Below are 141024 nucleotides of genomic sequence, written 5' to 3' on the forward strand. Positions count from 1 at the left end.
CTATTGTATGATTAATGATAATCCAAAAATACAGTTATTATAATATTGAAAAAAATAGATATCCTCAATGTTAAGACAATGAATTGTTCGAATTTGATTTTCATCTTCCTAAAAAAATCCAAACACAACAAATAACAGTGCAAGGTCTATAGAGAGAGAAAAGTCTAGAATTATTAAATTTTGTTGAAATGTGAAGAACTAAACTGCACTCTAGAATTATTTGATTTGAATACAGGGAAATAGTATTGACGTCAGCAGTACACAGGAAAGATGTCTATATATTGTTTAATCTGATACTAATGTACCACTGACCATATGAATTTTGATATCTGTAATGTTATCACCTCTCCTGATCTGTATAAGATCTTAACATAGGAGGAGAGGAAGATATAAGGGGGTGACATAATATGCACCTGTCACAGACTTACCGTGTTCAGTTATCACTCTTTTACCAATATACACATTTTTCAAAGGAGATTAGATGAAACAGTAGCTGTGTCATAAAATTACAGTGATATAACTCAGGGGTGTGAGAGTTCAGATTTTTTATCTGATTTCAGGTTATTTTGTTTTGATTTTCAGCTGAATTTCAGCTTATATTTGGCTTTCCTCTGTACAAAAAGTATGGGAGCTCTTTCTATTTCAGACTTTTTCAATACTCTTCAGCTTTTTCAGATCTTTTTATTTGTGACCACTCACACCCCTGATAACTTCAAAAGCTGAACTGCAGTGTTTTGAAAAATTGGGTGAATGTGACATAGATGTCAATCATGATTGTAAGATGTCATTGTTGTGGACTGCTAGTGGATTGTCCATTCAAAATGAACTCTGGGTCAAACTGTGATATCATTGACCTACAATGGTAAGAATGCACAGTGGTTGAACTTGAAGAGAGTTAAAATTAGTATCAGCAAAGAAAACAGAAGATGCTTGAAGGTGATTGGGATGATGCTTGAAGGTGATGATGATGATGATGGTGGTGGTGGTGAATGGTGATGGTGGTGGTGATGATGATGATGATGATGGTGGTGGTGGTGATGATGGTGATGATGATGAGGAGGAGGAGGAAGATGAGGAGGAGGACGATGATGTTGATGATGATGTTGATGGTGGTGATGATGGTGATGATGATGGTGGTGGTGGTGGTGGTGATGATGATGATGATGATGATGAGGAGGAGGAAGAGGAGGAGGAAGGTGATGATGATGATGACGACAATCATTAGGATGATGATGATGATAATGATGACAATGATGATAATGAGGAGGATGGAGATGATGATGATGATGATTCCAGTGTTGCGTCTGATGATGACAATAGCAATAATGGTGGTGATACTGATGGCACGAGCACATCAACAGTAAACCATGATTTGTCTCTGTGTTATGATTTGTATATTCACGATTCTGACTCATGTTTTATGAAAATTACCTGAACACACCCGTAGAACGAGAAGAAGTATGCTTGAGTAATAAACACACACAGATTCTCACCCAGACAGGTGGTCATCTATTCCTTGGATTATTTATAGATTAAAGTGCAAACTTGAGCACCGTTTTAAGTGTATCTTCATATGTTGAATTGAATGTATGTAATCATGGAAGCTTCTCAAACGCGTGCATTGCTCGTTTCATAGGAGGTAGCCTTCTGCTGTTTAACAGTCTTCATACACTGTGTAAAAGGAAGTGCTAATTTAGCACTTCCAGTGCTTGTATAGGGACTGCACTACCAGTGCTGATTTTCTAGTTTAAATTTGAACAGAAAATTAGCACCAGTAGTGCAGACACTATACAAGCACTTAAGTGCTAAATAAGCACTTCATTTCAGTTAGTGTATAAATGTTCACATAAATGTTATGTATTGAACTTTGAGCATGCTGGTAATAAAAATTGCATAAAAATCTAGTACTGATAGTTTGTCATCTAGCTTTACTATCGTAATTTATGTCTTACCCTTGTTTATTTTAAGATGGTTAGTCTTGTCATCCCAGTAAAAATGGAATTATGTTATCATTCACAGTATCATAAGTATGTATACCTGTCAGCTTTTTCTATCGGTACAGATTAAAGTTTTTATGAATGACATGTCTATACTTAGTGTCATGAAATTCATTGTTGTTTATGCCTAGTAACTCTGTCTAAATCTACTCATTCAAATGAATGAAGAACAATGGATTGTAAACCCAAACATGCAATATATCAATTTTAATTGTATTAATTTTTTTTAGATAAGAAGTGATTGCCAATTTCACCATGCTTCCCAATTTCACCATGCTTCATCATTGTTATCATCTCTGATGTTGATATTAATAAAAACTTGTTCTTTGGGTTGATTTCAGTAAAATTCCTGGTTCCATTAGGTTTTAAAGTTCTTGTTGATAATCTTTGCACTCGTGTGATGTTGGTAATATGGTGAAACAGGTTGTATGGTGAACTAAAAGATTAGAGAATTACTAATTGTTTGGAAACCCCTACATCATCAGTCCTTTCTCTTTTCACTTCTGAGAGAGAGGATTGATGTAGGGGTTTCTAAACAAGTAACAACTAACATCCAGATCTAGACTATCGTGCTCATCACATTGTAATGGCTAAGGTCTCACGTGCATAAAACATTCCCCATAGACTTGTGTGTTAAAATGGCACTTTGACAAATTCATGAAAATAAACATGAAACTAGAGGGTCAAATGTTTACTACCATTGGATAGGATATATATCTGACATTCCATATCTGACCAGAGAAGGGTATCGTAGCCAGCTCATTTTAAAAATAAATTGCCATTTATGAAGATAACTATGATAGGATCAAATTTATCAACTGAAACAGTATTATAGCCCTAATTCTTCTGGCAGTCAAAAAATAGTTCCAAAGTCATTTTATATCTTCCCAATTTGGGCAAAGGAAGTTCAGTAGTTACCATTTCTAGAATCAGTGTTAGATTTTCAATTATATTCATACACTTTTGTCAATCAGCAATATCAAATTAAAAAAATCGAAAGGGTTGGGTCAAACGAATATATCTTAAGCCTTCCAGTTGTAATTAGGCTCATGGAACCCTAACCAAAACCTATCTATGAGATTGCCTTGTCATTAATGTATGAGGGCAGTAGACTAGCTATTTGAACAGCTCTCATGAACAGGAAAACATGTATAATTACAGGGATATGAAGAGCTTCACAAACTGTTTGGATACAAACTCCTTTCCAAACACTTATCCCTTTCATTGAAACTTGATATATTGAATAAATTATAAGATTGTTGAATACCATTTCAACCATGAAGCGTTGCCAAGGCAACAGCCTAACTATCCCATTATTGCCTTGGATAATTTCAAGAACTGATAATGGTAGCAAAGGGTAATAACAAGAAGAGATAAAGTAGACATAAAAGGCCAGAAAATATTATGGTTGCTTTAATTGCACATGATGGTTCTTGTAACCGTTGGTAACGAGATCCTTGTTTTTCTGAACTCATCTCATCGAGGGTATCCATTAATCAGAAGGTATCATGTGAAGAACAGGTGGTGGTGATGGGAGAGATCTCTGACATAATTAAAACGAGATTATTTCTGAAAATCTGCTTAGAGAAGTGCTAATGCTACACTTGTACAATATTTACACTATTTGCAAAGTAGAGAGGCACCGAGAACCAATTTGAAAGCTGTTGTTCTGATTATTATGCATTAAAGCTCTTACAGTTTTTACTTGTTTAAAGGGAAAGTTAACCCTGACAAAAAGTTTATTGTAAAAATAGCAGAAAAAATAAAAAATAATATTGCTGAAGGTTTGAGAAAAATCCATTAAAAATAAAAGAGAGTTAATTTTGATTATTTGATTTGTGACGTCATACGCAAGCAGCATTCCTACATATTGTATGGAAAAAATCAATGGAATGTCATTTTCTCAAAAAATTAGAAGTAGTTTATACTCCACCTTCAGTATATCAATAGACAAATCTTTTGACACCCATTCCTAAAAAAGAAAATGAAAATAAGTCATCACAAACCATTGAAAAATTGAAATGTATGCATTATATACATTATTACACAACATATGTGGCAGCTGCTCATTTATGACGTCACAAATCCGAAAGGGAGAGCCTAGACCTAGTGATTGGTGAATGGGGGGATTTTAAATGAATAATTGAAAAGATATATCTATTTATTCTAATGATACCGATCCAGAGAATATAAGAGTGCAATTGTGTGATTAAAAAAATATTAAGCAATTCTCTTTTCCTCATGCTATGAAAATCCCGACTCTTTTGCTATATAGATATATTATTCAAATTCCACTCTTTTGTTTTATTTATGCAAATGAATTCTGCTCTGTGTTGAGGGGTGTTCTTCTGTCCATGTATAGGGTCAGTATAAAATTTCCAAATTCAAATTCAAGTTAATTTCCAACAGATATATAACAGGCCTAATCATGTCATTCAATGTATAAACATTCAACAATGTAAATGGTTCAAATTAACAGACTTAATTTTGTTTAGACAACTGTGATAGATAATTAGAATAGAACTATATGAGAATCTGAAAAAGCGGATTCACTCAAAAGCATAGCTCATGTAATGTGACTCTCCCCCCCCCCTTCCTCAAAGAAAAAGAGACAAAATGGACCATATTCTGGATTAGGGTTTAATTCAAACCTTGGTTTAAAGTTGTGGTTTAGCTATGGATAGCCAATAGTGGCATAAATCTCTACCAGTATAATTTCAATGTATCAGCTCATTTTTCTCTCAAATTATTCTTAACTGTTTTGGAAGGATAAATAACATTGCTTTATTCACCATTCATGAGTTAGGAAAGAACATAGTAAATATGAGCAACATTACAATGTAAATAACATTAGGAAAGAACATAGTAAATATGAGCAACATTACAATGTAAATAACATTAGGAAAGAACATAGTAAATATGAGCAACATTACAATGTAAATAACATTAGGAAAGAACATAGTAAATATGAGCAACATTACAATGTAAATAACATTAGGAAAGAACATAGTAAATATGAGCAACATTACAATGTAAGGAAAATTTCGACATTTTGGCTGTCCATAATTTTAGCATAGAGGTTCTCCATGGTCTAAGTTAAACCCGACTTCAGAGTACGGACCAAAAGCTTCTTGTGGAATACATGATAGAGGGAGGGAAAGATGGAGAGAGCATAGTGTGAGGATGGGAATTCCATTGAGAAAATCTAAAGATTGATTTTTCTTTGATAATGAGAGATTCATTGATTGGTGATAAGTGGGTTGGCTGAGGAGGGTATGCTAGGTGGTTAGGGGTTTTGAGGAGGGTGTCGAGAGCCCTTTCATTCTTTCATCTAATTCATGCTTTTATTATGCATGCATGGATGTTGCGCATTGTGATGCGGAGGGTGAGAGTGGTCTGTGCATTCATCCAGGATGTGGCTATATAGGACCGTTGAAGTGGTGTGAGTGTTCACGTTTTCTATGAAAGTATTATTCATATGATAAACTCTCATGGCATGAATATAAGAACATGAATAGTGCAATCTCTGATTAAAAAGTAAATAGATTAAACAATTTTTGAACTATGAAACTATGGTTGGTAACCTTTCTCTATTGCAAAAAAATGGATTGAACATCAAGTTTAAATTCTGTCACATACATAAAACACAATTAAAACATTAAGACTTTTCAAAACAAGGCAGCCCTTATCTATTATTGTTTTAATGCATTATCCTTTACCATCTATTATCGATTGGCAATTATTTCAATAATGATAATAGTTAGTAATATTGTCTGTAAAATTATCTTCTCGGTGTTTAGAGCTATTAAGACAAGCCAGCATATTTTGTTATGTCAAGATCGTTTAATTTGTTCCATATAAATATGTGTATTCCATTGCTGATCAAAGCTTGTTGAGATATACTGCCCTCTACCATTGGTACATAGTTATTTTATTATGTCTGGATATCACTGTATGCTATTAAGAAAAAAGCTTGTCTAAAGTTTGAAGATAAACACCAGATTCCAAACTTTGTAACAATTTTTTGAGATATTCAAGTTAAGTTAGTATCATAAAAATCAGTTTTATGAGAGCTATGGACATCTTTAAAAAGGAGAATTTGAAACAAATATTTCATGATGCAGTACTTCTTTGTTAATGTAAATGAAGGAGGTTCATCAATTTTTCCAATAAAAATGAGAGCTAGATATTTTAAGATACAATTTTTTCACATCTAGGTAATGCTCTGATGTATTTTTGTGCTGAACAATACTCCAACATCTCTCCCTCTCTCTCTCTCTTCTATTTACATCATAATCACTATCATATCTCTCTTCTAAGATTTCTAATCTATAGCACCACTTCTCCAAGTAATTCTTCAATTTTCAAAATTAAGCTGATGAAAATCAAACTTTTTAAGGACCAAGGATCGTCCAGTTGTCCGGCAGTGGGTGGAATTCATCCATGCATAACCCACCAAACCAGAGGACATCAATGTGTTCTATTCTACCAGTCACGTACACCAAAGATGCGGTCCCGTTGCATGCAAACACCATCCTCCCTAGATACTCTTCAATGCTTTCTAAGAGTAGATACCCTCTGGGTATCGCTTGTATCGTCATCCCAATGATTCATCATCGCTTTGCCGCTCGACGACACCGCGGCAACCGACCTCACAACAACGGGCTCCTCCACCGTCGCTTAAAAGTCCTCAGGAATAGCGGAGAGTAAATGTCTTGAAAATGTAGGACAGCTATTTGTTGAAATCTGTGCCAGAGTGCTAATTTTAGATGGTGAGAGTGATTGGAGATTGATGAAGAGAATGAATACTTCAAAGAGGAAAGACTTCCTTTGTGTCAATGTACTTTTTTTTATACAAAAGAGGGAAGAGCTTTTCCAGAAAAATACAGCTTAAGAGATTATACAAAAAAATGGTTCCTGGAATGTTTTGGAGGAAGGCTTAGTTTCTCTAATATGTATATTTAGTTTGAGGGTTCAGGTAAATTAAAACTGAAGAGAATAGGAATTAAAAGAATATCTGGATAAATGAATGATGAACTTTTCTTTTCTATAATAGGTATTTCTTTAAATCTTAGTCAAACATTGTCTCTTAATTTTTTTTATTGAAATATTAACTCCATTTATGTTACTTTACTTATATTCTGAATCCTTTAAAATGTTCAATGTATTTTTATTCTACATTCAGAAATTGATTTGGTCCTTGTATTTTATTTTGTATTCATGTTTGAGGAGATACAAGGAGAAGAGAAAAGGTTAAATACCTTTTGTAGGCACTTGAATGAGACAGTCTTTTTACTGAATGCCGAGGGGTGATAGAGAAAAGATTGACAGTTGGAATTGAAGGTACTTTAGGATGTATATTCATACTCCTTTCTGAAGTTTCTTTTGTAGTTTCATATTATGTAGGAGCTCTTTAAACTCCCCTTTCCTACTCTTAATTCCATAAGAGAGAGGGAGGAGAAGAGAAGAGAGTAACTTAGACACCGTTCTCATTACGCTTTCTAAAACTAGTTTACTGGAAACCAGTTTGGAAGATCACTTTGCTAGCATTCCCCCTTGATCACACAAAAGTGGTTTTCAAAATCACTTCATGTTTTTTAGGCCACATATTTCATGTTCTATATGTTCTACCTCATATGATTTATACTGGCTATTTCATTTTACAATATATAAAAAGTTTGATTTTTTTTTTAGATTCATGAAATCTTTACAATATCTTTGATTTGTATTTAAACGAGATAATGGACTATGTAATGTGACTTGCGTTGAGTAATAAGATCAATTTTCTTGTTCTTCTGATCTGGAAGAAACCATATTCAAGCAGAATAATTGTCCCCTAATGCACTATCAATTTCATAGTCGAGTGGATCATTGTTGAGCATGAAATTGTCTCGGAAATCGCCTTCAAAATGAGTGAAGGAATGAAGTCTTGCTCAAGGGAAAGCTCGGAGGAGGGGACATTGATTGAGAATTAATCATCTTTCTCAATAATCATTCCATGTAGGGGCTATAGTCTGCATTGTCATGATCTACGTCAGGGACGCTTTCTTGAAAAGTTTTGTCCAATTTGCTCTGATAAGCCAATCAAATACAAGGATCCAGTCGCTTATTACAGTAATCGGTGAAAATCACTGACTAGTGAAATGGTCACCCATGTTCGTGCTTGTGCTTTCTTGGGAATAATAATTTCAAAATTGACTCTCCATTTACATAAATAACTGAGAAGTGCAAAGAAAGAAATATTCATTACAGATGTGAGGAAATTCAAAAGAAAAATAAAGTGGATCATCTGATCTTTCACTGTATTAGATACAAGGTAATGATCGAGTGTTGTCATCCATTCAAACAAAAGTTAAACTAGTTCTTTCCATCACTCAGTCTTTATTCCTAAACTTACCTTAAACACTTCTTCTGAATGTGAGCTTGAGGCTTCTATTCACATTTTTGGAAAATGCTATAAGCCTGAAACTTAAAGGAGAAGGAAACCTTTTGAACAAGATAGCTTGTGTGAAAACAGAAAAATGATAGACACAGATCAACAAAAGTTTGAGAAAAATCGGACAAATAATGAGAAAGTTATGAGCATTGGAATAGTGCGATCACTAATGCTATGGAGATCCTCAAAGTGGCAATGCGACAAAGATGTCACTTGTGAACAACTCTCCCCATTACTTCAGTATATATTTCACTTAAATTGCCTCTTTATGTGTTCTTTCTATAGGAGGGCATGTAATACAGATTTTTAAAGTAGAAATATATTGAAAATCGTAAAACTGGAGAATCATATATCACAATAAAGGAGAAAATAAGGAGAACACGATGGTGTACATCATTTATCATGGAGACGGATGAAACTCAGTTAATTGATAGTTTAAAGTTCTCTCTCTGAATGCTTCAAACACGCAGAATTACGTCCGCGAAATTGGGGATTTTTTTATGACGTCACTGTCTGTACGAGAGGCGTGATTGGCTCTCCCACGTGAAGCTCCACTTGCATGCAAAACCTGTTGCAAGGGTACATTTTCTCCACATTGTCACTGAATACTTCGATCCCGAAATGATCGAAAGAAAACCCAGAATTTTATCTAGATTTGGATTTTCAAATTGATGATTTTGAGATGAAGAGAAGGATGATGAAGTGAAACAACACAGTGACGTAGTTGGAGGTAAATTGGGAGAATTACGCCGATGATGATGATGATGAAAATTCAACTTGCAACACAATCACAAGTAAAGTCATGTACATACCGATTCGCTACCAATTAATGCTGCTGGAAGTGCTAGCTACACCGCGCGGGCCAAATTGAATTCATGCTGAACATGAATAACCACATCCAGACAGTCTATCATAAGAAGGAAAATGATGTAACTGTACTTAGTACAAACATGTGAATAATCCGAACCTGAAGGCAAATCAACTCAACGAATAGTACCAGACGATATGGCATATACACTGACGATAAACTTCATGTGACTGGATAGATTGTCACTCGTTCTGTTAGATGTAACTTTTATCTCATTAATTTGACAAAATTACGAAACTCGGGGAATTATTATTCTATATAAAAATATAGTAACATCTCTTATCATTTTTTGAATTATGATAAAACCTGTTTGGAAGGAAAACGTTGGGGTAAATTAAAATTAGATGTAAAAGATCATCCCATCATGCGTAGCATTATCCATGTGATCGTAAACAAACCATCACAACAACACATGCCGTATTGTTTGCTCGCCTTGGCTGAGACTGAGAGAATAGATCTATGCACGTGTTGCACAGCTCTCAATCAGCAAGGAAGGAATACGTGCATGTTTGCGATGGTTTGTTTGCAATGACATACAAGCTACGCATGTTGGGGGGGGGATTTAAAAGTAATTTTAGTTTATCTCAACGTTTTCCTTCAAAAGAGGTTTTATCGTAATACAAAAAATAATAAGAGATGTTACTATATTTTTATATATATAAATAATTCCCCGAGTTTCGTAATTTTGTCAAATTAATGAGTTACAAATTACATCTAACAGAACGAGTGACAATCTATCCCAGCCACATGAAGTTTATGGTCGGTGCATATCGTCTGCTGCTATTCGTTGAGTTGATTTGCTTTCAGGTTAATTCGGATTATTCACTTGTTTGTAAGTACAGTTATATCATTATTTTCCTTCTTATGATAGACTCTCTCTGATGTGGTTATTCATTTTCATGGATTTAATTTGGCCCGCGCGGTGTACGTATAGCTACATGTACCACTTGTAGCAGCAGCTGCATGAGTTGGTAGCGAATCGGCATGTACATGACTTTACTTGTGATCGTCATGATCAGGCAAGTTGAATTTTCATCATAATCATCGGCATTGTTCCCCCATTATTTACATCCAACTACCTCACTGTGTTGTTCACTTCATCATCATTCTCTTCATCTTTAAAATCATCAATTTGAAAATCCAAATCTAGATAAAATTCTGGGTTTTCTTTCATTTCGTGATAGAAGTATTCAGTGACAGTGTGGAGAAAACGTACCCACGCAACAGGTTTTGCATGCAAGTGGAGCTTCACGTGGGAGAGCCAATCACGCCTCTCGTACAGACAGTGACGTCATCAAATTCCAGTCAATTCAGAGACCGATGCGAGGCATATTTCGGAGGGGCATTTTAGCGTTTTTTAATCGGCGATTTTCACCTTTTTGTATTATTTTCGGTATTTTTGAATGACCCACTGATGATCCCCACATCATTACCTTTCCATTGATATATAATAAGACCACATTCATAATCAATATATTTCTCCTTTAAAGAACACTTCATGGATATAAGAAAAAGCAAAAAGAGACATCTTTAGGGTATTTTATAGTCCATCAAAGGGAAAGTTGTTCACCTGTGACATCACACATCCTTGTCACATTGCCAATGGGAGGATCTCCATAACATTAGTGATTGCAATATCAAAATGCTCATAACTCTCTCATTATTTTGTCCGATTTTTCTCAAATTTTCTTTGTTCTTATTCTTTGATTTTTCTGTTTTGATACAAGCCTACTTGTTCCAAAGGTTTCATTCTTCTTTAAATAGAAGCAATAGAAAAAATAGCTCATCCATCTATAAAGTATCAAGAAATAAAAGCAAATAGCAAACAAAGTGAAAAATGAGCTAAAGAATGTATGAAAAGAAGCAAGACCCAATTTATTAATGAATCGTTAAATTATTAAATTGGTAAAGAAGAATTTTCATATAGCTTAGGTAAAATCAGAGTTTAATAGTGGAAAAGGACATAAGATAGCAAGGAAAAACTGGGGGAAAGAAGTGAGAACCCCACCCTCTCCTCAAAGACATTGTACAAGGATTGGAATGAAATAGAGTAGAAGTAATTAGAAGGATATCTGTCTCAACTGATGTAATTGAAACGAAGATGACGACTGTCAGAAGGTCGCAGGTCCTTGACATTTTATCATTTATTAAGTCATTGACTACTGCATCCTATATTCCCTGTATCAAACATATGGGACTGAGAATGTTCAGTAGGTGATGGGGTACGTCATTGATATTGGATGGGGGTAAATGGACCGTGCTTCACAAGTCATCCAACTGACATATTTAAGCTGAGCTACCTCACCCAATATGATTCATTGACTGTTAATGACATTTACATTTTGCTTTATGATAAAGAATACAGTCAGACCGCAGCTCGCGCGATAATGAGCATATTCACGAAGATTTATTCAGTGGCCCTCTAGCGGTCTCCAAAGGAAAACGTGCGATCAATTTGGCTTGATTTTCCCAGTGATTTGGATGGGCTGAAGTTATAGCTCTGTACTGGTCGCTAACTTCAGTTTACGTCGAAACGAATTGTGGTAAGTTATTCTCAAGGCCTTCATCTACATTTTGATATATAATTTTTCATATTTCGACATTTTCAAGCTACCATTTTTACCTGTTTAATTGATGCTTATTTTGCTACATAACCAAATTGTTTCGATCGGGGTTTTTTATAAAGAAGAAAAGTCACTGTTCAAAATATGTCAGAACCAATTTGATGCAATCTCACCTTATATTTTTATTTTAGAGAAAATGATACCCTAAAAATCAAGAAATTTAGTTTTACCCGGAAGTAACCTTCGCGTTCACTCTACGATGGCGCGAAATAATGCTAAATTTGCGTTCGTCGTGGGTTGGTAGGATTTCGTCTTTGGTCCCATACGTTGAAACTTATGTAAGGATGACAGATGGCTCGCATTATTTGTGACTGGACGGTGGACCTGTTTTTTTTTTGTAATTAAGACTTAATATAAACGAAGCTCAATAAGTAGATGTCTTCTAAAATTTATTTAATGATTATCAAGTTTTTATAGATTGAGATATTTCTTGATTTATGTTTAAAATAAGTTAAGGCCTAACCTTTTTCTTAATAATTAGGCCTAGTCAAAGTTGAGTCCCATGATGATTTTTGCCACAGGCTGCGGGTAATAATAAAATGATGATTATTTTAGACAGTCTACTCTATAGAATATAAACAATTTAGAGTCAACTAAAAAGTTTGGTACTACCGTACTCAGTAGTATTTATAAACCATTTTTTTCAAATAAAGAAAAATGTGGCTGTCGCAGACAGTACAGTACTACATGTACATGTAAAATAATTCATACATGTAATTTGAATGATTATTTAGTAATTTAGACTATTTATCTCTTTTTTTGTCTCTTCTACACACAGATATGCACACTTGCTGACTCTGGTCCCTGCTTGCTACTTCATTCTGGGAGATGATCCATCATGTACTTGTCGGACTGATTTGGACAAAGCCATTTTTCATTTGCAAATTTTGAAGTGATAAATGATACAACAGAAAATTGATCTTTATCGATATTGGAAACAAGAAAATTTGAGCACAGTTTTGGAGAGGACTAAGAATACTGACTTTGACAGGAATACAGCTTGACAAAAATAAGAATACACAATTTAAAACCAAAGAACAGTTTTAATGTTACTAATGGTGCATTGCAAGAAACTTTCTACTCATTCACATATTCCAAAATCAAGGTTAAGTCCTTTGCTTAAACACAAACATGTAGTTGATTTGCAATTGAACATAAGTTTCTTGCAATGCCCCATAATTATATTTTGTTCTCAAGCAACTCTGTTAATGTTATCCAATGTGCTGAAGGTTAAGTGTTTATGTATGTTCACAATTTTTTTCTCAAAAGTTATAATATATTTGTCCTTTTAAATGGTATTCGAATGTGGCTATGCTTTGTTTTTGTTTTCCACAGTAATTATTGCATGTGTGAACAGAAGTGAAATATTTGTTGCGAAGCACTGTGTGAATGTTGTGTGATCATGGAGCTATGGTGTGATGGTATTATGATTAATTCATCATTTTTGTTGTAAGACTGTGAACCTGGTGGATGTGAGGGAGTGGCCTGGATGAAAGGAAAGTGAACATGTGTCCAATTACTGATTTGCACACTTTAAGACAATTTTGTTCGTGGATAAATATTAATGTGCATTCCCTACATTCCATGCAAAGAGTAAAGGAGAAGTCCACCCCAACAAAAAAGTAATTTGAATTCAAAGAAAAATAAAGTATTGCAGAAAATTTAATAAACATTATGATTCAAAATTTAAAAAATATTATAATATTGACATTGAGAAATTTGCCTAATTTCATTAAACAATTATATGCTCATCTTGGTCAAGGTGCAAATTACAGAACTGATTATGTCACACACACTCTAATTTCTTGTGTATTTTTTTTTGTTTGATACCTGTTCATGACATGTATATTTTATTTTGATTTTCTCATTTTCTTTCACAAATTTTGAGAGATTTTAATTCCTCCATTAACATTTGTAGTTTCCATGAATGTAACCTATTGTGACTCGAAGAGTTTTTATAACAAATTTGCTAAAATTGATATAATAAAATGCAACCAAAATTTAGAAAGTAATGTGATGTGAATGACATAATCAACTCTATTTGCATACCATTGTTTTGTGTATTTAACTGTTTTGTGTTAAAAAAGGGAAATTTCTCTATTCAAAGAATTTTTTTTTGATGTGCACTTGACCTTTAACTCCCTTCCTTTCCCACCTCTGCCCAAATAAGTGTAATCAAGAACCTGAAAATAAGTGATTAAGAAGAAGTAAGATTTATTCATAGCTCCATGATTTAATAATACAGGCCTAAATAGAAATTCACATGAAAGTAAAAAAAAGAGAATAAAGCTGGGTAGGAACGGGGAGGAATATAATTTAAAGAAAAAGCCAAAATATATTCACCCCCCTCCCCGAAAAAAAAAAACACTTCATCGGGTTCGAACCAGGGTCCCTGCCAGGGGCGTCGATCCATTTTTCAGATTGGGGGGGCAAAATCATTAATGTTCCAAAGGCGCTGGATCGTACAAGACACCCACACATACACACGAACACACACACATATATGTATATATATGCACACACACACACACACACACATATATATGACATATGAGACACAGTCACGTATCTCACCAACAAATTAAGGCGAGCGCGAAGCGCGAGCTGATTTTTTTTTAGTATACTGGCAGGAAAAGGGTGCCTGTTTAGAACTGTTTGTAGTAACTCATGAGTAGGATACATCACTACACAGATAGTACGAGTGCCGAGAGTGAGCTTAAAAAAAATTATTATATCCTGACCTGAAAGCTTGATATTCTAAGCATTTTTTGTACCAATGATTAAAATTGGCATCTAAAAGAAGAATAGATGCGAGCGCGAAGCGCGAGCTGAAAATTTTGATTTTTCGATCTGAAAAAAAATGACAGTTTACTGGACGTTTTTGATAAAGAACAAGATATATATCCAAGAAAAGATGATTGCAAATCGAAGCAGGAGTTCTTTTGAAGCTTTAAAGTGAAAACGGGACATTTGCATTCACCTATTTAATCATAAAAAAGTATGGGTTTTTGCTACATAAATGATGCGAGCGCGAAGCGCGAGCTGAAAATTTTTATATTCCAATCAGAAAAGCGGGCATTTTGAGCACGATTTTAAATAAAGAACGAGTTGTGTATCTCATTCTCGCTTGCTGAACATTACAATCTTGTTTTTTTTCCATATCCGGAATTATTGGGGGGGCAAAATGATATGTTTGCCCCCCCAATATTTTCATTGGTGGGGCGATCGCCCCCCCTGCCCCCCCAGGATCGACGCCTCTGGTCCCTGCACACATCACGCACAGTGCCTACGCAAGTCGGCACAGATCGCTTCCGTACCACTTCCGGGTTTTTAATGCTATATAAACTGTTGCAAGTCTGTGCGTGTGGGTACTTTCTTGCTGAAGGGAAACACGGCATGGCTGGGAATCAAACCTATGTCACTCAGATCGAAAGACAAGAGTCATTACCACTAGACCACAATGTCCCCATTATTTCTTCTTTTCTCATCAAATGGGGTTTAAAAAGTAAATTGAGACCAAAAACGATAGGCACACATGGAGAAACAGATTCAGAGAGGGATGGGGTCAAGAGAGGGGGAGGGGGGGGGGTAAAGGGGAGGAGGAAAGAAAGAATTTGTGTCAGTCTGCATGAGTTCATTTAAGTTGTTCTCAAAATAAGTCTTCTCCCACCGGGTTTATGTAGCTCTGTGTGGCTGCCAAGTCATTGCCAAGACCAGGCCAAGTTAGAGGGGTCGTTATGGTGATTTGTTGGTATGCCGGAGGGAAAGAGACTGTGCGAGCTCTCTCTCTCTTTCGATACTTTTAGACCAACTAAACTTTCCTAAACTGAAAATATCTCGTATTCCTTGTTCCTGAAATTTACCCCAATCAGAGGAATTCCAAGTGAGTCTGCTGTGTAGTATGATATTAATACCGTGTTTACACAGTGACATGGCTCAGGGGTTCGACACGCGAGCCGTGCTCAACACGGCAATTTTATGCTGTGTAAACGCGATCAGTGTGATCCGCGAGCCGTGTCGAACACGGCTTTTTTGATCCTCCAAAATCGTAGGTTTCAACCCGCGCCGAGTCAGACTCGGCAATTTTTTCGTGTGTGAACAGAAAGCCGTGTCGAACTCTCTTGACCAGGTCACTGCGCGCGCTTTCACTTTTGGCATTGTTGTTGTTCGCACGGACAAGATTCGATTCCGGCGGTGAATTTCCCGCGTTTAATTTGCGACGTCATAATTCTTCTTCCGTTCGAGATCCGCGAACCGTGTTGAACTCGCCTTTTTATATGTACGTATAAACGCGATCTCTGATCCCTTCTTCGCAGTGTTTAACCTGGCTCGCGGATTCAACACCCGAGCCGAGTCAATGTGTAAACACGGTATAAGTGACATGTGATAATATCCTTGAAAGGAAGAAAATGCTTGCTAATAAAAGTCCTTTTCCAAATTGTGAGAAGTTTGCAGGAATTTTTCCAAGGTTAAGGATATTTTTGCATTGTAAAGGCAGATAACAAGCACTTTCCCATCCCAAGAGTACTCTGGAGTATGGTCCTGTATGTCAAATTAGTGCCCCATCTGTTGCATAGACCATTCTATGGATGCTCATTTACTTTGAAAACCTTATAATGTCCGGTTCGGGTGGGTACGAATGGGGAAGTTCATTGTTGGGTATTTTGGGTTCTGAACGGGTTCTCTTAAATCTCTGTGTATTTGGGGGATCGAGTCAGTCTGAAAGCTTCTTATGTTTCTCTGTCTCTCTCTCTCTGTCTATCTGTCTCTCTCTCTTTCTCTCTCTGCTTCTCTCTTTCTTTCATAGGTTCCAGGGTTATAGAGAGAAAGTGTACTTGCCTTCCAAACTTTCCTCGGTTGAGTGATGGAGCGGTCTTGTGAAGGTGATCCCTGGATATATTGTGTGTGCTGATTTGTATTCTTTCCCTCCTCATTGGGGAAAGTTGTAAACAAGTTCTCAACTTTTATTACATCTCGTCAAGTTGAACTACATATCCCGGGAGTGTCACCTGTGCGTCTCTGGTCCAGAACTTTGTCATGGTATAGAGGTTTTTATCAAACCCTGATGCTTATTTGCCTTCAAACTTGCATTTTGTGTATAGGCTACAGTGTCTTCAGCCAGAACTTTTGGAAGACGATTAACTTCCAATCTTGTGCTTGTAGAGTCTTTTATTGCTTTTGGATCATTGGCTACATATTTATGGATCAATTCTCTCAGAACCATCAATTCTTGACGCTTGGAGTTATAACTCAAGGATTAGCCGTATGATGTCTTTGTCTATCTTCTTATAGCAGTATCAAAACTTTAGTTCATATGGGTTTTTTTGTAACTGAAAAGCAAACCCAATGGGTATAAAGTTTTACCAATCAAACTTTTGGATGCTACTGCTAGATGAAAAGTGATTGTTCATATGTGTTCATCTTCAATACCAAGATGTTTAGAAAATTGAGACGAGCTTTCAGTGTCAAGAGCATTCTGTCACATAACATAAAGAAGAGGCAGGTAATTATTGTTTTGTATTCTTGAAGAATTTGTGGTTTCTTATTGTTCTACAGTATTGATGCATGCTCATGTGACACTCCAAATCTACTAACCTGGCTTTTGTATAGCACTTCAAGGAATGGTTACCTACCTACCCTGGCTAAATGATGATCAGTTTTTTGCCGTATAGGGAAGTTACCGAAACCAAAAAAGCTGGTCATCTTGCCAGACTTGTTGCTGATTAACTTTTCATTACACTTAATGATCACTCCATTATTCACTAGACAATGGCGCAACTTTTTCAAATGCCTAATAGAGATATCTCGGTGATATTAATGGATAAATTGTAGAGATATAAATTGATATATCATCCAAAAATTGTTATATTTTAGAAAATAAAGATTTTTTATAATATTATGTGAAATAGGTGGCATAGTGAAATATGTATGTGAGATGTGATGTGAGGATTTTAAACCACTATTATTCTGGAGTCGTACCCTTTCAGTATTTCAGGTATGAAGTATTTTTATGACTGAAAGTGAAGGCCCTTGTGACTCGTAGGTGATGGAATAGTTTGTGTTTTTTAAGAAATGATTTGTAGCATTGTGATAGTTCTTACAGGTAATGTGTTTCATATTTACAGTAAAACAAGTATTCAAGCTGTATGGTTGAAGCTCAAGGAATATTTGTCTTCTTTAGAAACAGAGGGCACTAACCCACATCACTTCCAACTGATATCTCTAATGTCTTTTTTACACCTTACAAATGATTCAATCATGGATATCACTAAGTTTGGAACCAGAATGCCTCTAATACGATGTAAAATCTCATGCGGTAACCCCTTTTCAGCTCTGAAGGTTTTTATCCTCATGTTTTCCGATGTTCATAGTGATGTTGGAAGCGTCTGCTGGCCTCTATCACACTGACTTTGTGGCTGTCATCATGAAATCCAAGTCCTTGTCCTTCCCCATGTCGTCTATACCATGGTAATTGTGTGATTAGTATTGAGTCAGTAGGGAACATGTTTTTTATCACTAGGATTGGAAGAGGGCCATCACCGTGTTCATCCTCCGCTGCACCTGTCTCACACATTTTTTAGCAACATGAAATCAGGCAATTATGTTTCCTCCTACCATGTCCGACAGAAGGTCACAAGTTCACAGTTCTACTTTTTCCAGTTTTCACATTTCACCTTTCTTTATATCTATATGGAAGGAAAAATCCTTTTCCCTGCCATGTCGGACAGAAGATTAAAAGTTCACAATTCTGCTTTTCATGTATAACATATTTTTATGTACCCTAGATGAAAAAGGGAAATCATGTTTTTCATGTCATGATGACTGAGACGAAAAGTTTGCAAATCTAGCTTTTTATCATTCTCAACAGGGATGATACTTGATAGGCCTATTCCAAGAATAAAAGCAAGTGAGTAAGATGTGGATATCTAATCACAGTATAAGGTCATCTGCTGCCCTGGTTTCTTTTTCTTTCATTTTTCTTGTTGCCTTGCTTTTGAGAGATATTGATGCCAACATGACCCCAATCCAGTAGCAAGGTCCAAAACAAGCTGACCTTTTTTAAACATACCCCCTCCCCCAAGATACATCAAATAAGTATATTGGTTTACAGATATAAGATTTTTTTTGGGAAAAAGTATTTTGTGACACCCAGTCCTTCCAAGGCTGGATTTCTTTGCCATTTGCTAGTAACATATCTTAATGTTTCAATATTGATATTTTGTTGAAAGATGGATGGTTTCACAACAACTGTTTGATGGCCCTGCTCTGGGTGTGCTAGTCTTGATCTCTAGTACCATCATGTTATACAAATCTCAATGTCACTCTGAATGTCAGGTCAAAGGTCAGCTCTCCCAGGATGCTCAGAGAATAATGATGATGTTTACTCTATGTCAAACAAATCCATGATGTGTTTATATTTGACAGTATTCCGCCCCAAGGTCATTGGTCCTATGTAACAGAACACCAGAAATAACAGAATGTCCTAAAATGGATGAGAATCCTAGTGCTTGGACTTGAAAATGAGAATATACCTAGTCTGGTATGTAAGAAGATAGTAATGGTAGCCAGTCTGTTATTTATTTAGATTTACTTCCATTAATGTATTACCAATAATGCTCCCTCCACCTCTTCCTCTCTCTTTACTCTTTCCCATCCACAAGCACCTCAAAGTTTCTATTTGTTCTTTGGCCCATTACTCCTTTTCCTCCACTTCAATATACCATCTCCCCATCCACCTCCTCATCTTCCTCTATCCATCACTTCATTCTCCTCAATCCCTTCCTCATCCTCTGCTCTCCACTTCGTCATCTTCATCCTCCCTATTCTCTTTCCTCCTTGTTTTCCCCCAACTTCTTTCTTCAATAGTATTCTGTCGTAGCAGGTATAGAATAGGCCTATCCTTAGCAACACATGTATGCTTGATGAATGATGACAGTAAATAGGTTTGATACCACTCCAGGGGAGTATTTCATCAACATTTTTGTCCGACAAGTTGTCAGATCTGACATCTTTCTCTGACTCTGATTGGCTGTAAGGCACTGTTACCATGGTAACTGTCGGATAAAATGGGACTTGTCGGATAAAACGTCCGACAAGTCCTTTCATGAAACGCTCCCCAGGCTTACATCCAAGTTTACATCAGAATGTCTCCTCCTGTAGAACTCATTACTGTCTATCAAGGCTTTATCCTGCACCATCATCTTCATTGCAAGAAGGTTTCTCAAAGACATTGTCATTACATAGATTAGTGTCCTGTTTGGGTCTCCTTGGTATTTGAAGATTTTGATTTTCTTCAGGGTCATAAGAGTATGATGAAAATTTGTGGTCTAATTATTTGGAATTGTAGTCAGGTCTACATACATGTGATAAGTTTCATTTTCTTGTAATTTATCAAATACAAAGGCCCCAACAAATCTGCATTATAAGAAGAAAAATAAAACAATATGAAAATGTGCAAGAAGCCATAACTTCCATTTTCTAAGAGAATGCAGTTTGAGATAGAGGTATCACAGAACTGATTAATTAAAGACATTAATTTAGTCATAGATATTTTGATAATCCATTTGAATAAAATCATGTGCCACCAACATAAGAATCAAATTGTCTTTGAGTATACCGAAGATGAAATATGAACCTCAAGATATTTTGTTCAGATCTGTCATCAACAAAGTAGATATAGTTGTCACCAGGTAATTGTATCAGGTTCACCATATGTAGTCCATGGTTGTACAATCCAGGAGGTTTTTTGTGTTGAAACTATGAGAGGTATGACCATGGTCATGGCCAATTGCCTGGTATACATTTCCATAGTAGATATGTTCACATGACAATATAACGGTATGTTGCTGAGCCTCAGAGTTTTGTGTACACTAAATTACTGAAGTTGATGTAATTAACCGTTGGATTAGATTTTGAAAAAAAAACAATTACACAGCTACAGTATGTATATTATACCAATGAAAAGTATTACTACAGTATTACCAGATAATAGCACATTAATGTAAAGTTTGTGTATGATTAATTACTCCAAGTAAAGAATACCTTGCAGGTATTAAATTATCTAAGTCATTCCTGTCATTTCACAGATAACTTCATTTCCTGTATGTTAAATAGAAAAGCCTTCTACACTTCTTGCCATAATGATTGACTGGTATAGCTTCAACTTAATATTTGTAGCCTTTCGGATGAACCCGATTGTGTAGTTTCTATTTATGTCTATCAGTTACCTTTGATCTGTATGTGATTTCTTCTGAGATAAGTTACAGCATTACCAACTCAAAACTGAGTAAGAAATATCTTCTTCCATGGGTGCATGGGGTTGCTGTAACTGTTTTAAAATCAACAGTTTAGCATTTTTATCAAAATTATATTTTTACTTTTTTAAACATCACTTTGTATTTTTGTTAAATCAATATTTTTTTTTTACATTTTGGTCAAATTACTACTATATGTATTCAAATGAACAATGCCACAAATTTTCTCAAATGAATGAATGATTTTGTTTTTTATTTTGTCAAGTTACTTATTTCTGGAAGGGTTTTTGCTTGCATATTACAAATATTTACATTTTTGAATGTGATGATGATCAGCACTGGTCTATGCTCCGAGAGGACCACACACACCCTCATATGTTGTACACCACATAGTTTGAAAATTAATGACAATAAAAAAGTTGATACAACACAAATAGGCATTGACCTATTAATTTAACGATGGCGTACATGGGTCTTATACACTAAATAAATATCAATATCTACGGTTATGTCATAATGCTTGATGAAGTCCTCTCTACACACTTCTAAAATCTCTGATTTTACAGTGTATGGAAGACAAGAATATAGGTTATAATAATATAGGGTATTTATATTGCGCACATATCCACCTTGTTAGGTGCTCAAGGCACTCCTATATTACCCGGCTAAGCTAGGCGTTCACAGCGGACATAGCTTCTTGAGGAATTACTTCCTACCGGTACCCATTTACCTCACCTGGGTTGAGTGTAGCACATTGTGGATCAGTTTCTTGCTGAAGGAAATAACGCAATGGCTGGGATTCGAACCCACGACCCTCGTTTTCAAAGTCCGAAGACTAATCCACTGGGCCACAACGGTTATCAATAAATTTGCAGTGTTGATGGTTCATCAGTGACATTCTGTCCAATTATGTTGCAGTACTTTGAATGTAGTGTCCTGTTCCCTATAATCATTTCAAAGATTGATTAATTCAATTATTGGAGGACATGAATCACTACCCTTACCCCGAACCAATCAGATCACATCAATCAAGGATTGGGTTATTAGATTCCAAATGCAATATAGGGGCAGGAAGCAACCAATGCAGTAGGTCATGTCCTTAATATTGGGTTTTTCTTCTAAGGGTTCCATGCTCAGGCGACAATTGCCCTGATGGAAAAGCTGCACTTTAAGCCAATTATAAAACCAAACCTCCAAAACTAAACAAACCCCAATCCTTGTCCTTACATTATTCTGAACCAACATCTCTATTTACAATCCTAACTCTAACCCTATGCCGTCTGAGATATTAACACTGGAGAAAATGTCGCAGGAGGAAATGTCACAAGAGCAAATGTCGCAGGAGCAAATGTCGCAAGAGAAAATGTCGTGTCACCCTTCTGAGACATTCTTAGAAGCCTCCAAACATGATCCTAATTTATTGAAGGATACTTTTTATTACTTCCTGATTCTATCTGAAGTGTTACGAGCATGGGCATTTCCTTCACATGTAATAATAGGTCTTGAAAAAAATGCGGTTGGCAACATTCCAAACTTTGCTGATATAACAAGTTTAGCTAGTTGAACTTCCTCAGTATGGAAACTCATACATGAATGTAGGTTATTTTAAGAGACGATTTTTTTACACCAACTGAGTAAAATCCACTTGTGTTGATAATGTGTTAACATCAGCAGTAGATAGCAATGGTTTTATATACTACATGATTAACCAATAACTCCTCTGTACAATGTTCACTAACTTTTTGTACTTTCTTGTTGTGATGTCTTAATGTGTTGTACTATCTCTAGCTCTTAATGAAATCACCCACAGAAATACCATTTTATCTTGCTGGGTGATCTGTATGTAGCCATCAGGTAATATGATGGTGGTCTTCTGTCATCCTCTGAGGGATTATGTCTTGGAATCTCTGGTAGGGGGACAGGGAGGGCTCCCGGTGCCATCTTTAATGATAAAGGAATATATAGGAGTATGTACTATCAAAAGAATTCAAGATAAACCTTAATGCTCTGTCATGAAAAACAGAGATGGACCAGTTTTTAAATGTATTATAATTGAAATGATATTTCACTGATGCTTCATCATTATCTCTATTATTACAATCACCTTCATCACCATCACCACCATCATCATCATTGACATCACTATCATCATCATCATCATCATCACCATCCTGGTCAGCATTGTGCAGTGACTGCATCATCGTCGTCATACATGTCTTAATTCTTTTGGAAGATCTTATTAATCTTTAGTTTTTGTTTTCTTTTCAGAATTCAGCCTTTGAGGAGGTAGATAAAGGGCAGCCATGTTTGAGCTGTGGTGATAAGTGCCTAGGATTTGTGCCCCATAAATGGAGGTAAGACTTCTAGCAATATCAATGAATTTAATTAGTAACTTCTACAGATTGCAAAATAATGCTAGAATGACACCAACAACTCTGACTTCATACCAACCAAAGACTAATGCTATTTTCAATGACATATCATCTGTCCATTTGGAGTTGGTTATGTCAGTATGACTGTAACATAACTTAAGTCAAAGGAGAGACTTAACGACATAATATCTTGTTAAATTTACAAACAATGTGATATGAAATACCAAATGCTCCTTTGAGTGTAACACCACTCAAAGCCTTCAATATAACTCAAGACTATAGAGCCATGTTATCTTCATTCACTCAGTCATGTCCACCCATCAACATGAATGATTCAAAAGAATTGAACCAACAGGTTCACTCTAAACTTCACAGCTTTAAAATGAATTCAGATCGTCTGAGAATAGTTACCAGCTGTAAATTGGATTTATTTTTAAAGCGAAGGATTTATTTTTTAAATCTCGAATGATAAAGATTCAAAACGTTTAGCTTTGAATTTGAATTACACTAGAGTATAGCAAATGGGAGAAACAGTTTTCAGTTTTTTGTCCTTCCATGCCATATTCTCAAATTTCAAACCACAAGACATAACAAATATCTGCATAAATTCCTTGAGTTGTATATTTGTTTTTTATTATTTTGTACATCTTGTTTTGAACAAAATATTGGCGAATGCCAGTTACATTCTAATAAATTCAGTTCAATTCATATAAAATTTTGAAAGTCCTACATGTACAAGAGACAATTTGCTCACATATCTGTTATGGAATGGATATGAATGATTATATACCTGTCTAGAGTTTAACGTGTTCTAGACCCTCTAGGTTACATTCCTTTCTCAGATGGGTTCTTATAAGTACAGGGACACCAGGTGAGATGCTCAGGTCAAAGGTCATCATATCCGTCTGTAGACCTGGAAGGGGGGGGTGTTTCACAAAGATTTAAGTATGACTTAGGTCGCACTTAAATGTCGACGCATACATGATATGCAACGCGCAATCTTATTGATCAATACGCAGTAGTGCGCGTCCTCTTGGCATGATCTGACCAATGCTGTCATGCCTTTTATACTGCGCGCAACTAGACATTTAAGTGCGACTCTAAGTCATACTTAAATCTTTGTGAAACACCCCCCAGTTCTACAAAACATGGAATGCTAATAAAGCAGATCAAGATTATAAGCTTAGAATAAATTCTTTACATTATTTGGAAAAAGGATAGACCATGTAACTAAATTTTGTTTCGAGCTTAGAATAAAGTCTCTAGATGTATTTAGAAAAAAAACATGTACTTTAAACAGTATTTGGTATAAAGCCAACCAACAACATGCATTTTTCGTATACGTGTTACTCTCTTTCAATATCATTGCTTTATAATCCAGGGGGTGTTTCACAAAGATTTATGTATGACTTAGAGTTGCACTTAAATACCGAGTTGCGTACGGTATGAAAGCTTTGACCACATTGGTCAGATCGTGTCATGTGGACGCGCACTACTGCGTATGTATCTATAAGATCGCGCGTTGCATATCACGTATGCGTTGACATTTAAGTGCGACTTAAGTCATACTTAAATCTTTGTGAAACACCCCCAGCTTGGTGTTTCATAAAGCTGTTCTTATCGTTTGAGCGACTTTATGAATGACTGGTGATCTTTTCTCCTGGTAAATGATACACACAAGATTTTCATTGATGTTGATTTAGTTCCTAAAAAGGCTCACCATTTATTTGTAAAGTCACTTGTAATTTATGAACACCTTTTTATAACACCCACCTGACATTGTAAAAACACAATACCTCAATTGTTAAAAAAAACACAAAGATTGTGTTTGGTCTGTGATTGCATTGAAAAGTAATATTCCCTTCCAAGCAATTTGTCTTAATAATAGCGTTTTCTGTCCGCCCACCATGTTTATTTTATGTTGTTACTTTCTATATTGAGTGATATTAAAGTGTAGAATATTAAATAGCTCTTTAGCTCATGTAGAGAAACTGTTAACATTTTTTTTCCCTTCTTCCTGAAGTCATTGTTGATTATCACGTTTCTATTGATCCTAAACATATTTAATCTGATTTTGTTGTAATTTATTCAATATTGTGGATTCACTTTCATGCATTCTTTCTTGATGTCGGCCCAGTGTACATGTAAGGTACATGCTGGCTATCCTTCTACATAATGATAAAAATATACAATGTTTATAAAGTGCTTATTTCTCAAAGTCATTCTATTTCTTTTTGGCAGAGAAGGGGCAGGTTCACAAGATGCTACTTAATATGGTCTCTAACTTTCATGAATTTGAAATCATTCAGGATTGGTTGAAAGTATCGACCAGTCGAACTCTTCAATTTAGATTGGGATCTACATGTAAATCTTTAAAAAATAATTTTAATTTTGATGATAAATCCTCAGGAATTTAGTTTAATTCGAGAGTTAAATTTATTGTAACTTCAATGGGAAGATGATGTAGATAGTTTGAAATTTACAAAAATGAAAAAGAAATGATTAAAGCAATGAAGAAAGATTTATCTTTTTTCAGAATGTTTACCATGTTAATCAAGTTTGAATTGAAAAGAGAAATTATGTATTTTTCATATTTTAAAGATAATTGCCATTGGCCATTCAGTACTTCTAATTTCATCTCATATTAACATTATTCACATCCTTGAAAAAAACATCCTGTATATACATCATCATAAAACATTAAATTAAATATTAATGGTATTTCGATTTTAGACTTAAAAAAAGGGAGAAATATGTTTCAAAGTTGCGGAAAGTGAAACCTTTTGAGTTCATTGGTCTAAGCTTTAGGATAAGCATCAATCTTCGTAGAGACCTTTCTTGTTGACGCCCATGTAGAGAGGAAGAACGCTTCTCTCCCAATCAAAATTGATGTCTGTTTCACCAATGTGATGTGACAACTCATTTTGGCGGGTCATGCCGCTGCAAATATTTACCCAATTATGGGATAAACGATGAGATTTTTATTGAATTCTCAAAATGCTCTCTAGATCCTGTAATATTGAAATGTGAGACTTTGGGGGAAGTAATGAGAATTTGATGAGACTCGTGAAATCAATAGACTCTTGAAAATTCACTTGTTGCAGATCAAGTGGAGTCACCAGCCCTAGCTCTCTCGAGTGAATATTTGCTTGTTTTATTTATCAAACTCAGCATCTCAACTTACATGATCTTTAATAGTGAAATGAAAAAATAAATAGAATTCATAGTTAAAATTATTCAAATTTTATATTTCTAATTTACATCTTTGTAAAGAAATTTCTTTCATAGTATTTAATTCTTCTCTAATATTAATGAGCTGGCTATTTGTCATTTTTATCAAATGGAACTTGAATGAAATATATGTATATCAATCTATCTTTATCTGTTCACAGCCAACCACCCTCCCCCCCCCTCTCTTCTCTCTGTCTCGCTTTCTTTCTGACTATGCTAGAATGAAATGTTGAAGAGGGAATGAACTACAAGCAGATATTTTCTAGAAAGGCAATGCCTGATATAATATTTCACCTTCATTGAAATACAAACTGTCTTTGACAACACATAACTGTACTTTATACTTCTTAACATCTATAACAATTATATTTCACATGTTGTATGGATTTATTGAGATAACCTTCAGAGTAGGATGGTATTTCTGTGTCAATATTTATTTGTGAGTTAAACAGAAATGGCGTAGATTTCAGTCTGCATTTTATATCAATAATTGTCTCTCCTTTATTCCTGTATGTAAATTGATCAGGGCAGTAACAAGAGTAGAGTCTGAAGAAAAATACGGGAAGGTTAATTTAGAGAGAGATGAAGCAAAGAGAGTGAAGAGGGGGAACGAAAGAGAAAGGGAGAAGTGGAACAGAGCAGGAGGGTGTATGTGTGATAGAGGGAGAGATAGAGAGAGTGAAAGAAAGAAGGAAAGAAAAGACAGGGGACTGTTGGTGCAAAGAGAGATCTTTTACTTATAACCAGTCCCTCTCACGTCGCTATTATAAATGAGATGGAGTAAGACAGAAATAGAGGGAGAAAGTTTGTAACATTGAAAAAATATATATTCTTTTTTCATAAAATTGTCTTACAGTTTGAGCAGCAATCTCATATCTACTCTAGATTAACTTTTAGGGGGTTGAGTAACTCTTTGTATCTATACTAGTAATGTCCACATGAATTGAAATATCACTGCAAGAAGTTACATATTTTCGCCAAACAAAGTCATTTATGGTGACTACACTAAAACCTTTTGTCACTCAAACTATCAAAGGTGTTTCATGCAAGGGGTGTAGTACACTTTAATCCCTTTTCATTTAATTACTTCAATAAAGACAAGTATTTCCTTTTAATCTATACCCAGGCATAAAGCAATGATTATGAACATACATCACAAAGTGTGTTTTCCTTTGTAAACTGGATTGGTGTTCTACCATTAAAATTGCCCCATGTTGGTTAGAAAAACCAAATACCAGTACAGTTTTTGAGTTGAATTAACAGCAGTACAAGTTCAAAATATCAGATACGCGAGGCAAATTAACATTTTTGACATCTTAAGTGCTAGAGTAAATTGTTACTTAGGCCTATAATATAACACCATCACAGTACAGTTTCAACACCACTTTGTGCTTGTTGTCAGGTGTCAAAACTAGTGTCTGTGGCGTTACATCTTGCACCATTTTTTTTGGGGGGGGGGGTTGCAGTTACAGGAGCATAATCATAATCGTGATTATCAGAAAATTTGCAAAATTCAGCCACCTAATGACCATATTGATATACTTGGGTGAATATTAATGTCATATCAAAGGTCTTCCATGGTATGCACGTAATTTGAAAATAGAGTTCTAAGAGGGGAATTTACTTCTTTCCGGAAGATGAAGTTCAAAATACATCATTACCTTCAAAGGCCACCGCACACCTTACGACTGCTTGCGTTCCGATTTTGGAAATTATTTTCTGAAAATGTGAATGGAACATATCATTTTATTTGAGGTTAAAATTAATTGAAAGAATACTAATACAACCATTTTTAAAGATTGCAAGCCTTTATTTTGGAGTAAAGGCCAAATTAGTTTCAAATCGTAGCCAATCGTACAACTGCTATGACGTCATTACGCCTAGATATTAAATTTGCTTTTATTCAGAGAAGGATGATAGCATAGTCACAGATTTGAACATAGGTATTGGTACAATAATTTTGAACATTACACAGTAAGATATTCCAAGTCTCAATATTGGTATCAAATTCTACTACATTTTATTCTGAAATCAGGTCGCAGACCAATCGTAAGGTGTGCGGTCGCCTTCAGACGCTCAACCACATCACCTCATGTTTGACATCATTAACCCATTTTATCCTCCTAAGAAATCATAGCTGGTGACCTGATTGTGATCCCAGAGGGGATTCATCCAGGAGATGTCCTGCTCCTTGTAATTTGTTGAGATTGGATGACGGTGATGACGCTCCTCCCATCTTGGTCATCTCATCACCATGGTAACGGACCACCCGGTCACTGCGAAGAGTCATGTGATAGGAATCCAATCAATCAAATTGAAGTTAAATGGATGCAAACATGAAAGATCATTGACATGAATATTCATGAACCTGCGAAGACTGTTTAATGAAGAAGGAAGTTATTTCGAATAACAAAAAGTCATGAATGTAGGTTGCAGTACCCATCAGTAGAGATATTTTTACTCTTTAGTTGTTACGAAGAGAGCAAAGAACATTTGACTTGCAACTTCTAAAAACCTTTGCCGTGTACTGAAATTGTGTATTCCTCTATCAAAAAGCAACCGAGCATGCTGAAGCTGTAAATATTAAATTGAAAGGAATGCATTCTTATAACTCAGGACTGGTCCGGTTGGACAGTGCAGCATGGATTGGTTCAGCATGGCTCAGATCGGGAAAATGAATGTGAAAGGGGTCCTATGAATGCTCAGGATATATACATTAGTTCCATTCTACAATTTCATTCACATTGTTACAGAGGCTGTCTCCTAACAAATTCTGTCTCGTTTCATTTGAAAGCAGTGAAGATGATTGAGTACCTCTCTTTGATCTCACCCAGCCGGTGGTTAATACTTCCTTCCTCTGCTGTCGTCGTTCTCTCATAGTCCCATATGTACACTAATCAAGCTAATTTGAACCAAGTTGCAGTTGTTGTAACTCCTCACTGGTAGATGGGAGCTTTGGAGGGAAGTGATTTCCAGGGGGACCTAGAAAAGAATTAGGTCGGTGTTACCCACTTCGTTTGAGGTTTGCCGAATCTCACAAGTTTGTTGGCTTTTCAACTGGACGCTAGTAGAATATGTGTCATGAAATTTTTTTATTCTTTAATGTAATAATTTTCAGGGTTGGTTTCGAATTGAATCAACTTGTCAAATTGATTAACAATGACCCATACAAGTACATTACTGAATGCAAAAATATCAACTTGAGCTTCAAAACATAAGGAGAAAACAAAGTTTAAAATTCAGGACTAACTCTCAATGAAAATATCACTCATTCCACAAAACCTGATTCAGAAAGAAGAGGAATTACCATTTTAGATAAGCCTGTAACAGAGATGCCAACCCTCCCGATGAAATCGGGAGGCTCCCGAAAATTCATCCCAACTCCCGCCCTTACGATTACCATCCTTATCCTCCCGAAATTACGATTTTTTTGCATTGATCAAATTGGATTGGAAGGACATGTATCGTCTGCTAACTTTAGCATGTAGTAACTCCATTACGTTCGCTGCTACTAAATTCTGTGTGAAAAGTAGACAAATAAGGAGCAGCAAAAAGCTGGTGCATGTGATATGCCCTACGGGAATCCACTGTGCACCAGGCCGGTAGGCCCGGCTAGCTTCGCGAGGCGTGTGCGCTCGCGGCCACTGGATTTGTCGAGTCGTGCGGTGGAATATCGGTGTGTGATTTCGGCGTATTGATGGGTTGATATTGACACGAAATGGTGGAAAATCAACAAAAGAAGACCAAGAAATGGTCTCAGAAGTATAAGACTGAATACAGTCTCCAGTACCTGTGTGTTCGGAAGTCGGAAAGAGGAATTTACCATGCATTTTGCGCAATTTGCAGCGTGGACATTTCAGTTTAGCAGGGAGGTCGTGATGATAATTCAGAAGCACTTTCGTTCGGGAGCAAACGGCATAGGCCTACGGACATTGCGATGACAAGATCTTCGAGCTCCACTAGTACCCTGTTGTCTTTATTTCACCAAGCAAGGGACCAGCGCTGAGCTTTTCTTTACTGGATTTATAGTGGAACATAACCTGCCTATAGCCGATAGTGATAATTCATCCTTATTATTGTTGTTGAACAGGTACTTCTTTTGTCCCCTCATTTTTTATTTACAATGTGAAAATGCATATTTGATATTTTTAATGTTAAAAAGTGGGAACAATGTTTATTTCAAAACATGTGAAATGCCCCCAAATAAGGGTCAGATTGAACCAGAGAGCATCTAGAAACCTAGAGCTTGCATTGCCCTAAGGCGGGCCCTGGACCCCGGCCGCAAGGGTCGAGTGCTCCGCGCTCGAGATGCCTATACGCTCACATAATTTGGTGGCGGTTGCAAATCCTCCCTAATTCTGATTTCCAAAAGTTGGCATCTCTGAAGCAATTTTGTCTCACTTTTGCATTTTGCAGACCAAATAATTATTTTGGCTATTTAATGAGAACCTTCACTGGTGATTTATTTTTGGTTTTGGCGTGGCTTATAACAATTTGTAAGGTTTACTGAGAATGTGATAGAATAGACAGTTTTTTTATGAGCCACCCTGTATATTAATATATGGAGGATGAAGCTGCCTTATTTTTATTCCTTAGAGATTTTAGGGATGTTATATTGGATTAACTTCTTCTAGATACTATTTTCACTGTCATCAGAATCAACCCACCTTGCTAACGGAGCAATCTTGAGATATTTATTTTGAAATTCATCTTCTTTTCATGCCATCATTGGGGTTGATGAGATGACAGATACAGTATATGTGTTGTATTGCATCTTTGTACCAGACTTTATTTGTGAATCTGTTAGAATTCACATTGTAGATTGTATGCTTTCATAAAAAAATTCTTTTCATAATCATTAAAAGTGATAATTGATTATACATCTTTTTTAAAGTCGTGTAATAATGTTAAATCAAAATGCAATACATTACTTTGGCATGATGATAATCTTAATACTGTTCAGAAATTTATTACCAACATAAAACATTTCAATGGTATTGAGATAACAGTGCATTAACAAATATCAAATATAATATTTCACTGTCACATCTTAGTTTTCGGCCCACAACCAAAGAAATAACTTCCTTTTTTTTGACAAATCTTAGGTGAACTAAAGGTATAAAAAACTGATATGGTAATACAACCATGCCCAGAATGCTCCTCACACAAAAAGTTAGGGTAATATACAGTTTGAAAAAGTACACAACACTGAATAATTGAATGTAAACTTAAGTTTTTTATTGCCATCATGAAGACAAATGTAGATGAATGTGTTCAATGTTCTAGTTGCCAGCTTTGAAATGAATAGTGTAAATATTGGTTTGAACCGGTAGGATATTGAAATTGATAGATGTGATGAATTGATTTAATCAGAGTTCTGAGAAAGAGAGAATGATGGATCATGGTCAATTAGCAACCCATGTATTTCAATTCAGGCGACACTAGTAAGTGTATTGTGTACCATCAATGAATCTTGTTTGCAATGATTCTCTATTACTCTAATGTGCTTCGGAACTGGGTTGGTTGGCTCTCTGATGTGCAGATTCTCATCATGAACCAGTTGGTAATTGTTATGTTTTTACATTATTTAAATGTCTAAAGGCCATCGCAAACCTTACGACTGTTCGCGATCCAATTTTGGAACAAATCGCATTTTGTTTATTTTCTTAAAATGTGAATGGAACATATCATTTTGTTTGAGGTTAAAATTAATTGAAATAATACTAATATAACCAGTTTGAAAGATTGCAAGCCTTTATTTTGGAGTAAAGGCCAAATTAGTTTCAAATCGTAGCCAATCGTATGACTGCTATGACGTCATTATGACTGGATATTAAATTGGCTTTTATTTTAAGAAAGATGATAGCATAGTCACAGATTTGAACATAGGTATTCGTACAATGATTTCGAACCCTTACACAGTAAGATATTCCAAGTCTCAATATTAGCATCAAATTCTACTGAAGTTTTTTCCAAAATTGAGTCGCAGACCAATCGTAAGGCGTGCGTCGCCTTAAAACTAAAAAAGTAAAATAGATAGCTATCACAGGCTTATCTCTAAGATATATAAAAAGATAAGTACACAAAAAATAAGAAAATAGCATATGAAACCAGATAAATTATTTCTATGTTTTGTTTCTTTTTTATTTATTTAAAGAGAATTAAAAGAATCATTTTAGACTCAAGATACCTCCCTGACCAATAATTTGAGATTTGTACTTAAAATTTTTCTGTAAATTACAGGATGTCAACCTTACTGTCAATAGGTGGTTTCAGACCGCCTCGAAGTTCGCCAGTTCCAGGTATTCTCTGATCGGGAAATTTACCCCGATCAGAAAATACCAGGTATTTTGGTAATGTGAAAGCAAACTACGCGTAATTTCCCCGAAAGAAAATACCCGCTAAATAGTAGGTACTTGGCGAAATTACGAGAACTTTCGTGGGGATTTTTCCAAGGTCGCAGGTATTTTGGCGATGTGAAAGCAAATTACGGGAACTTTTAGCCCAGCGTGTCATTGGGCGCGGCGGCGTGGGTGGCTGCTGGGCTAGTGATTTTGAATCTCGCGCCTTGCCTGCTTATCAGACCATACTGCGCATGCTCGTAACTTCGGGAACTTATCCCGAAGGATGTGTTTCGGGGCGGTGTGAATGCAGGAATAATTAACAGGTATTTTGTAGCCTTAAAAAGTTCTCGTAATTTAACGGGGATTCTTGTGATCGAGGCGGTTTGAAACCACCTAATTATAGTAATTTTGAAGAGTGATCCATGTATGAAATGATATCCATGCATCTTTCATGTAGGAGAAATTCATTCAGGTTTTAAATTTACTGTGGCATATGTCTGATTCTGTAGAGTCAACTAATTTGTCAATTATTATCATACTACAGAATACATCAAGGATGTTAAAAACCATGATGATAAAAATTAAAAGCTTGGTTTATTTATGAAAAAAAGAAGAAATATCTGAAGGTGAAATCCAAATTTATTGCCTATTATTTTGTTGTATGTATTTCTTATAGAGCAGACTGACAAGTGTCATTTGAGCAAGTTGCTTACTAGATATTCAAATTTTAATTGGTTGAATAGAAAGGCAGGCATAGGTTCAAAGATATTTCTATCTCCTAGGACTGACAAGTAAAATCCCTTGTAAAACCCAACTATTGCCTGTACGTGCCTGATGGTGTAAGAGTATTATATATTAATGGATAGTGTTTTTATAGACACAAGCTCATCAAGTCCTCCGCGGGATGTTTCCCGCCTCCCACTTATTATTTACTCTCCGGGGCTGTGATGTCATAATGATGTCACAAGTACCATAAATGTGTGTTTTGTGAGGATTTAGTGTCGGCTGTGCATGATGTTTCAGTCGTTTTTGAAGCTGTCTTTCGTGACGTGACATGGATGGATATTAAGTCTTGTAAATGTGTTTTAATACATTCATTGTTTATCCAGGGGTGCATCCAAACTATTTTCTAATGCTGGAATTGTGTGTTCAAATCCCAGCTCAACCTTGCATCCTTTGTCAAGGTATCAGTTGACATTCGCCGCTCTCCTTCCAGGAATGAGGTGTTGAATCCTATCTGCGTGCAAAAGCCAATGAGTACTTAAAATAAAGTTTAGAAACCTCTTGTTTAAAATGTTCCCCAGGGAGTGGAGAAAGGCTTACATTTTTCTGATGAAATATGCCCTATATGAAAGCAGAATATTTTCATTGTGATTATTGTTTACACAAATCACAAAAATGAAAATAAAGACAAAACATTATGACTACAGGAGAGCATTAAATTGGGCTATTCATTTCAAGATCAACAGAACACGAAACTCTTCTATCAATGTCAATAGTACAACTATGCATAGATTCTATGTAGGTTAATAAATCCTTGATGATATTTCATAAAAGGTAGAATAATTCAGTTAGCCATTTGACAAATCATTCACATTTTCAGAATAGATCTAGATAGGAGTATGCATTCAGTCATGAAGGGTCACTAGATTTAGTGTTTAACCATGATTGATTGGTTATACAATAAATATAACTGAAAATTATGCACTACATGTAATAACTTTTCACCACAAATATTTGAATTGAAATTATGAAAACCCAAGAAAAAGAAAATCCCCAAAGCGTGCTATTGCAGAATGTTTGAATGTGGCATGGATCTGAGGATACGCCATGTGACTGTACAAGTTTCAATTATAGAGGGCAGTGTTGAAATTTAGCTGAAAGATACTTGAAGTTAATCACATTCATCATGATGTGCTGTCTCCATTCATCTTAAGTTCCAGGAAGGAAATGAAATTATATTCTCTAAAGATGTTATAATTAGTATTATTGATGTTATAATTGTTATGATATATTTTTCATGTTTGTTTTGTTTTCATTGTTGTTTTGTTTTCATTGTATATTATAGATGTGGATAAAAAATACACAAGGACAAATTTAAGTGTGAAATGAATCAATTGAACTGGAAATGAAATAAATCCTATCAATCAATCAATTTGTTCATCGATAACTTTGTATTCATATTCACTCTTTTCAATCCCCCTCTGAAATAAAAGGTATGCCAAGTACCTTTTAATCTGTTCTTCCTCCTCTCTCTTTCTTCTGTTTTGTTTTAATAAAAAAAATGCATTTTAATTTTTTTTTCTTCAACAAGGAGATTATGTATTTTGTTAATGGTGATATCATTTCAATAACATAACATACTTTTTAATGCTCTGGTTTGGTGTCATTTTACATATTAATTTTTCACCAGTTTTAATTCATCATCTTTGAATTTCTTTCCTCACCCCATCCAGGAGTACATGTGCATCATGTCATTGTGGTAGAGAAGATCATGACATCATCCATGATAATCTTGTAACGGTTTTTGAGAGATTAAATCTTCCAATTGAGGACCATGCCCAGCTACAAAGGACAAAAGAGAAGGCCCTTGCTCTGGGATACTCATGGGTACCGCAAGGTCTATCTGTTACTAAAGTAAGTAGCCATCTTCTCCCACTCCCCCCCCCATATCATATTGTTGCCTGGTTTTCAGAAGGGTAGTAGGTTTCCCATGCATGGTTTTTTACAGTTCCTGTGTAGCCGGCATAAGGGCATAAGCTCATTTGTGCACTACGCAAACTACAGAGCATGTGATAGAACGTCCTTCTGCCTAATCAATAGGAGCGGGTAATGATGTATGTTGTAAATCCTAATGCCCTCCTGACCAACCAGGTGATGATTTTTCTGATTTCTTATCCCCCTGTCTCCTTACCTTTCCTTTCCACGTCTTCCGCAAACTCTTTGCCATTGCTACCCCCAATTTCTTGATCTCTTATAACTTCATTTTGCTCTTTACATTACATTTTAATGCAAAACACAAACCCACATTGTATCTTTCAGTCATTTTTTGGGGGGAGGGGGTTAAACACCGATGTTTGACAGGACTATGAATGGGATGTGGTGCTTTGCCAATGGATTTAGGTTTCCTTCATCTACCAACACAATTCTTCATAAAATTATGTTATCAAAAGAACATATTCATGTTGAAACCTTTATTTTCATTTACAAATTTTAGAGTAACTTGTTCCAGGCACAATTGACTAGGCACAAATACCCCCCCCCCCATGCCTGTGTGATTGACTGTGTGGTGTGGATGTGTTTGTTTTTGTTTTTGCTTTTGCCTTGTTACTCTGTTTAAACGCTTTTTATCATCTTCTTTGTGTACACAATCTACTAATTTTTTGTTCCTGGGGGGAACATTTAACCCACAAGGTTCGCTTTTTAGTTCCCCCCTTTTTCCTCATTTACTATATTATTGTACATGAATTATGAAATGCATTTTTTTCTGCTCTCTTTATGTATGTAAATATTTAATGACTAGAAATGCATTTATTATGTAATGTGTTGTAAATATCAATTTGATTTTTTACTGATATGGAAATAAAGACATAGAACTGAACTGACCTGAACTGAACTAATTTGTCTGGTTTTATTTTGTTTATTCAACCATAGATTGAGGAATTTATGAACTCGTTACCCAATAATCAAATTCCAAGACTACATACCCCGGGTGAGAAATACCGTGATCGGCAGCTGATTATACAAATACCTAAACAAGATGTCTCGGAGGAGTTCTGTCACTTCCTGGGCGATGCTGCAACCAATGAAAGCTACACTCAATTCCTAGAACTACGAGACGAGACGGCGTTTGGGGTCGGCAGAGTTAAAGACTATTTACCTCAAGATATGGTGAGTCATATTTCTAAGGCACTACCAATATTTAGAGATTTATAACACCAATTATCATCAATTATGATATTGTTAACCATTGAAGATTGCTTTGTCATGAAATCCAGGAATTCTTGCTGATCATAAAAAGAAACAAAATTAATGAATAAAGGTTCTGTTTCTACAAACTTGCTGTATAAAATTATGCAAGACCAGTAAGGGAGAAAAACGGTTAGTTTTTCATATCAAGTTTGTCATATCTTTTTTCACAAAGTGGTCTCGAATTGGGTGGGACTATAATAACTCCTGGAGAGAATTTCAGTAGCATAATGATTTCTAACAAGTTCTCAAAGTTGATAAACTTACTTTGGTATTGTCATAGAAGCACTGTTATTCTGGTAACTGTTGGATACAACAGAATTCTTACAACTGCCAGAAAATATATATCAGTTAAAGTATCTTAATATCATTAGTTTGTAAAATGGTATTTCTTTAAGTACTTGTTACTTTCTAGATTCTAATGTCAAATTCCTTTCTTTTCAGGAATGTTTTAAATGTGGAGGAGAGATCGAAGCCGGTGAAATTGGTATCTTTGTAGATAAGATGGAAGAAGAAGGTTCATGTTGGCATCCATTCTGTTTCACTTGTAATACATGTGAAGAACTGCTCGTTGATACTGGATACTTCTTTAGGGATGGACAGATCCACTGTGAACGGCACTACGCAGAACTCATAATGCCCCGCTGTGCCTCATGTGATGAGGTAAGTTCACACAACCACTTGTGTCTTGGTGTGAAGAGCTTCTAAAAAGAGCAGATAATAGTGGTGGTGTGGTGGTAGTAGTGTTGACGATGATGGTGATGAATAAGATGGTGATCATGATGATGATCATGATGATGATAATGGTAATGATGGTGATGATGGTGGTGGTGATGATGTTGATGATGATGGTGATGATCATGATGAAGATGATGATGGTGATGATGATGCTGATGATGATGATAATGATGATAATGATGATGATAATGGTAATGATGGTGATGATAAATAAGATGGTGATGATGGTGGTGGTGATGATGTTGATGATGATGGTGATGATCATGATGAAGATGATGATGATGATGATGGTGATGATGATGCTGATGATGATAATGATGATGATAATGATGATATTGACAAGAGGGAGGAGGAGGATGACAACGACGATGGTAGCTACATTTGTGGTAATGATGGGGTAATGGTGGTGAGTTGTAAGAAGAGACGGAGGATTATGAGTTAGTCACCCTGGCAAACTGGATGCTACTGAATCAGTAAAGTTCATGTAGATGATTGGCTATTCTGCAATGCTGCCCTCTACAGTCAGCAAAGTCCTACTTCAAGAAGTTTAGCTGAACATACATATTAGAGAGCCGAGGGTCTCATCACTTCAAAGTTATAAGAAACGTAATAAAGGTTTCATGAACTATTAACCAAGGGTTAACCTTTCCAGGTCAATTTAGTGAGGATCTTTTGCACTTTCTCATATTCTTTGTTGTTTACACTTCCTCCCACCAGTCTCCTGGGAAACCCAACGTGTCATCTGCTATAAGAATGTTGTTGTTGAATCTGTTAATTAGAGCGTTGAGTCTCGATGGTATGATGACGATGAGTGCAGAGGTGTTTGGGGAGGAACCAATCACGCCATCCCGACAGACGATGCGGTCTTCTAAATCGATGTATTCCCCTGCTCTCTGACATTTCTTCATTTTCATCATATTACAAATTGTCTGGAGTTCCCTCACCTCGACACTGATTTTATATATACATTAATAAGAAGTTTTTAGCCGGATCTTGTTTTACCCTTCGAATTTGAGTATAATATTTTCATGGTCAGTTCCACATTGTGGGGGAAGGGGGCAACTTAACGAGGTTTATATATGAAAAATAAAAACAAATGTTGAATGTCTACCACTCACAAAAATATTTTTCTCAATCTGGTAATTCTGTGTGAAAGTAATGTTACAAGAATCAACATGATTCATGAATTAAATGAGTTGATTGCTCTCTTGACAGAAACAGACTTTAATGCCTTTCTACCCAAAGCTATAGAGGTGTGGTATAGTAAATGGCGAAACCTGCTCCTGAGGTTGATATAAACAGTGCAATAGCAATAATAACCACCGCATCATGACCATAGATCAATTAGCCTGTTTATTTAGGAGGCCAAACATTTAGATGTTAATTAGTATTCAGTCTGTTGATGAGGATATGATGATGTCGGAATGGGAACCTTTGTGGGCTTATAATTGCTACCACCCACACAACCCTGTACTGCAGCAGTAAACAACCATAAACAACATGCTCCCCCTCTATATCTCTCTCTTTCAAACCCCCTTGAATTTAATGAATGAAAATTATTGTAAACAAGTGAACCTTTAAAAACAAGAGAGCCCTTTAAAAATGTCCCTTTTCTTTAAAAAATTCTTTGAGCCACTCTAATTTCACTATATTTTCAAAAAATCGTTTGGATGTAGTCATTATTAGATATTCTGTAGATTTTATGAAAATTAATTTGTCCTCTGCTGTTACTTTTTGATATTGACGATTTGGTCATCTACTGAAGATGTTGAAATAGAAAATAAGTTATGTTTGTTATTTTTCTTTTTTTATTTGTAAAATCATTCACCAACTTTGAGTACATTCATACAGAGAATCTAGGAATGATTTTTTAATCCTGTCTGTCTGGCACCCTAATCAGTAGACAAGGTTAGCCTGGGTAATATAGGAGCGCCTTGAGAACATAGAGTGGTGGATATGTGCCCTAAACAAATACCCTGTAATACTTTCTTTTTAGGATGTTGAATTCCAAAGCAATTAACATAATCAATGTAATGTATAATCATTATGTTTGATCAGTTACTTAAATATTTTGCCTATAATATTGATTATAAAGAATGTTAGCTATCATTTCTATCTATATAGAGGTGTTGTGGCTCAGTGGATAAGTCTCCGGACTGTGAACCACAAGGACCGGGGTTCAAATCCCACCGCAGCACTAGCGTCCTTTGGCAAGGCGTTTATCTACATTTGCCACTCTCGACCCAGGTGTAGTAAATGGGTACGCGGTAGGAAGAAATTCCTTGGAATGCTTGATGCGCCCGATAAGGGTAGCCGTGCTAAAGCCGGGGTAATAGTATGCAGCGCTTAACATTTGCATTAAGCGCTATATAAATGTTGCATATTATTATTATTATTATCTTCTAAAGATGCAGAGTTATTATTTTATTTCATGTACTTCATACTAAAGCTGCAATTTTCACAACACAAATCATTTAATTTGACCTATTATATTTCATCTGATAATGTAAATTGATCCACTTGAAACACAGCTTCCCTATCATACTAAGTAGAGACCCTTCCCATTGTCCATCATTTCTTGAAGATACCTGTCATCACTCATAAATAGGGATATTACTTGATAGTGTGAACAAGATATATACAGTCCCACAGGGAAGGTTTGGTGTCTTGTCTATTCCAAGCCGTCATCTCTTACTTTGGAGCATCTCTATCATCCATAAATAGCGTCAGTCAAAATGTCACAGGAGAATGATACGTCACTAATGGCCAAATACATGTAGAAAGATAATAAATGGGTCAATTGTGTTATATTTTAGAGTTTAATTGCCCATTAACAATTGAAGTATGCAGAAAGTATTTTATTTTATTCATTCATTTCATGTCCATTTTGAACGTACCTGTAGATCAACAAACAATTAAGAATATTCAAAATAGAAATAATATAGGTCAAGATTAGATATACATATATGTAGAAATATGGATAGATGAATGAACGAATTATAAGTAATTTGAAGTTCAAAATGTGATTAGCTAGCATTCCATCATGTGCTTGTCAACAGTGAATTTATTTGGTCTTATCATTGGACCAACCATCAATTTGTCTAATACTTAATTGGTCTAATTACTAGTTGGTCCAATGCCAGATGACTTGATTTCAACTTTGTTAACACTTTTACCTCGGTCAAATGTCAAATTAAATATGGGTTCCTAAACAGTTCATGTAATTATGCAGACTAAATGGTGCTAGACAAGTATGTATTAAACAATAAGGATTTGGTCTAAATGGGCTAAGATGGCAATTAGACCAAATAGTTGTGCACTTGATTTAGATTAACTTGGATTAGCCAATGTGTGATATGATGGAAAGTAGACAAAGTGGGTGTAGTCCAAATGGCAATTTATCAACCAGACAGCCTCTCCTTGGGTGCTGTTAAAACATATTTTGATTATTTATGTTTGATGACCATCAAGCATGGTGATATTCATCTCTCTTGTCTGTCTCCTCACGTGTTTTGACCTTGACCCCTATTAGAAAGCTGTGATGTCATGCCTGGTCAAATACTAGGTAAATTGATCTCTAAGGATGGCAGGGGGCTAATTGGTCATTGGTCAGTCATCTCTTCACCTTACATATCTCAGTCCCTCCCTTCACAAACTGGTAGATAGGTTAACTGCTGAAATTGAAAAGTGTAAATCTGATGTAACTTCTTAATGTTTATGCTATGATTTCGCATACTTATAAGGAAGGGGAATAATTTACCCCTACTGAAATATCAAATGGGTTCTCAAGTTTCTTGTATTTACAACAAAGAACAATTCTCCATCAAGATGTTTAGATAGTATACGTATGGTCATACTTGCTTGAACCTCTAGATCATTTAATTCTGTTTTATTTTCTTATTGTCTGGGTCTTCATTTGATTGTCTTTGTGGGTAATCTAATTTTTGGATGAAGTAATTGCTATATAACTGGTGTCTTATTTAAAAAATCAAGTTACTCACAATGAGTCATAAGGGTTGATGTACCTGCATCACCCCCGTCCCCCTGTCTCTGTGTCTTTCTTTCTTTCCTTTTTCTTTCTTTCTTTCTTCCTTTCTCTTTCATTCCTTTCCTTCTCCATCTCTCCTCATCTGTCATCTTCTACCTGTTATTTCTTTCTTGTTTCTCTTTTCTTTTTTTACATCCAGCACTTCTCCCCTTATCTCTCTATCTATCCATCTCTTCTTTCCTTCTCCCCTCCTTCCACCTTTCTTCCTTCCACCCCTGTTCTACCATCCCTCTTTTGATACCCCCACCACTTCTCCACTCCTCCCCTCCCTTCCCTCTCAACGCCATGTTCATTTTTCTTTCCCTTTCTTTTACCCCCAGTCTTAAGGATACCATACATGTATCACATTCCCTCATTGTTATAAGCCTAAAGCCAATCTTCTCATGTAGTGCACTTATTAGCAAATCAAACCTGATTAACTCGAGATAGAACAGACTTATTCTAGGCGAGCCGCTGCTCTCAACCAGGCCTTTGAACTGGAGCACCTCGGTGGATGTGTGAGGCAACCAACTTTGCACACCACCCTCCAGAATCATTTTCTCTGCTATCATAATCATTATAGTCTCATCGTTATAACACTATCCCAATCCCATGCTTGTGTACTACACTGCATGTAGGAGCAGAAATTGACAGATTTAGCATGAATCCACAACTCTTGGCATTGGTTTCAATTATCCATTATCAAAACCAATCATTCGAACGGATCCCAGCATTCATGATGCATAGTAACAGAGTCTAGAAAGCAGGACTATGGGACCTTGCACTTCCCTCCTCTCAAGCAAAAGGTCCCCGTTTTGCACCCGACACCAAAGGGTATGCAATGGTATCCAATCCCCCTAACCACCACTGCAAGATAAATCACTCTCAATACTCCCACGTGTGTTAAAAGGATACTCTGAGGAGTGTGTGATAGGAGAGTCATCCCTCTCTTACACCTGCTAAAAAACAAAAGAAAAGAAGAGAGAGAGTTGCGGTGTGCAAAGAATCTGATGATAAAGTCATCCCTTGGAGGTAGTGATAGGACTGGAAACCAGGAAAGACCGGTGTCCCTATCTATCTACCAACGATCTACCAACCATCTCTCCTTCACGTCCTACTATCCATCCACAGACAGTGGAAAGTTCAGAAAACGCCTTGATATCCTCTTTCCTGAATACCAGCCAAGTTTGTGAGTTGTCTTCGCTGGCAATCCTAACTTTCCTTGGACTAATTTTTTGGGTCATATTCAGACCACAGGGATCAATACCAGACTCTTGTGATTTCTGGTGAGTGCAATCTCAGCAAATCATTTTATTTGCGTACATCGCGCTATCATCGGCTACAAAAGTTTCTGTATATTTGTATTATTATAATATTATATCATTTATACTGATATTATCATATCTTGTTCGTTTCAATGCTTTGAACTCATAAATTTACTACCCGATTCTTATCTGCCTCGTCCGGCGAGGATTAATATAGCTCCAAGGGTGCAATTGATCTAATTGATACTAGTTCATGTCTTAGTCTTAAAAGACATTACAACCACTTCAATAATAATCAATCAACTACACAGTTTCATTTGACTGGGATGAAGGTGTAACCTCTATTATTTCAGATAAATAACCCTAATACATATAAGGCCTATCTCAATATTCTCTTTCTACTGTGGTGATATCATACTTGCTCAACAAGGTATGTCCATGTTGATTTTATTTTCTGTATGATACGAGCATAGAGCTATTAACAGATAGCCCCATGATACAAGCATACCTGCTAGGTTATATTGGTAATTGTCTGACTACACGAATGTGTTGTTGAATTGTGAGAAAAATCCCCCATTAACATCTCATGGTGTGAATACTCTAAACGACCCAGCATGATGGTAATGAATATTAGCCACATTGGGTTTGACTCCACCGGTCCTCACCACATATATAGGCACTCCCCCCTCCTCCTCCTCCTCATTCCTATAGTTGACTGAATTGAGGTACATTATTATTGGACTGAACCAAACATACCAAACATTCTTGAAAATCTATGCCATGAATGTTTGTGATGTGTACACTAATTTTTGTATCTGAGAGTTTTTTCTTTCTTCCCCCCCCCCCTTTACCCCATCTAAAGGGCATGAATTCATGTATATTTCCCATGCAGTAGAAGACTTTTGTTTCTTTAGCTGGGATGGGTCACCAGCCAGCTGACATATCAGGCGAACAAATTTCCAATTTATCCTGGTCTTGTTACTTTGTATATTGCTATGTGTATGAAAAAGTTGTGTAATATTAGCCACACCCCCCCCCCTCACACACACTCCACCACTTTAGAGAAAAATTTAAACCTTCAATTTATTCCGTTACCCTCTTTGATTATCAGAATATTGATGTAGAGTAATACAGTGTCCCTGTTTTCTCTGTGTATGTCAGTCCAACCATGGATAGACCATGGCGCTACTAACGTATTAGCTCCATGGTATTGACAACTACATGTAGAACCCATTGCCTAACTGTGTCTTGGGTCGTTCAATATAGAGGTGTTGACCTTTATAATAGATTCTGCGTGATCTTATACCAGACACCAAAGGTAATTACAATCCTCTATATCAAACACATGCCTGGCTCATCGTTTCCAGTTAATTAACTACAACAATTAGTGCGTTGAGAATTGCTTTTGGAGCACTTAGCCCACTTCAGCAACTTAAAGGGGAAGTTCACTCTGACATAAAGTTAATGGCAAAAGATACTAGAAAAAATAGCAAAATATTTTGCAGAAGGTTTGAGAAAAATCCATTTAAGAATAGCAAGTTATTAGAATTTCAATTATTGAATTTATGACGTCATATGCGAGCAGCTTTCCTTTATATCACATGGCAAAAAAAATCAATGAAATGTCACTTTCCAAGAAAATTATGAATGGTTTTTACTGTACCTTGAGTATATCAATAGACAAATCATTTCACACCTGTTTCTAAAAAGAAAACAAAAATATGTCATCACAAGCCATAAAAGAATTAAATTTATGCATTTTACATTACGTAACATATTGGGAAGCTGCTCGTTTGTGACACTACATATCCAAAACTTAAAATTCTCATAACTTTCTTAATCTGCAATGGATTTTCCTCAAACCTTCACCAATATTTTTTAATCATTTTTTCTGCTAGTTTTACAACAAAATTTTCTTCAGGGTGAACTTTCCCTTTAACAAAATAGACTGCCTCTTGGGAACATACAGTTTCCATTTCACTATCACATAGTTGGTGTTTTTTTCAATCATCTAGTTGGTTTTATCAATTTAAATTCAATAACATATTGGGAAGCTGCTCGTTTGTGACACCACATATCCAAAACTTAAAATTCTCATAACTTTCTTAATCTGCAATGGATTTTCCTCAAACCTTCACCAATATTTTTTAATCATTTTTTTCTGCTAGTTTTACAACAAAATTTTCTTCAGGGTGAACTTTCCCTTTAACAAAATAGACGGCCTCTTGGGAACATACAGTTTCCATTTCACTATCACAAAGACACATAGTTGGTGTATTTTTATCATCTCGTTGGTTTTATCAATTTAAATTCAATTCAAACTGATTTATTTAAAGATTAAATGTCCTTAGTGAGGCGTTGCCCTATTAAATGGGTATTGCCTACCAGTGGTATTTATATGACAGGTATGAATGATAATGTGCCATTGTGGTCTGATTGATGATAGAGGATGGTCTGGAGACAATAGTTGATAGTAACACTCTGATATGTAATGAGAGTATGTGGAGTCTGAAGTAGGCCTACATGCATCTTTGCTGATGTGATGGTGAAACGAGACCTGTAAAGGTGACCTTAAAGAATTAGAAGATGACCCATCTCACGTACCACATCCCCTTGTAGCTTGAAGTCATATCAATCAGAATAGCAGACAGTGTGTGTGAGAAATGCCTGTACCAGTGAAGTGAGGGTTACTCTTCCCCGGAGGGGGGGGGGGGCACTCAAATTATTTTTTTGGATGGATGTGCCTCATGAAACTCTGAAATGGGGGTCTAAGGAACTGACTAAAAGGGTAAAGTACGGGGTCTTGGGAACTAAATATATACCACGCGGTGTGAAAAACAGGGTCTACGGAACATGATCACTGCACTATAGGTATAAACGGTGCACCATAGCTCTGTGCATGCGCTAGCCATTCATGGAGCGGATACTAGTTATATGTAGGGAGTTACAAAGCTGAAGTGCATCTCTCGCTTGCGGTGCTTGCACTTGACAATTTTGGCAGGGCAGGGGAACTGAGATGTCTCGTAATGGGGTCTTGCGAGCGGGGTTCGGCGGCTTCTGAACTGAACTTTTGTCATTCGGAGTATCTAGAGAACTGAAGATTAGATCTGAAAAAGGGGGTCATCAAAGTGGCACGTCCCCGTACCCCCAATACATGTGAGCCCCCCCCCCCCCCGACTCTTCCCTGGTGATACTACTACAATACTGACATTGCAACCTTTGTCATACCCCTTTCAGTAATTTGCTGGTCCGCACTTGGCGCGTACCAAGTCATAAATTAGTCTGCAGTATTATATCGCTGCTGTGAGAAGCACCAGGCATGGGTTTGGTTCAGACCAGGCGCTAGCTGACAAGAGATTACTGAAAGGGGCCTTTCTTAAAGTGGGGTTGTCGTGGTCTGGTGGTTAACACTCTCTTCTTTGAATCTGAGGGACGTGGGTTCGATTCCCAACCATGGCGTGTTTTCCTTCAACAAGAAATTTACCAACATTGTGCTGCACTCAACCCAGGTGAGGTAAATGGGTACTGGCATGAAGTAATTCCTCAAAAAGCTGTGAGCACCAGAAGAGGTGGTAGTAGTAGGTCCATGGTCTAAGCTTAGCCAGGTTATAGCGCCTTGAGAACCTAACAAGGTGAATAAGTGCGCTATGTAAATCCTATAGCATTATCATTTATTAATCTGTGCTTTCAATTACCTTGATAGTTGGCTTCCTTTCAAACTGGTAATGCTGTGAAGATGACATGGCATTTCTTCCTGTGACATTTGTTCTGGTCTTAATATCTCAGAGGCCATAAGGTTAGAGTTCTTAGGATATTAATAGAATGTTTGGTTGAGAATAATGTAAAGATAATGATTAGCTAGGGTTTATTTAGTTTTGGAAGTTAGATTTTATCAGAGCAATGCCATAGAACCACTGTGAATTACTGAAAACAAAAATTTCAATGTTTGGTTCAGACTATTTTTAGTGAGACCAGGGGCCTGTAACACAAACTTAGCAATGATCGTAGAACAATTTTTCTACGATTGATTGCATCGACTACTATGTACAATCAATCGTGAAAATCAAGCGTAGGATTAATCGCTAGCATTTGTGCAATAGGACCCAGGACTCAAAGGTTGCAATCAATCGCTAAATGTCAATGACCAATCAAGATCATTGTTGAATGTGTAAATTGTTCAAAACATTTACCGGGAACCAATCAGAGCGGTTCTTTCATACTTGCAATTCATTGCAAACCTTTATCCTGAGCCCAGAAGTAAATTAATTACTGAAAGGAGAATCAGACTGTACAAAATTGAAATCAGAGAAGAATCAAGTTTTCTTCCCACCAGTGGTGGTCATTGTCGCATGCATCTTGGCATTGCTAACTTGGCATTGTTACATGAACATGCAATGTTTGTGTAACATTATAACAAAGCTTTTGTGGCAGTGTCTAGTTTCATTGTTGTTCATGTGTCAATGAATGTCAAAGCTACAGTGTAGAGTTTGAAGAATTCATTATTACTAAGAATTTAGGCCCACATTGAAACATTTTTTTATTACTGAAGGATGACATTTTTTAAAGATGTACGTGCGAGTAGATTGATTATATTTTAAAATAAGAATGTCGAATAACACATAAAGTTATCTTCGAATGAATGAAATAGGCCTTTATATGTTACATAGGATATTTTCCGCAAATTTTGTAGGCTAAGTGATGTATACTTTAGAAGTTTAGATGAAATAATTTCAATAGATACAATTGTCTGAAAACAGGGAATTGAATCCTACAGTGATGTAGTACAGGCACTTCTACATATTATTCAGAAAGAAAGTGACTATAAAATCAATATAATGATTAATTTAATTGCATTGAAGATTGTTTCACATCAAACTCTTGTAAAGTGAAGTCATGTTGACATGTTCAGGAAATACTCCCATTCTATTCTTGGAGACATAATGATTTAAAGGCCTAATCAGTTTAAACGCATATCAAGGAAAAGGAATATTGTGACTTCAATACCCATTATATAATGTAAAGCTGGCTTTATCAGGATTATAGTTAATACTAGAAATTCCCTGTCAAAATGAATACACAGCCAGAAATAGAAACACCTAAGGTATCTCCAGTATAGGCCAACTAGCCAGATGATCTAAGAAAATAGGCTAAGGACGGTGTTATGACGGAATGGGGGTATTCGTTTCCGAGCAGGAGCTTTAATGCAGAATCTGATCTATTTCTGGAAGGTGTTCGAACCCAAACAAATGGAAATAGATATAGGTCTTCGCCATGTGGATGTAACCTTCAGAATAGTTCTTTTGCTAAGTAGCCTGGATGTAAGAGAGATGGCACCAATAGTGTAAGACACCTCCAAAGTACAGGTGCACTTTACTCCGTACTCAGCAGTCACTTCGCTATAACGTGTTGTAAAACGCATCATCCCACAGCTTTCGTACGGCTGCATACATGCATTGGTAGACTATATTCATGATATCTGTAGGAATGTATGATATCCAGCGATATTAGTTCCACTGGATCTTATGGATTGATCCCTATCCGAGACGTAACGTTCAAATTGGCAAGACATTGTCTGTGGTGAGAGAGACAAGCTATCGTCTTGGAGGGCAATGGAAATTTGCCTGTGAATGTCATATAGTTCAATCAATAGAGAATAGTCTGCCTTACAAGGATGTAAACTGTCTCCATTGCCATTGTTAATGTACAGAGAATTGGCGGGTATTGCTTTTGTTTGGTAATTATTGAAGTGTCATTGCTGTTGAGGGTAAGTCGGAGTCTCATCATTGATCTATTTGGGCCTATTTTTCATTGATGATTAATTTTTTATGATTAACTCAGTAATCCATTCAGTTTTCATGAAGTAGTTCATTTAAAATGAATAATACTGTTATCATAAATTACAACGGGCAGTTTTATTCAGTATCAATGTAACTAAAAATTCTGATATTATTTAATAATATGCCTTTTTTAAAAATCTAATCTGTAATACTGGAAGAGTTGGATTTGGAAGGCCTTCAGGTTAATGGAAATTGTTGATGTTCTTTTTCCAAGAGTATTTTCACTATACGATACACTTCATTCAGTATGTAGAGGTGTTGTGATTCAGTGGATGAGTCTCCGGACTTTGAACCACAAGGTTCGGGGTTCAAATCCCACCGAGGCACTCACGTCCTTTGGTAAGGCATTTATCTACATTTGCCACTCTCCACCCAGGTGTAGTAAATGGGTACACAGTAGGAAGGAATGAATTGAATGCTCGAACGTCTGATCAGGATAGCCATGCTAAAGCCGGGGTAATAGTATGCAGCAATTAGAAAGATGTGTATAATATTCTTTAAGTGCAAAATATACATATGCAAAGCAAGATTAGTTTATATTACATTCTTTATTATTAACAAATGTAAATTTTAGCTATCCCACCATTTGAAGATTATGCTTGTTTACTTGCCCTAATATTTTTTTCCTCCAGGCTTTGGTCTTAGAAACTAACTTGACTTGCATCATCAGAGAAAAAATAGTGGCATCATTTTATAGGTTATCGTCCTATCCTGTCTGTCAGCTTGCACCGTGTGGGTGTGCACGCGTGAATGAAAGAAAGAGATATGTCTACCATCACATTCTTTACCATGTGAATCACATAACTTCCTAGAAACTTTGCAAAGGTTCAAAGTCTATGAAATTGATATCAAAGGAAGAATTTCCTTCCCGTGCTTTGTTACAAGAACTTAATAAAAAAAATCTTTCTCTTTCTCTCTCTCTGACTCTCACCCTACCTCCATGTCTCAATTTCTCCCACTCTCTTCCCCTCTCTTACTCACTCTCTCACGTTATATACTCTATCATTTTTATCCCTGCAAGTCCTGTTTTGTTTATTAATCATCAGTCCCCCAATACAACCAGTTTGCTTGAGAAACCACAACCAGTCATTGATATTTGTGAGAAGGACTTTTTATTTGTTGCTCTGATTGTCCTTAATCTGCATTCACAAATAAGGCAGATGATTGTTGTTCTTTGCCATCAATGAAGAGTATTTGTCACTGCTTCCATTCATGTGTTTTGTGATACCAAGGAAGACTGGTCATTGCAGTGTTTGTAACAACTGTGGAGATTTTAACTGCAGGATTTTGGACAGATAATTTGAGTAAGATTTGCTTTATATTTTTGTTGTGTAAATCATCCTGTCTTTGATCTTAAGTTGATTTCTTTCTAAATCTAGTAGGGTCTTCCACTGGATGGAGTTTTTTTTTTTAAATAAAGGAGTATAAATCTTTATTTTTTCCTATTATTTTAACCTTATTATTCAAAATGAGGATTCAGTAATTGATGTTTCCTTTAATACATGACCTGTCATAAAGGAGTATAAATCTTTATTTTTCTGATTATTTTAACCTTATTATTCAAAATGAGGATTCAGTAATTGATGTTTCCTTTAATACATGACCTGTCATAAAGGAGTATAAATCTTTATTTTTTCTGATTATTTTAACCTTATTCAAAATGAGGATTCAATCAATGATGTTTCCTTTGTTACATGACCTGTCAAACAATGTTTTATTTTTAATGTCTTTCTTTTTATCCTATGATTACTAATCAAGGCTGGGGATTTTGTTTCTTATATGTTGTTTATTTGGGTTTGTTATGCACATATCATTCAGATGTTAATATTTACACCTATTTTTATATGCAAAGATCCTATTAGTTTCTTATAACTCTGTGAACATGATATGAAGAATACTTATTTTTTACTGGACCATATCCCAAGTTACATGTGACATTATAAGACTCAATGCATCAACCCCTATCATCTTGCATTACACAACCCTGTTATATGTCTCTGTAGACCAACTTTGTTTGATCATACAGAGTTATAAATAGATAACCCATCTCATATGATGCCTTTCCAAAGGATCAGGTGGCAGGGATAATGGGGGTTCTATTCTCATACACAGGCCCTTCGTACCTGACTCCAAACCTGTGTGATGTTTTGTAGCCTTCAAGTGTTGGGAACTTTGTCATAAATCTTGGATTAAAAGAGATGTTGAAAGTTGTGGCAGTTGGCCTATTTATATCAAACATCTCTAAATTTGTTATGAGTTGAAAAAAAAAGATGTCAGACGTGATATAGGCCTAGTTAGAATGAATATGAAGGTAATAAAAACACCTCCATGGAATAAGAAAGAAAGATTGAAGATATTCATAGAGATAAAACGGACAGATAGACATTCACACAGGCATCTTGTCAGGGAAAAACTTGAGAGATTAATATAGAAAGGGGGGGGGGAGATAAAGAGGGGTGAAATTGAGAGAGGCTGCATGGGACAGACAAAGAATGAATGGAGGAATGGAAGTCAGAAGTAAGAGGAGAGATTGACTGTTGTTTGGAAAAGGGTTGACAATAGAAATGGATCTTAGATAAGATGCAAATGAATTTTAGAAATTGATCTTTGGATAAAAGTTTTTGTGGAGTCTGGATGAATCAGACTAGGGATCACCCTGCCTGTAGACCCAGACAGGTCCTGTGTCTCTCAAGGTCATAGAAGGTCAAACAAGGTCATGGGATTGTGAGTCATGGGTAGAGGTTCTGTTTACAAACAAAGAGTGACCTTAGATGACCTCCCAGTGTCAACATCTCCTGTTTCTCAGCTTGCTGTGTGTAATGATAGACTGATGTGATTCTCCAAAACAGTGTAGTAGAAGATGGAGAGATATGATGATCAGATGCATATCATGCGAAAGTTAATAGGTATGCCTAGATTGGGAATGCTCCCCAGGGAGTAGAGAAAGTACATAGGCCTCTGTTTGTGCTCATGCAAACCAGGGACCTGTTTCATGAAAGATATATAATTATATAATATTGACTGGCCTTGAGGGAGATACCAAATATATTTCCCAAACTAGTCTCATATGACGAGGGCAATATGGGTCTATTGAGGGAAATATTTTTGGTATCTTCCGAAAGTAACGCCGGTCAATATTATTATTGTTACCTGTTCAACTCTTTCTGGTACATTGAATTAACGTATTGATAGATTATATAACTAAATTGTTGGACTTGCCTTGGTCAAGCCTCTAGTGTCAATTCTGCACTTTACCATTATGACGTACTTACAAGCGCTCGGATCCAGCGTTGTCTTTATTATGACATATATATATTGTTGGTGCGCTGATCCTTATGAAGCATATCTCTTTATACGCATCCACAAATGCGCTTGGGATTGATGAGCTTGGAATACGGATATTATGGACCGCTAATTATTGTACGTTGGTGCAGTAGGAAAATTACTCTTTTCGGGGAGGAGGGTGTACGAATATTATGGTCACTCGTCATTCAGCTGATCGCTGGCCGAGCCATTGTGACGTAGTTTATGTTGAGTTAATCAGTTAGACAGACAAAATACGTGTTTATATCATGTCTCCAAAATGCCTCATTTAGGTAATAATAACAAATATTCAATAACAGTTTCAAGCTACTGAAATCCTTCTATGTGATTGGCTGATGGTAAATTTGTAATAGACATTTTGTAATTGTTACTAAAACAAACCTGAAATGAGACCTAGATGCTGTTGACTAGGGAAAATGTATATAGGGCCTACATAATATAAAGTGATTTATGGATTATTCTAATGCTTTAAGCACTTGTGTTAGTCCTCCGCCTAATTAGGTGGTCTGTCTACGACAGATCACCTATTGATTTCGTCAGAATTTTCTTTATTTCTTTCTTTCTTTATTTCTTTATTCATTGTACCTATTTTTTGTCGCCAACTTTTCTCGAAATTGGCTGAATCAATTTTGCTGATTTTTTCGTCATATATAGAATCTATCATAGGGACGGCAAAATAAGCTTTTCAAGGTCATATGGTCATGATGACGTCATCTACGCGCCATTTTGTAAAATTCTTCATTTGATCATATCTTCATTATCAATTGTCAAAAATTAACAATATTTACATGACATTAACTTCATGTCAAGGGTCAAATGTCAATGTCATCAAAGGTCATGTAGAGGTCATGACGCGCGCGTACGCGCGCGTCAAAGGTGAAAAAATCGTCGAAATGACCTATAAATTTTTTTGGGTACGTTTCAGGTCATTTTAGGCATTTCAAAAATTTGCGCGCGCGCACATATGCGCGCGCGTTTCCGCGCGTTACACCTTAACGCAACGCAAAAAAATCGTTTCTTTAATATCATTGCATTGCTAATAAAATTCTGAGCAATTTGATACCTTGATCAACCTTCTACAACCATTAATAACGAAATTAACACCCGTTAAACTTTGCAGCACGTGTGCGCGCGAGCTCTCACTATAGGCCATATATGGGCAAAAACATGCCTATTGTAAATTCACTGTAGCTCTTTAAAAAATCCGTTGACCCCCAATTTTTTTTTATATATCGATAGAGTATTAGTTGTAGATTTTATTTCATGTCACCATTGTCCCTAAATTATATCGTGACGTCATCAAATAGGCGCCCAAACTAAAAATTTCATTTTTTCCAAAAATGACGTCATCAAATTTATGCAAATTTGACTGTAACTTCTCGAATATAGATCATTTTTCGCCCAGATTTCAATATGTTGTAGTTTATAATGTACTCTTTCTCCTTAGTTAAGATGAATATTCGTTTTGAGAAACGCATCATTGCGTAAAACAGCGATGAAAAGAGGCATGTCATTTTTCCTCATTTTGCGTGTAATCTCTATGGGACATGACTTTTTCCCAAAACTAGATTCGACATTCCTCTATTTCGTGAGCCATATCTCCATTTTTTCTTGTCAGCTTTCCTTGAGCTCTTAACATGTTGTAGCTGAGATTCTGGGCTATCGGGAGTGTGCCCTTCATTTTTTGATCAGATGCCGGGATCATGCCCGTATTTCACTTGCAAAATTGGAATTGTAATTCTCAAAATTGCTTACGTGTAATCTCTATGGGGAATATCGTGGCTCAATGGATAACGCATTTGACTTGCTTTCTCGAGGGCGGAGGTTCGATTCCTGGGGTAGAAAAGATGATTTTTTTTTCATTAGGTGGTCTGTCTATGACAGATCACCTATTGTTTTCGTCAGAATTTTCTTTCTTTATTTCTTTATTTCTTTCTTTATTCTTGGCACCTATGTTTGTCGCCAACTTTTCTCGAAATTGGCTGAATCAATTTTGCTGATTTTTTCGTCATATATAGAATCTATCATAGAGACCTCAAAATAAGCTTTTCAAGGTCATATGGTCATGATGACGTCATCTACGCGCCATTTTGTAAAATTCTTCATTTGATCATATCTTCATTATCAATTATCAAAACTTAACAATATTTACATGACATTAACTTCATGTCAAGGGTCAAATATCAATGTCATCAAAGGTCATGTAGAGGTCATGACGCGCGCGTACGCGTGCGTCAAAGGTAAAAAAATTCTCCAAATGGCCTATAAAAATTTTTGGGTACGTTTCAGGTCATTTTAAGCATTTCAAAAATTTGCGCGCGCGCACGTACGCGCGCGCGTTTCCGCGCGTAACGCCTGAACGCAACACATAAACACCGTTTTTTTTACATCATTGCATTGATAATAAAATTTTGAACAATTTGATACCTTGATCAACCTTCTACGACCATTAATAACGAAATTAACACCCGTTAAACTTTGCAGCACGTGTGCGCGCGAGCTCTCACTATAGGCCATATATGGGCAAAAACATGCCTTTTGAAAATTCACTGTAGCTCTTTAAATAGTCCGTTGACGCCAATTTTTTTTTCATATATCGATAGAGTATGAGTTGTAGATTTGATTTCATGTCACCAATGTCCCTCAATTATATCGTGACGTCATCAAAATGGCGCCTAAACTAAAAATTTTTATTTTTTTAAAATGACGTCATCAAATTTATGCAAATTTGGTTGTAACTTCTTGAATATAGATCGTTTTTCACCCAGATTTTCATATATTGTAGTTTAGAAGCTACTCTTTCTCGTCAGTTGACATGAATTTTCGTTTTGAGAAACGCATCATTGCGTAAAATAGCAATGAAAAGAGGCATGTCATTTTTCCTCATTTTGCGTGTAATCTCTATGGGACATGACTTTTTCTCAAAACTAGATTCGACATTCCTCTATTTCGTGAGCCATATCTCCATTTTTTCTTGTCGGTTTTCCCTGAGCTTTTACTATGTAGTAGCTGAGATCCTACGCTTTCGGAATGTGCCCTCCATTTTTTGATCAGATGCCGGGATCATGCCCGTTTTTCACTTGCAAAATTGGTATTGTAATTCTCAGAATTGCTTACGTGTAATCTCTATGGGGAATATCGTAGCTCAATGGATAACGCATTTGACTTGCTTTCTCGAGGGCGGAGGTTCGAGTCCTGGGGTGAACAAGATGATTTTTTTTTTCAATTTTTTTTTCTTTTTGCCACCTCTTACATGATCCTTTATGATAATTAAAAGGCATAAAAGTTTAAATTTAGCAAGATAAAACAGATTATAATTACTTTTTTCATATCACATGTATTTTGCGTGTAATCTCTATGGGACATGACCTTTTCTCAAAACTAGATTCGACATTCCTCTATTTTGTGAGCTATATCTCCATTGTTTCTTGTCAGTTTTCCCTGAGCTTTTAGTATGTTGTAGCCGAGATTCTAAGCTTTCGAAAATATGCCCTCCATTTTTTGATCAGATGCCGGGATCATGCCCGTATTTCGCTTGCAAAATTGGAATTGTAATTCTCAAATTTGCTTACGTGTAATCTCTATGTGGAATATCCTGGCTCAATGGATAACGCATTTGACTTGCTTTCTCGGGGGCGCAGGTTCGAATCCTGGGGTAAACAAGATGATTTTTTCCATTTTTTTTTCTTTTTACCATCTCGTACAAGATCCTTTATGATAATTTAAAGGTACGAAAGTTAAAATTTAGCAAGATAAAACAGATTATAATTACTTTTTTTCATATCACATGTATTGTCATACATCAAAGAGACCCTTTTACAGTGCTTTATAATCTCCCGTCTTTCACAAGCATTCTATCCATAATCAACATTCAGTTGTCATCATGAAGATCACATTGATCTGCATGAACATGGTAATAGTGATCATGATGGCAATAATAAAGACAGACCACCTAATTCGTCCGCATGACGAATTAAATTCTAGTATTATCTCTTGTTTCTTTACATGACTGGCATGCTCACTTGTCCATTTGCTTTCCGATGTTCCTACTTTGTTTATTCTTCTTCTTTTTTCAAGTAGTATAGGTTTTGAAAGGAAAGGTTTCTTCTATATTACAACTAAGTTACTTATTTTACCATTTATGTGACTTGCATACAGAATCTCAGCCCTAGAAGTCTAAATGCCATATTTTCTTCTACTCTTACTATATTATCAGAAAAGTAACAAAACAAACAAGTGAATTAGTGTCATTTGACAAGAGTAATCACATTTACTGTTTATTCCTGATTATCTCTCATTTTACAAACTTACGACAATAATTCTTTAATAAGTATCTCTTCACACTAGCTGTTGTTTTTCACTTTCCTTGTGCTGTCATGAAATCTCTTAGAAGATTTGAAAAAGAAACATAAAAGTTTTAAAAAACTATCACATAATATTTTTTGCTTTTTGTAACAACATGGAGTCAGTGCAATGCATGAAAAAGACTGGCACTAGTTTGAAACAATATATTTATGTGAATTTAATCATTTGAACTAAACAAAGAGAATTGATAAGGATATTGTTTCTATATCCAGGGAACCTCATGATCATTTTACGACTTGGTAAATATTCAACGGAAAACATCACTTTTGGTTTCAGGTTTTGAAGTTATCTAGTATTTTGCGAGCATATAGCATTTCTATTATGGTCCTAGGATGGAAGTATGTACAGAGTTAAACAATAGCAAGTAGGAAGCGTCATTTATTGCAGTTCAGTTTGCATTTTAGGGCTGAACTAATTCTTTACAAGAAAATTCTTTTAAAAAACTTTTCAAAGTTTTCTCATTTCTTCATTCTTTTTTTGTAATTCATGTTTTATTGACCCTTTTCATCAAAATATACATAACAAAACATTCATGATATAATTTCTTTGATCTTAATATCAGTATTGGGGATCATTATATTGAAATCTTGTCAGTACTCTCTAGGTACAATATTTCTCACTTCCTCTGGTGTAAGAAACAGAAATGAAAACAAGTTATTTAATTTGTTCCTATTTGTTTTATTCATTGCTAAGAGATAATATATGTTGATGTTTTTTTTTGTAAAAGTTAAGACTGTGGCATACTCCCACATTACTTTCCTCTTGTATAACCCACATTCCTATATTTTTCTTAGACACCCTATAGTCTGACTAGGCCATATCCTGTACATCATATCTTTCATGTTCCACCCACTCTATAGATCATAAATCTATCTTCATAAAACTGCTATCTGCATGGGGCAGTTGAATTAAAGGAACTGATGTAACTTTGTCAAAATCATATTTCGCTGATGAGTGTAAGAACTGTTGATGAAGGAATATCTATCAGTGGCAGATCCAGGATTTTAATTAGGGGGGGGGGGGTGCGAAGAGCAAATTGGAATAAGAGGGGGGTGTATATGACAATTTTCTTAGATTGAGCTGTATTGATATGTATGTTTAATGGGTGGTTCTTAAAAATATGGAGGGGGTGCACATTGCTTGGCATCCCTCACTTTTAAAAGATGATCTCTAAATATAGTTAACCACTGTTCATCAATTATTAGACATATTATTTGTTGCAGTAATCCTGAAAAAGAAGGCAGCTCCCTGGATGCATTAAACATCATTAGGGTCATCTGCACCAGCCCGAGTTTTCAAATTAGCGCGCAATTTCTGATCGGGCAAATTATCCCGATCTGAACAATCTCGAGATTAGTTGTAATGGAGACACAATTATTGGGATAGTTCGCAGGATTTATCTCGAGATTGCAATCCCAAGTCAACTTTGGATTATTTCCAAAACACTGCGCTATTTATGAATTATCCCGCTAATTTGCAGGTGCAGACGCACTCAGGATTATCTATCTATTCATGGCATCACACCATAATGCATCAATGCCTCGCTCTTCTTGCGCTGGTTTAGATGGGGTTTCTTGAAGCTCAAGATTAATCGTGAAGATCAGGCTAAAATCTTGAGATTGAGCAAACTTGGGCTGGTGCAGCACCGCCTATTGACAGTTAGCTCTTCCTGGAAGATTTGTCGGTGCAGGATGAATGCAGATCAGATCCTGTGCAGTGACTGTATACAATAAAGTTTAACGGTCCATTTGGTGATGATGATATATGAATTGAAATCTAGTTGTGAGATGTAGTATGTCAGATATGTCACTACGCTAGTATTAGGGTATCATCTAGTCTATGATGTGCCCGGTATTCAAATCACTCTCATGTGCATGTTTCTGACAAAATCAGGTTGAGCTTGACGGACAATGAAATATAATGAAATAAAAGTATGCATTCTGTACACATAGTCTCCTCATATTAAATTCAAATAGGTCTATTGCACAACGAAATAGAAATAATTTTCAGTCAAGATAAACATCCCTATTTTTGTCACCCCTCCCCTCCATTACTATCAAATACTTGTTCCATTGCTGATATTTCTTGTCACCCACCCCCCCCCCACACACACACACACACACACTTCCATGTAGCAAGAACATTTTGGTTTTTACTGTTTATTTTTGTTTCCAACATTCTAAAATATTAAGTGATGTATTCAGATATATGAAGTAATGGAAAATGGCAAAGCTTCTTACCTGGAATTTATATGTATACCCATCCTTTATTCAATGAATTCATATATCGTCACTCATCACATTCACCTGTCATTGCTCTATCATTAGATAAATCTACCTGTACATCATTCTAACCTTCTATCCATCTCTATCTCCATCATCTTATCTACCTTAGGTTCAGTTATCTCACATATCTTTTCATTGATAGTCCGTTCAATCATTTGTCCTTTCATTTTTTCCTTCCATCCATTCATCCATGTCCTTGTTTATTCATCTATCAATCCTCCTTTCTGTTCTATCTGGTCTATCTTTTCATTCACCATCAATCCATCCATCCTTTTTCATTCATCAATCAATTCTTCTATTCATCCACCATGCTATGCATCCATAGTCCATTCATCCATCTCTCTGCCCATTTGGGCATCTCTATTCTTCTATACAGTATCAGTCAATATTTCCATCTATCTGTCCATCCATCGTTCTCTCATCTGCCACTCATTCATCTGGTCAACCTTTCCCTCTGCTAATCTATCATCTTTCCTACTCTTCATTCTCCCAGCTCTCCGTTTGTGTCTCCGTCCACCTACCCACCTGCCTTCTGACACAAATCCGTCCATCCTCGTATCTCTATCTGCCCTTTATTCATCTGTTAATCAACTCTTCCTTCTGCTAATCAATCCATACGTTCACGTTCATCTACCCACCATTGATCTACATGTACATGACCCCCTTAGCTAAGTAGTCTACCAGTCTGTTGTCTGCCTATATATGGTCTTTGGCCTCCCAGGGATGTCTCCTCTCTCGGTGACTGGGGTAACAAGTCTAGCTGGCATTGCTTACATCCGTACACTCCCAATGTATAAATGGAAATGATTGTAACGTTAAATCCCACAAGGTGGCTGGGGCAGGAGTCTAGGCAACAATGTCATTAAACCATCTCAATAAATGACTGCTGACAAAAAAGTTATTGAATTGCATGATTATCATTGAATAAACTTGTCAAAATATCTGAGCATTCTCAAAAGTTTCACTTTTTTTCTGTCTCTATCATAAATATTTATCTCTTCTTTCACTTTCATTTGTTTGTAATTCGATAGACACAAATAAAAAGGATCAACTATAAGAAGAATGCCCCCAAAATGAAATATCTACACTGTTTGCACTGGATTGCAAGATTAAATTAGGGCCTATCCCCTGAAGTTACGTTTTTTGAATAAAAAATATTACAAAATGAATTTGCACTCAATTATTAAGCCCCTGACAGTGCAAGTAATATATAATTCATTAAAACTGCTGGTTAGAGAGTCTAGTAGACATAGTTGGCATGGTATTGAGATGAGAGGATGATGGGAAGGAATGGGTCGTCTGTAGGATGAACCAGTGTCAGATGAAATCAATTGAGAGAAATCAGGGCACCATCACATCACTCATACAAAGTGGGTTCTCTATTCTGTCATCCGCATCTGTAATATTGATTTGAAGTTAGCAGGCTTACCTTGCCAATAAAAATGTCTTTCTAATTTCTGTCAAACAGTGACTGTTTAAGAAAACCTTGGGCAAAAACAATGCAAAAGTTGCCCCCATCCCTACTTCCTGCATTATGATACCAGGGAACACCCCCCCCCCCCCACATATGAAAGGGCTAAAAGTGACACCCTTCCATCTATTGTGGTCTTTGGTTGTTCCTTCAACAAGATATTGCTCCACATTGTGCTACACTCAACCCAGGTGAGGTAAATGGGTACCTTCAAACACTGAGCATTTAACAGGAGCTTGGCTCAAGCTAGGGTATTTATGCTGCATTTATTATAGAGCCCTTTGGAGAGACTTTTGATAAAGAGGGATTTGATGCTATATTATAAGCAAGTATAATTAACAAGCCAAACTTATTAACCTACAAATTATCTTTATTTCAGGATGATATTTTAATAATAATGATCATTGATCAATGTGAATAGCAAAAGTCCAATGACATGCTTATACCTATGAACAATAGTGGATCAAAGACATTGTGTAGAACATACCTGATATAGCAGCAGCATTATAGGCCTAATCCCTACAGTAGTCTCTAAGTGACCATTTTGCAACAAGGACAAAATCCGTCTGTCAACATCAATAATAGGATGTGTACGTCTAGTGGGAGCGCTTTCAAATATGGCTTATCAAATATCAAAGAGATGCATGTCATCCAAATAAATATTAATAGCAGATGATAATAGAAAGGTGAGATGTTCAGAGACAAGTGTCTCAAATTTAAATTCTATATTTACCTTCATGAATTCTGTTCAGATGCAGTTGGTCGTTTCATTTGAAGAAGTATGGAGACTCCATGGATTAAAGTAGTTCCTAACCCTTAGCCGCTAATGGTTTATCAATTTTTATTCTATGTCAGCAGTCCTCTCACAAGCAAGGCAATGTGTTAGCAGAGAAATGTTACAAAGCGATGTGCTAGTAGTATTATGATGATGAGAAGTTTCTGATCTCTTGAAGGTATTCCTTTGCCATAGTGAACTTTGCTATGGGTGAAAAGGTGTGGGGGGGGTGGGCTCCGATGACTTTCATCATATCCCTTATATCACTTAGCAGGTAAATTAGAATGTATTTTAGAATGTAGGAAGGGATTTTCCAAAGGTACTTGACCCTTCCTGCAATCATCCCACCATCATCCTCTATTAAGATTGTGACATTAAGAGTAATAGAGAGAGGAAGAAGGGAACAGAACGCATGGGGGGGGGTTAGGGTGAATCACCCCCCTGAATGTGGTAAAAGGGCCTATTAAATTGCAAAAAGTGCCCCCGTAAATTGATCAACATTCAATGTAAATGAAATTTGGTGTGAATTATGAACAGAAATAGAAAATTGTCTCCATTATAGGGAATGATAGTAATTTGTCCCCCTCAAGGGGGATGGGACCGATTCTGATTCTTCCACCTCTACTCATGAAGACGTTGGTATGTAGCAGGCCTTTCCCTCCATGACATGTTTTGCTCACGTCTGTTGTCAAAGTAATTAGTGAGAGCGGGAGAGAACCTTGATGAGTAGTTGGATATAAATTTGCTTTCAGCATGCCCTCTATAGGGCCGTCTGCACCATCCAGATTTTTCAAATTAGTGTGCTATTTCTGATCCGGAAAATTATCCCGATCTGAACAATCTCGAGATTATATGTAATGGAGACGCAATTATCGCGCTAGTTCGTAGGATTAATCTCAAGATTGCAATCCCTAGTCAATTTTGGATTATTTGCAAAATAGCACGCTATTTTATGAACTATCGCGCTAATTCGCAGGTGCAGACCTACTCAGGATGATTTATTCACAGCATCAGACCATCATACATCGATGCCTCGGTCGAGCAGGAATCGCTCTTCTTGCGATGGTGGAGACAGGGTTTCTTGAATCTCGAGATTAATCGCGAAGAGGGCCGATCGGGCTAAAATCTCGAGATTGAGCAAACTCGGGATGGTGCAGCACCGCCTCTTTAGGGTTGTATCATCTTCCCTTTTATTAGTCTTTATGAGCTTTTTTTTGAATAATTGATTCATAATTCTTATATATACACAACAAAAAAATAAGTCCCCCCTTAAACAAACATCAATAATTTCCAAACCAATTCGAGTTTTTAATATATTTTTACATCAGCGTGTAGGTAATTTTATAAGCTACCCTCGGAGTAAATGTTATGGACGTATTTTACGTCATGCTTCAATGAGCACCGTCAGAAGGCAAAAATGTCACTTTTCAAAAGTCACAAGCAAAATATCATGACTTTGATTCCATTTTATTGGAACTAATTCCACATTCTGAAAAATAGTCAGAAGGCTTATAAAAGGCACTTTCTAAAAGACGATACAACTTTTTTGGCTAAATTTCACGGTTGAATAAACACCAGTCCGAATTTGCTATAATTGGATATTTTACAGGTTTCTATCAATAAAAATGATTGAATATGATGACAGTTATCTTTGGGAAGAGTTTCTTCAACAGTATTCATCGTTTCACGGTTCAATGAACATTTATTGAAAACAAATAATACGATTTTCAAATATCATAGGCAAGTATTGTTTCATTTTGGTAACTGAATATGATCTTTTCTCAACTTTTTCGTTGTGTTCATGATCAATTAACATGCTTCAATGATTCAAAGGCGTTTAATTAAACATTCACGCTTGAATGAACATGTGGAATGTGTTTAGCTCTTTTACGTTATTGGAAAAAATGCAATTTGTAACTATGGATATCTGTCACAAACCTCCTTGCATAAGTTCATTTGATTTAATTTTTGTGAAAATCCCGATGTTTAATGCATCAGTGAGCACACAATACTCGAAAATTATGCAAATGAGAAGAAAGTTCAAGGCCTTGGCCCCACTCTGTTCCGCATCGAATGGTTATTTTGGTGTGATAGCGTTACTCTGAAGCCATGTGCGAAGTTTCATGAAATAGCTGTTGGCAGAAGTAACAAAAACTGTCCTTGAAACAAACCCTCATTTCAAAATTTTAACTTCCTCTCTCATAGACTTGTGTACATTATGGGTGCATATGTTTACGAATAAGTAACCCCTTATTCAATATGGTGGAAATTTTTTTCAAGGCTGTCTTTAGCAATGTCGTTTGGCAGTAATGTTTATCAACATATGGGCAAAATGCTGTGCAAAAATGAAATCGATTTGTTTATTTATGGATGAGTGAGCACGCATCAAAGTGGAAAATTGGTATTTTCAATGTCACAGACGCATTTTAAGGGATAATAAAGTGATTATTGGGGGCAAATTCGGTTTCAAATGTGACTTTAATTGCTGTTGTTTTTATCATCCATCATTTCTATCACCACATACTTTCCGAATTTTAAACATTTTCATGGGTGAGCGAGCACAATCGAAAACTTAGGAGTTAATACTCTTTATACTGCATAAATGTATTCTTTTCCTAACGATTTCTCAGGATCAGTTGAATGTTTGGACAGATCAGTGGTGGATCCAGAATTTTAGATGGGGAGGGGCCTATAATCGGGGAAGCCACCAACATTTTCAAATTTTAACATGATTTTACAAGTTGTAGAGGATACTACCACGACTACCATAAACCCCTATGATGATACGTCACAATTCAGGGGCCGCTGAAAGGTTTTCAAAGTGGGGGGAGACTGGGCCAAAAGTGGGGGGGGGGGGGGGCTGATCAAGCAAAAAATCAAAATCGTGTGGTCATTTTTACATTTTTGTACATGCTTTGGAAAAAAGTTGGGGCTGAAACCCACCCCGCTTCCGCAGCCCCTGCAATACATTGTGTTCACTCAACTATGAACATACGATATCAAAATCTGGTCTGAAGTGGTTGAATGATGGATAGTAAAACAGCATAACACAATAAAATTCACCTGAAAACAAATTTTGCCCAACTTTGTATTTGAACAAACTGAAAAACGACTCTTGTGACTTTTAAAAATGGTCATTTTTAAATCAATCTTTAATTACTCATGCATGACTCAACCGATCGATCTCATTTTTCCTCAGGGTTTGCTTAATGATTGCAGAAAACCACCTATGAAATATCATATCTCAAACTTATTCAGTTCAAAAGTTACAGCAATTTGATTTAGGGGGGACTTACTTTTTTTGTTGTGTATATATTACTCTGCCCATTTTATTTTTTTGCCAGGTTTTTAGTTATAAACAGAAATGTGTGCACAGAAACACCTTATTAAGCACCCAATATATATTTCTTATTATTTCATTGTAGGTGATAGCTTGTTTTGAAGTAATATTGATCGATGATTATTTTGTGCTTGTCTCAAATTATATTCCATTGTTTACATTATGAAGATAACAATTACTTTCATTTGAAAATTGCGTATTAGAGGTGTTGTGGTTCAGACTTTGAAACTAAGGCATTGTACCAATTCCCTGCCACAGAACTGTCCTTTGGCAAGGTATTCTACATTTTCCACACTTGACCCAGGTGAGGTTAAGGGGTACCTGACACAAATTCATTTCTTGAAGTGCTTCAGCGCCGAAAAAAACGCTGCTAGGCTAATGCCAGGGTAATAATACCCTATGGAAGCGCATAGAGCCATTATTACATTGTAATGTGATATGGCACTATACAAGAACATTCTCTCATTATCATATCAATTGCAATTTCTAAGTGTTAGCAACATCATTACCCTAGCTTTATTACAACAACAGGAAGGATTTTTTTTCGTACCAAGTACCGTATTTTTCTCCAGGATGGGGAAAAGGTGTAGATAAACCTCGTATGACCTTAACCAATATGTTTCAGGGAGCTTTAAGGTCATGTTGTCATCACGTTTCATAACATACATGAATGTATACACGCTGGGCCCGTATTGTAAGCTAACAGACATATTCGTATTTGATTGGGGTTTTAATGAGTGTGTGGGATATTTTGAAGGAGAAGCATGGTGCTGAATTCCAAACATTCATAACATAACTTCATGAAGCGTAACTCAACTTAAATCTATATCTCAACATACCATTGTGTGTGGGTATGTGTTTAGGCTGATCAAGTTTTTACAACTGTTATTCATATAACTCTATGATTGTTTGTTGATATGCACGCTGCACAGCAGTATCTGGCAGCATATATACATTTCTAGTGAATCATTAATTTTCAGAATATCTTTGTGCTTGTTTTAGTCTTTCAATCTACAGCGATATACTAGTATGCTGCCAGATGGTGATGTGCAAGATGATAGCCTGGTGATGTGCAAGATGTTAGCCTGGTGATGATGATGGTGGTGTTGGTGGTGGTGTCTGTGGTGATGGTGATGATGATGATGATGATGGTGATGATGATGATGATGATGATGATGATGATGATGATGATGGTGGTGGTGGTGGTGGTGATGATGATGATGATGGTGATGATGATGATGATGATGATGGTGATGGTGTTGGTGGTAGTGGTGATGATGGTGATGATGATGGTGATGGTTGTGGTGGTGGTGGTGTCTGTGGTGATGGTGATGATGATGATGGTGGTGATGATGATGATGATGATGATGATGATGATGGTGGTGGTGGTGGTGGTGGTGGTGATGATGATGATGATGGTGATGATGATGATGATGATGGTGATGGTGTTGGTGGTAGTGGTGATGATGGTGATGATGATAATGATTATGGTAATGGTGGTGGTGGTGGTGGTAGTGATGATGATGGTGATGATGATGATGATGGTGATGGTGTTGGTTGTAGTGGTGATGATGGTGATGATGATAATGATTATGGTGATGATAGTGGTTGTGGTGATGTTGATAGTGATGATGATGGTGGTGATGATGATGGTGGTGATGATGATGATGATAGTGGTGATGATGGTGGTGATAATGGTGGTGGTGGTGGTGGTGATGATGGTGGTGGTGATGTTGGTGATGGTGATGAAGGTGGTGGTGGTGGTGGTAATGGTACTGTAGGTAGTAGTGGTTGTGGAGGTGACAGATATGGTACTGCTGGTGGTGGTATTGATAATTGATAAAATCAAAATAAACTCCAAAGTACATTAAATTTTACTTAAACCTTTTCCTTTTAGTATGCGTTTTCACTCATTAGCCTATATTTACTTGCAATATATTAGTTATTTCATGTTTGATATTTTTAGCCACTATGAGTGGCCTGAAAATCATGTACAATTCAGCCTCTTGGCTGCAAAGTGCAATCATCAATAAACCTTTTCCATTCAATTAAATTCAATTTTACATACATTTGTTTAGAGTTTAACACTGTTAAGATACCACTCGTTTATTTATGTTTGCCAAAATAATGACTTGAATTTCTTTCTTCTTTCGTTGTAGCTGATTTTCACCGGAGAATACGTAAGAGCCATGAACGAAAACTTCCATAGTGGTCATTTCTGCTGTGAGCAGTGTGACAAAGCACTGAGTGGCCAGAGTTACATCTTAAAAGAAGAGAAACCATTCTGTGTGGCTTGCTACGATAACTGCTTTGCTAATGAATGCGCTGAATGTAACCAGAAGATTGGACACGATAGTAAGGTAAGAATATCTCTGATTCAAATTACGTTTTATACCCCTTTCATAAACCCAATAATGCGGAGAATATCTGGTCATAAAATCGGAGCGGGACCAGATTTGCCTTTTTGAACGCATTTCCAAAATAATGCGGATAATTGCCATGGTGCGGTCACAAGGTCACCCTTTTCCAACACAACCCCATCGGAGGGGATGTGTGCAGTTGCCATGACAATTATCTGCCTTTTTCTGGTTGGGCGCTCGTAAAATATAGTGCAGATTATTTTAGGAGTTTGTGAATGCAATTTTTATTGAATTATCCGCATTACTCTTAGGCGGATAATTGGAGGATGGGTTTGTGAAAGGGGTATTATAAGATAAAAATGAAGAAATTCTGATTAGCCTAGGGATGTCCTCAGCCACATCCATTCAGTGCTGTGTTTTACTTTTAAAATTCTTTAAACCATTTACTTTCGGACCCTGTTCCTTCCTGTATTATGATAGAAATTTGATAAATCAGTAATTATTTAGATAAAAAAGACATGTTTTAATTGGATAAAATGAGAATTGAAAGTTGATGAAGTCCATCTAATGATTATATCCCCAATTGTTTATGTTATTAATCGTATATTCATTTAATAGTTTTGATGGCTTTTGTTCATTACATTTTTTACCATAGGATCTCATTTTCAAGTCGAAGCACTATCACGAGACATGCTTTGAAGCCCGCTACACGTGTTCTATGTGTAAGGCATCTCTTGCAGACAAGGCCTTTGGTAACTGGGATGGACAACTCTGTTGCCTCCAATGTTACGAGAAGAACTTGGCAAAGAACTGTCAAGCATGTGGAGAATTAATAAAGCCTGGTATGTCCAAGAAGGTTCTGGTATATTGTTTAAGATATTTTATAGATTGCCAGAGGATCATCTACTGACATTGATGAATGCAGTCTACATAATCATGTTGCTGTAAACAAGACCAGTGTAATATTAAGGGCCTATAAACTGACTAATTCTTTCCTAAACTTGTGTCAGTATAAATGTCATTGCCTAATCTTTAATCTACCAATGCACCCATCTATATTTTAATCCCAACCCATACATATTACCTATCAACTCCCTACCAATCCTCTACTGACCCTCCATCAATCTCCTACCAATCCCCTACTCCACCAATCCTCTACCAACCCTCTACCAACCCACTAACAATCCTCTACCAACCTTCTACCAACCCTCTACCAATCCCCTACCAATCCTCTACCAACCCTCTACCAACCCTCTACCAAACCTCTACCAATCCTCTACCAATCCTCTACCAACCCTCTACCAACCCTCTACCAATCCTCTACCAACCCTCTACCAACCCTTTACCAATCCTCTATCAACCCTCTACCAACCCTATACCAATTCTCTACCAATCCCCTACCAACCCTCTACAAAACCTCTACCAATCCTATACCAATCCTCTATCAACCCTCTACCAACCCTCTGCCAACCCTCTACCAACCCTATACCAATCCTCTACCAACCCTCTACCAACCCTCTACCAATCCCCTACCAACCCTCTACCAACCCTCTACCAACCCTCTACTAATCCTCTACCAACCCTCTACCAACCCTCTACCAATCCCCTACCAATCCCCTACCAATCCTCTACCAACCCTCTACCACCCCTCTACCATTCCTCTACCAACCCTCTACCAACCCTCTGCCAACCCTCTACCAACCCTCTACCAACCCTATACAATCCTCTATCAACCCTCTGCCAAACCTCTGCCAACCCTCTACCAATCCTCTACCAACCCTCTACCAACCCTCTACCAACCCTATACCAATCCTCTACCAATCCTCTACCAACCCTCTACCAAACCTCTACCAACCCTCTACCAACCCTCTATCAACCCTCTACCAACCCTCTACCAGTCCTCTACCAACCCTCTACCAACCCTCTACCAATCCTCTACCAAACCTCTACCAACCCTCTACCAATCCCCTACCAACCCTCTACCAACCCTCTACCAATCCCCTACCAATCCTCTACCAACCCTCTACCAACCCTCTACCAACCCTCTACCAGTCCTCTACCAATCCTCTACCAACCCTCTACCAAACCTCTACCAGCCCTCTACCAATCCCCTACCAATCCCCTACCAACCCTCTACCAACCCTCTACCAATCCTTTATCAGTCCTCTACCGATCCTCTACCATTTCCTATACCAATCCTCAACTAATAATTTGTCATTCTCTACCCAAATATGTAGATCTTGTACCATGAATAACATCTTTGAAATATTTATTTAGGATTCCTGTGGGATAATAATGTTTGTAATTTAAAATCTTAGCTGCCATAACAGCAATAAATGTTTCAAATTTTCCCAATCCCATTGAGTTAAAGGACTGAATTCTAATGATGAAAAAATATGCATCCCCATAAAACCCCCCCCAAAAAAAAAAAATCCATGATATGATAATACCTGATCATTTGTTCAAGACAAAACAGAGTATGTGATCGGATTTAAAGTGACAAACTAATGCTCCTCATAGATAACGTAATTCACGTGCTAGTATTCTCCTCAAGTTACTTATAATTTTATCTTCAAATTTATTCAATTTGAATTGCTATCAGACATGCCTCTTTCTTTCATTTTCAAAGATAGGAAATATTTTTCTGTCAATACAATACAGAAATCTGTTTCAAGTCTAGCATTCTTGGAAGTCAATATACAAACAAATCAGTTGAAATGTGGATGATGTATCGTGATAGTAATAGAAGGTAATATCATCACAGATGGTATGTCAGTATGTGTTTAGGGTTCAACAACATTCTTACCAGATGAGGGAAAGACTAAAGAAACTTGGTGAGAATGCAAGGAATTCCTTGAATCACGCGAAGCCAGACGACTCCCTCCATCCCACGCACACACTGAGGGATAGGGATGACATGTGGGCATATGACTGTTAGAGGGAGTTGTTGAGATCATAGCGGGGTATATCCTCCATTTTAAATTGGTTATATTATCCTCTCAGGTGAAAGCCAAAATTCAAAGGTAGTGAAGCGCGAGGTATGGAGGCATCTTCCACCTTGTCTGGTGCTTCACAGAAGATTGTTAACAGACAAAATATATCTCAACATGTCTGCTGTGAAGTGAGAGGGTTTATAATGATAGAATTCCAACAATATAAATTCCTTGATTGACCAGTTGTAATTTTCCCTTGCAGTGAATAAATGTGGCACCTAGGCAGTATTTAGGTATCATTAGCGAGATACATACCGTGTTTACACAGTAACACGGCTCGGGGGTTCGACACGCGAGCCGTGCTCAACACGGCAATTTTATGCTGTGTAAACGCGATCAGTGTGATCCGCGAGCCGTGTCGAACACGGCTTTTTTGATCCGCCAAAATCGTAGGTTTCAACCCGCGAGCCGAGTCAGACTCGGCAATTTTTTCGTGTGTAAACAGAAAGCCGTGTCGAACTCTCTTGACCAGGTCACTGCGCGCACTTTCACTTTTGGCATTGTTGTTGTTCGCACGGACAAGATTCGATTCCGGCGGTGAATTTCCCGCGTTTAATTTGCGACGTCATAATTCTTCTTCCGTTCGAGATCCGCGAGCCGTGTTGAACTCGCCTTTTTATATGTACGTATAAACGCGATCACAGCATGCCCTCTTCGCAGCGTTCGACCCTGCTTGAGGATTCAACACTAGAGCCGAGTCATGTGTAAACACGGTAACAGTTGTGAGAAGCTTGCCTCAAGAAGATTTTGATTTACACAATTTCTATCACCTTTTATATTGTCCATCAATCTGTAATTTAAAAAAAGAAGCGATAGCTCAGTTGGTAGAGAGGGGGTTTCGGATTCCGGAGACTCGGGTTCGATTCCCCCGTGGTGCGCTAGTGCCCAGGTCCCTCAGAGAGGACCTTAAGCCATTGGTCCCCTGGTTGCTTGCTCACAGGCATTTGTGCTTTCTTAACAGTCAGGTTAAAAAACATTGGTATTACAAAAGATATATATGTGTATATTTCCAACCATTTTTTCTCTCCGGATGCCTCATTACTTACTTCTGCATTTCTTAAACTATACACTTAACTGGCTATGATATTTAATGGATGTATTGGTTTGATAATACCATTTCACAAGATCATTGTAGCAAATAGAAAAAATACTTTTTTATTCTTAACACAGTAAGCACATTTAGTATATATGTTTTTTGTCTAACAGTTACTGAACCTTTTCCCCTGCAATTGATACTACAGCTTGCAATATTTTAGCTTACCACTCAGTTTTTTAATTACAATGTTATATAGCAGAGTGATCTAGTAATATTCATGGATTGATAATCACAAATAATGACATCATGTAATCTGATAATGTATCAATTTATATCAGAAAGTATCATCATCATTTACCCTCACTGATTTGCCTCAGTCACATCTGTGAAACTGACTCCAGTCCGATCAAAGTTATTGCATTATTCTCAATGACATATCATAGGTCGTTTTGGAGTCGGTTCTGTAGGTGTGACTGTAGCAACACCAATGTTTCTTAATGCACTTACTACCAACTGAGTATGATTTACCCAGTAGGATGAAATTCTGACATGATTAATTGATTGACTCATTGATACATTGTATAATGATCTATATTTAGAGATCTTTATGCAATAATGATAATAATAGAAGTGATTGTGGCTCGGTACAGGGTTCAAATCCCACTGCAGCACTAGCGTCCTTTGGCAGTTATATACATTTGCCACTCTCTACCCAGGTGTAGTAAATGAGTACCTATTAGGAAGAAATTCCTTTAATGCTTGTGCTTCCGATCAGGGTAGCTATGCTAAAAGTATGATATTATGCAGCGGTTAGAAACCTGTTAAGCGCTTAGAAACCTGTTAAGCACTATATAAATGTTGCATATTATTATTATGACAAAAATGCAATAATATATAACCATTGCTTTTTATAGTCCTGCACATTCACTTTGTCACAATGTTATTGTTTATGCACTTACTAGAAAATGTCATTGTTACATGTCTGTGTGACTAGATTACCTGTCATTTTTGTTCGTATAGGTCAGGCTGGCGAAGGTAACACGATTTTTCACTATTTTTGCATTGCGCCTTGCGAAACTCATGGGAAAGCACTAACTTTTGCGTGTGTTTTAATCCCCTTTGTTATCTTTTTTTTTCATTTTAAATTTTGTAATAGAATTTAAAGAAAAGTTTATCAATTCAATTTCCAGACCCTTTTCCAAAATAGAGATAAAGACTGGAGCATGTATTTAATTATTTTGATAAACTATCATCACCAATATGTGAAATATATGTGACAGTCAGTTCTTAAATGATTTCAAATGATGTAATCACACTTTTCATCAAAACATGTTAAAGTATTTTTTTTAATGCATGAGTAGACATCTTTTTAAAATTAATTCATCCAATATTTCATATTTTAAAATGACTTTTAAAAATATCTGACTGCTGCTAAACACAACTGCCAAATCATCTTCTGTCAAGGAAAAACATTTACATCATCTTGCTTGGCAATATGTGAAGTAAATCAGATAATGCTATTAAAGAAGTAAACTATCCAGTTCTTTACAAATTAATGTTTAGGGGATGTTTTATATATATATATATACCCTCCTATCTTCCTATCCAAATTATCAGAGTAATAATAACTAAAAACATACAATATAATATTAGCATGTATAGTTCAATTATAATTCCCCTCCAACCTATTTTATTGACTATAAAACAATTTCTGGGTGGTTTTGTAGGCATGTTGATACCTCATTTTTGTTTTGTGTTTAGTGTGTTAAAACTTACACATTACAATTTATCTTTTTTTCTCTCTCATTTTTTAAACATGAAGAGATGTTTGTCTTCATACATTCCATACATTGTCATTCCAATCTTTGAATACTCCATTTTCAGATTTTGGTCAAGTTCGTCACTCAGAGTACTTTGCCATTCTTGAAAAGTTCTTGATTTCATACAAGTATGAAAAGTCGTTCATGAAAATTCATTCCAAGTTTTGTGCTTTACACTTGTTATCAATCAAAACCATGATTATATCTCATGCAGAACAATTAATCATTTATTGGATACTTCATACCATTCTTACTGGCTTTTGGAATTATGATATATCATTTTCATGTCCCCTTACTAAAATCATAAATATTTAAGTGAAAAATGTTAAGTTTAGAAGGGTATTGGGTCTGTTTTTCTAATATTCGTACACTAATGATTTTTGGCCTTTTTATATTCAGATTCTAATCAAGGATTGTTATTAGTACAACATTAAGGTTTTTTCATATTCTTATCTCTGATATACCTCACTATTGGGTTACAGACATCTCTTGAATAATACCAAATCTGATTTGATCATTTTACATTCTCTCAAAGGAAATTACGTGTAGACAAAATTGACATGAATGTAATTTTGGCCTGGTTTTGCTGGGTAGACATCCAATTTCTCTTTAGGGGTATTACAACTAGGAAATAAATCAAATGATAATATTTATGTTCATTCTTTATCTTGAATAGATTGATTCAGTTGTTACCCAAAACTTTTTAGTGGTGATTTTTTTTTAGGAGGGGGAGGTGGGGTGGCTGACAAGTTACTGGAGTTGAAGGGATTCCAACGCTAGTGAGTTTTCATGGCTTAAACATAAAAATTATCATTGTCATATCACTTTCGTTATCAGTGGTAAAATTAGTGCCTGATGGGCAGGTGTAATATTGCATCAATATCCCATGGTGGACAGTTCATACTAGCACCAACCACCACCATGAAAACACTTATGATGTCAATGATGATGACAATAATGATGATGGTGGTGCTTTTCCTTGGATTATGGGGATAATTGGCGCTGTATTATGCTTATGGGATGTATTTTAATGAGTAGTGAATTGAAAATTATTGAATACATCAAAGAGGTTTTTTTTCTTCTTTGTTTCATTATCAATTTCACTCATAGATTTGCTTGCCGCAGCACCATGCACATGCACACTTACATTCATATAATGACTAAGTTGTATTACATTCCCTATGGATTAATTGTTATTTACAAATTATATATTTCCTTTTCCTTTGAATATTAAACACACCCTCACCTCCCTCCTCTCCAGAAAAAATATCATAACAGAACCCATTGTCCTGATTTAGTTTTTATTTTTGTTTTCCTTTTCACTCCTCTCCCGTCCCTTCTCTTTATCTCTATTTTTCTCTCTAGTTTTTTTCTCCCTCTATATCTATTTATCTATCTAATTTATTTATCTGTCTAATGTCAATAGGTTTCGCCTGCTTTGTTGCATCCACGTACTTGAAGGTCATCATGTGCGATGCTCGCGAGGTGTGCGCTGGGATAATCCACATGTAGATTGGTATTTTTCTAAATTTCAAGGAATAAATCATGTACTGATTAATAATATTATTTCAGAATTTTTCATTTAAGTAGTAAAACGGTCATGAAAAACATATCAAAAGTACTGTATATAGCATATGTATGAAGATATTGAACAATTTCTTTTTGCAATTAATTGTTCATTATTTTGAAACATTTGCATGAAATTCAAATTGGCATCAAGGAGAGGTTCTCTTTCTCGGCTGCTCTTAGACAGATGTATAACAAACTACATTGAGGATATTGGCCAGAATTATGTGGAGCCAATGAAAAGCCGGGATAGAAAGTTCCAAACTAGAAATTGTATTCTATTAAGAAATGTTTTAAGTGGTTAGTATTCGATTTCAGAAACACTTCCCACCAATCACAACCAAACCCCTTATCTTTGATCATTGATAAATTTATAGAAATGTGTGTTTAGGGAGGGTGTTTTGGCTTGCGTTAACATCGATAAAAAGGTCATTTCAAACAAAATTGGCCAGTAAGCTTGAAAACAAACAGTTCATGTACAGCAGTTTTACACTTAGTTTCAAAGTTAGTTTTAAAGTTAAACTGAAAAAGATATAAGTGTTTTAAAAGCTGAGAATTATGGGTTTTTTGTGATTAATTTACATGGTTATATTGTAGAGGCTGCGGATGATAAGTGCATGCGCAGATAGTTGAGTTGGACTCGCGGTACACTCACCCGATGCAACACACTTTTTGGTATGCCCATCTCTCTCTCTCTATCGATCTACTTATCTATCATTCAATCCGTCAGTCCATTCGTCCTTCTGTCTGGTTATGTATCCTTACTTTGAAGTCCTACTTGAAATTTTCTTTGCACACAGATCAATAGACAAAATGTTGGCCTACTATAAAGTCTTCCCATGTAATAACCAATAAGGATGAAGACAATCGTGAAGAAGATATACATATGAATATTTGAAATTTTTAGTGATTTTTTTTTTTAAGACAGGTGAATTAAATTTTGCAAGATGTCTAGATATGTTTCTCATTATACAGGTGCCATAAGTTGTTACTTGATAGATGTCTGTTTGTGATTGCATTGGTTTTAATAATTGTAGAGATACTATATCTACATTTCACTATTTCATTTTCCTTTTAGTATTTTCAATTGTATTTTCATAGCAAGAGATTCAATCTATATTTGAGAATCATGTGAGAAATCAAGGGGTCTGTTTCATGTAGACTAATGACAAAGGTAAATTTGCTGCTCAGTAATTACCATGGAAACTTATTTTGACTGGCTGCTGAGCCGCTTTTAAAAAGTATGACTTAGAGTCTGATTAATACGCTGTAGCGAGTGCGCGTCTTTTTAGCATGACTTGATCAATACGATGATGCCTACTATTCCGCGTGTTTCTAGACATTTAAGTGTGACTCAATGTCACACTTAACTCATTGTGGAAGACCCCCTTCCCCCCTCTAAGTAGTAACCAAAATTGCAAGTTCTTCTGATGCAGGCCCCTTGCTCCCATGAAATTCATTAATAGGAATATGAGTAAAATGAGCTACCCACACATGCAAGTGATTCACATCAATCTCTGACTTGCTCATTGATTTTGAAGCACAATTATGGATGAAATACATGTTAAAATAGTCATGTGCTATGCCGACTAAGGCTGCGTTTATGCGACCTCGACCCAGAATCATGATTTGAATCACAATTTGAATCATGATTCAAAACAGCAGCATGAATCACGATCCGACAGAATCAGCGTTTATACGACCATCTTTCTAACGCTGTTTCTCCCTGAATTCGGGCCGATCCAGTGCGCATCACAGTGCGCAGTTTGACCCAGGAAGTATAGGTCAACATTTTCGCACGTGTTTCTAACTTCATGTCGGCTGCTAGATTTTTGCTGCCGCCGGAGCTAACGAGCAAACGTTTGTGCAAGTGCAACGCTTACTCGGCTTCCGAAAAATAAATCTTTTACTTCCAGAATTCAGTGTATTGTACCTCATATTGTTTTTGATCGGGAACTAGAAGGGGTCATTATCCTCCCTCCCACCTCCCGATCGATTTTTCTTGTCTATGATGGTCCTGTACTGGGCACGAATTCTGTTAATTTTGTCTCGACAGGCGGTGCCACATCTCCGTTGAAATCCCTCCCTCGCAAGCGCCGCTGAAAGGGATCGTCTTGCTTATTTCTGTGAATCCCGGTAAGGGATGCTTGTGCTTCAGGCTGAGCCCAAAGCACAAGCAAAGCCCTGAGTTAATTCATCGTCGATCGGTCCAATTTGTGCCTTTGGAACTTGAAGAAATGATTGATGAAAACAATGAAATATACAAATGACGCTACAGTACAACCCCGGGGGTACAATACACAGAATGATAATTCCTAAATGCTGGCAATACTGCTACATGAAAATTAACCTGCACGAAACACAGCGCGCGCCTTTGAGTCGAACCCGGAAGAAGCACGACACAATGACGTCATAGAATCATGATTCAAATCACGATATCGTTTATACGACCTTTTTCGTTCGTGATTCTACAGAAACGTCTTTCCAAACGCCCCTTTTTTCGTGTTTCATGTTTGTGATTCTAATCATGATTATATTCAATTTCGACTAAACGCAATCGTGATTCTGCAGAATCGTGATTTGAATCATGATTCTAATCATGATTCTAGGGTAAAAAAGTGTCGAATAAACGCACCCTATGAGAAAAAGAGAGTTATTTGACTGTTCATTTCATCACCGCATCGTCCGTATTGATATAACATCTCCATTTCTCAGATCAGCTTCTGGATTTTCTTGTATTTCAATTCTATTTGTAGTCCAAACCATGACAATTTGAGAGACCTATTAACGTCACCTGATAGAATGAGAGGGTTTATCTTCATTTCAATTGGTCTAATGCCAATTCTTCCAATTACCAACTCATCTACTATCATTTGGTCTACCATCTGTTCATCTACTATTCACATGGTCTAAATGCCATTTGGTCCACTCACCATTTTGTCTAATAACCAGTTGGTCCGATAGCCATTTAGTCCATATACCATTTGGTCTACTTGGCCGGACTAAATGTTATTTGGGTGAAATGATGAAAATAAAATTTGTATTAGACCAACTCGTTATGATACGAAATAGTCATAGACTAAATAAAGTGATGATTGGACCAAATGGTTATTGGACTAACTGGTTGCTCGAAGAAACGTTGATGGATGGAATGCATTAGACTAAATGAAGGTAGACCATGTGATGAGTGGACAAGTTGGTAGTAGACGAATTGGCAATTTACCAAATGAGAGCATCTCTTTGGATTTCTCCCTTTTTTATTGAAATTTCAAATCTAATATTCAATGGAAGCCATATACTTTTTCGCTAAATACCATCCAATTTTATTGTTTTTTTGCTAGGAATGAAACGTCTTGGTTTCCAGGGCAAGGAATGGCATGACAAGTGTTTCCGATGCAAGGTTTGTGATAAACACATCGGAGGAGGGAGCTTCGTACCCAAGGAAGACAACATCTACTGCAGTTCATGCTACGAGGAGACCTTCGGTACCAAGTGCGCTGGATGTGGCAAGGTACGTGAGGGTGATCCTTAGCTTTATTCACTTCATTTTATTTTTATGTATAAAAACACAAAAATTTTCCTAAGACTCTTAACAAAAAGTGCATTTAAAAAAAATGATAATAATCATTCACAAACTTTAAATACATCAAAATAATACATAAATGTAGTACATACTTCAATAAAATAAATATACCCTGTCTGCATGCTTGAGCACCCACAATCCTACACCAACCACTGACCTACTGTATGAAACAAAGTGCCACCCCCGGAAGTATACGCACTCACACGCTGGCAATCCGTTCCAAGGACCCCCATTTTCACAAACATTTGCAGTTCCGAAGTCCGTTCTGAGGGCCCTCATTTTTACAATAAGCCCGCTCCAAGGCCCCCGTTTTTTGTCTCGCCTGCGGCACACCCCCACCACTTTTTGGGTCGAGTGACCCCCCTCCCCCGGTGCCACCACAATGGAACAATACAATCTAGGGTGGGTACTCAAGCATGCAGACAGGTATATACCAGGAGCTATTAAGTGGATACATGAATACATTAAGTGAATATATTCGATTGACTCCACCTGTCTTCCTTGCCCTCAACTACATTCTGCTACTGGTATACAAATAGCTATGGCGTGACTTTAAAAATGCCAAATTCACTCTGTAGACTGGGGCAAAGAGAATCAAGAATTAGAAAGAAGGGTGTTGATTAGATTTTTAAACTTCTCAACAGAAATATAATTTGAATGTGATTAATACAAATGTTAGAGAACAGAGCTTGAAGCGTTATCTTGTGCATTAATTGCCTTGCTGTTCATCATAGAGAATAGGGGCATTGTCATGAACTTTAGTATCTGATTCTTTTGTTTTAAATTATTAGTGTTATTGATTTTTCCCAAGTTCTCAGAAAGCATAATAGAGATAATGAACCAGCAGACTGACAGATCTACAGAGGGATCTTTAATTGAGGGGCAATGCCTTACTAAAGAGCAAATAAATTCCCCATCATCTAGTAGTTGAACAGGAAGGGTGTATTCTTCTTCTTTCAAATCAACACGAATTTGGAACAGATTATTGACCCATCTCAAATTGTTTAAGATTTTGAAGTGAGGACCAAGGGTTTCACTGTAACAAAAACAAGAATTCAACATATATATTAGCTTGGTGTTTCATGTATGGAACACCTAATTATTAGCAGTGTATCCAAGGTCTGATCTTGGTATTATCATCCCATTTTGTATTTTTCTTCTCATAGATCATCTCTACCGGTGGACTTCAGTACAAGAATGAGCCTTGGCACAGAGAATGCTTTGGTTGCGCCGAGTGTGGCAAGTCTCTGTACAATACTCGCTTCACTGTCAGAGATGATAAGAGACTCTGCGCTGATTGCTTCGGAGAGAGGTACGCCAGGAAGTGTTCGGAGTGCAAGCAACCCATTGTTGGTAAGTACCTACAGGGGTGGGAGAGTTAAGATTTTTGTCGGATTTCAGATTTTTTTGTTTTGATTTTCAGCTTAATTTTAGCTTTTTTGGCTTTCCTCCGTACAAAAAGAATGGGAGCTCGTTCTATTGCAGACTTTTTCACCACTCCTCAGCTTTTTTCAGATCTTTTTATTTGTGACCACTCACACCCCTAGTACCTTGGCTTGGTTTCACTGAAGAATCAGAGATACCCATTGATTGTTGGATATTGGATGAACCCAATATTTAGTTAGTTTTAATTGTGACAGTTATTACTCAAAGGGTTCAAAGGCTACTTAATTAGAAGTGTGAGCTAAGTATTGACACTAGTAACATGTCTGGGGTTTTAATTACCCCTCCCCCCCGGAATGTTAACATTATCACTAATAATAGGATACTTTCATCTTATTCAGGTGGATTGAAAGAGGGAGATACAGACAGATATACATTAACACATAGACAGAAGGGGATAAAGACAAGCAAATATTTTAAAAAAAATCATGCTCTTTATGTTTTTCTTCATTATCCCAGCTTGATCGAGGCATTCTACACACAAGCAAATGTAATATTGATTTTTTGTTTCATTTCCCCCCCCCCCAGGTCAAGGCGGAACTAAATACGTCTGTTTTGAGCAGAGAAATTGGCACAACAAATGCTTCAACTGCAAACGTTGTCAAGTCTCACTGGTGAACGAGTGCTTTGTGACGGAAGGCGAAGATATTATTTGCCCTAACTGTGCACAAGGCTAAAGAAGTACTACTTCTTAAAAACCCTGCCCACCTTACCCCCCTCCCCTACCCCTTTGCCGTACAATCCCTCCCACCCACACCCAACCTCTAGGCCCCACCCTTATTACGTAGCAAGTCAATCAGAATATTAATTGCTAGTTTATCATTTCTGCCACGATTTTCATCGTCTTTTGTTTGGACCATATATCAGACAAGAATTTAATGACTGGCAGTGGATTGAATTCTGTTGTAATCATTGAAGTTTGTGATAAAAAAAATTTCCACCCAAAGTGTTGAAACATGAATTGGTTTTAAACCAGCTATCCAATTTACTCTAACAATGCATGTACATGCTTAATATACATTTGAAGAATACTCAGTTTGAATGAGCAGTGAATATATACATAACTGCTTTATTGATCTGTAGAATTTTCAGATGTTTTTGTCAAACATCACCAGACACTGAAAAAATACAACAAGAAGCAATACATGCATTCTGCCCCAACAAAAGTTTTTGTATGGTTTGAAAATTAAATGAATGAAATTCTTACTGAGTTGCTTTACCTCTAAAGTGATGAAAATTTGGTTGATTCCTTTTTAATAATTCAATTATGTCAACAAAATACGAGAGATGGATATGAAAAGTAATGCATGGAGATAAGGTAGGCGGTGGCTGATGCATTATTGGATTTGAAATTTCTTTTCAATTGAGCTGATGTTTGCATGCTTATGATTTATGATACACATCTTGTTTTTAGGTAGGAATGATAAACTAGCATACCTGACAAAAATATATATATTGAAATATTGACTCTATCTATAGTACTATCAAACTTAATATTGTAGTTATTACTGACAGTCTCTTTATCTTGGACAAAATTGAAACAATTCATCTTTAAATCTATTTATTTATTATTTAATCAATTGAACTTATGTGACTGTGTCTGTAATAGAGCAAAGAAAAAATGAAAACATGCCTTGGCAGTACTGTCTTGTTGGACTTTTTTATGTCAATAACACAAGTACTATTTACTAGATTGTTGTATTTATAAAAAAAATAAATAAATCATGAAAAAATAGAATAAAGTATGCATATGATTTGAAAGAAAATACTTTTAAATATAGTATTTATTACCGTTAATTCATTGCATAATATCTGCTTAATGTAGGGGTACAATAAATTTTTGATAACGCACCCAGTGAAGTGATTTTTCTTTTTGAATGAAAAATGCAAAGGGGAATGCAGAGAACAAATCATGTATTCTGATATATCTGGCTAAAAATATGCAGTGATTTTTGTTGATAGTGTATGTTGAATGAAGGAAATGTACATTTTGATTAATTTATTATGACTATTGCTTACTAAATGTTGCAATTTAGTTTGTAGTATGTTTATGTTTTTATGAATTAAACCTTTTTTTGTTTTGATCGTGAAGTGCAAAAACCATTATTGTAGATAACTAGTCTTTGTATGATATTATATTTCATTTTAATGTTGTCAGTTATTATACTGACACTCTGCTTAGCAGCATTATAATGGATGCATAAGACTTGCATTTAGTGGCAAAGAATAAGCCAAGTTTTGCCTGACATTACAGCAAGCTTTTCTTTCAAAACTTCTTGCCTGACACTATCAATTACATAACAGGCATTGTAATAAACTTATTGTTGTCATCTTTTTATCTAATTTAAAACTGATAAAATGAACTTCTTCATGTACAGAGAAATATCTGAATCTTCAACTCTTTGATATTTCAATTAGATTTTTATATACTTTTAGATAAAATCATACATTTTTTCTTTCCATCAATGAAATTGTAAATAAGATATGTTTAGGTTATTAGACCAGTAATGTCACTCACACCACTGGTAAAGAACAAGTCATCTGATTTTGGGTGATCTCTTACAATTTATGTAGCTATATACAAATCAACACTTCACAGTAAATTGTGCAAAGGAATTTTATTTGTCCACTTGCTTATTTTCAAGAGTTTTTTTTTCTTCATTAAAAATAAAACTATAATTTTACGTTTTATTCTTATATTTTATTTCTGAAGAATAAAATTGTGCAGCAAGGAATATCACTGAACCAAGTCTCGCTGCAGTCTCACCAATAATTCTGACTCCAAACCGCTCGATGGTATGCCATTTAAAATAATGTAATTACTTTGATCGGTCTGGAGTCAGTTTTGTTGGTATGACTGAAGTACTTGTGTTATCAGAAGTGGGTTTTATGATGTTACAGTATTTATTACAGTAATGCAACATCATTGTATCAAATGTTACAGTAACAGAATTTGTTTTTATAGCGATAGATATGATCATTTCTGATTCCTGATAGTGTATAATGAAGCAATAATATCAATATTCTGGAAGACGATATGAGTGGAGAATGTAGATTGATTGTTGCTTGTAATATAGGCAAAGGTACAATAATCAGCGAGTTTTATCAGAAATACATGTATGTCAAAAGTCTGGGAAAAGAAAATTGTGATAATAGGAGAGTGAATATCTGGTAAGAATGATATGCTTGTCATTGTATTTTTTATTAGGAATGTCAATGATGGTTTAACTTAAGATTCTGAATACTGTTAAAGGATCTTATTGAAAGTAGATTAAGTCAGGAGAGATAATAGTCATTTCTTTCAAAAAGGCATACAGCCAATTGACACTGTCAACTTTTAGTCATTTTCTCAATGTTGCAGTTATAATCTTCCTTCTGAAATACTCTGAAAAAAAAGTTTTTCTCATTGTGAAATCATACTTGGTGTAAATGTATACAATTTGACTTAATTTTGAGAAGGTAAAATAAATTTTGTCTTTTCTACATATCTGGTCTTCATTGCATAACTTCATAGCAATATTCAAGTCTTATGATTATAAATGAAAATTTATATACAACCTTCATTGTGATGGAAATGAAATCATGTATTAAACATCAGACTATTCAAGAGAGTAAGGCTTGACAATCAAAAGTAGATTTACTTTTTTTTCATTTTAATAAATTATTTCAAGTTTATTCTGATTCAATTTTCCAATACAATTATGTAGTGTGGTATTAATTTAGTAGTCTTTCATTAGCTATTGTGGATATGACCAATCATTTCTTGTAAAATAAGATGTTCCCTTCTTCTAAATTACCTTTGTATTTGTATAATAATGGTCATATACTTTCCAACTGATGTACTCCTGCAGCTTTAAATGGAGTAGAAAATTACAACATCTCATGAAAATTACCTGATAAAATAATAGAATCTCTGTGATCCTTTCTGTCATTTAAAACTTTCTAAGAGATCAACATTTCAGTTTATAATTAACAAATTGATATTTTCTTTCAAATAACTCGCATACAAATGAATCTCATTATTTGCTAGATAGTATGAAACAAGTTAGTAGTGTAAACTTAGCAATATTGCATGAATGAGCAGTTTCATGTATCTTGTAAGTTCAGATGATATATCAATGAAAAAACTCTTGTTGAATTATTTATTATCGATATCATTTTCCTTCTCTAAATCAATGTTGGGCTCGTAAATAAGATACATACATTGATGAGTTAGTTTCTGATAAATTAAAATGACTGGTATTGTTTAGGTAAACTATGAGTTTTATTCTTCCTAGATATGTATAGTGTGCATTAAAATTCTCTTCCAGACAGTTTTAATCTAATCAATAGGTGTTGTCATGGTTATTGTGTATCGTTCTAGTTTTACTTTCGTGACTGTGTGAGCGATATATGCTGGCATGTGCATTCTACTGGAGATCATCTGCTGAAAGCTATGTCTATTGACAAGTATAATTTTAAAATGGCCAATTAATTAATTTGGAATCCTTTTCCAAACAGAAAATAAAGATTTTTGTGTGAAGGCAAAGTAATCTTGATATCCCCAGGAGAAAGTACAATGTACAATGAAAGTATAATGATGATGATGGTGATGATGGTGATGATGGTGATGATGGTGAGATGGTGATGATGATGATGATGGTGATGGTGATGATGGTGATGATGATGGTGATGATGGTGATGATGATGGTGATGGTGAGATGATGATGATGGTGATGATGGTGATGATGGTGATGATGATGATGATGGTGATGATGGTGATCGTGATGGTAATGATGGTGAAGGTGATGGTGATGATGATGATGGTGCTGATGAGCTAAAGCCGAGGTAATAATAATAACGCGCCTCGGAATTGAACATTTCTAGATAGATGGCGCTATATAAGTGCCTATTATTATTATTATGATGGTGATGATGATGATAGTGGTGATAGAAATTATACCATGGTGTGATGATGAAGTCCCTGTTCAGATGTTTCCATTTAAATCCAATGACCTGTAATCCAAAAACCAATTAAAGTTTAAGACTGCTAAAACTATGGGAAACAAAAAATGTAAAGACTTGTTCACACTTGCATATTTCCTCAATTTATACTGTTATTTCTTCACTCTTCAGCAGGTGGATTTTTTGTTCCTAAATGTGCTGATTACAGTTCGACAGTCTTAGATTGTGTTATACTTAACTACGCATAAACACAGCTTTAAACGATAGATTAAATTAAATGGGAGTTCATATTATGGGTCAATCAAACTTATTACAAGGTAGACTCGCCATTCTAACATAAGACAAGATTATTCTGATGTTTTACATGTAAATATTTATTTCATCACTATGTACAAACTATAATCAATATTACTTAAATTACATAGTAGCATATCATGGCTGGACTGGCAAGGCCTCATATGTCATATATCAAATTTTGATTGATGATCGGATAATAAAGTTATGTTTACAGGTCCACTTAAAACCAAGCCTTATACAGTCAAACCGGCTTTAATAGGGGCCGATTTTCAATAATCACAATTTGTCTTGCAATAATTACTGTATTTCGTATTTAAACATATTCATGGAACCTGCACATAAAGACCATATAAAGTCCGCATCTCTTATCCCCCTTATTAGTATTAGGTAGTATTATATAAGTTAGTATTATATACAAGTTTAACTGTATTATGGAAATCTGTCTATGGAGGCCACCAGGTGGGCGTTTCATAAAGCAGTTTGTAAGATACAAATGACTACGCGAGACTGGTGATCCTTTCTTGTGCTATGCAATATCCATACAGAATTGAATTATGACCCAAGAACATGTTCCAGTCCTGTGTAATTTTACGAACAGCTTTATGAAACACCCACCAGGTTATGGAGACTGTTTTTCTTATCTCTCTTCCATTGTCTGGTCTGTATCTACATAAACGATTACACTAGGATTCCCCAGGAAGGCAAAGACTCTCTCATTGGATAAATTAAACATGGCAGGCATGTTTCATACTTTTCCCTAACATTTGACCTTCTTTTGTTGAGATATAAGGCTCCGTTCCCCTCCAGGGACATTTCTTTTTTATTATAACTTACAAACGAGTTTACAAACACAAATATATTATATAATATCAAAAAACATACATATACAGTACATCTATTGCTAGAAACCTGCTGATAAGAAAATACATAACCCATTGAAGACTGGGCCTGCATACGTGCATGCAGGGATAGAAGAAAAATGAATGTTTCAGCAAAACCAGCCAGACTCCAATGGTTAAGATTGAACACATTCATACTCAAAGGGTTATAGGAATATATGTTAAGCATCTGCAAAGTATATAAATATAATCACTTGTAGAATTTAGAATTATCACATTTATCACAAAAATAATGTGCTGCACAATTGATATTCTAACAACTGAAACAGCCATGATACACTTGAAAATATTCACAAGATTACTTAAAGGTATTGTTTAACTTTGCACATGTGTACAAGTGCATGTATTAGAACTAATAAACCCTGAAAACAACCATTATTGAGAATGAAAAGCTAAAACTACAAGGCAAACCCCGATTTTGTAGGCGTCTTATAGACGCCTAAATAGTATACATAAGTGTATGGGATGAAATTAAGATGGTGTTTCCGGTCACTTTATATTTCGATTTTGAAGCACTAAATAATTATTTTCGAATGCAATTTTTTCTGGGCTTCATTTTAGTAACATATCACAGACACAGGTGACAAGTGTGACCTTCCAGCTCAGATTTTTTAAAAGTCAAACCAATGTTAACCAATCATTTTAAACCTACATGTAAAGCTCTTGTCTCTGTTTTGTTGACTGTCCCAAAAGAACACATCTGGCTTCATTACACCCTCTCTTAAAACAAATGTTTAGAAACTCCTCTAAACTGATGTATTTCTGCTGTCTAGAGACTGATAAGCTTTCAAAATTATAATCTTTATATCACAGACATAAATATATCTATACATACACATAAGGAAACAAGAACACTGAAATACCTCTTAAATTGTTGCTTATATAATAATAAACATCTACACACTGGTTTTCCGACATTAATGTCATTATAATTTTTTTTTTTTTTGGGGGGGGAAGGCGTTATTTTCAAATGAAAATTCATGCAAATATCAATGTGGATTTGCCTTTTCAGCATTCCAGATCTAATCGAATGAAAGTATCCACATTGTATCTTAAGAATACCATATTATTCAGTTATATTTAAATCTAAATATAAATATATCTTGAAAAATATATACTATATATACTAAAGAAAAAAAAAACAATTAACAGGAGAACTACATGTAGTATATTTGTTAGTAACCATATCTAGTTGCTATAGTTTCCTTAGAATGAGAAACTGTCTAGAGTACTAAGCAATGATGTCACAAAAGAACATAATTTATATTAACTTTTTTTAAATCAATTTTTCTACACTTCTGTGTATTTGGAACCATGTCTCATTGGAACACAATGAAAACATAACATATCCCCCCCCACCCACCCGCTCAAATTCTGTTGGGGTCAGATCATTGGGGGTCTGAGAATAAAGCTAGTTGAATATCAATACCCTCGACCACTTCGCGTTTTACCATTGTATACCAAAATATGCTCCTGAGAATACTGAAACACAAAATTAAAAAAGAGGACATTGCATTTCAGCACTCTATACTTGCAACTTCACATTTTTTTTAAAAAATTCCAAAAAAGCTGAGTTAATATGAGACAAACATTTACAAGCATTCTAGAAAAGAAAACTCGCAAAAATATGTTGTATTTATAAAAACAATATATATGTTCATTCATCTAAATGAAAGTTTTAAAAAAAATATTAAAAAAAACTCAAGCAACTATGGTTAGAGCCTACCTGAAATTCGGAGGAAATGTTCATTCTATACTCTTCAGGAGCAGTCTTTTGTCTATGGTGCATTTTGTGATATCCAGGAAGGGATATCATATATTCGAAAACCAACAATAAGTCACCCAAAAATGAATTTTTAGATTAACATTGAGTTTGAAAAGACACATTCTAAGCTTTAACATGATAAATATTACTTGTCAGAATTGATTAACAATAATCCATACAAGTATTTGATTAAATGTAGATGAAATTCACTTAAGGAAAAAACGAGCATGAGATGTATACACTGTGCAATTTCAGTGAAACTTCCAGGCAGTCCAAAAAAAATGTGTCAAAGAAACCCTTCTGTCTTTGTTTCTATTCAACTTTACAACATGAACTTTTGACACAGTCCGAAAATAAAAAAATGTATCAAAGAAACCCTTGAGTTTCTGTCTTTGTTTCTATTCAACTTTACAACTTGAACTTTTGACAAAAAAATGAAGAGGAATTACTCTTTCGGGTAGGCTAACTCTTTGCTTTTTTAAGACCAAATGAATATTTTGGCCATTTATAGAGAACCTTCCCTGGAGACTCATTGTTGGTTTATTTTTTGGGGTGGCTGCTCACATATATTTGGTGGTCACATATATTTGGTGGTGAGAACAAATTGTCCTAAAAGTTCCTGTGCATATCAGATGTAGATTGAGACATTCTTAGCTAACTTCAAACAGGTCTTTCTATTTTCAGATTCAGTTCATACACATACCGATAATTATTATTGAGAGGGAAATTATCATTTTGTTAAAAGCTATTAAAATCATTGAATCCAATTGGCCGGGAGCAAACAATCATTGAAACAACTTATGATTCATACAATACTCTGTGGTAGTCAAATGGTTAATGGCCAATTAAATCATGTATCTTTTTTAATACACGCAAAGAGTTCATGGATGATGATTATTATACATGACACTGCTCTCAGTTACATGTACATGTATATAACCCTAAAGCCCATCGTACATTAAACCATCTGAATGCAGTCTGATTAATTCTTAAAACTTACTAAATATGAACATAAAAAAATATATAACATTCCAAGTTATCAAGTTAAAATCCACGAATAATATGAGCAATTATCAAGTTAAATCAAGTTAATTTCTACTTTGAAAGTCTGAGTAGCCACCTGTGATCAGCTTTGATTTATAGTTAAAGGACAAGTCTACCCCAACAAAAACTTGATTTGAATAAAAAGAAAATTCAACTTGTTGAATTTTCTTTTTATGTAAGCATAACACTGAAAATTTCATCAAAATCAGATGTAAAATAAGAAAGTTATGGCATTTTAAAGTTTCGCTTATTTTCAACAAAATATATGAACGAGCCAGTTACATCCAAATGAGAGAGTTGATGACATCCACTCACTCACTATTTCTTTTGTAATTTATTATATGAAATATTTATATTTTCTCGTCATTGTCATGTGAAATGAAGTTTCATTCCTCCCTGAACATATGGAATTCCATTATTTTCACATTTTGTGCTTCAGGCAAGGAGGTCTTAATCGTCAAATTCGTAAAAATTGAAATATTGTATAATTTAAACAATAAAAAACAAAAGAAATAGTGAGTGAATGACATCATCGACTCTCTCATTTGGATGTAACTGGCTTGTTCATATAACTATTTTGTTGAAAATAAAAAAAATTTGAAATGTCATAACTTTCATATTTTACATCCGATTTTGATGAAATTTTCAGCATTGTGCTTTTCTGATTTTTCTCTATTGATTCAAATCAACATTTTTCTGGGGTGGACTTGACCTTTAAATCAAAACACAATACTTCCTTTGATTGGACATAGACATTTGAAGTTAAGATGGTCATTATGCATACATAAGGATTGCAGCTCAAACAAAGCTATGTTTCAGTTTATAATATATTATTATAGAACCTCACATTACAGATAATTTTTTAAACATCCAAAATTAGCTGTACTGCAAATTGCATTTTGATCCTCAAACAATAAGTGACAGCCGTAACATTAAGTGTGCAGCGGGCTTCACTTACTCTGCCTATTACCAAATCCCCATAATTCTTTCTAGAAAAAGATGGTCACATCTAGAATGATTCTCAAAATAATTACATTTCACAGGAATGGAGTAGAATTTCCTGTACGATCATCACGCTTTCCTGAGCTCCGCTAACCTTGCTGACAATTCATCTTGTTCTGAGGCCGCTGTTGACTGACCAATACTTGCTGTCTGACCAGAGGGAAGTTCCATGTTTAACTCCAATCTAATACATGAAGAAAAGATATGGAAGAGAGAGGAAAAACAGAGGCAGGATAGATGGTGAAGAAAAAGAGAAATCAAGAAGATTGTTAACTGGGTCATCACAGACAGAGTGACTTTATTGTTTTATTTGGACAGATTTTCCTATCAAGTCTCAATCACTGGATTTAATTGCACACGGTTAACTTCTTTAGACTTACTTTATTTTCTTCATAGTAATTCAGTTCGCTTTTCGACTCTCAGGCAAAGGTGATGCCAAACAAATAATAATAATAATCATTCTATTTGCCAATGGAATTGGACAGTATATTCTCAATGATTTTTTTTCTATGAGGGCTAGCATGCCTCTGGGCAACAGTAAAGACATTGTGTATTCTTCACCTTGTTTAATGAAAATCAGTAATAAAAATTCTTATGAACAATATTCTTCTAATTCATATCAGGATACTACATCCTTATTAAATTGAGGATTATAGATCAAGGCAAAAAAAAGGTTGATTTGTCATACCTTGACCTAGTGCTGCAAGTCAGGCGGCATGTTCGGGTTCGGTTCGGTTCGGCAGGGTTCGGCAATTTTTTTCCGAACTTTGGTTCGGTTCGGGGTTCGGCAATAAATGCCAAATTAAATTTAACATAGATAGTAAAGATCGCCGACCTACAAACAAGTACAATTTGGGGATGAACTGTCATGTATTAATAATAAATTTTGTTTCTAAAAAGAATAGTTAAGATAATTGTTGAACTTTCTTTTGTTTTAATAAACAAAAAATAAGTCATTTCTACTTTCATTTTTCAAATGAAAATAAAAAAAATCAAAAGAAAAAAATAGTGATAACGAGAGAATCAGGACAGAAATAGAATTACAAAGATCAGAATATTTTTTTCACGATTATTTCATGTAGCTATAATCATGATCGATTACGATGTCATTGCCAACGCAGCTTCTCAAATTGGAAATTGTTGATCGGGAATGTCGAAATAGTAGACAAACAACCTCCACTCAACTGTTATTATACCGGTAAAATTCACATTCCAAAGAATATGAGTGTTTTAGAAAGTCCCTATTTCCTGAAAAGTGGTAAAATCTGGTCAATGAATTACTTTAAAAAGATAAAATATCAGTCCATTCTTGGTCCAGAAAGATCGACGCTACGTGACTTCAAACATATTTCTAACACGAAAATGAGTACATGGGACTGTACTGGGTATTTTAGTGTTGTGAAATCACTCGGTGTTGATCGTCAGAACTAAGACGGAACTGATAATTTATCATTTCATTTTCAGTAATTGGCCAGATTAAACCACTTTTAAGAAAATACTGACAATGGAAAAACGTTTCAAGTTTGGAATACGAATTTTACCTGTATAATAGCAACCGAGAGCAGGTTGTTTGGACTTCCTGTTTCAACTTTCCTTACCAACCATTTCTGGAACATCGATCAGGGAACATGCGTTCATTGCGTTGATTTTGTTTAAATTTTTATCTTTTTTGTTTTTTTCACCCTCATTCCTTCATCTCTTATTTATTTATCTTTTATGTTAATATGGAAATTTCAGAAGGTGGAATATATATACTTTACCATTACTTTGTCAGTCACAAGGAATTAATTTCTGTCTTTTCAATTAAATGTACATCCGATTACAGCAATACGTAATTCAACTACACTTTTTAACTGAGTTAAGCTTAAAATGTCCCCACATTTTATAAGGAAAAAATATATTCATGTTTAGGCCTGGGACGATTGTTATTATTACCATTCGATTATTTCCTGGAAAAATAATTGAATGATTCGATTGTTCGTCGGGAATCACGTCTTTTAAGTCACAATAGTTGACCTACTTTATGGTGACCCCCCCCCCATGAAGAAATCTCCATCAAAGTCACATGTTTAGCATAAATGAGGCCCTTTTCCCCCTTCTCCATGATTTTTTATATCAAAAGAAACTTCATGAAATGAGATTAAATCTTTCAGTTTATTGTTCCAATGAAAATCTTTCCTAAATCAATACTGGTACCCTGGTATTATGCATGCATCCCTCCAAGTGCCACACCCCTGCATATAAATGAATCAGCCCCGCCGAGTCCAAAGACGTAAACAACTCATTCATGAAGTATATTCTTTGAGACTGAGCCCAGGTGGAGCATTTCACTTGAAAAATTTCATCCCTTGCCCACACCATGTCCCCGCCTCCACTTGTGGCACTGCCCACGATGCTACACATGTATTTAAACAAATATTTCATTTGAAATACCTTTCAAAATTACGATTTTTTATCATTTGAACCCACATGTATAACTGGGTCTATTTTTGGAGACTAGTCGAGAAAGTACTGGTGAAGGCGGGCGCGTGTTGGAATGTTGTTTTCATTGTGTGAGGGGGATATAAAAAAGGTTGCATTGTTCTGAAACATGAAAGAAATTCTCCGGCTCCCACCCCCTATCCTTCCCTCTCTCTTTCCCTCACACGCACACACACACACAGATGGGGGAGGGGTCAATTTCTGAAGTCATGACCTTTCCTGATAATAAAGGGAACCACATGCCTTCCGCTTCATTGTTTCCCAAAGTTTCATTGGCTATCCGAAGGTCCAATCAGCTCAAGTGAGCTGGTTATGTGTTTACTTATTATTGTGCACGCACACAATGACTTATTTTGTGTATGAGGGCAAGGTCGGGTGGGATTAACATTTTCGGAGCGCTATCATGTTGGTATGTAACTGTGAATGTGATACAATCATTGATAATTTTTGAAACATTACCTCGGTAACATAATTTTAAACCTGTAAAAAACAGCTGTCATCTTTGTTTTCTTGTCATTTTATTATTATTATTTGGGTATTAGAGTTATGCCAACGTCATAATCGGGATCTGCCGAACATTCGATTAGTGTATATTTTGCTAATAGATTGGTGATTGGCGGCATGCCAATCGAACCATTCGATCAATCGATGTTTACTCCCAGGCCTATTCATGTTTATAAAAAAAATGAAAATGATAAAAAATTTAATCAAACACGAGACCGAAACTGTCATACTTGTCATTTACGAGGAATGAATTTATGTCTGGTTCTTTTTCTTTATTAAATACAAAATGATTATGTCCGATTACGATCACGATCGATTACGGCAATACGTAAATACACCACACTTTTATACCGAGTTTAGCTTCAAAATGCCCCCTCATTTTATCAAGAAAAAATATATTTATGTTAATAAAATATTCTTAAGTTGATAACAGTTCAATCAAAGACGAGATGGAAGCTATCAGTGGATTTTAAAAATATATTGAGTGGAATTCTCTTTGTGCACAATCACTAACCAATATATATTTTGTTTATTTTATAATTAAATCTATGTAGTCATCGCATTCACGCATTGCATACAAACATACTTTTTTTTGACCGAACTTCCGAACCAGGCCTTTGAGTTCGGTTCGGTTCGGTCCGGTTCGGAAGTGCCAAGTTCGGTGAACTTCCGTTCGGTTCGGCGGTTCGGCTGCAGCACTACCTTGACCAACCCTAATATTAACCTGTTATTTTCATCCAAATTTGACCCAAAAAAATTATAATTGTCATCCCTATTTCTTGATTTCTATTTCTGTTTTAATAAAAATGGCAGGGTAGAATATTACCCATCTCATGACAAGAGGACACTTGTGTATGACTGACCATCATTCTCAATTTTACATCATTTTCTGCACAATTGGCTCTATGATAAGTCCCCACCACATACAAAAGACAAAATACTGTAGACTCTGCAATATAGTTGACCTTCTATAAGTTGAATATTATCAACCATGTCAACACATTTTTTTTCGGATCAGAATAGGCAAAACATGTGTTATTTGCATCTTCTATTGCATTGCATCCAAACTGAACAGATTCCTTTAGTTCCAATAGATTCCACTTGGGCAAGTTCACTGGTAGATTTATTTTTTATATCTCACCAACACTGCTTCATTTTTGGGGGGAGCCTAAAGAGGGATAAGAGGAGGTCTGTACAATAAGGATTAATATCACATAGGTTATGTAGATTCGAATCAGTGATAGGTCAATACGCCATCACGTGACCGTAGCTGCAAGGATCAAATTTGTTATATTCTGGGTTTTGACGTCACCTCAGTGAATATAACTGCGTTGTATTGTCAATTGCGGCATTATATTCACTAAGGTGACATCACTCACATGCTTGCAAGTTGCGTAATCAGGTAGTCTATTTGATGTACGCGCTAGTGTTAACACGTCGATTGCATTAAGAACGCGCTTGATGTATTTAAAAAAAATTATATTAGGACGTACATGTAGATGGATCAGAGCTGTAGCAATACTTTCAGGTTGGAGCCAGGTTGGCGAATCCACATGGACTATATAATATAACAGATATTGCCTGGTCTATCATTTTGATAAATAACATTTCAACTCCCCTCCGAAGCTATATTTGCCCCTCCGGATTATATTTTGCCCGAAGCGCGCAACTCTAGGTAGGTAATATCTGTTATATTATACACTACTCACCCGTGTTCATCTGCTACCTGTGCCATAAGACTATCTACATCAGCCTGGGGGACATTGAGAGTTGTACTACCAGCCATAGATTCATCCATAACTTGTGTCTGCACGTCCAGGTCTTCAAACTGCTTTTCAAACTTCTCCATCAACGCACTGACCTACAACACACAGACAAGAAATTCTACATCAATGAAAAAGTTTAGAGTTTTCAAGAGTCACGCATGTACAGGGAGCTTTAAATTCAAGGAGGACATAGAAAAACCAAGACTGGGGGAGGAGAGTATGAGGCTTGGGTGGAGGATGGATGATGAGGATGGATAATCATGCGAAGTTGAGGGATAAGGGTAATTGCAACGTGTCTGAGCTGAATCCGGCCATCCTGTTCAATAATGACAAAAATAGAAATAAACTACTAATTACCGACTTCACTAACATGTGACTTATTGTGTGCGATACAGACAGGAAAGTAATAAACATGACCCCGGGAACCATAAAGCTTTGAAAAAGCACTTAAAACATATATTTTGAATGGTCTGAAAATGCATTCCTTAACAAGTAGCATGAAACCCTACCCTTAGCAAGTAATAGCTACAGAATCAACCCTCAACAACTATTGGGTATGAAACATAACTCCAATAATGAGTTTCATTTCATTATTTCCACTTCAACATAAAAGCTTTTCAAACATAACCATTGTCATAGTAATATTAATAACTTTGGTGAGAGGATTTTAAAAAGCACATAAATGGCTTGTTGGAAATAACCCTCACAAAGGTACGATAATCCTAACAAACAAACAGTAAAACTGCTGTGAAACTCTGCAATTTAGGAGGCTGGAAAAAAAGGGATAAACTTTTATATATCTCCCTGATAAGCCACAGCGTACAAGGGTATAATATAATTGAATCTAGAGATATATAACAAACATACCATAATTTTAAAATGGTAAAAAGTTAATTATCTACAGTACAGAGTAACTGTAACAGTTTTAAACTCATTTGATTAGTTTACCCTTCAAAATCCCTTAGGCTGAACCTTGGATATATGCAATCCACTTCAAAATTCAGGTACACTTTAACAAAATATGTTTTAATGGTAATATATTCAGCAAGTCAGATGTAAAGGAGAACCACACTAAGATGTTTTCTTTTTCTTCCACGTCAAAATCAAATTCAAGCAAGTGGGAGATAAAATGGGCCAATCATTGTTGATTCTATAAAATAGAACTTAAAGGAGAATGAAACCATTGGAACAAGATAGCTTGTGTGAAAACAGAAAAATCAAAGAAACAGATCAACAAAAATTTGAGAAAAATCAGAAAAATAATTAGAAAGTTATGAACATTTGAATATTGCGATCACAAATGCTATGGCGATAGCAAATTGGCAATGTGACAAACATGTGTGATGTCACTTGTGAACAACTCTCCCCATTACTTTAGTATATATTTCACTTGAATTGCCTCTTTTATCACATCTATCCATAGATCATGTGTTCTTTCTACATGAGGGCATGTAATACATATTTTTTAAGAATACATCATGGATAAAGAGTTTGTATCATCATAAGAAAAAGCAAAAAGAGACATGTTGAGGGTATTTTATAGTCCACCAAAGGGAAAGTTGTTCATCAGTGACATCACACATCCTTGTGACCTTGTCGCATTTCCAATGGGAGGATCTCCATAGCATTTAAGTGATTGCAATATTCAAATGCTCATGACTTTCTCATTATTTGTCCGATTTTTCTCAAACTTCCTTTATTCTTATTCTTAGATTTTTCTGTTTCTACACAAGCCTCTTTATTCCAAAGGATTCATTCTACTTTAATCTGAGTCAGTTTTGGTATGAGTAAAATTACCTGATTGGGCTGGAGGGACTCATAATTTATTACCTTTTCAAGATTCATTGACTTCAATGCAGAATCCATAGACTTGACCACCCCTGACATTGATGAAGTGACCTGTTTCATAGTAACGGCTGTCTGGACCCTCTGAGATACTGCATCAACTCTTGAAGACATCCTAAGGAAGTTCAAGGCCTGATTCTTTTGTCTGATTGCGTTCTCAGCGTGTATCCTGGCGCCGTCAACATTGCCCTTCTGTATAGCCTATCAACGATTGAAATCAATTTTTCAAAATCTGATTTTAGAAATAATTCAAATACTGCATGTTTTCCTTGAGTATCTTATGAAGAGATTGCATGCACACTTCCAAAAGGCTTGGATACCTTGTCAAAAGTCAGCACTACATGTACATCTTTCCCGCAGGGAACCTGCAAGTGGTGTGTACATGTAATTACTATTTCTCACATTTAATCACAGACATGGGAGAAAGAGATGCACAGCTCCCTTATTCTTGCGAAAAACATGGCACAGACTTTTGACAAGGTTCATAATATTGTTACACCTACAAAGGCTTTTGTTTATAAAAGTAACTGTTACGTTTCATGTATACAATGAATAAAGTTTACCAAAGGACTGTTTCACTACAGAGCATTATAAAGCGATGACACAGATTCATGGTTAAGAGGTCATGTGCAGAGGAGATATTTGAATCAATTGGTGAATACAATCCCTGTGCATCTCACTATTAAGTAATATGTACATGTAATAAATGGGCAATTCCAAGCAAAAGTGGACATTTTCCTAAAATTTATATTGGCTCTACAGTGTATTTCAAATCTGGATCAAATTTTTCTATCAATACTCATATGGAATTTCATAAATACAAAAGGGGAACATAATTAGTCACATTTTTTTCCCTTAGGGGAAGGCGGGGTAAGTTGTGACAGTTTTTGCTTTTTGCATGTTAGAATTGATATGATTAATAATCTTGTCGAAATAAGTACCTTGCCTTGAAATTTGATTCTTCTGAAATATTTTCCACCTACATGTATATATAACTTTCTATCCCCACACTGAAAGTCATCGTGACCTTTGAAAAAAACGATGTCAAATGGCTCAACTTGCCCCATATATGGGGTAAGTTTGAGCCACCTTCTGGGGTAAGTTGAGACACAAAAACTATGTACAAAATGTATGAGGGGAGAACCAGCATGTCAATTTTTTGTTTAAAGTCTTTTCACTTGCTAATTCTCTATAAATACTAATATCCTTTAAAAGGAAAAGAGCAGTCATGTAAATTTGCTCCTTTCAGCCAGCATTTCAATCGATTTTTATGGTTTGTTTGTTTTTCAAGATACATTACCATAAGAATTACCATGGCTCAACTTGCCCCATGCTGTTTGGCTCAACTTACCCCAGTCCGAACTTAGTGCGATAATTTTGTATCCACACATTTATTATGCATCCATCATATAAAAGACTATGACAAGAATGAAGATCCATACCTGGACTAATAATGTTGTTATCATGTCTTTATTATATTCAAAGACGTGTGTGTTTATAAAGCACTTATCTATTTCACACTCTTTTTTACTTTTTTGGCTGAAATTCATATTTTTCCCTCTAAAAAACTACTTTTTGTTTCAAAGTTGAAAACAATGTGGTGGGGTTAGAGGTTATGCTATGGGTCTTCAATACATGACACCACCACAATTTCTGACTCATTATTGGCCTGGGGCTGGTGGCTCAACTTGCCCCTATGCTCAACTTACCCCGCCTTCCCCTATGCATCTCCTTATAGGAGAATCCGAACTATACAAGAAATTCTATACATGGGACTACATATATTGTTTTTTACTTAATTTCAATTTAACAGAAATCTATTGCTTGTTTTGTAAAATTTTCTTTTGGATAATCTGAAGGTCATCATTTTACATCATATCAAACAAAAGTTTTAAAATATAAGTTCATTTTATGTTGCCAGTGAGTGAATATTTCTCATGTCACTCCGTAACCGTCACTCCGTGACCGGGTATGGGTTTACATTTTAAGTTGTAATTAATGAAATAATACACCAATTTTTTAATGTAATGCAGCATATTAAAGCTAGAACAACATAGAATCCAATCAATAAATCAAAAGTATGATAGCAATTCAAAATTCAGAGTTTGAGCAATATGTTTTCTCCTCAAATATGCATGTCCATTTTGCGTCACTCCGTAACCATGATTTATGAATATTCATATCTCATTAATTCAGTGGATCAAAATAATGAATTTTATCATTTTGAAAAGTGGGTTTCAGCAACTACTGTCAGATACCATTTCTTTCCAAATAACTATTCAAATATGGTTGATATCTTTGTTTGAATGCAAAAAAGTTGTTTCTGAATGTCACTCCGTAAACGTGGAACTGCCCAAATGCACTAGCATATCCAGTATCAACTACATGTATGACAAAACAAGTGGAACGCCTCTGGCAGTGTCGCCTGCATTACGCGATTCAATATAGCAACAGTGCTGACTTTTATTAAATCAGCTATTGCATAATTATTCACAAAAGAAAACACTCATATGATGATAAAGTACTGTCCATTGACCCAACATGACCATAATCATATGACCTAAGACATGTGCAAAACATACTTGATATTGACCCTCATGTCTTTTTCATGAACTATCGTCGCACACACCACGAACCGTCCTCTCTGCGCACTTCAATGCGAAAGTTACTTTTGCAGAAAACGCATTTACAGAAAAGTTTTTTTAAAACCAGCAATAAGTGCACCTACACGTACAAGGAGAGCAAATTATTTACCAGTGTTTTCGTTAAAAAGTTTCATCCCGTATCTTTATATTTTCTTGCAGTTAATTATTTACGCCACAGTGGGCAACGTAACAGAGAGGACGGTTCGTGGAATAGATACAGTGCGCTTAACTTTCGCATCGAAGTGCGCAGAGAGGACGGTTCGTGGTGCGTGTGACGGTATGTGCACTCATTACTTGACGCTCTCAGAATACAGTGTGCTGAAATGAGCACAATAAAGTGCAAGTCTGTACAAATCATGGTGTGAAAACACAGATTCAAACCACCACCTTTGAACTCGGGCCATAGTTTCAGCATAATGCCCCATGATGCACTGCAAAGTCAAGTAAACCTTTATATCTAGCCATCTTGCAATGGCTATTGGAAAGTGGACCAAAGGAAAAAAAATTGCAGGCATTGATGTATCATTGATTTAATTCAATAATCTGTCTTGTACTTCTTCTGAACATATTACGCATTTTCCTCTGGATGTACATGTATAATACAGGCATAGACGGAAGAGAAAAATGCCCCCATATTGTAATTTTTCCACAAATTTGACGATCACCTTGTCATGGCTTTGTTTCTACCCCGGGGGGGGGGGGGCACTTCCATTGACGAGTGGATATCGTGCGCGACCATGGGGTCTCGAAGAGCACCCTAAACACTTATGTTCCATATTCTGAAAATGCACCCCTTAACAAGATTGGAAACAAAACGATACTCTTGGCAAGTATTCTCTGAAATGAACCCCTAAACAAGTACAGCGATATTTTATTGTTATGTCACCGGTCCTAGATCTGTTTTACCTTTACACATCATTTTGGTTTAATACAGTCAGCCCCACCTTCCACACCTCGCGCAAATCGGACTCTAAACACGTAGTGTAAGGGCAAAAAGGACATCCTTTATAAAACATTTTAATTTTGTTTTATCATCCCCACAAATTTGATCCTAAACACGTAGCTTTCCTTGCGAAATAAATACCCTTTTTTCATTATTTTTGTGTTTTTGACACCCTTATCACGTTACGTACGTAACATGCCCTATCTTGAAAATGACATCCTTTTTACATGTAAATGTTTTTGGGGTCGCGCATGGTATCCACTCGTCAATGTAAGTGGCCCCCCCCCCCCCCGTTTCGACTCCTGTCTACATGCACACCTCCTGCTTAATTTACAAATTACAACTTACCTTTTTTAATTTCAGCTTCTCGGCTTTCTCTTCTTTCTCACATTTCTTAGATGATCTCTCCATCTGCTTGGCTGCAAACTTCAAATTGAAGAGTTGTTCTGAAAACAAGTTCTGGTTAAGAAAACCATTCATATCTGTATCACATGTACTCTAAAATCTCATTGATTATCATTGTTTGGCAACACCTGTGCTTGGAAGGCTAAAAGAGCTGAATAAATGTGACCCGAGAGTCTCTCCTCCTGATATGATTGTGAAGGTTTCCAGGCCATCACATCGAACTTTTAAAGGGGAAGTTCACCCTGAAGAAAACTTTGTTGTAAAAATAGCAGAAAAAATAGTAAAAAAATATTGGTGAAGGTTTGAGGAATATCCGCTAAAGAGTAAAAAAGTTATTAGAGTTCAAAGTTTTGGATTTGTGACGTCATAAACGAGCAGCTGCCCCATGTGCATGAATTTCAATTTTTTTATGGTTCCTGATAACTTAATTTTGTTTTCTATTCATGATCGCGTGTGAAATGATTTGTCTATTGATATACAAAAGGTACAGTGAAAACCATTCTCAATTTTCTGAAAAAATGACATCTCATCGATTTTTTACCATTTGCTATGTAGGAATGCTGCTCGCATATGACGTCACAAATCAAATAATTGATATTCTAATAACTTTTTAATTATTTGATGAATTTATCTCAAACCTTCGGCAATATTTTTTATTATTTTTTCTGCTATTTTTACAATAAACTTTTTCTCAGGGTGAACTTCCCCTTTAATCTGACTTCCACTTTTTAAAGTAAATCTTCAGGTGGAAACATTATGATACTTATTCTATTGACCTACATAACAGTGAAAACTACAAATAAAGTTAAAAATAATGAGTAGCATTTGCATGCCTACATGAAAATATGTCTGTATAGTCAGGGCTCCACACTAACCCTTTTTTTTCTACTGGTCCAACCTGTTCATGTCGGACCAGTAGATACCCAATTTTTAAATTTTTTTACTGGTCCAAACCTAGATTTACTGGCCCCCCAAAATAAAGAAAACCATAAAAAAGATAGATAGATAGATAAAATGGTTTATTAAAAGATCATCGCAGCCATAGGCCGAATTGTGATCAATTTTACAAACATGCAAGTTACATATAAAGTTCTCATACAAAGTATCGTAATATTTTCTTAAAATGATACACGAACCTATTATGTATACTATGTGATCTTAGAGAAGAAAAAAAGTCAGTGGAGAAAAAAGAAAAATGCAGTGGTAGGTGAGCGAAAAGAAAGAAGGAAACTAGAAAAATGTAAATGGAAGTTGTGAAGGTGTAAGGGAATAAATGGAGAGAATGGAAAAGAGAGGAGACAGAAAAAGGAGGAGAAACCAGGAGGAAAAGAGGAGAAAAGATTAGATCACGTTCATCACATCTTGACATGTACACACCATATCCTATCGCAGATGGTATACAGTAAGAAAATTGTAGTGAGATTTAAATAAAAAATAAACGATAAAAACGTTCAATATATTAACATAGTAAAAAGGTAACATGATAACAAACGATGTAATTGAACTGTGGAATCGTCAAAATACAAAGTAAAACAAAATTAGATTGATTACATGTTATTTAAAAGATTAACAAAGTATGGAAGAGAACTACATTGGAAACGTTTAGTTTTGCATTTATATTGTTGATATTTCAATTGTGATCTTAAAAAATAATTACATTGCTGCCTAAGAGGTAAACTATTTGTAAATTGTGGATGTTTGGCAAGAGAACTGGCAAAGTCAAAACATAACTGTTTTCGTCTTGCCTCTAACGAAGAAATATTGCACGTTTCCAATGCGTTAGCATAGTCTTCATACTGGAATCCAAGCATTATCTTGCAAGCACGTTTCTGGATATTTTCCAAGGCAAGTATATGGCTTTTAGATAGGTTGCCATTAGGCCCGTTTCGGGTACACGTGTACACGCACGGTCAAGTCAGTGCACGTGTACTAAATTCCATCACCGTGTACACGGTAGCATCTACATAAAGCTTGCATGGGACTACAAAGTCAGTGAACAAGCTCACAGCCTCACATTAAATATTAGTTCTCAGACACTGCACATATTTTAATTACTAATATGTCAATATATTTCAATTAATCTAGAGTGAGCTCACTTCAAAAATCGCCGATTTAATCCACATTCATTCTGGAGACTCAAGTTTTTGTACCACGAAATGGCCCGAAAACGCTGCTCAATCACACTCAGAGCCAATTTGAGAATCACCAATTGCGACAGCGATCATTGCTACAACTTACGTGTTATACGCTCGTACACTTGTGCTATAAGCCTATAAACAAACGCTCCTCAAATTGGCAACAAAATAATGAAAATCAATCGATAACTTCAGTTACACTTAATTCTGCAGCGATCTGTGCATGCATGTACAGTACAGTATACAAAATGCGCATCCAATGAGCGTCGGCGCTGGCTAGGGCCCTGCACTGATTTTCTTTTGCATTCTTTATTAATTTAATGCGCTGCTAAGCTAAGTAAACTTTTAATTTGCACCAATTTTTGTGGATTGATACTTCAAACTTCTAAGGTAAGATTTAGAACCGTGACTAAGGTTATATAGACCCCCTTTTATGACATGTTGATGCGGGTCTGTGTCGACATGAAAACATAACTCGCTCTCACCGTGTTTACAACGTGTACACGACCGAAAAACACGCCGTGTACACGTGCATCAAAAATGGACTTTCAAAACGGGCCTAGTTGCCATTGTAAACCGGTACTCCGTAGTCTAAAATTGGGCGAATGTATCCTTTATATATTAAAATAAGGTCATCCAAAGGGAGTCTATACTTTTTAAGGCAACGAAGCATGTACAATTTTCTATTACATCTTTTTATAAGATCTGATACCTGGCTATCCCACTTAAGATTAGATTGTATAAGAATACCTAGTATTTTTGCTTCGTGAACAAAATTTAAATTATTATTTCCAATGAAAAATTGACTTTCTTCAACATAATTTTTCATAAATGTTATAACCATAGAAAAACATTTAGATGGGTTTAAGGTCATGTTATTTTTCAAAGACCATTGATACAAGTCGTTGATTGCATTTTGTATATTAGACTGAGATGAAACTTTACGGCTTTCAACAATAGTCAGATCATCAACATATTTATAATAAGGTAATTCAAAATTTTTGCAAGCATCGTTAATCATGACGACAAAAAGGATCGGGCCAAGTCTGGTCCCTTGAGGGACTCCTGCATTGACAACTTTAGTGTTTGAGATTTGGCCAATATATTTAACCTTTTGCTGACGACACTCAAGGAAACTCACAATCCACGATATAACACAGGGTCTCACATGAATGTCAATCAATTTATTGATAACAATGTTGTGGTCGATGCGATCAAACGCTTTTGAAAAATCGGTGAGTATAACAGTGGATAGAGTCTTGGGCTCGTCAGCATTGGCAAATATCTGATGAAGAAATTGTATCAAATAGTGATTCGTACTTAATCCAGGTCGATTTCCGTACTGGTTTGGATCAATACACTCTACAATATCTTGAAGTAGCCATTTACATATAAAATATTCAGCAAGTTTGGCAAAGTAGGAAGTTAATGAAATGGGACGCAAGTTCTGCACTGTATGTGGTTTAGATTTTGGAATAGGTACTATTTCAGCTGTTTTCCAAATTGAGGGTACAACAGAGTTCTGAAATGAAGCATTTAAAATATGAGCTAAAGGAAAACACAACTCATAGGCAAATTCCTTTATTATTCTTACAGGCAGATCACCAGATATCCCAGCTTTGCGTTGATTAAGAGACTGTAGTTGTTTATAAACTTCATAAGGTTGAACAGTTGGACATGTATATTGTGATGGTAGAAATGCAGGTAATTTGCTTCTATCCAAACAAGGGAGATCTGCTGCTACGAGAGAAAAGTGATCGTTTATATAATCAGCAATAATCTTAAAGTTAGAAGGGTTGTTATCGATGTTTGGAATATCAACCGGTAAATATTGTTGCCTATTGTTCGTAAGAATCTTGATTTGCTTATACCAAGCAGCAGGATTTGTTGTTTTTAAGTTTTTTACTCTAGTGTTATAATATCTAATTTTTTGCTTCTTAATCAAACGCTTAGCTTTGTTTCTAAGTAAACGCCATAGAGATTCATCATTTCTGTGAAATGCCAGTTGTCTTTGACGAATAATGGATTTAACTTTTCCTGTTACCCATGGTTTATCAGATTTGTGGATTCGAACGTCCTTAACTGGTAAAAACAAATCTAAATGATACCGCAATGTATCCATCAATATATTACACTTATTGTCAATATCACTTTCATAGTAAATATTATTCCAGTCATTATGAACAATCCAATCTCCAAAGCTTTGAATTCCACTGCTTTTCAATGGACGGACGGTTTTCCTCTGATTAAACATTTCTCTTTTGAATTGGGATCTATTACGAGGCAACCATAAAACACAATTATGATCACTGGTACTGATCGGTGACAAAATTTTAACTTCTTTATACAAAAAACTATTATTAGTTATTATTTTGTCTAGAATGTTGTTTCCTCTAGTGGGTTGGGTAACTATTTGTTTAAAGCCATCAATGCTCAAAATCTGCCGAGTGTCAAAATCGTTAAAATCGCCTAAAATTGAGATGCCCGCTTCAGGGTATTGAACGAGCATGCTATCGATAGCTGTAAATAGATGGTCAGAATAAAGCTGTGCATGTTGGCTCTTCGGTGGAATGTAGATAACGCACAAAATCAGGCTCGATACAAATCGCGGTAAACGAGGTGGTCTCATTTGAATCCATAATGCTTCAACTCCATCAGGAACCTGAACATTAAGGACTCTTGCCTGAAGATATGATTTGACATAAAGGGCCACTCCTCCTCCTGAACGCCCTTCTCTCGGTTTAGAAAAAGTTGAAAAATCGGGTAATGAAAATAATTCTAAAGGGGTATCGTTTTGGAGCCATGTTTCGGTGATAGCTACAACATCAACATTATTAATATCTGTTACGATAGCTAAATCATCATGTTTGTTTCTTAATGATCTGCAATTAGATAAAAGGACTACCGGGGTATCATATTCTTTAGAATTGGGGCAAAACTGCAACGATACTCGATCAATCCTATGTAGGTACGATGATGATGACGATTCCTTCCTATCATGCCTTTTGCGTCGATGTGATGCACGAGGTCTAATAATAACCGGTATCGGATTTGACAAGAGGCGTTGTTTCCGGATACCTCCCCGTTTTCCTCGTTTACGTATGTGTTTCAAAGAAATACCAAGATCTTTAATAAGCTTCCAGGTTTGAGGAATAACTCTGGTATTACAAGACGGCCGGAGATTATAAAGTTCTTTTACAGAATATTTAATAACAGGATCATCATTGGAGTGGTTATCATGTAATGGGGGACCCGGGTTAGGATGGATGTCACCACATGAAAGAAGATCAATCTGAAATGTAGACACTCCATTAGGATAGTAAAGTATGCGGTGTTTTAGATATTTAACATGATTCAAGCGGCATACTTTGATCAGATTGTTATTAGTTGAATTGTTCTGTATAACAAACTTCTGTTGATATGAGACATGATAGAGAACGAGGCAAGCACACACAATCAACATGCGAAGAAAACTTGTATTCAACATAGTCAAGTTTACACATATTCTGGCTTGTCACAATCATGTCCATTGTCTGTTCAAGGTTGAGTGATCAGCGGGAAATTCAAATGCACATAGCTATGCAAATCAACTGTGGAGATGGTGCACGATATGCACCTATATGCGATGTGTACAACGTCAGTTAGCAAAGTTACTATAGGCCTATATCGGCTCAAAAATCACTCATAAAATGATGAAAAACACGGTAATACACATACCTCAATGGTCCAAAGATATCACAACATATAGCACAATCAAATAAGCATCATCCAAAACTCAGCAAAATTGTACAATCAATGAAAAAATGAGCAAAATCAAGGCAAAAAATGAGAGCTCAAAATAAAGGACGTGCTGCCAGTAGGGCGCCATTCATCTCATAAAAGACCATAACACCATAAAAAAATATTATTTTGCTGTCATTTATTGTTTTTATTGCCCCCAACAAAAAAAAACAACAGGTATACAAACAGTAGCCTACACACACAAAACATGCATGTAATTCATGCGAGTCATTTTTATAATTTACAAAAGACAAGAAAATATTTGTATCAGCTTGATATATTTTTTACTAGTCATGTTGGACCAGTAAACCTTGTTATTTCTGAAAAGTTACTGGCACGACAGCAATTTTTACTGGTCTGGGACTGTCGGACCAGTCCAGTGCCAGTGTCGTGCCCCGTATAGTACATGTATACATGTCATTATAAATCGCAATGTACACACTGCTTGTTCACAATCTCCCTTCTTTATCTTATGAATTTCATTAGAGATGAGAGTACGGTGAGTATAAGAAATTACGATCATTCAAGACGAACAGAGACTGTTTGCTTTTCATCTATTTTTTCTCATCATTATTTAATGCACGTTTTCTAACGGCAGATTTCAAAACGACCTCTGCAGCAATGCCACTGAAATTCGGACATGCATGACTCAGTATAAGTGTAGGTTAGACATTTAACTCGTAGAGGTAGAATAATATGTCCAAAACAAGAGAAATGCAAAATTGCAACAAACTCCCGCAAATTTCATAACAGGATTTATAGAATCAAGTCCTACGAAACTTACCGAACGATGTGAAGTCAATTCCCCCTACGATGAATAACCCTCAAATAACCTCATTTAAGCGTTTATTTTTTTTCTTGTTGACAAACTACGGAGCGAGCTTACGATTTCCCAAATGAGCTAAAGAGGGTGCGCGATTTTATCTTCATATTAAAGACACAAGGGAAAGACTAGGCACTAAAACTATTTTACACGTAAATTGATGCAGAGCGTTACACGAAGTCGGCAAAGTGTCCAATCTTTTTACTTGGTGGAACGTTAATTGACAAACGAACGGTAGCACTTGCGGCGCTTCATTTAAGGTACATAGAATTTTCTATATTCTTTGTTTAATTTGTCATTGCTTTGAATGTTTTCAAAAAAGTATTGTCATCATCAGCAAAACTAATACAAAAGGTACTTTTTAAGTTATTGCATTTATTGGTGTCTATATCTTATCAAACAATCATTGGAATTGCGCATACAATGAATCAAGAATCTAGTTTTAAAAATTATGACAAGCTGAATTAAGGTTGTGAATTATATTAGCGCCATTAATGACCTTTTATTTTTGTGGAAGAGACATGCGAAGCAATTTTCCAGGCTAAGGTTAGCAATTTGTCTCTTTTTTTATATGCTTTATACATAGAACATATTTGTAAAATTGAAAATGGAACGCTTTTGACCAGAAAAGACCCTGGTGAGTAGCGGAATGAGTTTCGGCTAACATTATTCGCGTCATGAAGCGAAGTTATCCGACAACTCTAAAATCTGTTGCGTAAGCACATTCGTAGTCGTAGTGCAAGGCACTCATTCAATGAACAAGGTTATTATATAACCTTGTTCTCAGTTATATCTCCATGTGTGGCAAAATAATGGTGGCAGTGTTTGGCTTAATTTCTCTTTTTATATGGGACAAATTTTGGATTTTCTTACACTGTCAGTTTTCATTTACAGGTATTCATCATATAACTTGGCTCTTACATGTATGTAAATTTAATTCTTTAAATTATTTTTTTCTTCATGAAATATAGAGATTAAAAAATGAAAATTTTCTTGCCATATTACTTTCCACCAATAGAGGGCGTACACAAAAATATGCCCAAAATTCAAGTTTTTTGAGCGTTCTGGTGAATACAAAAATTATTCCCAAATTACTAATGAAAAATAAATTGAAACTGTATGGAAATCAGTCATTTTTGGTCACAAAAGTGATATTTTAATGATTTTTCAAAGTGTGTGCTATGTACAGCATTGCCATTGGCATACAATAGTCCTACCTGTAGATTCCCCACAGGCAGGATGGTTGCAGTGAACAAGTGGTGCAAGGTTAGTATAGTATACTAACCTCGCAATATGTGTGAGTGGGCCCTGCCCTGCTGCCTGGCCTGGGCCGGGGCCTTGCAATTGTGAATATTCCTCACCTGTTTCTGAATCTGAATTTCTGCCAACAAGCCGAAGACTAGTCAAAACATGGAACAGCTGTCAACATTTATATTTAAACAGAGATGCCAAGTTAAAAAAAATGTAATGCGTGAGATTTTCATGACTCGACGTCTCTGTGCGCGCGCGGCCAGTACTTACACTCGTACGTTGCGAAAAGGTGCACGCGTAACGCGCGCGCGCATGAGATATGGGCTTCAAAACCATGCGATGCACGCACGCTATTCATCGTATCACGTACTAGCTGTGCGCTGACTGCACTTTTGATTCGTCTCGCATGCTGGGCTAGACGCGAAGGCGGTCGGCCAGTCGTATAATCTGGCGAATAATGCTACTTTTTCTCTTTTTTTTTCTGTCGGGTCCCGATGCGTGAGAAAAATGGGTGCCATGCGTGAGATCGTGAGACGGACCCTGAATGCGTATGGTAGTGGATCGTATTACCGAACACTTTTCATGAATTTGATCATATCAACACATTATTCCAATAAAATTCACCAAACTTTCACCATAAATACACAAATACCTACAAAATATAAACATGCAGAAATTTTGCCGAAATTGTTTTTCATTTTTACGACATCAGCTTCCAATCGGACCCCTCTTCGCAAGTGAAATATTTTGGTCACTTGAAAAGGTATCGTATTACCGAACGTGTGTTTTCTATGGGAAAAGTTGGGAAAACAACAAAGTCACTGATGAGCTATTTTGACCATATTTTATTGTTTTGAGGATATAAAGACTTCGAAATTGTGTTTTTGATAATTTTTCATCATTTTTCTATTTAAGTTCCCTTTGGAAGGAAGTTGCAAAGGTTTGAGCGTATTTGATTATTTTCTGACGCATATGATGCGCGCGTTCGGTAATACAAGGCCGGTCGGTAATACAATCACTCACTATACTGCGTGAGTCCACTCACACAACATGCGAGGTTAGTAATACTAACCTCGCACAACGCATGTGGTTTCATAGTGGACTTTGACATTTTCATTCATCATACGAATGTGAGGGAATAAAAAACGCCAAACATTTTGAGTATTTCTCCACTAATGGAAATTTGTTTTTATGATTTAACTTTTTTTTTTAATGAATTGGAAATTATTTATAAAAGTGTTTTTATCGCTTACCTCCAAGTCTCAACCAGGATACTCCGTTCGATCCGTCCTTAATACTGCGGTGGAAAGTACGCAAACAACAATCGAAAAGCAATTTTTCGTATCGAACATTCTCAATTCAAGTCGTCAGCGCATAATAGGAAATTGTACCAAAAATCAACAGGTTGCATCTCATGTATATACTTATTGGTAAAGTACGCCATCTTTTGACAAGATGATGATGAAAGTGGATTGAACGAGCAAGAAAATAATGCTGATCGCCTAGAATGCAGCTAGCTTGCAACACCGTAAACAAAAGGTACGGTAGGCACTTAAGAACCAAGTTTGAAAGGACACTCGTAAAATTACGTCACTCTCGCGATGAATAATCATTAGATCGTGGTCGTGCGTGTTCAATAAAAACTCTCTGCATGCATGCACTCAGTGTGTATTGAACACGCACGACCACGATCTAATGAATATTCATCGGCGAGAGTGACATAATTTTACGAGTATCCTTTCAAACTTGGTTCTTAAGTGCCTACCGACTTTGAAATAATATCGCGCGCCCTCTTTAGGCAAAAGTTGATATCAACGCTGATCAAGAGGCATCTACGTGAAGATCACGAAAAATGCTCTTTATTAAAAACCACACCAAACAGAATTCAACAAACGATCCATATGGTTCGGGAAGTGTCATAGAATAAATATAATGCTTAGCTACGATGTAAAGTCATAGTTATTTTAGTAAAAAGGGTGTGAAAGATTCGCGTGCACCAGGTGCATATGAATCCTTCACACACGAGACGATTTGAAACCATGAGTGAGTGGCGTGAGTATAACGCACAATGCGTGAGACTTGGTAGCTCTGTTTAAATACCACAGACCATCCATCCTTCACTCTTCTCTCGCAATACTTATTGTAATAATGCAGCTCCCTTGCGATTCCATTGACATTTACTCGAATAAAGCTCAAGCCTCAGTCAAGGTAGGCAAACATCTAAACGTGAAAACCTACATTCGTCTGCACGTATACTTAATTGCACACACCGATGATAGTAGGCGGCAAGTAGTAAGAATTCCAAAAATTTTCTGTAGAATCTGATTTTTTGTGCTATTTCTCCTATTTTTAGGGTGCTGAATACGAATCTGCTTGTTGCCAAATTTATAAATGCCGTCTTCGACCGTTGCCATGGCAACCGATTAATTTCTCAAAAATAGCATGTATTCCCATGTAAATGGTAGATAAACATGATATAAATTAGCCAAGAGATTGAATTCAAGGTTCCGTTTAAATACAAATTAAATTTAGAAATATTTAAGATCATCAAAATAGTTCCAATTAGCCCGTTGCCATGGTAACGGCTCATTTTTCCTCCAGAAAAGTAAAAAAAAAAATTTAAAGTTGTATAATCTGTTTTTTGTTTCATTTTCCCTGCAATTAGGATGTTAAACATAGGGAGTGATTTTGCTAAATGTATAAATACACTCTCATTCCGTTGCCATGGCAACCAAATAATAACTAATTTAGTAAAAAAAGATAATAACATGGAATTAAAGATAATGGCAGGAAAGACAATAAAAGCTACTTAATCTACAAGTGTTGGGTTTTTCCCACTCATTTAGAACAAAAATACATAAGTGTTATGCATGAGATTATTGGTCAATGATAGGAATTGATGTTGCCTTGGCAATGCTTGAATTTAAAATTATATATCAATGTTGCAAATGGCCCGTTGCCATGGTAACATCTTATTTTTATCAGAAAAGTACAAATTTTGATAAAATCATGTAGAGTCACGTTTTTTTTTCCTTTCATTTCCACTAAGTTTAGGTTTCTAAAATTAATATGGTTGTTGGTAATTGTGTAAGCACCATCTCAGACCATTGCCATGGCAACCAAATACCAACTTATTTGGTAAAAAATAACCTGTTGAAAAAGGTAATGGTGGGATGTACAGTAAAAACAAACTAATCTACATGCGAAAGGCTTGACCCATTAATTTAATTTTTAAAGCAAAATTCCGGTAAGTATTCTGCATTAATTAATTAGAATGATAAAATGGATATTTCCTTGGCAACGCTTGATTTTATAAATAAATATCAATGATGCAAATTGCCTATTGTCATGGTAACGGTTCCATTTACACCAGAAAATAACAAATTTTAATAAAAATATGTCCGATTATTCTTTCATTTCCGCCAAAGTATACTTGTAGGTTGCTAGACATTGATATGCTTGTTGCTGTTGCTTTGATAGTGGTTAATCAATTTAATTTCATATGATAAATATCAATGTTGCGAATTGCCTGATGTCATGGTAAACATCACTCGCAAAGTTCCCTCCTGCAGACTTTTCAACCTGAAGAAAGTAAACTGTGAGCAGTTTTCCATAGATCTGGATACATATCTTCAGAACCTCCCTGCACTCCCTACTCATTACGACACATTTTTAGAGCTGCTGAAGAAATCATCAAGGAAGAATATTCCACAAGGATGCCATACAAGCTATACTCAGGGCCAGCAGAAACACCAGATTCGGATCCTTGGGAATGACTCTACAAAGTCCCAATCTACATGTAGGTCCCAAGTTACCGCCGGCCAAGTGGCCAGCCAGCTTCTAGTGAACAGCCAAGGTAACCCGCGAAGTTCCAACCTCAAAGGTTGGGAATAGCCTGCCAAGAGTCATCTGGATTCACGAAAACTTTCAGCATGAACGACTTGTGCAATGCTATAAAAGCAATGAAGATCAGCAAGGCAGCTGGATTGGACGATGTCCTCGATCTGTGAACAGATGAAACATCTTGGACCTGTTGCACTCCAACGGCGGCTTGACATGCTAAACTACTGTCTTGAGTGAAAGCACAATGCCAAACTTATGGAGGAAATCAAGGGTAGTTGCCTAAAGCCCCTTTCACAATTGACGTACGACCATTTGCGACCTTTTGGTCGTGCGACAGGCTGCAACAGGGATCAATCGCCAGTTATCTCATAAGATCGCACAGAGGCTTTCACAGTTGCAACAGCTGTCGTATAACAAAACAACCAGTAAAACCCGTTGCACAAGTAAGTCGCTTATGATCCTATTGTGCTCGTGCGATCACATGCGAGTGTTGCACGAGGGATTGCGAGGGGAACGGTCGCATACATGCGAATGAAACGGTAGTGCAATGTTGTAAGCCCATATATTATAGCACCCAGTCGCAAGACAGGTCTCTGTACATGTAGGTCGCTAGCACATGTGCAAGTGCTGTACGACCCCCAGTCGAGTAAATTTAGTTGTGCCACCTCTCGCCCAAAGTCGTGCAACGTTGCACAACACTCGCACGATGATCGCCCGATCGATGGTACGAACCCGGATACGACCTGATGCGAGTGAATCGATTGTATTTGATCGCGTTCGGATTTTGAACATGTTCAAAGTTCAGAAGTGACCAGTCACGACTACCTCGAGTTCGTGCGACTGTCTACAACGACTGCGAGTGCTCGCAAGACACCTAGAGATCGATCGTGCAACAGCAAGAAAAAACTGTTGCAGCCGGTCGTAAACTGGTCGGACATCAATTGTGAAAGGGGCTGAACGGTCGCATACATGCGAATGCAACGGTAGTGGAATGTTGTAAGCCGTTATTTTGATCGGTCTTGCAACAGTCTTATATAACCGCACCCAGTCGCAAGACTGGTCTCTGTAGGTCTCTAGCACATGTGCAGGTTTTGTACGACCTCCAGTCGACTACATGCGACTATACGTAGTTGTGCCACCTCTCGCACCAAGTCGTACAACGTTGAACAACACTCACACGATGATCGCCCGACCGATGGTACGACCTGACGCGAGTAAATCAATCGTATTTGATCGCGTTTGGATTTTGAACATGTTCAAATTCAGATGCGACCAGTCACAACCACCTTAAATTCGTGCATTCGAACGACTGCGAGAGCTCGTGCAACAACAAGAAAAAACTGCTGCAGGCGGTCGTAAACAGGTCGTACGTCAATTGTGAAAGGGGCTTGACTCAAGCCAGGCAAAACACCAGCCAGCCCAAAGAGCTACAGGCCAATATCTCTGCTTTGTCATACAAGATCTTTGAAAGGCTCCTACTCCACCACATTGCTCCCTTGGTGGATGAGCTCCTCATTCCAGAACAAGCAGAATTTAGGCCTGGAAAGTCTTGTACTAGTTAACTGCTGAATCTGACACAGTACATTGAAGATTGCTTCGAGGAAGGGTTGATAAAAAGAACAGCCTTAGTTGACCTCATTGAAGCTTACGACACAATCATTGAATACTCACAAGGAAAGTCTTTGAGATGACAAAGGACCTTAGCCTGACACAGACGATTCAGAACATGCTCTCAAATCAACGGTTTTGTGAATCTCAGTGGTTCCAGTAGCAGATGGCTGACACACAAAAGGTCTCCCACAAGGAAGCATCATCGTCCTACTCTTTATCATCTACACAAATGACCAACCAATCCACCAAATAATGAGAGCTACCTGTCCGCTGATGATATTTCCATTGCTTCACACAAACAGTCCTTTGAAGAGATGAAAAAGCACTCAGCGATGCTCTGGTAGGCCTGACTCCTTACTACGCTGCAAATCATCTCTGGGCAAATCCAGAGAAAACCCAACTCAGTGATTTCCACCTAAAAAACAGAGATGCAGATCAGCAGCTAAGGGTCAGATGGTATAGAAAATGGTTGGAACACACCAGTAAGCCAATCTACCTTGACGTCACCCCAGACAGTTCCCTTACCTACAAAGAACATGTTGCCAAGACAAAGGCTAAAGTTGGAGCAAGGAACAGCATCCTGAAGAAGCTTTCCAACACAAAATGGGAACAGGTGCAAAACCATCCATGCGACAGCTCCTGCTCTTTGCTACTTGACTGCTGAGTATGCAGTCCTCATCCGTTTTAGGTCATCACATGCTGCCACGATTGATACAGCCCTGAATGCTGCTTGCAGAGCAATTACTGGCTGCGACAAAAACAAGAGCAGATGATCTCTAGCTACAATGTGGTATTGCCCATCCACACATCAGAAGAGAGGTATCAGCATAGGTGGAAAAAACAAGCAAGAAGATAACCATCTTCATCTACTCTTAAGTATGAACCTGACAAAAACAGACTCAAATCAAGATGTAGCTTCCTTCACTTGAATGAATCCCTTGATGGCTCTGCTCATAATCAAAGGGTCACCCTATTGTCCAACCACCTACAGTCTGTGGTCAACGCTCAATCTTTCCAGTGGACCTAGCGAATCGCTTCCCAGGTTCAAGTGAGGAATGTGTAGTGTATAGATTTTTTTTGACCATTTGTGCTCTAATAAATTTTATAACGAAAAAATAGCCAGTATGCCAATTTTTCTAAGGGTTTGTGAAATGTGGGAGAATTCAGCTAGAGACAATTTTGAGAATATTTTGGGCAATTTGACCTAGAAATCTGACAACATAATGATTTAGGGGTAAAGTTTTTAAGAACTTGACATGCAACATCTGTTTGCTGAATTGAATTACCCCCAACTTCTAACTCCAAGGTGGCTGCCAATTTAAGGGTCACAAATGATTCCATTTTGATAGAGAGTTGTTCAAAATATTTATTTGGGGGTTTTAAAGTCAACAAATCAAAATTGGGGCCCTGTTGTACAAAGAGTTGCGATTGATCTGCACTATGGAAAGCCAGCAAAATCAGCATATGAAATGTATGTTTGTTCAAAAAGATTTCTAGATATGAATGTATATCTGTAAAGTCATAAATTTCTTAACAATTTTGTGTGATTTCCTTTGTTTACAAAGGACATTGTGCAAATTTTTCATAGAAAAAAATTATGACACTGATGAATTTCCATAGAGTTACTATTGACTGGATCAATCGTAACTCTTTGTACAACAGGGCCCATTTACATTTGACACACTGACCTTGCCTTTAAAACGAATGGCGGTCAGTAGTAATTAAAAATGGGTGATGGGTTTGAATATGGCGTTCCTCAGGGTTTTGTACTGGGACCTATACTTTTTTCTCGGTATTTATTACCACTAGGGGACACTTTGAGGCAGAATAGTGTTGAATTTGATTTCTTTAGTTCCCAAATCTCCAACTAGTTTTCACAATGCTATTGTATTCAGGAAATTAATGTATCAATGATAAGAAATAAAGTTAAGCCTGCTCTTGAATGAACAAAAAGTCCTAGACATAGACACTATTTACCTGCCCATGTTCATTTGTTAATTGGTAATTCTGAACCTGCTGAATCTGTTAGAATTATTCTAGGTGTTGAACTTAATTCGTCATTAACGAGTAAGCAAGTAAATTCGCTTTGTAAAACCCAAAACTCCCATTTATACAAACATGGAGCTACCATGATACAATAATGGTCGGAAAGATATTGACGGATGATGCTTGCCATAATGCTGTTCAATCACTGGTGTTCAGGCGCCTAGATATAGTCAAAACATCACATTCAGAATCGAGCAGTCGGTACCATTACAACAGCAAGAAAGTATGATCATATTTCCTTTGTTCAAAGAGCTTCACTTGCTACTGGTCAAAAACAGAATCATAGAAAAATTGCTTTGTTTACTTGTCTATTAATAACTTGACACCACAATACATTTCATCCTATTCTATCCCCAACTTGGGTAAACAGTGCACAAGTTTCACTGGTCCCAGTATTCAAAATCAGTTCATGTCCTTCTGTACAATTATTTTTTGAATTTTATATATAACACCCACTTTATATATTGTAAGCACTTGAAGAGTAGAATTATTCATTTTTATAACAATAAATGAAATAATATAGCCTAGGACTTGTATAGTGCTCCTGTATTACCCTGGCTAAGCTAGTCTACCTCATCCGCTGCTCACAACTTCCTTCAAGTATCCATTTACCTCACCTGGGTTGCAGTACAATATGGATAATTTTCTTGTTTTTAAAAGGAAAACACACCCCGGCTGGGAATCGAACCCATGTCCCTCAGATTGAAAGAAAGAGGCTTAACCACTAGACCACGACGCCCCCACAATGTTAAGCTATATTGGAAAGTGCTTTGAGCATGTTTACATGAAGAACTTGCTATAAATGTTCAAATGTATGTATTTATGTTAAAGGACAAGTCCACCCCAACACAAAATTAAGTTTAATAAAAAGAGAAAAATCCAATATCGTCAAAATCGGATGTAAAACATGAAAGTTATATTTTCGCTTAATTTCACAGAAAAGATACTGGCATTTTCTGGTCGGTATGTAAATTAGAAGTCTTATGATGTTATCTACTCACTATGTCTTTTGCATTTTATTATGTGAAATATGATTTTTGATCCTATTTTCTCCTCATTCTCATGTCTAATACAAAGTTTTATTCCTCCATGAACACATGTAATTAGCATTGTTTAATACTATATGGTTCAGTCAAGTTGGCCCTTATTGTCAAATCTGTATAAAATGAAATATTGTATATTAAAACAATAAAAAACAAAAGAAATAGTGAGAGACATCATCGACTGTCTCATTTGCTTATTACTGAGTTGTGCATATCACTGTTATGTGAAAAATAAGCAAAATTTAAAATGCCACAACTTTCTTCTTTTACATGAAATTTTCAGCGTTATGCTAGTATGATTTTTCTTTATTCAAATCAACATTTATCGGGGTTGGACTTGACCTTTAATATAAAGCTGTTAAAGATAATAAATATAACTCTAAAGTTTATTTGGCAAATTGACATAATCCTGGCCTTCTATTAGATACAACTGACCTTTTGAGGATACAAGGTAAAATTCTTCCATGTGTTAATGTAGACTGAATGTGGGACTTTCATGAAAAACCCATTCATTTAATAATAGAATCCTGAGGGGTTTTTTTATTACCTCAAAAGACCCTTAACCTTCACCTTGTGACATGATATATAATTAACTTGAAAATTAATAAACCTAAGTAAAGTTTTTGATGTTGATACCACAGTACAGTCAAAGTTCATTGACCAGAACTTTAACCTGAAACTCCTGCACAATGATCAGTGATGGTTGAATACCAATATGCACTCTCAAAGTTTTGCCTTATCAGAAACTTGATGAGATTCAATGATGATAATACAACATGGCCAAATATTGGCGATCGTAAAAGACCTACGACCTTGATCATATGACCTGAAACTTGAACTTTATGATTAATGATAAGGATTATGTCAATTGGATTATAAATTGAAAATGGCCCGAGGGAGTATTTTTACATTAACAAGCATATGGATGTTCACCCTAACATTATGGGAAATGAAAGGGAAATCAGAAGTTTTTATCAACTTTGTGATTTTTGAGAAAAATCAGCTGTTTGGGGGGGTTGCAACATTCATATTTATATTTATATTAAATGCAAGTTTTACCAAGGCAACAGTAATTATTTTCTTTCAAATGAACTCATGCAGACCACTTACCGTATGTTTTGTTCAATATTAAACGAATGGTTCAAAATTTACGCAAGTAGATTGTGATTTTTATGGTATTTTCCATTATTATCTCCCCCATGTTATTCGGTTGCCATGGCAATGGCTTAAGATGGTATTTATACATTTAGCAACAAGCATATATAGATATAGCATCTTGTAATTAGAGGAAACGAAAGAAAATTCAGATTCTGTATTATTTTTTAAAAAAATATATACTTTTCTGAGAAAAATAAACTGTTACCATGGCAACGGCCATTTGCAATATTCTAATTTATCTTTTAATTCAAACATTGTCAAGACAACATCAATTCCTATCATTCCAATAAACTCCTGCAGAATAGTTTTGTGTAGTTTTTGTTCTAAATGAGTGGGAAAAACCCAACGCATGTAGATTAGGTCGCTTTTATTGTATTTCTCGCCATTATCTTTTTTACCATGTTATTACTTTTTTTTACCAAATAAGGTATTATTTGGTTGCCATGGCAATGTAATGAGAGTGTATTTATACATTTAGCAAAAATCACTCCTATGTTTATACACCGTAAACGCATGGAAAATGAAACAAAAAAAAACAGATTCTACAACTTTAAATCAATTTTTGTTTTACTTTTCTGGAGGAAAAATGAGCCGTTACCATGGCAACGGGCCAGTTGGAACTATTTTGATGATCTTAAATATTTCTGAATTTCATTTGTATTTAATTGGAACCTTGATTTCAATCTATTTTCTAATTTTTATCATGTTTATCTACCATTTACAGGGGTATACATGCTATTTTTGAGAAATTAATCCGTTGCCATGGCAACGGTCAAAGACGGCATTTATAAATTTGGCAACAAGCAGATTCATGTTCAGCACCCTCAAAATAGGGGAAATAGCACAAAAAATCAGATTCTACAGAAAATTTGTGGTAACCTTTAATATTATGACGAGGAGCTGTGTACTATGATCGTATGGAGCTGAGTTTGCCTTTTTCGTAAACTCGACGGTAGACAGGATCTGAAAAGGATACTTTCTAAATTGTTCATCTTTGCGATCTCGTGGAACTTGAAGGCAAGAATACAGTAAACGTCTAATCTCCTTGACCTGATGAAATGAAAGGTATAACTTTTGTCCAAAGTCTCAGTCAAGAAGTGAAAAAACAACGAAGACTATGTAGTAAGATCACATGAAAATGATTCCTCGCTGCGGGCTGGGCTGGCTCTCGCGCGTTCTATCGATGTTTACGACTTTTTTCACTTCCTAGTGTAGTGTGGCCAGAGCGGTAAAGGGCGTGGTTCTAGCTAAGAACTTACAGAGACAACCTCACTCAGTGATTGCCTGTGATGAACTGCCCTGGGCTGAGTTACTTTAAACCTCAGGGGTTTATTAGGCATAACATATTAACATGCATGATTTATATATAACAAAGGACAAAAATGAATATTCAAATATCAAAGATCGCAAATAAAAGAAATACATGAATATACATGGTGAATAGCTGCTAATGAATATTAATGAACTTAAGTCAGAGGGAGAGAACCAATCAGAGAATAAGAACTAATAGCAAGAGTGAAGTATGAGTGAACATGAGCATGAACAAAAGAAATGGATGGAAGAGTGAATCTGGTATGTTGAAAGGAATGTAAAGAAGGTGATGGAAGAAAGGACGGAATTTTGATGACTAACAGAGAAGAGAGGATGATCAAGAATAATGCAGAAGACATCTATTAAAGTAACATAACTATTCTAACTTAAAACCCTGTTCACACAACAACTCTACACTAGTGTAGGCTTGTTCTATTCGTTTAAATAAAAAAGGTGATAGATAAGAAACCTCACTCCAGCTTAACTCTTCGAATTTCAATTTTTTTTTAAATCTATACACTCATAAACAGTGAAGATAAATATAGATGTAGATTATTCAGTCATACAAAAATATATGTACGTGAAAAACCAATTTTTGACTTTTTATTCAGACATTTACAATAAATAACAACAGCTTGGTAATATTTTATAACCAGTGAACAAATTGCTAAAAATGAATATGACTGCCAAACACAACTACCAACTTTGTTTATTTTTCCCCACAACTCATCTGTTAAAATGAGATTTGATAAAAAATTTCTTTCCCCCCCCTCCCTACGTTCCTCTTTCTTTTTTTTATCCCCCCCCCCCCGTTGTTTTTTTTTGCAAGGTGGATTGCAGGGGGCACATGCCCCTGCATGCATGCCTCCCCGGCGTAGTTACGCCACTGCCACTGCCTTTGAAGGCCATGTCACATGGCCTTCAACAGTGTTATGTGTAGCCAGTTTCAAGGTTAAAATGAAACGTGATTTGTGCCGAAAATTGATCATTGCCATTGGGAATATTTCAAATTTCATTTTATCACAAAATAATTTGGATTACATGAAGCACATGACGAAATGTATTTCAAAGCCGTATCATGTCACGAAGGGGCAAAATAATGCATGAGCTATACTTAAATTTGAAAAACTCTAGGAATTTGACAAGTTTACGTCATCATTTTATAAATTTGGCACACACTTCCACATTACAAAAAAAAAATGAAAATGAGTTTGAGGAAATTTATCAGTTAGTGGTGTTATGTGACAGATGTGGCCGCTTCCGGCCAGTCTAGTAATTTCAAATAATATTGTAATACTTAAAAAATCTGTCATAATAATACCCGACCAGAGACAAGGAAAGTAATATATCATTACAAAAGTATACTGTTGTATCAAACCAGATAGGGTAGTATTCTTTTGGCTACAATCTGCAAGAAATATTAAATGAAACCTATGTCTGACACACGGGTCCCTGTGGCATCAAACTGAGCCTGCAGCCTTTCTTTCTTCTTTGATCCGTGTCTGTCGGTACTGAGTGTAAATACAAAGGAATACGCGCACTGCATGGCGTAAGGGTTGAGACAAGAAAGTGACCATTTTGATTAAAACAAAACATAATTGTGGTAAATTCAGTGGCGTACCTAGGATTTTCCACGGGGGGGGGGGGCCGTCGCCAAAAAATTTGACAAGCTTGGGTTACTTTGTTTTTTTTTTTCATTTTAAACTTCTTTTAACTTAGAATTTCCCTTCATAAGTAAGAAAAGAAGACTTTTTGTCAACCTATAAAGCCGACGTTTTTGTTTCCAATACTCAAGGGTACGCGGTTTCACACGTTAATAGCCTACTTATTAAAGGGTGCAATTTTAGATCGAAAATACTTGTTTAGGGTCACTGGCGTAAATCCCGGGGGGATGGAGGATATATCCCCCACTTTTCGAGGAGGGGGGATGACCTGTACAAACACCCCTCACACTTTTTACGAAAGAAATGAAAAAAAAATCACAAGAGATAGTTGCTTTATTAATAAAAATTCTTCCTAAAATACCGCTTAACTAAAACAATATTATTGAATCATAAAATGCAAATAAAGAGCCAGTTCACCATTTCCAAATGAAATACTTATTTATTATAACATTGAAGAGAAACCCTCGTTTCTTCCAATTCATCAATGTTGGGGTCCTTGGGAAGGGATTCAGATGGAAAGTCAATGTAATCTCTTAATATAAAACCATTGAACCATCATGGGGTAAGAAAAATAATAATATTGGAGGGGCATTTGCCATATGGACATACAGTGTCGTAACTACGGGGGCACATACCCCCCCCCCTCTCCATCGGCTGACCCAAAAAGGGGGAAAAGGAGAAAAGAGGGAGAAAGGAAGAGAAACGTAGTGGGAAAGAAGAAAATATTATTCACTACTATGTTATATTATATTATAATTATGTTACATTACATAAGAAACATTTTTATCATAACTTCATGAAACATAATTTGCCCAGGGCCTACGTCTTCATTGTTCCTAGTGCTCGCATTGTCTATTTAACGAGATACATAATACTGAAGTACTAAAACATCCCGTTTTCAAGTCAATACAAACCAAATATATTTCCTAGCACTTGAGTTATCATTGTTATATGTAGTGACAGACTTATGCTTCTTTTATACAGTGCGTATCAAAAAAAGTTTACACTTTGAAAAAGCCCTGGGAATTAAAAATATACAACATGTGGGTATTTTTTTCACATGTAATCTTAGGTTTGGGTCTCATCTATCCAATGAAAGTAAAAGTTTTGACAGAATGTTACACTTGAGTGAGCACTGTCCATTTTTGTAAAGCTCGCAGAAATCTGTTTGCGCAGAAATGCTAGTTTTCACGCTGTGTCTTGGGGAAAGGGCGAAATCAAATTTACCCTGCGAAACATTTCTCATACATTTCCCTTGCAGTTTTAATCAATTGAAATAAAACAGATATATTCAAGCATTTTGTAACAATTTTGCCACCAGAATTGAAATTTCAACTCTTAGTAAGCACAACCTTTACCCTTTTTGTGCTAGCTGGATCTGAGGACTTAATTTAATGTGAATAAAAGTTTATATCAGACATCTCCAGCATTTTTTCAATAAAGTTTTCTCATTTAAAGTGGGTTTACATTTATTTGTTATTAATACTTGTTTCTCCACGACTTTTCCAGGCTTGACAAAGATTAACAAAATTAAAATCAAGCCTAAGGCATTTCATGTAAATCGCAGCTCAGTGTAAAGCAAATATCGTCACGATGGCCTCGGTGTGTGGGGGAGTGGGGTAGAGCGCAATGCACTCTTCGAAGTGTTTTGGGCAAAGAAACAAGTTAAAAAAGGTAAAAGATATCTTCAAATCAATTTTACTAGCTAAATTCAACGTGTAATTCATGATTAAGGTCTACTTTTATTCGCTTAACTATTTCAAAGTTCTGCGCAAATCATTTTTGACTAACTTTTCAAAAGTAAGTGGTGCTCACTCAAGCGGAAATATTTTTCGAAAGTTTTATGGTCATTTGCTTAAATGGACCTGTACCAATGTTAAAATGTGGTAAAATCTTCAGGATATTACAAATGTATAATTTTACAGGACTTTTTCTAAGTGTAAACTTTTTTTTGATACGCACTGTATATATGACTCAAGTGATTGCCCCATGTTTAGGTCTTCGTATATATGAAACATTTCCTGTCCGTGATTACGTTCGCATTAGTGGATTGGTGAGATATGTCTGCTCTTCATGAATTCCTAAAATCAGTCCTTAAAATGTCCCTTCTTCTGATCTGAATATCAAAAATTTTCAGCTCGCGCTTCGCGCTCGCATCATTTGACTAATGAAACTCGTATGGTCCCAGTTACTTCCTACAAAGAAACCTTAGAATGCCACACTTCAAGTCTAAATTGTCTAAATTTTCAGCTCGCGCTTCGCGCTCGCAATATTTGATTAGTGAGATGCGTATGATAATCATGATTGTAATGACTACAAAAAGTGTTTCATGTGTTCAGATGTAATTCTAATAAAATCAGCAAGCGCTTGGCACTCGCATTAGATGACTATGGTGAGATATGCATACTCTTAATGGATTCCTAAATATATTCCTTATAATCTCTGTGTTTGGGGTCGAAATTTCAGCTCGCGCTTCGCGCTCGCTTTATTTAGCAAGACAGGTACCTATCGTGATTACACAAATTTGATTATAATGTCCATTTTTAGGTGTGAATATAAAAAAATTCAGCTCGCGCTTCGCGCTCGCATTGTTTGATCAGTGAGATACATATCCGTTTAATGAAATTGTCCTTAAAATTTCTCAATTAGGTAAATATAACTGTCAAATGAGCGCCCTTCGCGCGCTCACTCAGTGATTAAAACATTTTGCTGGTGCCCCCATAATGCCGTGACCCACGGTACACCACTGTGGACATATCAATGACAATTCCTTGCATATCTAAATACATGATTGCAAAAAGTGTCAAAATATTTCAGTCATCCCCCCGACCCATCATTGTTAGTTCAGTATTAACATGGGCCTAGGTTGTTTATTGTCTTAAGTGCCCTTTAAAAAAAGGCACTTTTCCCTATGCCCCCAGCATATTTAGCACATTGAAATAAGGTACAAAGAGAATTCATCGATGGTAGGTCTGTAATAATACTTTCAGAGTTTTTCCATGATCCATTTTCTGTTAAATGGCGTACTTTCACTATTCTTTTACCGTACCATTTTCTGAAATACAATAACATGTTTTATGTTTCAATTATTCCTTATTGTTTCATTTTCGAATTGAGCAACTTCGAATATATCAAGATAATGAAGTTCAGCCCATGAAGTGGGTATACGGGTAATTAATATTTTTTACATGATATAATCATGTCTACTTGAGAACAGTTGAATTGAATGGGCCATGATATACCGCCTAATTCATGGAACCAAAACAAACAAATGGGTGGTTCATCAACTCTTACAATTTGGGGAACCGGGAAATTGTGAGTGATTTAAAACGATTACACTTCGTAATTCCGAATTAGGTTCGCAATTCCGAATGTTCGTAATTCCGAAACACGTAAATTGCCTATACCTCGATGCTTGTTAATCCGAAAACGTAAAAGGGTTTGTTAATCCGAACATTTGTGGCGTTATTCCGAAGGTTCGTTAGTCCGGAAACGAAATAAGGTTCGTTATTCATTTCATTTTCGAAATAACGAACCTTCGGAATTACGAGCCTCACATCGTTTTCAGACTAATGAACATTCAGAATTACGAACCTCATTATGTTTTCGGACTGACATACCTTCGGAATTACAAACCTTCGGAATATCCGAACCTTCGGAATTTATTTATTTATTTATTAAACAATATTTCAATAGGGTGCCCTTTCAGCAAAAGCTGGTATCAAAAGGGGCCCTAAAAGCATAAAAACAGTACATGTATATACAAGTGGTAAAACATACAATGTAAAACAAGGTAAAAACATATAAATCATACATAATTATTAGAAGACAGAAAGGCATGAAAAATTAAATCACTAAATATTTGTGGTACAAGAATCATTGACATTTTAACATTTGCTGGACATTATATATGATTTCAGTTCTTTTTTAAAACTAGAGAGTGTGGATAGGGTTTTTAAATGAAGGGGCAAGGAATTGAACATTGATATTGAGGAAATAATGAATGAGCATTTATAGTATTCAGTATTGCATTTTGGGACATCGAGTAGTAGATTGGAGGCGGATCTTGTGTTTACGTTATGTTTTTCGGATACTAATTTAAAATTTTCATTAAAAAAGTCGGAAGATAAATTATTTAAGCTCTTAAATATAAATATACATCGAAAATACATTACTCTTTGGGGATAGGAGAACCATTCAAGTGTTTTAAATAACTGATCAGAAGGGGTGAGGACGTTTGCTTTGAGTATTATTCTGGCAGCACGTTTCTGAAGTTTTATTATTTGATTTGTTTGTGTGATAAATCTTAAACCCCATACCTCACAACAATAGTCAATTTGACTTTGGATTAAACAGTTATAGATTAGTTTAGCAGTGGTAACATCAATGAATGGATTAGCCCTTTTCAGTATGGCGAGAGCAGCACATACTTTTTTACTAACGTGTTCTACATGATCATGCCAAAGAAGTTTATCGTCTATTATGACACCTAAACACTTAGTGGAGTGAACCTTATTTATTACTTTACCATCAAACGTGATAGAGATATCTGAATTATTATATTTGTTCATTCTTTGTCTTGATCCCAGAATCATCATATTTGTCTTTTCAACATTGAGAATCAATTTATTTAATTTTAACCATTGGTTTAAAGCATTTACATCTTCTTGTAAAGCCAATTTCATACTTTCTATATCACATCCTGATAAAAATAATGTTGTGTCGTCGGCATACATTGTAACTTGACCATTTTTTATTACATTCGGCAGGTCGTTTATAAGTACTAGAAAGAGTAGCGGACCTAATATGGATCCTTGTGGTACTCCGATAGACACACTTTCTTTCTCAGAAATAGATTTGTTATATTGAACACATTGCAATCTCATGTTGAGATAAGAGTTAAACCATCTAAGTGTTTTATCGGAACAGCCAATACGCTGGAGCTTATTTAGCAGTACATTCGTGTTGACAGAGTCAAACGCACGTCTAAGATCAATGAAAACAGCACACACAAGCTGACCATTGTCTATTGCTTTAGACCAGTGATCCGTCATTGAAGCTAAAGCGGCTGCGGTTGAGTGACCCGGTCGGAAACCGAATTGTACTTTACTCAAGATTGACTTTTTGGTGAGATAATCGTAGAATTGTTGATGGGCAAGTCTTTCAATTATTTTGCTTATCGTGGGGAGAATTGAAATTGGGCGATAGTTACTTAAATTTGAAGTGTCACCTTTTTTATAAATGGGTAAGACTTTTGCGCATTTCCATTCATCAGGGTAGGTGCTCTCCAAAAAGGATTGATTGATGAAATTTGTAATGTAAGGTAGAACAGTTTGAATTGAAATCTTTAACGGTTTCGCTCCGATGCCATCCAAACCGCACGCTTTAGATTCTTTTAACAAATTGAAAACCTTTTTTACCATATCTTCATTTACGGGTGAGAAATTAAACGTATCTTCTGGTGGTATTGAATTACACGCTGTGTTATCATTCTGGTTATTACAGTGTATATCATTACTAGTTGTATTTATATTGATAAAATAATTATTAAAAGCACAAGCAATTTCCATTTCGTCTTCAACCATCTCGCCTTCTATATTAAACTGGTTTGGTAATTTCTGTTGACTTTTTGGAATTAGGTTTCTGAGACATTTCCACATATTTTTTGGATTATTTCTGTTCAATTTGATTTCATTCATAATGTACGAACGCTTTTCATTTCTTATCAATGTATTAACTTCGTTTCTTACTTTTTTTAATTCAGTCCAAGTACTCTCCGTTTTGGTTTTAATTGCTTTGACATGAAGGAGATCCCTTTTTGTCATAATTCTTCTGATGTCAGATGTTATCCATGGCAGGCTTTCATTACGTACTCTTATTAACTTGATAGGTGCAATTTTATCTATGATGTTTTGGTATAATTCTTTCCAGGCATTCCAACTGCGATTCACATTCGTTGGATCTAAACAATCATCAAAGTTTACATTAAGAAATTCTTCATTAAAATTGCTTGGAGTAACATTTTTGAAAGACCGTATTTGTAATGTTCTCCCAGCTTTTCTGACCTTTATATGCTTGCGTCTTATAGCAAATACCATAAAGTGATCACTTATAGAGGTGATAATTGTACCTTTACATAATATATTATCATGGTTTGTAGTAAATATCTGATCAATTATTGTGCTAGACGTATTTGTAACCCGGGTCGGTGAGTTTATTATCTGTTTTAGATTGTATGGATCCATGACCCTTTTAATTTTATTTCTGAAGCTGTTCCTAGCGTTAATTGAGTAATCACAGTTTGTGTCACCAAGAATAAACACTTCTCGATTGTTGTTCACTGGGGAACATTGCAATCTTTCTAATACGTCAGAGAGTTTGTCAAAGAATTCGACTCCCGTAGATGGCGGCCTGTATAAGCCAATTACATACACGTCTTTTTGGAACTGTAAATGTACCTGTAGACAAATTATTTCTAAATTACTATCTTCAAATTCAATACGTCTGGTGTATCTATGACGATTTGATATGTAAGCCACAATGCCACCGCCAGAGCGGGTTCGGTCATTTCGTTCAACATTAAACCCTTCAAGGGATATTTCATCATTACATATAGTTTGATCACAAAATGACTCATTTATACATAGAAAATCAATATCATTTATGGCATCTGAAAGTAAATACCTGAGGTTGTCTATTTTGTTGATTAGACCACGAATATTTAGTGACGCAAAAACCAATCCCTTTTTAAATCGTGGGATTTTGCCATCAGATAATTGAATGCAACTATCTTTAGTTAAAATTTTGTCAGTTTCAAAATTATCGTTCACATGAAAATTGGTGTCAACCTTCGGAATATCCGAACCTTCGGAATAACGAAGCTTCGGAATTACGAATATATGCGGGTGTAACATGTGCTTTAAATCGATCAATTGTGATATTATACATTTTGATGATAATTATTCTCCCATAATACGTCAGAGCCTTCCAAAGATTAATACGTTAAATTTTATCTATTTTGACAGACCAAATAAGGGCATTAAAGCCCTTTACATATTTGCATAATACAACCCCACGATATTTAATTGCTTCATCAGACCATTCCAAGCTGCATATACCATTTGTTTCATTATAATTAATATTAAGTGGCATAAATGTGGTTTTGTCTGAATTAAGTTTTAAGCCAGAATATTCCCCGAACTTAATAACATCTTGAAATACGACATTTCCTGCCTGGACGAAAATAACAAAAAGCAGGGGCCGCAGAAGGTTCCCCCCCACTTTGAAAACCGTTCCGCGGCCCTAAGAGCGGTGTCATCTGCTAACTGTGGGATTATTCTTTAGAAAATGGCTCTTTGTGGAATGGAATCTTAATACAACTGACTTTGTTGTTTGACCTTATCTGTGACGCCATGTATAGACCGGGGGCTGGGATACTATTCAGCTGATCGGGTACACTATATGGTTTTCATGTTGGCATGAGTGGTCAACATGGTCAAGAAATGTGTAATGCATATCAGGGGACCGTTTCATCAACATTTTGTCTGACAAGTTGTCAGATCTGACATCTTTCCTTGATTCTGATTGGCTGAGAGGCTATGTTACTATAGTAACTGTCGGATAAAATGGGACTTGTCTGATAAAACGTCCGACAAGTCCTTTCATGAAACGCTCCCCTGATCTACCGCCCCCACCCCTATACACTATTTCTATCTCATCTATTTTCATTCAAACTCTCACCCTCTCTTCATAATTGCTTTCACCATTTCTCCTTTTTCACTTTTATCCCGCTTTGCTTTCTTTCCTCTCATTGTTTTCTCCTTTTCGTCCTCCCTTTTTCTTTCTTTCTTTCTTTCTTTCTTTCCTTCCTTCTTTCTTTCTTTCTTTCTTTCCTTCCTTTTTTCTTTCTTTCTTTCTTTCTTTCGTTCTTCCTTTCTTTCTTTTTTAAAGTTCTTTCTTTCCTGCACTAGCAAATTATGTCTTCAACTGTCATTTTTATTTGTTAAACTGTATTTTAATGTTAGTGTTCTTTTTAGCACCAGCCAATGGGAGTCTTTTAACAGAAACTTGATTTCTTTTTATAATCCCCAGGCATTAACCGGTGTTCTTTCCTTTTTTTGTGTGTTTTTTTTTCTTTATTTGATATTTTATATTGGATGTTGTATGATGATTGTTTTCAGTGTAATGAATTTGACTATTGTCATGAGTATGTGTACCTGGAAATGGAATAAAATAAACAAAATCCCGAGGTGATTTTCAGGCCATAAAATCACCAAAATTGGATGCTGTGACCGCCATTCTGCATACCGATCGATAGCAGAGATACATGTAAGTTCGTTTTCATGCACATGATTTCAAGAAAGTATTATTGATATAGGCCTATGTTTTAGAAATCACCGAACTTTATTTTTTTAATACTGGTTGCGTTTATAAATTATATACAGTAACTTAATCTTCCTTTGAATCCTTTTCATTATTAGAATAATGTGATATAACTTAAATTTCACTCCAGAAATTTCTCAAAACAATTTGTAATGATTGCAGATAATATAAATAATTTTATTCAAAGTTAAAATGCTTTATGTGTAATTGAATTGTCAGTCTTTGTCCGGTATTCTGGGCCTATATTATCTCGATCTGCGATAGTCACATTTAAAACGTGTTCATATCTTTGTTATTACGTGAACATGTTCATTTCTTTTGATTTATGAACAAAATGCATAACAATGTAAAACTGATGTGCGAATAATACAGTGCTTTTACGTATAGTGATTGCACCGTACGAGTGCTGATTTTCTGCAGATTACGTTTATTTGATAGCACGAGTTTGTAAAAAAAAAAAATGCAGGATTCTTTTCCCCCTTTTCACTCCAGGCGGCACGTTACAGAGACCATCAAGGCCAACGTCAAATAACGTCTTATTAAGGAGTCCTCTTTTTGTCCAAAATTTTCCACAAAACATCGGAGTTATTGCGCACAGCACTTTGCTGTTCTGACTCTAAAGTCAGCTTTTTCTTATTTCTTCCTTTTTCTTTTCTTTAGAATATTTTGAGTATACTCACTAATCTTTAATTTAATAAAACCCCCAATAAAAGCAATAAGTAATTAAATTGCTTTTTTCAACTAATTTTCCATATACTAGTAGCAGAAACATTTTCTTAATCATACCAGGGACGGATCCAGCCTAGCCAATAGGGGGGGGGGGGGGGGGGAGGCTGGAGATGGAATTTTTTCAACCATATTTTCCCCGATCGGCTGCTTGAAGTTTCTTTGAAGGGGTAGTCGGAGTAGTCACTTCTCAGCTTTATTCTTGTAATTTAACACAAAACACAAATATATGGTAATCTCATAGTTCTTATCATTTAAATAGTGCGAGCTATTTTTTTTTATTTATGTATTTTGTCCTAAAATATGAACATTCTGGTCAATATTGGTGATCCTGATGTGAATGCAACTATATGGAATTTGCAATATACTTTTGAACTGATCAAAAAGGTACCTGTTGAACTGCTTGCAGTTGGCCATGACGACGTTACTATTTCAACAATCAAAATAATAATGCGAGAATGAAGCGCGAGCTGAAAATTTTTGACATTTCTACCTAAAGATTGAAAATTCTTAACACTTTTTGTTATGATTGGTATATAACTAAACAATATTGATGGGAGCGCGAAAGTTTGATAGTTAGGTTTAAACAATGTGACACTCTTTTCATAAATCATGAAAAGGATGGGTATAATTAGGGATCTTCCTACAGTAGTAATGCGAGCACAAAGCAAGAGCAGATTTTTTTTTTGATATTCTAATCTTAAACTGGATGTTTTAAATAGATCAAGGGCGGATCCAGGATTTTTAAATAGGGGGGGCGCCAGCGGCGAGGGAGCGAAGCGACCGAGCGGGGGAGGGTGTGGGAGGGGGGTTCCCCCCTCCCACGGCAAGGACTTTTTCAAAAAATCATGTCCAAAAGTCGTATTTTGAGAGCACCTTTAGAAGAAAAATGCACACTTAAATCACTGTAACTTCATGAATAAAAGACACATACTGACTCATTTAGGAGCTGGTTTCCAGTCACACGCCGTATAAGCGGTCATTCAACACATACATTTGGCAAAGGCTCTTCACTTGCTTGCATCGTGTGATTGAAACGTCAAATTTAAATGATACGAAACTGAGACTTGTAATCGATAAGTTCCGAATAATCCATTCTGTTTATTGTCATTTGTGTATTTACATTGTGTGTTTCAAACGAGAATTGTTTAGTCGTATGGCAACATGCATAAAATTTGTATTTTTTTTATTCACTTGGGTCCAATCTATCACAAAATGATAGGGTTCCAATTTTCCCCACCCTCACCCACTGCCTGAGGGGGGGGGGGGGTCACCTATATCGAGACCCACTAAAATCAGGAGTATTAGTAATTTTGCGCCCGGTTAAACAATGAATTATTTTATGGTATTTTATCATCCCTAGACAGCTAAAATGCCTATATCTGAAGGCTTCAAGTTGGACGAGCATCCTACCAACCATATCCCCTACTCCCCCCCCCCCAACTGACTGGCATACAACTTTCACCATTCGGCCACTCGTTCTAGAGTACAATTTACGATTAAAGGACTTCTATTCGAATTGTCAATTATGTACTTCTCGGCTAATTTCCAATTACTGATAGACAGAAAAAACACATAAAATATAATTTTAGCCCCCCCCCACACACACACACGCACATATTCATTATTGAAATAACATGTGATGTTTAGAGAACTTCCGAACTTACATTGTTTTTCACCAGTTGTTAGTACTAATTGACCTCAGGAATAATATACTAAAAATCTGCATCAGGGAAAGTGGTTATTTTCAAGATAGTATCCAAGATGGCCACCATTCACTTAAAATTAATGAATACGACTCACTCATTATCCACCCTAGAATCCTAATTAGTTTCATACTCCATGGTCTAGGAGTTAAAATAATTTGTTGACACAGGGTAGAGTGAATATAAGGACCCAAGGATACCTGGAAAATATAAGATGGCATCAAAAAAGCCTGCCGTGTGCTAAAAATCCGCAATTTGGTTTTGATTCAATGATTTTAAGGGTGAAGTAGTAAATTGGAAAAAAAGTTCAAGGACAGTGAGTGGTCTGGTGGGTCCAAAAATCCATGATGGCTTCAAAGATGGCTTCATTTATTCTGAAATGGCTGCTAAAATTAAAGCAGACATAGCTGATTTCATATCGTCCATGGAAATGTGATTTCGATGTTTAATTTTAAACCACTGGTTTGGGTTAAGTAATATATAAGGATAAGTTACAAGGACAGACAGTGGTCTGGTATGTTAAAAAATCAAAGATGAATTCCAAAAAATGATCTTAAAATGGCTGCTTGATACTTAAAGCGGACAAAGTTCATTTCATATTGGCCTGGGAGATATCAGGTAGGTGTTTCATAAAGCTGTTCGTAAGATAACACGACTTTAAGAACGACTGGTGATCCTTTCTTTTGGTAAATGGTATACACCATAGGGGATGGTTTAGCGCGTAAGAAAGGATCACCAGTCGTTCTTAAAGTCACTCTTAACTTACGAACAGCTTAATGAAACGGCCCCAGTTTGGTGTCTAAACCAATGGTTTCAAGGGTCAAATAAGACATTTGGATAAGTAAATAAGGGCTGTCAGTGGTCTGCTATGTCAAAAAATGCGATATGGCCTCCAAAATGCAGGGTCTAAATTGACTGTGCTTCTTAAAAGTAGACATAGTTCATTAGAAATGCACATTGTGGATTTGATTTTGGTGTCTACACTAGAGTTTAAAGGATCAAGTATTGTTTCAAGTTGAAAGAACAGTCGGATGTCAAGTTTATCAAAAATCCAAGATTGCTTAAATGACTGCTATTACTTTAAAAGTGGATATAGAACATTAAACATACACCTGGGGATATTATTTTGGTGTCTACACTAGTATTTCAAGAGTTGAAATTAAAAATACATATTAAGGACTGGCTACAATGACTATGCAGTTATCCATTTTGCCTTAAAATCCAAGTGGGCTTTAAAAAAATGGGTACCAAAATAACTACTGTTAATACTTAAAAGTGGAGACATTATTCAAACAATACCAACCTGTGAGAAATGTTTTGGTGCCTACACTTATATGTATGGGATAAGTTATCATATTGATTCGTGAGTTTGTAATAGCGCCCACTTGATGATTTTTTTTTTAATCTACCATGGATTTTAGACAAAATGGAAAACTAAATATCCTTGTTATTTGTTGAATGTATTATCTAACCCTTTATACCACCATGTAGACATCCAAATTATTCCTCACATATTAATATTGTATAAACTCTGACCATTATTAATGAGTTTTAGGAATCATTTTAGATGCCATTTTGAAAACTTTCTTGGATTTTTAGGCAAAATGGACAAGTGCATATCTTTGTAACTAATCGAAAGTACTATTATAATCATGAATCCATTCAGTGGACACCAAAATCATATGTCCTTGGTGAATTTTAAATGAACGATGTCCATTTTTAAGTAACAGCATTCACTTTAGACTCAGATTTCTTCACGACATCTTGGATTTTCCGACATAGACCAATGACTGTCCTTGTTATGATATGGTAATATTAATAATATAGGTATATTTACCTAGGGAAGCCACTTCAGTTCTAAAAACTGTTCTCCCAGCGGGCCTTGCCATTATTATTACCCCTGCCTTAGATGGGCTGCCTATGCGCTTTAGCATTCAAGGAATTCCTTCGCGCATTCAGGGAATTTCTACCGGGTACCCATTTACCTCACCTGGGTTGAGAGCATTACAATGTTGATAAATTTCTTGCAGAATGAAACTATGCCATGGCTGGGATTCGAACCCACGACCCTTTCAAAGTCAAAAGACCAATCCACTGGGCCACAACACTCGAACGGTTGTAACTAATTTTCTGACTTTAAAAATCATGGTTTAAACATGAAACCATATTCTTGATGGATATTACATGTCCACTTGTAAATAACAGTGGCTATTTTATACTCTATTGTTTAACATACTCGACCAACGACTCTCCTTGTAACTTATTCTAATGTATTATTAGACTCACTTTTCCATGGTAGTCACACACATTCATATTCCCGGATATTGAACAAACTATATCGGTTTTTCAAGCAGCAACAGCAATTTCAAACTCCATTTTTGGAAGCCATCTTGGATTTTTTAACATACCGGACCACCGACTGTCCCGGTATGTTGAGTCCAAGATGGCCTCCAAAAGTTAAATAAATAAAGAAAGGAAACGGTATTCTTGTCCCAATTATGATCGTTGAAACCATGGTCTAGACACCGATTCCATCTATCTCAGGTATATAAAATGTGCTATGTCCATTTAAAGTATCAACAGCCATTTTAAACTCCATTTTTGGAAGCCATCTTGGATTTCTGGGTCCTTGTAACTTTTCCCGATATACTTCTTCACCCTTAAAAATCTTTGAATAGAAACCAAATTAAGGTCACTTAAGTAACAAAATAAAAAATCCAGGATTTTTTTATTTTAGCCCAAGGTAGCCATTTTGCCCCCCCGGGGGGGGGGGGGGGCGAGAATCAAAACAAATTAGATGCCCATACTATGAATCGGCATTGGAAATAATTGCTCTTGAAATGTGTCAGCTTTCAAATTTATTGATAAAATTACAGTGCCTAGAATTTGATTTTTTTAGGGAAGTGCTTATCATAAGTTATGGCGCCCTCTAGTGTTGTAGTAAGGTTTTCACTGCATAAAATCCTGAAATGGGGATGATTTTTACATCAATTGACCAAAAATAATGATATACATTACATGTGATATATTCCTCTGTTGTTGGATTGTATGACAAGACATATTCATTTCATTTTGGAATCCTTTTGTCCAAATTTTAGTGCCAAAAAAAGGGAAAAATATTTTGGGGGCAATATTTTACAATTTTGGGGCATTTTTCGTAAAGTCCGCCCCCGTATGGTAAAAGTTAAAAAACATTGACATCACAACATCATCAAATATTCATTCTCATACACCTCAGACAACTTAAAAATATAATTGGCAAAGAAAAGTGAGAAATAAGGTTGAAAACAATGGATTATCCTATTGGGCTTTGTACAGGCCAATATGGCGCCAAAAAGGACCCCCCACAAAGGGAAGGAGGGGTCTGAAAATTTGACCCCCATCGTTTTTGGTCTAAGGGGACCCTATTGAAGCCAAAACAACCAAAAAATCAATTTTGGCACGCTAGTCCTACGGGAGCTGTGTCAGTGACATACCGTACCACACTATAGATGACAGATTTCTCAATCCAGTGAATTTTTGTATCAATAAATCCGGTCCAAGGTATGCAATTACTTAACTTATTTGTATTTCCCTGAATTTCATAATTAAATTTCGCCCAAAAAACAGTTTTAAATCGCGATCTATAAAACGCTAGTTACCTTGTCTGTAGCCACGGACCCCCAACCACTTGAGTCTATGGATGGTGAGTGGAGCCAACGCAGTTCAGCGGAACAACCAAAATACAGAGACTGAAGCTTTTGGTCTAATCATGCACATGCAATGAATAGTCTCATAGAAAGATTTTCATTAAAAAATCCGACTCGAAATGCTGGAAAAATGGCCTTATCCTGAAATAAGTCCTCTCTTCTCGTGTGTGTCGGTGTGTGTGCGCTCGTGTACTATCACTTGTTCACTGCTACCACCCTGCCTGTGGGGAATCTACAGGTAGGACTATCATGGTATGCCAATGTTGCCGGGGGGGGGGCCACTTACATTGACGAGTGGATACCATGCGCGACCAAAAAAACACGTAAAAAGGATGTCTTTTTCACGATAGGGCACGTTACGTACGTAACGTGATAAGGGTGTCAAAAACAAAAAAATAATGAAAAAAGGGTATCTATTTCGCTAGGAAAATTACGTGTTTAGGGTCGAATTTGCGGGGATGATAAAACAAAATTAAATGTCTTGTAAAGGATGTCCTTTTTGCCCCAACACTACGTGTTTAGAGTCCGATTTACGCGAGGTGTAGAAGGTGGGGTCGTACTTAACCAAATAAGGTAAAGCCGATGACCGAAGGACCCGTAACAATAAAACATTCCTGTACTTGTTTAGGGGCTCATTTCAGGGAATATTTGCCAAGAGTATCGTTTTGTTTCCAATACTTGTTAAGGGTAGGGTTTCACACGCCAATACTCGTTAAGGGGTGCATTTTCAGAATATGGAAATAACGTGTTTAGGGTGCTTTTCGAGACCCCATGGTCGCGCATGGTATCCACTCGTGAATGGAAGTGGCCCCTCCGGGCAATGTTGTACAGAGCACACACTTTAAAAAATCATTAAAATATCACTTTTGTGACCAAAATTACTAATTTCCATACAGTTGCAATTTATTTTTCATTAGTAACTTTGGAATAATTTTTGTATTCACCAGAGCGCTCAAAAACTTGAATTTGGGGCATATTTTTTGTATGCCCTCTATTGGTGGAAAGAAATAAGGCAAGAAAATTTTCATTTTTTGATCTCTATTTTTAATCAAGAAAAAAATGATTTAAAGAATCAAATTTAAATAAGAGTCAAGTTGTATGAATAATAAGTGTAGTGGAAATTGTCAGTGCAAAAAAAATCAAGCATTTGCCCCAAAGAAAAAGAGAAAATAAGCCAAACATTGCCACCCTTATTTTGCCACACATGGAGATATAAGTGAGAACAAGGTTATATCATAACCTTGTTCATTGAATGAGTGTACTATTAGACAGCTGGCAGCCGTCTGTTTCGAGGAGTTTTTTAACATTTAAAAAAAAAATTCTCCTCGTACACAGACGGCTCGCTATCGTGCAGCCACCATTAGGGGACTTGCAATGCAAAATCCCAACGTCGGGGCTCTTCAATTTTTGTTTTTAAAGGAGAAATGTATTGATTATGAATGTGGTCTTATTATATATCAATGGAAAGGTAATGATGTGGGGATTATCAGTGGGTCATTCAAAAATACCGAAAATAATACAAGAGGTGAAAATCGCCGATTAAAAACGCTAAAATGCCTCTCCGAAATATGCCTCGCATCGGTCTCTGAATTGACTGGAATTTGATGACGTCACTGCCTGTACGAGAGGCGTGATTGGCTCTCCCACGTGAAGCTCCACTTGCATGCAAAAACCTGTCGCGTTGGTACGTTTCCTCCACACTGTCACTGAATACTAATTTTATCTAGATTTGGATTTAAAAGTTGATGATTTTAAAAATGAAGAGAATGATGATGAAGTGAACAACAAAGTGACGTAGTTGGAGGTAAATTGGGGGAATTACGCCGATGATGATGATCATGAAAATTCAACTTGCATGACGATCACAAGTCATGTACATGCGGATTCGCTACCAACTCATGCAGCTGCTGCTACAAGTGCTAGCCACACTGCGCGGGCCAAATTAAATCCATGAAAATGAATAACCACATCCAGACAGAGTCTATCATAAGAAGAAAAATAATGATATAACTGTACTTACAAACAAGTGAATAATCCGAACCTGAAGGCAAATCAACTCAACGAATAGCAGCAGACGATATGCACCGACGATAAACTTCATGTGGCTGGGATAGATTGTCACTCGTTCTGTTAGATGTAATTTTTATCTCATTAATTTGACAAAATTACGAAACTCGGGGAATTATTTATCTATATAAAAATATAGTAACATCTCTTATTATTTTTTGAATTACGAAAAAACCTTTTTGAAGGAAAACGTTGAGGTAAACTAAAATTACATGTAAAACATGTGTAGCTTGTATGTCATTGCCATAGAGATGTATATTATTGACACTAGAGGGCGGACTTCATCAAATTGCTGTGAATCCATGTTCGGGGCGGCCGCCATCTTAAAGAGGGCAAGAGCGCGGATTTATAACACACGGCTCTATGGGAGAATATCACATATTTCACTTTTTTACATTATATTTTCAATTTAATGCTGTATGCAACGTTAAAATCACAAGGTAAAACATTTTTATGTTAAAATATATGATAACCATGCATATTTTATAAAGGAGATGGACTGAACATCCAGAAAACGGGGGAAAAATAGGTTGCATTACCTGATGTAGATCAGGGCTTGGTCTGAAGTTTCCCCTCCTTTCAGTTAATTTTGAGGAAATCAAAGTAGAAATCATATGGTGAATCACTGATAATCCCATTAAATATAATATTGGAGACTATGCGACGTTATAGCTATATTTAACACCACGGGTGTTAAATCTAGCAGCCCAATCAATAAAGGACCACACCATCTGGTGTTGGAGTTACACTGCCACTGGTGTTAAGATTACCAACATTTAGGATGTTAAAATATATCAACACCAGTCTTGGTGTTCGATTTGAACACGAGTCGGAGAATGTTATGAAGTTGACACCATTTGGTGTTCATTTGACACCCTCGAACACCTGCAGAAACGAACATTTAAACGAAAGTTTAAATCACCCATTGGTGTAAAAAAAATACCAACACCAGCTTTGGTGTTGTTTCACGGTTCGGATTCACACCATTTGGTGTCCGATTTCAAGTTCTTCAACACCTGCAGCCTGACGGTGTAACTTAACACTAGGGTATTTTTTTTTAAATACCCCAACAACAGACAGTGTTGAGTTACTCCAGTGAAGTGTAACTTCAACAATAATTTTTGTTAAAATATTTCTATCCAACACCTGTCACGGTGTTGTTTCAACACTTCTGAGTATTTGGTGTTTATTTTACACTCTAAGTGTTGTTTCAACACAGTATATTGCTTGAACACTGCCGGAGTGTCAAATGAGCACCAAGTTGTTTCAACACTTCTGAGTATTTGGTGTTTATTTTACACTCTAAGTGTTGTTTCAATACAGTATATTGCTTGAACACTGAGTGTCAAATGAGCACCAAATCAAGAGAACATATGAACACTCTAAAGTGTTAAGTTGACCTTATCTTACACCCTTGTCACGGTATATGCTATATGATGGCTTATATACTCAGTCGACCTCGTCGTTTTCCCCCGTTTTCTGGATGTTCAGTCCGTCTCCTTTATCAAATATGCATGGTTATCATATATTTTAATATAAAAATGTTTTACCTTGTGATTTTAACGTTGCATACAGCATTAAATTGAAAATATAATGTAAAAAAGTGAAATGTGTGATATTCTCCCATAGAGCCGTGTGTTATAAATCCGCGCTCTTGCCCTCTTTAAGATGGCGGCTGCGCAATACATGGAATCACAGCCGCATAACGCGCGCGTCAATGCGAGCGATTACTCTAGTGTCGATATACATCTCAATGGTCATTGCAAACAAACCATCTCAAACATGCACAGTACCGGTATTCCTTCCTTGCTCGCCTTGCTGATTGAGAGCTGTGCAACACGTGCACAGATCTATTTTCTCAGTCAAGGCGAGCAAACAATACGGCATGTGTTGTTGTGATAGTTTGTTTACGATCACATATGCTACACAATGTTGGGGATGATCTTTTACATCTAATTTTTATTTACCTCAACGTTTTCCTTCAAAAAAGGTTTTATCGTAATTTAAAAAATGATAAGAGATGTTACTATATTTTTATATAGATAAATAATTCCCCGAGTTTCGTAATTTTGTCAAATTAATGAGATAAAAATTACATCTAATAGAACAAGTGACGATCTATCCCAGCCACATGAACTTTATCGTCGGTGCATATGCCATATCGTCTGCTGCTATTCGATCGTTGAGTTGATTTGCCTTCAGGTTCGGATTATTCACCTGTTTGTAAGTACAGTTATATCATTATTTTTCTTCTTATGATAGACTCTGTCTTTATGTGGTTATTCATTTTCATGAATTCAATTTTGCCCGCGCTGTGTAGCTAGCACTTCCAGCTGCATGAATTGGTAGCGAATCGGCATGTACATGACTTGTGATCGTGTTGCAAGTTGAATTTTCATCATCATCATCATCGGCGTAATTCCCCCAATTTACCTCCAACTACGTCACTTTGTTGTTCACTTCATCATCATTCTGTTCATCTCAAAATCATCAATTTGAAAATCCAAATCTAGATAAAATTCTGGGTTTTCTTTCATTTCGGGATCGCCAGGTATTCAGTGACAATGTGGAGAAAACGTACCCTCGCGACAGGTTTTGCATGCAAGTGGAGCTTCACGTGGGAGAGCCAATCACGCCTCTCGTACAGTGACATCATAAAAAATCCCCAATTTCGCGGACTTAATTCTGCGTGTTTGGATCAGAGAGAGAACTTTAAACTATCAATTAACTGAGTTTCATCGGTCTCCATGATAAATGATGTACACCATCGTGTTCTCCTTATTTTCTCCTTTATTTTGATATATGATTCTCCATTTTTACGATTTTCAATATATTTCTACTTTAATGAATAAAAAAATTGCCAATTATTGCGACCAAAATGCAAATTGATATTCCCTCTTGGCATTAATTGCCAAAAAACAGAGAAAAATCAAGTTAAAAGGAACAAAAACAGTGACTTACCTCGGCTGTCACGCAAATTCACTTCCCCGTTTTTTCCGATCTTAAGTACATAAACATATGGCCATTGAGTCCCCTGTACAGATCACACTAGAACTTCGGTCTCTGTATTTGGTGAGTGAAGCCAACGGAGTTCAGCTGAACAACCAACATAACAGAGACCAAAGCTTTTGGTCTAGTTGTGTATATACAAAGCCCGGGGGGAGGCATTCGACCCCAAAAATGGTGAGGGTGTGCGCCGGGCGCGCGTTTCCGTTTTACACCCTGGCGAAGGCATTTTCCGGAAAAGTAGCCAAAAAGCGACTAGTGAAGAGTCTACACACGTCGCTGGTTGCATGCAGCGTGCGACACAGGCGAGTCCACCACCGCATGTTACTGATCAGAGCACAGAGTTCCTCGGCACTTCATGTACAGAGAGAGCGGCAGTCAGGAGTGAAATCCGAACATGCTTTTGCAGTCGCGTTGTTTATGATAGTTTTTTTTCTAAAAATAAATTATTAACTAAATGAATAGAATGACAGACAAAATCAAAATAAACAGATACTTATAATGGAAAGACAAATTGAAGTTTGATGGATTGATACACTTAGAAGCTGCCGAAAGATAGATATAGAAGACTGATAAATAGATAGAGACAAGATAGACAGATAGATAGATAGAAATAGAGAGGGAGAGAGAGAGAGAGGTGGATAGATAGAGAGAGAGAGAAAGAGGGAGAGATGGATGGATAGATAGAGAGAGGGGGAGAGACAGAGAGGTCGATATATAGAGGGAGAGGGGGAGAGAGAGAAAGGGAGAGAGAAGGATAGATAGATAGATAGAGAGAGATAGAGAATTTGAGAGACAGATAGATGTTAGATAGCCTGATAGAAAGATAAAGAATGAGAGAGACAGAGAAGATAGACAAATTAACAGATAGATAGATACATAGATAGATATATAGATAGAGAGAAATAGAGAAAGACAGA

At 36.2% G+C, this 141024-nt stretch overlaps 2 protein-coding genes and 1 long non-coding RNA gene across 4 annotated transcripts; 2 read left to right on the plus strand and 1 right to left on the minus strand.

The window, feature by feature from the left end:
• The first annotated feature begins 11668 nt into the window (after positions 1-11668).
• On the plus strand, positions 11669-13218 carry LOC121412544. Its single transcript, XR_005969632.1, has 2 exons — positions 11669-11844; positions 12704-13218. It is a non-coding gene; the product is annotated as an uncharacterized LOC121412544 (long non-coding RNA).
• Positions 13219-17355: 4137 nt separating this feature from the next.
• Positions 17356-80240, plus strand: LOC121413346 (prickle planar cell polarity protein 3-B-like). Of its 2 annotated transcripts, XM_041606131.1 has the most exons (11): positions 17356-17428; positions 23448-23533; positions 35583-35763; positions 36781-37017; positions 37540-37758; positions 66682-66882; positions 67538-67724; positions 71932-71946; positions 77639-77808; positions 79047-79233; positions 79852-80240. In XM_041606131.1, the coding sequence occupies exons 1-11, from the start codon at positions 17360-17362 to the stop codon at positions 79998-80000; spliced, it is 1701 nt and encodes a 566-aa protein (XP_041462065.1). In that variant the 5' UTR covers positions 17356-17359; the 3' UTR covers positions 80001-80240. The 2 variants fall into 2 exon arrangements, with proteins under 2 accessions (XP_041462065.1, XP_041462066.1); XM_041606132.1 differs by lacking the exon at positions 71932-71946.
• An 8677-nt stretch (positions 80241-88917) lies between these two features.
• LOC121413347 (charged multivesicular body protein 1b-like) lies at positions 88918-118857 on the minus strand. Its single transcript, XM_041606133.1, has 5 exons — positions 118530-118857; positions 99807-99904; positions 95856-96071; positions 93969-94120; positions 88918-89458 (listed from the first exon to the last, which is right to left on the minus strand). The coding sequence occupies exons 1-5, from the start codon at positions 118543-118545 to the stop codon at positions 89344-89346; spliced, it is 597 nt and encodes a 198-aa protein (XP_041462067.1). The 5' UTR covers positions 118546-118857; the 3' UTR covers positions 88918-89343.
• Positions 118858-141024: the final 22167 nt, after the last annotated feature.

Source organism: Lytechinus variegatus, chromosome 4 (genome assembly GCF_018143015.1).
Source record: "Lytechinus variegatus isolate NC3 chromosome 4, Lvar_3.0, whole genome shotgun sequence".
NCBI lineage: Eukaryota > Metazoa > Echinodermata > Echinoidea > Temnopleuroida > Toxopneustidae > Lytechinus > Lytechinus variegatus.

What these genes read in the sequence shown, in the direction of transcription:
- LOC121413346 (XM_041606131.1), top strand. Translation starts at nt 17,360, where the DNA reads ATGTTTAGAAAATTGAGACGAGCTTTCAGTGTCAAGAGCATTCTGTCA. An exon ending in TTTGTGCCCCATAAATGGAG is followed by an intron (nt 23,534 to 35,582) that starts GTAAGACTTCTA and finishes CACCCCATCCAG; the next exon opens with GAGTACATGTGCATCATGTC. An exon ending in GTGCAAGCAACCCATTGTTG is followed by an intron (nt 79,234 to 79,851) that starts GTAAGTACCTAC and finishes CCCCCCCCCCAG; the next exon opens with GTCAAGGCGGAACTAAATAC.
- LOC121413347 (XM_041606133.1), bottom strand. An exon ending in AGAAGCTGAAATTAAAAAAG is followed by an intron (nt 96,072 to 99,806) that starts GTAAGTTGTAAT and finishes AATCGTTGATAG; the next exon opens with GCTATACAGAAGGGCAATGT. An exon ending in CAGGTAGCAGATGAACACGG is followed by an intron (nt 89,459 to 93,968) that starts GTGAGTAGTGTA and finishes TTCATGTATTAG; the next exon opens with ATTGGAGTTAAACATGGAAC.